A 144179-nucleotide genomic window follows, 5' to 3' on the forward strand; every position below is an offset into this window, starting at 1 on the left:
GACAAAGCTGGTATCGAACATTTTAGCTTTAAGCTAACCTCATCACTTTTACCTTGTACAGAGATACAGCACCAAAAGAGTGACGGGGCGCAACTTTAATTCACTCCACTGAGTTATAGATTTCAGCTGCAGAAGTACTAAGTGGAGGCCAGGCATCGAAATAAAGAATGAAAGTTAAAAGAATGTGATATCAGCAGATTCTTCTGGCATATTCCTGGTGATGGTGAAAGAATAGCATACACAAAGTCCAGGTAGCAGATTTTGTGATTACCATTTTGCCTGTAGTTGATGCGAGGCAAATAAGTGGACGGAGAAAAAAAAAAGGAAAATAAAGTAGCATCAGAGGCAAAGAATACTCAGCAAATTGTAAAATGAAATTTAGTGTAAGTCAAACCATAAATGCAAATCATCACATGTAATATTAATTTAACCGACAAATAAAAGGCTAATTAACAAGAAGAATGTACCCATTTCCTAAATCAGTGACCCAACTGAACATTGGTTGTATTTTCCTCCTTTCACTAATCTTAGTTAAAAATGTCAATGCATGTATAAAACACTGAAGCTTGCTTTATATTCATACTAACCTTTATGTTAACATTAACAACTGCTGAAGAATATTCCTCAAGTGTGTTGGATCTAGTTTCGGTGCAGGGAAGAAGGAAAATATTGTTATGTCTTAATTGCAGACAACAAAAGATTCTCTTTGCACTAAAACATTTGAAATGTACAGTAATTTGAATTAAGCAAATTAAATAATGGTGAAAATGGGAATTAAGTGTTGAAATGTTTGTATTATCGATTTTGAAATAGAGTCATAGAGCCATTTATGGCACAGAAGGAGGCCATTCGGCCCATCGAATCCAGGCCAGCTCTCCACGGAGCTATGCTGTAAGAGGAGTAGACTGTATTTCTATATTAGAATTTCTGAGACCAATCGCCTATTGAATTTAACAGTTTTTATTTCTCCTCCGTCGTTATATTTTAGTGCTGGTACTTGTTTCTGCAGACATGAGAAGTATATAGCACTCCACTTCACGGCATGTTCCTAAAATGTCTTATGGTCTGGCAAGATGTCAGATTGTATCAATAGCTAAACATCAGTCCCTGGACCATTTTAGCTCCAACTTTAACCTAAGGTGGGAAGGGGATGACTAAGGTTAGATGGCTATTTCACACCCACAAGGTTTTGTGCTCCAATAGCTTCACTAACCTGAATAAACATGAGCCAATAAATTCTACTTGCGCCCAAAACAGGCATAAAGTGGAAGCAGTGACTGATGTGGATGCCTGATGACAAGGGCAAGAGGCACAAAATGAATTTGGGTTCATGCCTTATTTTCATATGAGGGGAAAGCTGTCAGTACTACTCATACTGGTTACCTGAAGCTCGCCCATTGGGTTGCGGAATTTGGGCAGCACTGATACCATCTAAAAGGAGCCTGCATTTTTTAAGGGGAGATGCACATTACCTCTGCTGTAAGCTTCAGACATCAAAAAATGGAACAGGGCAGATCCACAATGAATTCCACAAGGGCTCCTCATTCGCTTTTTTTCCCACGTTCATTAAGTAATGGTTCCAGAGGAAGAGGAGGGCAATCCGCTGGAAGATAAACTGTCACTCGAGCTTACCCTTGCAAGCACCAGCCGAAAATCGACAACCTGTACTTCAGAGGGTCAGTTTGAGAGGTCTGCTCTGTTTATTTGGCAGGCACCCTAAATGACTAAAACTCAACATGACTTCAGTGCATATAAGGCATGAGACATCATGATGCAAAAATTGAAGACCCAATACTAACATACGAATTAGGATAGTAGGCCATTCAGCCCCTCTAGCCTGCTCCACCATTCAATAAGATCATGGTTGATCTGTTTGTGTCTTGAATTCCACACTCCCATCTACCCACGATAAACTTTGATTCCCTTGTCTAACAAGAATCTATCTACCCCACCTTAAAATTATTCAATGACTCTGCCTCCACCACCTTCTGAGGCAATAAGTTCCAAAGTCGCACAACCCAGAGAGAAAAAATTTCTCCTCATCTCTGTCCTAAAAGGGTGACCCCTAATTTTAAAACAGTGCCCCCTAGTTCTGGACTCCCCCACAAGAGGAAACATCCTTTCCACATCCACCTTGTCAAGACCATTCAGGATCTTATATACTTCAATCAAGTCTCCCTTCACTCTTCTAAACTCCAGTGAAAACAACCTTTCCTCATAAGACAACCTGCTCATTTAGTAAATCTCCTCTGAACCGCTTCTAACGCATTCACATCTTTCCTTAAATAAGGAGACCAAAATGTCCATTTAACTGGTGTAAAACTGACTGCCATGTGTTGAATTTATCTTTTAAACACTTTAAAGTGTAGCACATTTTTCTGCCCTGTAGTTGGCTAGTTGCAGACAGCATCTGCTGAATCACAATTAATTTGCCACCTACAGGAATTTCATTATTTCCTCTTTTTACTCATGTAAATAATTTAGTTCTATCCTTAACCACATACATTGTATGTTTGGTTTACCACAAAACAATTAAAAATGCTTTAATAATATAATGGAATCCTCCAATACATTCAAGTGTATGAGACAATTTTAAATTATTGGACTGGGAAATTACTGAGTTTTCATGCACAGGAGGCCTCTGACCATAGCAAATATTACTGCCATGATATAATACAGCTACAACCTCAACTATTAGCAACTTTACTCTTTCAATTTTCTACTTTTTCTGTTTGCATGGCAACCAGGGTCAGTTTCTTTCAAGTAAAAGAACATTATTTTCTGTTTCATACGTGGAAATATGATGTTGTGGCTATAACAGAGACCTGGCTCAAAGAAGGACAGGACTGGGTGTTAAATATTCCTGGATACAAGGTGTTCAGGAAAGGTAGGAAAGGGAAAAAAGGGTGAGGGGTGGTGGTATTGATTAAGGAGAGCAGTGCTGGAGAAAAAGGATGTCCCAGAGGGACCAAGGACAGAATCAATTTGGCTAGAGCTAAGGAACAAAAAAGGTGCAGTTACATTGCTCGGTGTTGTCTCTAAGCCACCAGCTAGTGTGAAGGACACGGAGGAACAAATTTGCAAGGAAATTACAGAGAGGTGCAAAAATTATAAGGTAGTTACAATGGGAGACTTTAATTATCCAAACATAGACTGGGATAATAGTACTGTAAAGGGCAGTGAGGGGCAAGAGTACCAAGAGTGTGTTGCTAGTCCAACGAGAAAGGAGGCACTGCTAGACCTGGTTCTTGGGAATGAGGTGGGCCAAGTGGATCAAGTATCAGTAGGAGAACATTTAGGGGATCATTGTATCATAAGGTTTAGGCTGACTGTGGAAAAGGACAAAGAGCAATCCAGGGTAAGAATAATTAACTGGCAGAAGGCCAACTTTAATGGGGTAAGAATGGAGCTGGGGCGACTAAATTGGAGTCAAAAGCTGGCAGGAAAACAGGTAGATGAACAATGGGCTACCTTCAAAGAACAGATAGTTTGGGCACAGTCATGGTATGTTCCCTCGAAGGGCAAACAAATCCAGAGCTCCCTGGATGACAAAAGAGGTAGAGATTAAGATACAAAACGAAAAAGTGCGTTTATGATGGATGCCAAATAGAAAATTCTACTGAGAACCAGGCTGAATATAGAAGGTCCAGAGCAGAAGTGAAAAAGAAAATAAGAGAAGCAAAGAGAGAGAGCATGAAAAGAGACTGGTAGCAAGCATTAAAGGAAATCCCAAAGTTTTCTATAGGCATATAAATAGTAAAAGGGTGGTAAAAGGAGGAGTGGGGCCAATTAGGGACCAGCAAGGGTATTTACACATGGAGGCAGAGGGCACAGCTGAGGTATTAAATGAATACTTTGCATCTGCCTTTAACAAGGAAGAAGATGCAACCCAGGCAATGTTGAAAGAAGAGGTAAGTCAGACACTAGAGGGCTTTAAAATTGATAAAGAGGAAGTATTAGATAGGCTGTCTGTACTTAAAGTGGATAAAGCACCAGGGCCAGATAAGATGCATCCAAGGATACTGAGGGAAGTGAGGGAGGAAATCGCAGAGGCACTGGCCATAATTTTTCAGTCTTCCTTAGACTCGGGGGTGGTGCCAGAGGACTCGAAAATTGCAAATGTTACACCCTTGTTCAAAAAAAGGGTGGAAAGATAAGCCCAACAACTAAAGTCCAGTCAGTTTAACTTGTGTGGTGGGGAAACTGCTAGAAAAAATAATTTGGGACAAAATCAATAGTCACATGGACAAATGTGAGTTAATTAAGGAAAGCCAGCATGAATTTCTAAAGGGAAAATCATGTTTAACTAACTTGCTGGAGGTTTTTGGGGAGGGAACAGAGAGGGTTGATGAGTGCAATGCTATTATGTGGTGTACATGGACTTTCAAAAGGCGTTTGATACAGTGCCACACAACAGACCTGTGAGCAAACATGTAGCTCATGGAATAAAAGGGACAGTAGCAACATGGATACAAAATTGGCTGAGTGACAGGAAACAAAGAGTAGTGGCTAATCAATGTTTTTCAGACTGGAGGAAGGTTTGCAGTGGAGTTCCCCAGGGTTCAGTGTTGGGACCCTTGCTTTTCCTAATATATATGTGAATGACCTAGAACTTGGTGTACAGGGCAAAATTTCAAAGTTTGCAGATGATACGAAACTTGGAAGCATTGTGAACTGCAAGGAGAATGGTGTAGAACTTCAAAAGGACATAGACAAGTTGATGGAATGGGCCGACAGGTGGCAGATGAAGTTCAATGCAGAGAAATGTGAAGTGATTAATTTTGGTAGCAAGAACATGGAGAGACAATATAGAATAAAGGGTACAATTCTAAAGGGGGTGCAGGAGCAGAGGGATCTAGGTATTTTTGGCATAAGTCATTGAAGGTGGCAGGCCAGGTTGGAAGAGCAGTTAATAAAGCATACAGTATCCTGGGCTTCATTGCTAGGGGCATAGAGTACAAGAGCAAGGAAGTTATATTGAACTTGTTCAAGACACTAGTTCGGCCTCAGCTGGAGTATTGTATCCAATTCTGGGCACCGCACTTGAGGAAAGACGTGAGGGCATTGGAGAGAGTACAGAGAAGATTCACAAGAATGGTTCGAGGAATGAGGAATTTCAGTTATGAAGATAGACTGGAGAAGTTAGGACTGTTTTCCTTGGAGAAGAGAAGGTTGAGAGGTAATTTGATAGAGGTATTCAAAATCATGAGGGGTCTGGACAGAGTAGATACAGTGAAACTGTTCCCACTCGTGAAATGATCAAGAAGGCACAGATTTAACGTATTTGGTAAAAAGAAAAAGTGACAAGTAGAAAAACTTTTTCATGCAGCCAGTGGTTAAGACTGGAATGCACTGCCTGAGAACATGTTGGAGGCAGGTTCAACTGAAGCATTCAAACGGGAATTAGACAGTTATATGAAAAGGAAGAATGTGCAGGGTTATGGGGAGAAGGCAAGGGAACGGAGCTGAGGGAGTTGCTCTTTCAGAGAGCCGGTGCAGACATGATGGGCCGAATGGCCTCCTTCTGTGCTTTAACAATTCTGTGACATCCTTACAGCAGTCCAAAACATTTCACAGCCAATTAATTACTTTTGATGTTTAGTCACTCTTGTTTCATACCAAATTAGCGTACAACCTTTTAGGATTTTCAGCATTTTTCAACCAAGGTGATGTTTATTTTGTAAAGAGAGAAAAGCACACCAAGGAATAGATGAAAAAACACAGGTCAGTACTAGTCACTGGAATGAGATACCAATAAAGTTCAGCAACGCTCAATGTCACATTTGCAAGCCACTGAAGCAGAACTTTCAACAGGATATTAAATGCAGAAGTAGGTAAATTCTCACTGTCCAACAAATCCAATTCACCACTAACACAAATAACAGCAACATTACTTCAAGGATTATTCTAAACTAAAATGGGTATAATAGTTTTATGGCTATTCACTGGGCTAGTAATCCAGAGATCTGGACTAATATTCCAGAGAATCTTCACTCCCAAAAACTGGTAGGTTGAGGTCATGTCAGATATTAAAATGCAAAAATGTGGAACACGATCCCAACATGCTTCAATCATGACCTGTACCAGTTTTAACAGGGGGCGGGGGGTTAAATGTGTGGGGGAATGAGGGGTGGACAATCTGTTTGTGTGAAGCAGGTTGATTAATATTAAAATATTATAATGAAGTTCCATTCCTTCATTTTAACAGTCATTCACAGGCAGCTGTGTTTTCCAGGTCATGGTAAACACAGCAGCTTAAAAGGAGGAGAGAATCCATGAGGTAAGTGCCTTTACAGCACTGCTTGTGCACCAGGCCAAACAAGCTAGTCATCCCATCCCTTCTCTACTCTCTGCCCCACCCCCAATCTCCAACCACCAGCGGACCACCATCCTCCCAATGATCAGAACCCCCGGGCCACACCACTCCCAGTAATTAGTAAACCCCACCCCCACCCCGCAATTGGGAACCTCTCCCCCAAGATCAGGACCCTTGCACGATCTCTCTCGCTCCCTCAATACATCTACCTGCTCTCATAGGCTTCGGCCTTCTGAAGCAGGCTTCCCACCTGAAAGGCCTCCAGCCTGTCAATCATGCTGCCTGTGTGTAGAAACCCCACAGAAAAGAAATTAAAGCAGCCCTGCAATTAAATTCAACAGGACATTCCGCAAATCCATTCTTCTGGGTTTCCCAACCTCACAATAGCCCCCCCCCCCCCCCCCCCACTGCATGGAACTCGTCTCCAGGCTAAAATCCTGACCCATCAGTCCGAATCCCACCATGGCAAAATTTGAAATAAGTGTTTTTTAAAGAAATCTACAAACTTGGAAGGAAACCTACCATGCTTACTTGGTCTGGCCTTTATGTGACTGCAGTTGCACATCAATGTGGCTGACTCTTAACTGCCTTCTGAAGTGGCTTAGCAAGCCACTCACTTGTAACCACTACAAAGAATTTCACTGTCTCAAGAAGGTCTACCACATTCTCAAGGCAATTAGGGTTAAGCAATAAATGTCAGCCTTGCCAATGATGCCCATATTCTGAGAATGGATTTTTAAAAATGGTATGTTCATGGAGCAGTCATGCAGCCACTTTATGTGGGTGAGATGGATGCTGGCAACGCTTCACTGAAAGTTGTGAAATTTATTGTGGGACCTTATTTGATTCATTATTTGCCATAAATGAGGGTTATATTTAACTGACTGTCAGCCTTATTTGGGCTGGCAAAATTGTATCTCGCAAAATTTGGTGTGCTACTATTCAGCCTTGAGTGTTTTTGTTCCCAATTTTGCCACACCCATAAGCAATGCTCTATGTCACCAGTGGAGCCCTGTAAAATTCAGCCAGCACTCCCAGTCAAAACAGGCAGGAGCCCAATCACCTATGCAAGTCAGGGCTTCAATGCCAGTTGTAGGCATAGTGTACATGTTTTGCAGTGGTACAGACTTGGTGTGACCTACCAGTGGCCCTTAAAAGGGACGTTTCAGGTGTAACAATTGCATCAATGCTCTTCCTGGCTCCTCAAAAACTGCCCTCCACAATGTTTGACCCTCTGTGGCCTCCTCCAAATTAATTTCCACTCCCCCTCACCTTCTTGCACTGAATGGACTCCATGCTGCAGCCACTGAATTTTCAACACTCAAAATGAATGAGCAGCTCACTGATGGCATGAAAATGAGATTCGACCATGAAATTGGTCGAGCCTCATGCTGCATCCTTTGACTGAGTTGTTGGTTGTTGCTGGATTTTATACAGCAAGTCAATCCCCTATCCCCTTCTATAGGTCATTGGAACAAATGAGGAAGACATAGTGCCCAGAATATTCTTGCTCAAAAATACATGCCCTAGCATCCATATTACAAGTACTCTGATCCCAACCTGCCGCTGCATCAGTTAGGCAGTATGGGAAGCACCGATAACCCTTTGGATGTTTATCATTTTCATGGCCATATGAAGGCCGAATTCACTCTGTGGCTGGCACCAAAATGTCTCATAAGTATTCGTTTAATAATGGCTCAATAAATTTGCACCAATTGTTATGATCCTGTTTTTTTTTGTTTTTCAGAAAGTATGCGGTATGTCTTTAAGACAGCAAAGGATCAATACTGCTTTAAGAACAAGCATGCCTCCGGAGTTATCGAGAAGGTGCATTCCGGTTGTCATTGGATACAACCAGAGTGGAAGAATCACCCAGCTTCAAATGTGCATTGTGGTTGCCTTGGATACAGCTACTCAGAGACTGAGGCTAAATATACATTGTTGCGATTAATTTTTGAAAGTAGCTGAAAAACTGGCTTTTGACAGACAGACAGCTGGACCAACATGAATGGAACAAATCTCTGAGAACTTAAACTGAAGGAAGGCAAGTTAGACTGTGACAATCTTTTATCTCTCAAAAATTCTAAAGCCAAATTGATTCATTGAAAAGTGTTTGCGAGTGGTTGATCTACGGTGGTCATCGCTGGACGAACGAAGAGCTGAAGCTTCGGATGTTGGACATTTTTTTATTCCCATCGGACACCTGTGATGACTTCAAGCAACCTTGGCCTGTTCCACATTGGAAGATTCCACTTCGGCAGGAGCGTAAATCTACATGGGCTTTATTGTATTTACTTTTTAAATGTTGTTTATATTATAGTAGTGTTTAAGAATTTAGTTTTTCTAATTAAACAGTTAGTTTGTTGATCTAAAGATACCTGGTTTGGTTCACCTCATTTGGGGGTTACTAGATGGTTCAATTCGGCAGTGGATTTCTTTAATTTCAAAAGTGTAAAGTGATATGTTAGGCAATCTGTGGAGTGGCAGGACTAAATTGACAGTGCATTGCTCCCACCGCAATCAGAATTATATATTTTGTTTTGGGGACTTTGACTTGAGCGGTCAATTGTAACACAATTCACGCCACCACCTGAAACTACTTGCATGCTGCAGAAACTGCATTTATACAAAGTGAGATGAAGACTGGCCATTGGGTAGCACTTGTACTCTTGTGAATGTTAATATTTATTTAAAGAACTCATAACCATCATGAAAGGAACAGGACAGGAGCTCCCCCACCACCCACCCCCAAAGCAACCTTTGCCAATTCATCAGATATGAAGAAACCACCTTCAAAAATGAATACTTCACATCTGTCTTCACCCAAGAGAATGAGGATGTAGATATGGAATTCAGAGAGAGACTGTGAGGTTCTTGAGCAAATTGTCATAGGGAGTGACAAGGTATTGGAGGTTTTGGAAGGCTTAAAAGTGGACAAATCTCCAGGTCCGGACGATTTGTGTCCCAGGATGCTGTGGGAGGCAAGGGTGGAGATTGCAGGGGCTCTGACCCTAATTTTTAATTCCTCTCTGGCCAAGGGGGAGGTGCCAGAGGAATGGAGAATAACTAATGTGGTCCCACTATTTAAGAAAGGTTGTAAAGATAAGCCAGGGAACTACAGACCAGTGAGTCTCACGTCAGTGGTAGGGAAACTATTGGAGAAAATTCTGAAGGAGAGAATCCATCACTACTTGGAGAGGCAAAATTTGATTAGGAATAGTCAGCATGGCTTTGTCAGAGGGAGGTCATGCCTAACAAATTTGATTGAATTTTTTGAGCATGTGACCAGGTGTGTAGATGAGGGTAGTGCAGTTGATGTAGTTTACATGGATTTCAGCAAAGCCTTTGACAAGGTCCCACATGGGAGACTTATCAAGAAAGCAAATGCACATGGGATACAGGGTAACTTGATAAGGTGGATTCAAAATTGGCTTAGCTGTAGGAGACAGAGAGTGATGACAGACGGCTGTTTTAGTGACTGGAAGCCAGTGTCCAGTGGCGTACCACAGGGATCTGTGCTGGGTCCCCTATTGTTTGTCATTTATATAAACGACATAGATGACTATGTGGGGGGTAGGATCACTAAGTTCGCGGATGACACAAAGATTGGCCGCGTGATTAACAGTGAGGTGGAGTGTCTTAGGTTACAGGAAGATATAGATGGGATGGTCAAATGGGCAGAAAAGTGGCAGATGGAATTTAACCCTGAAAAGTGTGAGGTGATACACTTTGGAAGGAGTAATGTGACACGGAAGTATTCAATGAATGGCCTGACACTGGGAAGTTCCGAGGAACAAAGGGACCTTGGCGTGTTTGTCCATAGATCTCTGAAGGCAGAAGGGCAGGTTAATAGGGTGGTGAAAAAGGCATATGGGACACTTGCCTTTATCAATCGAGGCATAGATTACAAAAGCAGGGAGGTCATGTTGGAGTTGTACGGAACTTTGGTAAGGCCGCAGCTGGAGTACCGTGTGCAATTCTGGTCGCCACATTATAGGAAGGATGTGATTGCATTGGAGGGGGTGCAGAGGTGATTCACCAGGATGTTGTCTGGGATGGAACATTTAAGCTATGAAAAGAGGTTGGATAGGCTTGGGTTGTTTTCACTGGAGCAGAGAAGACTGAGGGGTGACCTGATCGAGGTGTACAAGATTATGAGGGGCGTGGACAGGGCGGATAGGGAGCAGCTGTTCCCCTTAGCTGAAGGGTCAGTTACGAGGGGTCACAAGTTTAAGGGGGATTTGAGGAAGAACTTTTTTACCCAGAGGGTGGTGATGGTCTGGAATGCCCTGCCTGGAAGGGTGGTAGATGCAGGTTGCCTCACATCCTTTAAAAAGTACCTGGATGAGCAATTGACACGTCATAACATTCAAGACTATGGGCCAAGTGCTGGCAAATGGGATTAGGTAGACAGGTCAGGTGTTTTAATGTATCGGTGCAGACTCGATGGGCCGAAGGGCCTCTTCTGCACTGTATTATTCTGTGATTCTGTGAAATTCTGGTTCACTTCTCCATTGAGGGAAGGGGGAGAAGAGCTTGGGTGATGGCTAGTACCCTCCTTTATTTAATCTCATTACTACCATTACTGGGCGACACAGTGGCGCAGTGGTTAGCACCGCAGCCTCACAGCTCCAGTGACCCGGGTTCAATTCTGGGTACTGTCTGTGTGGAGTTTGCAAGTTCTCCCTGTGTCTGTGTGGGTTTTCTCCGGGTGCTCCGGTTTCCTCCCACATGCCAAAGACTTGCGGGTTGATAGGTAAATTGGCCATTAGTAATTGCCCCTAATATAGGTAGGTGGTAGGGAAATATAGGGACAAGTGGGGATGTGGTAGGAATATGGAATTAGTGTAGGATTAATATAAATGGGTGGTTGATGGTCGGCACAGACTTGGTGGGCCGAAGGGCCTGTTTCAGTGCTGTATAACTAAACTAAACTACCAAGGCAAAGTTCCTAATTCGTTAAAATGTTTGACATAATGGGAGTAATTTTAACCTCACATTGGAAAAAACACAAGATTGGGTGGAATGCTGATTTTACAACCCCAAGTGGCTGAATATCGCACTCTGCTGACTTTACTAACTTCAATAGAGAGTAAAGTTGGTCTAGATTGAACACCAGCATTCCACTCAACCTTGTCAGTTTGTTGATGGGCAGTTAAGGCTAAAATTGCCACCATTTAAAGTCTCAGTATGCTAACCATATCAAAGGTCTTGCAATATTGCAACCATAGCAACATGTTTCTTTTTCCAGAGGTTCAAATCATGGAACAGAGTTTCTCTCTAAATGTTCTCACTGAGTCCATGGGCACCAATCTATAGGATTCTCTTCGGGAAAAATTCAATTTGCAGTGGGATCCCCCTAGATATCATTGATTACCGGCTTCACACTTGATAGAGGTGCCAACATCTATCCCCATCCACATAGCTGTACATTCAGCTAGGCCGAATGAACAGCAGAATGAAGCATAGGTAAGACAATGCCTTTCAGGACGCACCATCCTGACTTGGAACCACATCGCCGTTCCTTCACTGTCGCTGGGTCAAAATCCTGGAACTCCCTTCCTAACAGCACTGTGGGTATACCTACCCCAAATGGACTGCAGCAGTTCAAGAAGGCAGCTCACCACCACCTTCTGAAAGGCAATTAGGGATGGGCAATAAATGCTGGCCTGGCCAGTGACGCCCACATCCCATGAATGAATGAATAAAAACAGGACAATACCATATCTGTCCATCCAGGTCAGCCTATTCTGAGACGTGGTAGATTGGAGGAGCAGAGCAGCCAGCATACTATGATATGCAGCAAACAAGTGCAGAATCATCGAATGACCGAGTAATGGGAGTTATGGGGCCACATGCATCCCATGAGGCTTCACATGACAATCAGAAATCTGCCACCATACTTACTACTCAGAAAAGGGCATTATTTAAAAGAAGCAGTGGATTAGATACTATAAGAGGCACACTATACACTGAATATTAGTTGCACGTACACAATTCACAGAAGAATGAAATGGTGGCACACAATTGGTACGTAGTCCTGACAGTTGAGAATTGCATATTGAAGAATGGGAAGCATGGTAGTTGAAACGGACTGTAAAATATAGGTCATGGCATTCACCTACTGCTTTCTGCACAGTGGGACTGAACTATTTACGAGGGAGGCAACAAGGTAAATGTCAACCAGCAACACGCGCACGAGTCTTTCAAGCTTCAAATCTCCTTTATCTTTCATTCTGCACTGCCAAAGGTTATAGCTGGATCACCAGCTGCATGATACCTCCTTGCTGGATGGCATGGATCTTGGAAATCTTGCTAAGGTAATAACGCAGGACCAAACCCAGCCATCAAACCATACCCCCAGCCACCACCACCGAAACCCAACCACCACCCTACTCCCTGGTTTAAACGTGTCAAGGATATGTTCCACAGAACACAGTAGCCAAACTTTCTGAGCAACAACAAAAAAAGTCCAACACAACTTTAAGAAGCCAACTCAGAGGCCAAAATCATTAAAACAGCCACATTCTTGACAGATAGGGGAGCAGTGCTATAGATGATACTGAAAATCTCACAAAATTCAACAGGGAACCAATCAAAATATACAGTATTTGACCTGACATTAGATGGTAAAATGAAGCTCTTGCAATGTTATTGGCAAGGCCTCGTAAAACATTTAAAATTTTTGCATTCCAATGTTAGAAATGCATCAAAGCAGGTGAGACGACCTATTCACCTGATTCGGCAATTTATGCTTCAGTCCCTATGTCTGAGGTTTCAATCAAAACTGATTAAAGTATATCAAGAGCATTCACAATCAAAAGAAAATAACTCCACTGCTATCATAAACCTCTCATACCTCTATAAACACATCCCTGTAATGGCATCCATTTACAAACCAAGCATATGAACTGAATCCTGCATTGGGGGGGGTGGTTGGGGAGTGGTGGGGGGGGGGGGGTGAAATTTGTGGAACATCTGTAGTTACACTAATTCCATAACTTAAATTGTAAAAATTATAGGTATGAAACCCCTCTAAGAAAGCACAGAATTTCCTGAAAACCTGTGCCAAAATGCATACATATGGCACGATGCTGCTTTGAGGACATTTTTAATGCTATGCCTGAATTCCCTCAAACAAACCAGGTTGAAACAACATTAATGTTTGTTTCAAGTTGTAGCACTCATTTTTTGAATATTGACCAGGTTAACAATTATATTTATAAAGCACCTTAACATAATAAAACATCCCAAGGCTCTTTACAGGAGCATTATAAAACATAATATGACACGAAGCCACATAGGGAGATATCAGGGCAGATAATCAAAAAGCTTGGTCAAAGAGGTAGACTTTAAGGAGCATCCAAGAGAAGGAAAACAGTGCACAGAGGAGAGGTTTAGGGAGGAAATTCCAGAGAATGGGCTCAAGCTGCTGAAGGCATGGCCATCAATGGTAGAGCAATTAATATTGGAGATGCTCAAGAAGCCATAATTAGAGGAGCGCAATTGTCTCAGAGGGTTGTGGGACTGGATGGGGTTTATAGCAATAGGGAGGGGTGAAGCCATGGAGGGATTTGTAAACAAGCAATGCCTTCAATTTAAAATTCTCATTCTTAATAGGAACCAATGTAAGTCCGCGAGCACATGGGTGATGAGTGAATGGGACTTGGTGTGAGTTAGGACACAGGCAGCAGAGTTTTTGATGTCAAGTAAGTAGTGTCAGACACATCCCTGAGAGGGCAGTGCCGAAGTCTGGAAAGTAGGTCAAAGAGAAAGTGAGATTGATCTACATTAGTAGAATCATTTTTGCTGACCTGCAATGACAACATTTTACATCCAGCATAGTGGTTACAAGTAATTCAATTTTACATATGCCATGGTTGGATCTGAACTCATTACCTCTGAATTGCTAGTCAGGACCATAACCACTGCACTCCTCGACCCATTATGTCCAATTTGAATGAATTACAACTTTTTTCAACTGAACATCGGGAAAACAAAAGCCATATTTTTTGGTATTGGCCACAAACTCTGATCCCTTGCCACATCAGCCTCTCCAACCACTTGCTTGGTTAAACAAACTGTAAACCTTGGCATCACGTTTGATCATGAGTGAAACTTCATATCTTGCATCTTCTGTGACATCAAGTCTCTTTATTTTTACCTCCACAGCACAGTCCCCAGATTTAATTTCCAGTCTGTGGTGAATTAGGATATCTTGTAGCCTAGGGCCATAGTGGGTTCTGCCAGAAAGCCCTTACACTGGCAATTACTGAGAGTACGGGCTCAGGCTTGGTTATGATACATTCAGCAGTTGAACAGTCTGCCACCATGATATTTATTACCCAAGTTCTTTCATGAAAATTTACTTCACGGGCAGGTTAACGGAGGCTGCCATTGCCAGGCCCTTCAGGAAGAAAAGTGGAAAGGAAAAGCACTGCAGTAATGAGTAATGTCACAAATGGATGAAAACCAACTGTAAATTATAGTACTGTTGTGCACTTGGGTGTTATTGTCAACTGCCATTATACACATGTTTAACTTGATTTACTTCTGTGTTCAACTTGTTTAAAATTGAGGAGGGAGATCACTTCCCCAATAGGAGGTGGGACAGCTACTTGAAAGGGTTCGGTCATATGACCTAGAAGCCACCCTTTTTAGCCTGTCTGGTTTTGATACTGCTGCAGCATGACTTGCCAATTTTTATACTCAATGCCCCAACCGATGAATGCAAGCATGCCGTATGCCTTCTTGACTACCTTATCCACCTACATTGCCACTTTCAGTGATCTGTGGACTTGTACACCCAGATCTCTCTGCCTGTCAATACTCCTAAGGGTTCTTCCATTTACTGTATACTTCCCACCTGTATTAGACCTTCCAAAATTCATTAGCTCACATTTTTCCAGATTAAACTCCATCTGCCATTTCTCCGCCCAAGTCTCCAACCGATCTATATCCTGCTGTATCCTCTGACAATCCTCATCACTGTCCGCAACTCCACCAACCTTTGTATCGTCCTCAAACTTACTAATCAGACCAGCTACATTTTCCTCCAAATCATTTATATATACTACAAAGAGCAAAGGTCCCAGCACTGATCCCTGTGGAACACCACTAGTCACAGCCCTCCATTCAGAAAAGCACCCTTCCACTGTTACTCTCTGTCTACTATGACTGAGCCAGTTCTGTATCCATCTTGCCAGCTCACCTCTGACCCCATGTGACTTCACCTTTTGTACCAGTCTGCCATGAGGGACCTTGTCAAAGGCTTTACTGAAGTCCATGTAGACAACATCCACTGCCCTTCCTTCATCAATCATCTTCATCACTTCCTCAAAAAACTCGATCAAGTTAGTGAGACACGACCATCCCTTCACAAAACCATGCTGCCTCTCGCTAATAAGTCCGTTTGTTTCCAAATGGGAGTAAATCCTGTCCCGAAGAACCCTCTCCAATAATTTCCCTACCACTGACATAAGGCTCACCAGCCTGTAATTTCCTGGATTATCCTTGCTTGCCTTCTTAAACAAAGGAACAAGGCGGCGGCAAGAAGCCACAGTCTGAAAAACAGCAAGAAAATCTGCCCTCTACCAGCTTCCCTCACATCGAAATAAAAAACTAAGCTGCCTCAGCTTATCTCCGAAAAGAAGAAGAAAGCTTAAGAGATTTTCTCTGATTGCTACTCCACTCGGCATTTCCAGTCGGTTAATTCCTGCTTTGGATTTTATGTTAGTTAAAAAAGGGACTCTAGTTTCAACTGGAACCCCCGTCAGTTTGCAATTAAGCTATTTTCTACTTGGTAAATATCCTTGTCCTTTTGATGCCTTTACCTTTTCTTGTAGGTTTGTGAGCGTGCATTGCGAAGTTACCCCCTTCCGAGTTTAAGAAAGTGTGTTAATAAACCCTATTTCCTTGTTTTAACTTTCACAATAGCGTTGTTGCGGTCCTTTAAAAGTCAGGGTTCACAATCTGAGAGGGGTGGAGAAATATGCTATCAGGATTTTCCTTTTTTTTTTAAAAAAGGGGAAAATTTAAATCACAATCTGCTTACGGACAGGTTGTTGAAAATATAGAGAAATTTGTTTTCAAAATTAACTACCTTTGTAACAGTAAATTATTACATAAGTAACAGTACAGATCTCTTTTTATATTAACTCTTGATAATAGAGCATTTTAAAGAATATGCATTGTGTTTGAAGGTACATCTTATTAGGAAAGCCTTTTTCTTTTGTTAACAGATGATCAATGCAAGGACAGTAAGATCGGACACCACGACATTTTCTGCCAAAATAGCAATAATCTCCATTAATGGTCTACTTAAAAAAATATGCACTTTCACTCTAACATAGGTTTTTGGTCTGAGCCATCTGTTTTAAAGGCCCCAAGTAAAATCCCCAATTTGCACTGCTCCATTATTGGCAGCCATGCCTTCAGCTAATGTCAGTAATGGTACCATGAAACTATCATCGATTGTCGTAAAAACCCATCTGGTTCACTAATGTTTTTTAGGGAATGAAATCTGCCATCCTTACCTGACCTGGTCTACATGTGACTCCAGATCCATAGCAATGGATTGACTCTTAACTACCCTCTGAATGGTCTAGCAAGCCACTAAGTTTTCAAGGGCAATTAGGGATGGGCAATAAATGCTGGCTTTGTCATTGATGCCCAAATCCCACGAAAGAATGAAACAAAATTGAGCTCATCCGAAACTCTGCTGCCCATATCCTAACTCACACCAGGTCCCTTTCATACATCATCCCTGTGCTCATTGACCTATATTGGCTCCTGGTCCAGAAACAGCTTGATCTTAAAATTCTCATCTTTGTTTTCAAATCCCTCAGTGGCTTTAATCCTCCCTTTTTCTGTAGTCCCCTTCAGCACTACAACCTCCAAGATCACTGCACTCCTCCAATTCTGGCATCATGAGCATCCACGATTTCCACTGCTCCACCATTGGCAGCCAAGCCTTCAGCTGCCTAGGCCATAAGATCTGGAAGTCCATTCCTAAAACTCTCCAAATCTCTTTTCTCTTTTAAGGCACTCCTTAAATCCTACCACTTTGACCAAGCTTTTGTTCACCTATCCTAACATTTCCTTAAAAATACAAACAGAAAATGCTGGAATACTTAGCAGGCCAGGCAGCACATGTGGAGAAAGAGAGTTAACATTTCAGGTCTGTGACCTTTCATCAGAACTGTTCTAATATCTCTTTATGTGGCTTGGTCAAATTTTCTTTGATGATGCTCCTGTACAGTGCTTTGGGGCATTTTATCATGTCCAAGGCACTATATAAATTCAACTGGTTGTTGTTATTCTTATTACCTGCACGAGTCCTTAACACTGACACTGGATCCAAAAGGTTGAAAAACAGCCACAGCATATGCAGTTCTCACCTTGGTGAATGCAAAAACTGCACTAAACCAAAAGGTTTGTTGTTTTCAAAATGAAGACTTCACATGTTTTTTATTTGCCACTTGTAAACTTGTTACAATTTGGCTAAAGTGATGAAGAGAGAAATGATCCAAAAATCGTGCATACTATCATGCAAGCCACTTGCCAAGAATGAGGCACATTAATATTTCGACACATGGACACTAAATTTCAAATTGTTGTTGGGAAGAAGAGAAGGCTTGTTACAAGGACTGCCAGACCTTGGCTGGAAAAACACATTTACATACTAACAGACATTGAAGGCAGGGAAGCACATTCCATTCCCTGCTAAGATGATACAATACACAGAGACAAGATGTGGCCATACCAGTTAGTCACGTGACTAACCTGCTGGGCAACCTGGGGGTTTCTGAATTGTACAGTTTCAACAGAGTTGGCAGAAAGCTGTTTGCTCCTCGATTGAAAAGACCTCTCCTGGCTGGCTCGCCACAGCCTCTCCTGTCTGCTCCCATCTCTTCTCACAAGCCTCTGAATCCACTGAAGACACATGAACCCCTAGAGAGAAAAGTCTCCTACAGCGATTTTAGATCATGTCATCTTCAAAATAAATGGTAAAAAAAACCTGTAAATTAGAATGTTTCTGAAACCTGAATACAGCAGAGTATGTCCATAACTCATAATTTTCTGCAAGTGATCAAGTTCAGTGTAATGCAAGGGTGTGAAATTCAGAATTCTATGACTAAGGTCATTCCAATATTGATCTCCTTAATTGATGCAGATGGTGAAAGCCATAAAGCCATTGGATGCGCTGTATCAGAGGTCCCTGATTCGCCATTATCTCGCTGCAGCCTTTTCAAATTACAATTCCAAGAAATTTTGCAGTGAGTTCACTTCAGGAAGATCAGACTGCAAAACAACACAATTTACAGTCACTGATCGAGCTGTTTCAGGAACTTGTGTGCCATTTTAAACATAAAATATAAATTGTGAATATCAGATTTTTATTTATTGTTTAGTGAATATTTTAGTGAAATTTACACTGCAAGGCCAGGAATATTGGTGTAGTGGAATGAAAAAAAAAAATACATTCTGGCACTTAGGGCCAGATACATCAAGCATACTCTATTTAGATACAGCACATGCCAAATGCAAGGTAAAGCTCTTTCTACTCTGCCTCAACAAATGTATCTTAGTCACGAACTAAGGGAACATCCCTACAATAACTATGTAACTTTTTTCCCCCAATTCACACATAGCTTGTAACTGGAGGAAAATTGTTAATTTTATTTGTTATAATTGTTAAATTATAATTAATCTTATGCAACTGACCTACGATTAGGATTCAGGTTATACGAGTCCAATTTAGGATCCTAATAGCTAACAGAGAAAGGAAATTAAATTCCATTCAGTTGCACTGCATTCAAAATCAGGTTCCTGGGTGAAAGGATAACATTCAAAGTTATTATACTAAATAGTCCCTCTTTTATTCAAAAGGACAATATCCTTTCTTTGGACTTTGTAGTTAATAATAGTATTTAAAGCCTAAACAATGATCGTGATTTCTATTTGTTAATGAACATTAGTATAAAATAAACAACAAATATGTTTCACATTGTTCTCAACTATTTTAATGATATATATTATGCCTTTGGCATGTTCTGCATTTTGAATCACCAGTTTTACAAACATTCATCACTAAAAATCAATTAATTCACATTTTATGAAAATGTTAAACCAACATCTCAGATACACAAAACCAATAATGAAATGCCTCCTTCTTATTGCTGAAAAAAATCTGTTTCTCCAACTATCAGGAAAATCGGTGGTAAGCAGACTTTCAGAAATGCGCATGGATTAAATAGCAAACAATCCCAAAATATTTCCTTTGCAAATCTGCAGACAAGACTAAGGAATAATTCACAGCATGTTTGATATAACAAATAAAAAAAGGTGACTAGAATGGTTATAACATAGGATTTACTCCAATATATTTGAAAAATGTATGAACCAGTATCAATTTATACATGTAAACTTTAGGAGGAAATGTGTCCCTATCCAAGTGAAAGAAAAACAACTTTTGCACAATGAAAGCAGTTAAATATTAAGGAAATCCATATGTATTACAGCATGCTTTGTGGTTAGTTCAGAATGTGTGAATAATTCTTGAAAGCCACCATTCCAGCATTTTTTTAAATTTTATTTTAAAGGCAAGCAGTCTATACCCTATGATGCAATGAACAGATTTATGTGATTGCATACTTGGACTGCCAATGGAGTAACTGTAGCTTTCCCTTCCTTTGGTCGCCGCAACTTTGTACAAAGAACAAAGAAGATTACAGCACAGGAACAGGCCCTTCGGCCCTCCAAGCCTGCGCCGATCCAGATCCTCTATCTAAACATGTCGCCTATTTTCTAAGGGTCTGTATCTCTTTTCTTCCTGCCCATTCATGTATCTGTCTAGATACATCTTAAAAGACGCTATCGTGCCCGCGTCTACCACCTCCGCTGGTAATGCGTTCCAGGCACCCACCACCCTCTGCGTAAAGAACTTTCCACGCATATCCCCCCTAAACTTTTCCCCTCTCACTTTGAACTCGTGACCCCTAGTAATTGAATCCCCCACTCTGGGACAAAGCTTCTTGCTATCCACCCTGTCTATACCTTTCATGATTTTGTACACCTCAATCAGGTCCCCCCTCAACCTCCGTCTTTCTAATGAAAATAATCCTAATCTACTCAACCTCTCTTCATAGCTAGCGCCCTCCATACCAGGCAACATCCTGGTGAACCTCCTCTGCACCCTCTCCAAAGCATCTACATCCTTTTGGTAATGTGGCGACCAGAACTGCACGCAGTATTCCAAATGTGGCTGAACCAAAGTCTTATACAACTGTAACATGACCTGCCAACTCTTGTACTCAATACCCCGTACTTTCCTATGTGATCTGTCACTTTTAGGGCAAGTTTCACTTATGCTGCTTTATAATTTTTTTGATATGTGGCTTTCAGGGAATTCATCACCCAATAAGTAGCCTGAGATTACTTTGGCAGTCAGTTGCTCTGCTTACCTCTCAATAATGAAAACAGTAATGGGAAATAAGGTAGAACAACAGTAATGAACAGCTCAAAGGTTTAGGAGATTGCTAGAGGGAGAACAGACATATCCATACAGTATTGCTATTTTATTAAATTACATGGAGATATATCCTTACAAAATAAGTTTAAACAAAAACCCAGCAGTAAATACATAACTGCAGCTACTCCATTAGAAAAACTATTTACATAATGAATTCATTGGCATAATAATTTAAAAGAACCAATTTTCTTATATAAAACTATTTTCCCATGGGTCTGTCTCTGAATGTTGGTTTGCTGATCAGTTCTTTACCACGGCAGAAACTATTAAATTTGTTTAGCCCCATTTTTATGCTTGCATGCTTGCACCAATACGGTCACATTGTTATGTACAATATTACAGGTTTTCTTTTGATCTGCCTTTATGAGTTATAATAAAATCTGAATTTATTTCCCACAAAATAGCCATGTTGATTTGTGTCAAATCCAAGTGTTTATTTTGTACACACAAACATTAAATCAACCATGCCTTTGAATAGACCTGTTTGGGAAAAAGAATCTTGTGGACACGTACACTCTTGTTACTCTGCCAACAACCACCTGCTGTTGCCCCTGTATTTGTGTAATTCTGTAACGTTTCTCACTCTGAATGCCTCTAGCCTAGGTTTTGTTTATTATTGGCTCAAACCAACTTTCCTGACAAATCAGTGATGTCGGAGAAAGACCAATTACTGTGGAAAGCAATCTGATGGTTTGAAGATTTTCATGTCAGGGTGAAATATTTAACTAGTTATTAGACACAAAGTTTACTTAGACGTAAAAGGCATATAATTTAACAAAAAGAAAAAAAGGTGGAAATTTCTGACCAACAAAATTTTGCTTGATGACATACAGGTGCAAAGACAAACACCACTGTGTCAAATTGATATGTTTGTGTGTGTCCCAATACATTTTTGGACTGCGAGACAGTTGCCAAAACAGTACGTCATGATGTCAGGAAGTTCGCATGTGTAGAGGGAGGGAAAGGAACTAGCTGCAGCTTCCTTTTATGTATAAACAAGCTTTCTAGTCTTGTTAACCCATAATTTGAAAATATATTTCAATATATTACAGAAATCCATTTGTGTCAGAATAAGGAATGATTTTTTTTTAAGAAGTAAGCAGAATGGAAAAAATAAAGTTGTGGCAGATTATTTACACTTTTTCATGGTCACAACTATTAAACTCAATAAAAGACTCATGTAAAAATGTGTGACATTTAAAAAAAATGATTACTCACACATTCAGGAAAACCTGAAGAACAATACTCAAAATTGGACATTGACATGCAAGTATTATAGGAAAGAACTCTCCCATATCTTTGGTTTCTGTTTTGCAGCATTTAAAAACAAATTGCATCAACATTGAATTCCATAAAGAAACTGGCGACAGAGTGGATCCTTGATTCAAAGGAGTGGACTCAAATCCTACCCAGACTCTTGGGAAAAAGGTTTCTTCCCTGTCAAGACTGTTCAAAGGCCAATGTGAAATGAGTTTGGCCAGTGCTAGTCCAACTCCTACTGGGTTCAGATGCATAGACAGAATTGCGCATAACTCAACACAAATTGGCACTCTCAATAGGAGGTCATAGAGATGGCCAGTGTGGAAAATTGTTAAATAAATCACACTCCTGCAATTGGAGGTGATCTGAATTTGGAATTGCTGTATATTGCTGGAGCATGGTTTAGGGGAATTTTACTCTGTATCTGTTTATGCTGCAACTGACCTGGATGGGCAGACATCGGGTGCCAAACTGTATTTTCATTTTGAGATAGAATCATAGAATGTTTAAGGCACAGAAAGAGGCCACTTAGCCCATCATGTCTGTGCCAGCTGAGAAACGATCCACCCATTCTAATCCCACCTTCCAGCATTTGGTCCGTAGCCCTGCAGATTACAGCACTTGAGGTGCATATCCAGACTCCTTTTGAATGTATTGAGGGTCTGTGCCTCAACTACCTGAGCCTGAGCCTGAGGTCAGTGGTAGGGAAGCTGCTGGAGAAGATACTGAGGCATAGGATCTATTCCCATTTGGAAGAAAATGGGCTTATCAGTGATAGGCAACATGGGTTTGTGCAGGGAAGGTCATGTCTTACCAACTTAATAGAATTCTTTGAGGAAGTGACAAAGTTGATTGATGAGGGAAGGGCTGTCGATGTCATATACATGGACTTCAGTAAGGCGTTTGATAAGGTTCCCCATGGCAGGCTGATGGAGAAAGTGAAGGCGCATGGGGTCCAGGGTGTACTAGCTAGATGGATAAGGAACTGGCTGGGCAACAGGAGACAGAGAGTAGCAGTAGAAGGGAGTTTCTCAAAATGGAGACGTGTGACTAGTGGTGTTCCACAGGGATCCGTGCTGGAACCACTGTTGTTTGTGATATACATTAATGATTTGGAGGAAAGTATAGGTGGACTGATTAGCAAGTTAGCAGACGACACTAAGATTGGTGGAGTAGCAGATAGTGAAGGGGACTGTCAGAGAATAAAGCAGAATATAGATAGATTGGAGAGTTGGGCAGAGAAATGGCAGATGGAGTTCAATCAGGGTAAATGCGAGGTGATGCATTTTGGAAGATCCAATTCAAGAGTGAAATATACAGTAAATGGAAAAGTCCTGGGGAAAATTGATGTCCAGAGAGATTTGGGTGTTCAGGTCCACTGTTCCCTGAAGGTGGCAACGCAGGTCAATAGAGTGGTCAAGAAGGCATACGGCATGCTTTCCTTTATCGGACGGGGTATTGAGTACAAGAGTTGGCAGGTCATGTTACAGTTGTATAGGACTTTGGTTCGGCCACATTTGGAATACTGCGTGCAGTTCTGGTTGCCACATTACCAAAAGGATGTGGATGCTTTGGAGAGGGTGCAGAGGAGGTTCACCAGGATGTTGCCTGGTATGGAGGGCGCTAGCTATGAAGAGAGGTTGAGTAGATTAGGATTATTTTCATTAGAAAGACGGAGGTTGAGGGGGGACCTGATTGAGGTGTACAAAATCATGAGAGGTATAGACAGGGTGGATAGCAAGAGGCCTTTTCCCAGAGTGGGTGATTCAATTACTAGAGGACACGAGTTCAAAGTGAAAGGGGAAAAGTTTAGGGGGGATATGCGTGGAAAGTTCTTTACGCAGAGGGTGGTGGGTGCCTGGAACGCGTTGCCAGCGGAGGTGGTAGATGCGGGCACGATGGCGTCTTTTAAGATGTATCTAGACAGATACATGAATGGGCAGGAAGAAAAGAGATACAGACCCTTAGAAAATAGGCGACATGTTTAGATAGAGGATCTGGATCGGCGCAGGCTTGGAGGGCCGAAGGGCCTGTTCCTGTGCTCTTTTTGTTTACCCTTTCAGGCAGGGAGTTCCAAACCCCCACCACCCTCTGGGTGAAAAAGTTTTTCCTCATCTCCCCTCTAATTTTTCTACCTAAATCTACTTTTCTACTTTAAATCTATGCCCCCTCGTCATTGACCTCTCTGCTAAGGTGTCTAGACCCTTCCCCTCCACTCTATCCAGGCCCCTCAAAATGTTGTACATTTAAATCAGATCTCCCCTCAGCCTTCTCTGTTCCAAGGAGAACAACCCCAGCCTAGCCAATTTTTCCCCACAGCTGCATTTTTCTAGTCCTGGAAACATCCTCGTAAATTTCCTCTGTACCCTCTCGCGTGCAATTACATCCTTTCGGTAATGAGGTGACCAGAACTGCACACAGTACTCATGTTGTAGCCTAACCAATGAGTTATACGGTTCCAGCATAACCTCCCTACTCTTGTATTCTGTACCTCGGCTAATAAAGGAAAGGATTCCATATGCCTTCTTAACCACCTTATCGACCTGTCCTGCTACCTTCAGGGATCTGTGGACATTCACTCCAAGGTCCCTTCCTCTACACTTCTCAGTATTTTCCCTTTAATCATGTGTTCCTTTGCCTTGTTTGACCTCCCCAAATGCATCACCTCACACTTATCCAGGTTGAATTCCATTTGCCACTTTACTGCCCATTTGACCAGACGACCAATATCTTCCTGCAGCCTACAGCTATCCCCCTCGCTATCTACCACACAGCCAATCTTTGTGTCGTCCGCAAACTTATTGATCATGCCCCCTACATTTACATCCAAATTGTTTATACCACAAAAAGCAGGGGACCCAGTACTGAGCCCTGCGGAACACCACTGGAAATAGCCCTCCAGTCGCAAAAACACCCGTCAACAATTACCAGTTTTGTATCCACCTTGCTGCATTTTCCTGGATCCTATGGGATTTTATTTTTTTAATCAGTCTGCCATGTGGGACCTTGTCAAAAGCCTTGCAAAAATCCATGTAGACCACATCAACTGCACTACCCTCATCTATCTTCCTTCTTACTTCAAAAAATTCGATCAAGTTGGTCAAACAAGATCTTCCCTTAACATGCTGATTATCTTTGATTAACCTGTGCCTTTCTAAGTGACAGTTTATCCTGTCTCTCAGAATAGATTCCAATAAGTTGCCGACTACTGATGTTAGACTGACTGGCCTATAATTATTCGGTCTATCCCTCGCTCCCTTTTTAAACAGAGGTACAACGTTAGCAAGGGACCCTGTCACTAGCAAAACCATTATTTATTGTCCATCCTTAATGGAGTGGCTTGCTAAGCCACTTCCAAGACCAGTTAAGAGTCAACCACACAGAGACCGGGTAAAAACTGCAGGTTTCCTTCCTGAAAGGACATTACAACAGTTGAGCTTTTACAGCAAGCCAACAGCTACATGGTCACTTTTACTGCTTTTTTACCTGCTTTTTTTTAGTTCCTTTTTAAAAAAAAAAACTGCATTCAAATTCTTAAACTGCCATGGTGGGAAATGAACTCACATTATTTATGATGAGTCTTGGACTTTGGAATACTAGTTCAGTAACATAACTACCATATTACTATTCCCTTAGCATTCTCCATAACCAACAGTAAACAGTTTGAGAGTTACTGATTTATTTTAACATGACTGGTTTCCACAGCAAAGTTCAGAATTTTCTACCTGCCTCTGGCTCAATGAATTATGACGGGACAGCGGCTCTTAAGTGATGTAGTACTGTGAAAATGTAATTTTGTTAGCATCTTCACTGTAATCTTCAGCTCGAGTAGCAATTAATACACAATTTTTCCAGGTGTTTACTCATACTATTAACAACAATAACTAAACATTTATTTAACTTTTCAATGATAAATGTTCTTATTGAATGAGTGTGGTCGAGAGCATCTAAAACCACCTTGCACCTCCCTATTTTTGGCAACAAATATGCTTGGAGCAACTATAGGAAGGAGAAAATAAAGATAATTCTTCCTTCCTTAAATAAAATGAAGTCTGATTAAGGTTACAATTTTGATGTACTGCCACAGTAGGCAAAAGGTTACAAAATATGCAGATAGCCGTAAAAATATTGATTTTTAAAACAGAACTTGAAAGATACACAACTCAAGAGTGCTGCAGGCACAAGTTAACAAAGATTTTCTCACAAGCAAAAGATCAATAGACTGCTCCATCAGATGGTGCAATATTGAATGGGCATTAGTGGACTGGGATTTAAGTTCATTCCAGCACAAAGCACATGATGCAGGCAGATTTTTGAGGTTTTGACATTTTTCTTTCTTCCCCCAACCCCAGTCATTGCCGAGAGACAAGCCAGGCTATCTGCGCTCAGCACGTCTCCATCAATTACACTCTGAGCCAGCCCTGGAAACTCAAAGATTAGCCCACAGACAACCATCCCATCTATTGTTTCTTGTCCTCCTTGGAGTTGTGTCTGGTCTATGCTTGGCACTTCCCCAAAGCTGACAATGGTAACTGTGAGAAGGCGGCAAATCTGTATCTCATCCCTGTGATATGATGACACCCTGTACCGATACAACAATGCTACAGAACTTTCAATTATTTACTTTTTGTTTCCTTTTCACCTTCACTGCTCCACCTTTACCAAATGCTCACATAGATGCTCTCGAGACAAAGTAAATTATACATTTTCAGTATATAGTAGCAATAACATTACATACACACACACACAAAATTATTCTACACCAAACAGCCCAGAGAAGTGTGTGCACCACTGGGGCAGTTCAAAAGTGACATTGTAACCCCAGGGTTTATTTCAAATCTAGCTCTAGACTAAACTGAACCCCAGAAGAATCAATCTCACATCACCTGGGTTTGAAACTCCACAGATTATACCAGTGCAGAAACTGAGTTTCAAAATGCATAAAGGGTCCCGTGGGCATCCTGGCATATTCTAAATTTACCAAGAGCTTATTAAATGCCTAGAGAGTGCGGTCACTCTTCATATACCAACAAAACCCGCTCGTGTAGAGCTCTCCTCTGTCGGGGAGAATTAGAATTGGAGTCAGGTCGTACAAACAATGCACTGCCTAGCGGGAATAGACACTGTGGTCTCATACCAGTAGCTACAGCATAAACACACCCTCAGCCCCGCACGCTGCATCATTCACGAGTGCCACTGATAGTGGTCACCTCCCGACACAGAAAAGTTGAAACAGCTTTTCTTGAAAAAAAAATCTCCAATTATTCCCAAACCGTTAATGTCCATCAAATTATCAAGTCACACAGGCACGGCTCTATTTATGCCATTGCTGAAAGGGCTCTCGTAATTCACACTTCTGTAAAATAACACATCACATACACAAAATGTATTCCACAAGTTAGCAAAAAAAAACCCCACAATTTTAGCATGAATCGAAATTACGTATTCTGGAATGCTTGTGTATGTGGAGTTTTTTTTTGCATGAGAGTGAACCGACATTAAACCACAGCACCCTGAGTAAACATTCACTTCAATACCTAGCGCACTAACGAACCAACCTAAACACGCTAAAAATTTCGCACAATTGTGCGGAGGAAAAAATCAAAAAGACAGTTATTGTCGAAGGGTAGGTTCAAGCTGTTCTTGCTTATTTTGCATTGCCTGGCTCAGCGATACCAGCACCAGAAGCCTGGGAAGCCGGGGCAATTGCCAGCACATTATTACTTGAAAACTACCAGCGCCAAGGCAAGCTCCGTCACCACTGGGTCAGGTCACTCATATACAGTGTTCGTGCATTTACAGTCATCTGTTGATCTTGTTAACGGGCAGATTCATTCCCTGGAAACCTGGCAGATCCACAATTTTCAATAGCAACCTATTCACACGTCACTTCAAAAGCACCAGCAGCAACCACTGGCAAAACACAAAACCACCTCGGAGAAGAGAAAAAAAAAACACAACGGCAAATACAATATTTACTGCCTCTTCCTCACCTTGAAGCTTTCACAATACGTACCTCAACCATTAAACAAGACATTTAACCATAGTGGCAGACTGGTGACCCTTGAATGCCTTGTAATCTCTGATTGGTGAGGATTGCTCATGAAGACTCGCGCTGCAGAATCCAGCAGCTGCATCCAGGATGGCAAAGCTCTCTCTCTCTCTGTCACACACACACACACACCCCAAAAAATCAGTAGACACCGAATGACTCCAGCAGCAGGAAAACACAATCTCCGCCAGTGTCTCGTGTTACTTTTTTTCTCTCTCTCTCTGTTGTTCGTTTGAAGCTTCTCTTTTCTGTCAAGAGAAACAGCCAGCAGAAGCAGTGAAATTAGAGTCCTGCCTAGACGGTCAGGACACACACACCACGTGAGGTAGGTGTGGATGAAATAGGGAGGGAGGAAGGCGGCTGCAGCAGCTCCTACTCCGACTCACTGCTGTCCTGCCACTCACTCGAGAAGGAGCGAGTGACGCTTAGCGCGCGGGCTGGACCTTCGAACGCCGGCCCGGCCCGGCCAAACCTCGTGTCTCCGCGCTCTGGTCATCCCAGCGGTGACCTTTGAGCCGCTGCCACCCCGTCCTTGCGGCGCCTGTTCTTCACTTTATGGAGCTGCCCTGACAAGAATGTGGCACCAGTTTTTAAAAAAATGGGTTTTCCAACTTCCCGCCCATGTTTTGCTTGGCTGTCTCAAGGACGGTTTTCACTTTTTAAAAAATAAATCATTATCACTTGGGGGTTGTCGAGCTGTTCACTCGACTGACTTTCGTGTTTTGGTCAACCACTTGCCATAGATATTTTCCTGCAGCTACCCAAAGTAAGCTGTTTGTTTCTGTCAGCAAGAGAGGGAGATTTTTTTTGTGAATGAGAATATTCATATTTTCAAAAGTAATTGATAACTAAATAGATAATTTTATTTTCAAAATATATTACTCCTTGAAGTTCAGACACTATAGAAGGGTTTAAAATTGATAAGGGGAAGCTGTCTGTATTTAAAGTGGATAAGGCACCAGGACCAGATGAGATGCATCCAAGGATACTGAGGGAGGCGAGAGTGGAAATTGCAGAGGCACTGGCCATTAATTTTCAGTCTTCCTTAGATTTGGGGGTGCTGCCAGAGGACTGGGAAATTGCAAGCATTACAACCCTTGTTCAAAAAAGGGAGTAAAGATAAGTCCAGCAACTACAGGTTCATCAGTTTAATCTCTGTAGTGGGGAAACTTCCAGAAAGATTCATTCGAGACAAAATTAATTGTCACAATTTACAAATGTGAGTTAATTAAAGAAAGCCAGCATGGATTTCTTAATGGAAAATCATGTTTAACTAACTTGCTGGAGTTTTTTGAAGAGGTAATAGAGAGAGGGTTGATGAGGACAATACAGTTGGTGTGGTGTAAATGGACTTCCAAGAGGCGTTTGATACAGTGCCACACAACAGACTTGTGAGCAAAGTTATAGCTCATGGAATAAATGGGACAGTAGCAACATGGATACAGAATTGGCTGAGCGACAGAAAACAAAGAGTTGTGGTTAATGGATGTTTTTCGGGCTGGAGGAATGTTTATAGTGGAGTTCCCCAGCGGTCAGTGTTGGAACCCTTGCTTTTCCTGATATATATTACTGACCTAGATCTTGGTGTACAGGGCACAATTTCAAAGTTTGCAGATGATGTGAAACTTGGAAGCATTGTGAACTGTGAGGAGAAAGGTGTAGAACTTCAAAAGGACATAGATAAGTTGGTGGAATGGGTGGGCTGGTGGCAAATGAAGTTCAATGCAGAGAAATGTGAAGTGATATATTTTGGTAGGAAGAACATAGAGAGACAATATAAAATAAAGCGTACAATTCTAAAGGGGGTGCAGGAGCAGAGGGTCCTGGGTGTATCTGTGCATAAGTCATTGAAGGTGGCAGGACAGATTGAGAGAATGTTTAATAAAGCATACAGTACCCTGGGCTTTATTAATAGGGGCATAGAGTACAAGAGCAAGGAGGTCATGTTGAACTTGTATAAGACACTAGTTCAGCCTCAGCTGGAGTATTGCATCCAGTTCTGGGTGGTGCACTTTAGAAAGGATGTGAAGGCGTTAGTGAGGGTGCAGAAAAGATTCATGCGGATGGTTCCAGGGAGGAGGAACTTCAGTTATGAAGATAGATTGGAGAAGTTGGTACTGTTTTCCTTGGAGAAGAGAAGGCTGACAGGAGATTTGATAGAGATATTCAAAATCATGAGGGGTCTGGACAGAGTAGATAGGGAGAAACTGTTCCCACTCGTGAAAGGATTGAGAATGAGAGGACATAGATTTATAGCAATTGGTAAAAGAAGCAAAAGTGACATGAGAAAAAACTGTTTCATGCAGTGAGTGGTTATGGTCTGGAATGCACTGCTTGAGAGTATGGTGGAGGCAGATTCAATTGAAGCATTCAAAAGGGAATTAGACTGTTATATGAAAAGGAAGAATATTCAAGGTTACGGGGAGAAGGCAGGGGAGTGGCACTAGGTGAATTGCTCATCTAGAGAGCCGGTGCAGGCTTGATGGGCCAAATGGCCTCCTTCTGTGCTGTAACAATTCTGTGATTCTGTGAAGTTATTTTTTCACTTTTGACACTTTCGCCCAGTTCCAATCAGTGCACATAGCCTTTATGTTCTGTTCTAATGCCTTGCACCTTTTATGATTGGGAAGATAGAAAAGGCAGCCTGCTCCCTTGCTAAGCCACAGGCAATGGTCATTTAGCTGGTAACCATGAAGTAGACAACAGCAATGCATTTTCATATCCTGTCCTGGGACACACTAGCCTCTACTCCACACACCGCACCTGTGCAATGTGACTGGTGTTGCAAAACCAGTGGAGCAGGGCTCAATCTAGTGCTGTGCAAAATATAATGCATTGCATGAAAATTGTTCTTTACAAAGTGGTTCTGAAGTTAATATACGATAAAGCATTCATTTTTTTCTTTGTCACCATGTGTAGTTCACAACTGGGAAAGGAATAGAAAGGACCGAGTTCCAGCTAATCCTAGAAAAACCCATTTGACACAAGGCTTTAGAGAACATGGTTTGATTTCAAATCATCAGTGGGGATGACTCGCCCTGTTGAGAAACTAGCATGCTCAGATTTTGAATAGCGCCAGCAGGAGCCAGAAGAGGCAACCTGCCCGTTCTATGTAATTGGCCAATTAAGCATATCAACGAGCTGGTTGGCAGCTCATTTGAGGGCCAGACTTAGATTTTGGCTCTAAGGGGTGGGTTTGACTTGCAATCAGAACCACGACAGGGAAGAGGTAACTTAGTGGGAAGCAATCTGGAACAGTGGAACAAGGCAAGAAGCAGCATTGAAGGAGGAAGGTTGAGAGATGGCCCTAATTCACAGGCAAGTAGTTGTGCACAGTGATAAGAAATATCCTACATAACTGCACTCTTGACAAGAGCTATTTTAGCGGGGAGGGGTGGGGTGTAGGGGGTCCACCATCCACTGAAGGAAAGGCATGTGAAAAAATGGGACCAAGTTTCTCCGAGCTTCGTCTGACCAGTGGAGCAGCATCTGCCAGAGCAGAGGCAGATCCCTGGGCAGAAGGGGCGCAGGGGTGAGGAAGGAGGGGCAGGAAGGCTTTTGAGTCTGAACTTTACACAACCTTCAGCAGCAGACTCCATCGCTCTGCCAACCTTCACTTCCCATTCTCCTGTGTTTCGCCAACATGAAATGGAAACACGCAAGTCAGCCTTAATGCAACAACTTTCTCAGTGCTTTATTGCTTAACAGTTAACTATTATTTACATCATTAACACCTAAGTGACCCACAAAGTGACATTACCGATGTGGCAGCCTCCAATGATGGCCACTCCTGAAGTTGCTCCCCCTGCGGCTGAGGATGAGGGGGTGGCAGGCTGTTCACTCTATCTGGGATAGGGATGCCAGTGGCGGTTGTCTTCATTGTGGAGGTGCTGGAGGCACACCTCCAAAGGCTGCTGTGTGGCAACACCGTGGGGTTGGCCTCTGTTACAGGATGTGACTCCACTGATGTTTCATTCGTCGGAGGGGCTGTAGGGGAGGAAGATGATGAGGGAGCCCCATGAGGGGTGGCCCCCTCATCACCATCTGTCGCCTTCTCAGCCCTTTCATGGCACCCTTGATTACTGGAGGAGACCACCAGCTGGGGCGCAGCTGGCATCCACTCCATGCTTCTCTGCACCATTTGTGCCACTGACCAGTCAATGCTGCTGACTTCGGCATGCATCCTGTGCATGTCGGTGCGCTGTTCCTGTATCCACTCTGAGTGATGCCGCACATGGCTCTCCAAGAGATTTGCCATTGTCAAGGGAGGAGCTCACGCGTTCAAAGCACTGAGTCATTGTGGAGTACATGAGATGAATGGACTCCTTCATTCTCACCCATGACACTGCAGTGCCTCAGGTAACTCCAACATGGTGGCACACATCTCACGCTGGCTCTCCAGGTAGAGCTGCCTGTTTCATGACTCCTGACGCACTGCATCGCCACCCTGCTGAGCAGGGCTGCACCTGTCCTCCACCCTCCGAGGGGTACTGGCCATTGCTGACTCTGTCCCCCCGAATCCTTCTGCTGTGAAGTGATATGGGCTTCACCCTGTGCCACCCTCTCTAATAATATGCAGGACCCACCGAGGTGCAATTGTCTGCGCTAGTGGAGGGTGCGCTGGTAAGATGTGATGGTGTAGGCTCCGACGTGTCTTCCTTCTCTGACTCCTCGGGATCTTGTTGTCATAGTGTGAACTCCTGCCCCTCTGCAGCTGGCCCTGTGAAAGGCATAAGAGGAGATGGTGATGAGAGATCAGGACAGTCACAGATGCTCATGTTGCTTAAAAATAATGAGATGAAGCTTATGCATTGACAGCTCTTTAGTAGAACATTAGTAGAACATTACAGCGCAGTACAGGCCCTTCGGCCCTCGATGTTGTGCCGACCTGTGAAACCATCTGACCTACACTATTCCATTTTCATCCATATGTCTATCCAATGACCACTTAAATGCCCTTAAAGTTGGCGAGTCTACTACTGTTGCAGGCAGGGCGTTCCACGCACCTACTACTCTCTGAGTAAAGAAACTACCTCTAACATCTGTCCTATATCTATCACCCCTCAACTTAAAGCTATGTCCCCTCGTGTTTGCCATCACCATCCGAGGAAAAAGACTCTCACTATCCACCCTATCTAACCCTCTGATTATCTTATATGTCTCTATTAAGTCACCTCTCCTCCTCCTTCTCTCCAACGAAAACAACCTCAAGTCCCTCAGCCTTTCCTCGTAAGACCTTCCCTCCATACCAGGCAACATCCTAGTAAATCTCCTCTGCACCCTTTCCAAAGCTTCCACATCCTTCCTATAATGCGGTGACCAGAACTGCACGCAATACTCCAGGTGCCGCCTCACCAGAGTTTTGTACAGCTGCAGCATTACCTCGTGGCTCCGAAACTGGATTCCCCTACTAATAAAAGCTAACACACCATATGCCTTCTTAACAGCCCTATTAACCTGGGAGGCACGACCTACCCTTCACAAAACCGTGCTGACTATCGCTAATGAACTTATTCTTTTCAAGATGATTATAAATCCTGTCTCTTATAACCTTTTCCAACATTTTACCCACAACCGAAGTAAGGCTCACAGGTCTATAATTACCAGGGCTGTCTCTACTCCCCTTCTTGAACAAGGGGACAACATTTGCTATCCTCCAGTCTTCCGGCACTATTCCTGTCGACAATAACGACATAAAGATCAAGGACAAAGGCTCTGTAATCTCCTCCCTGGCTTTCCAGAGAATCCTAGGATAAATCCCATCTGGCCCAGGGGACTTATCTATTTTCACACTTTCCAAAATTGCTAACACCTCCTCCATGTGAACCTCAATCCCATCTAGCCTAGTAGTCTGAATCTCAGTATTCTCCTCGACAACATTTTCTTTCTCTACTGTAAATACTGACGAAAAATATTCATTTAACGCTTCCCCTGTCTCCTCTGATTCCACACACAACTTCCCACTACTATCCTTTATTGGCCCTAATCTTTGCACGAGGAGCATTGCCATGCATCCCCTGAACACGGAGATGTTGAGATAATTTCACCCTGTCTGCACTGGACTACTTCTCCGTCCCCAGCATCCCCGTGGCTGGGCGCTCTGACCACATCAAGGGCATGCTCCTCGAATCAAGTCAATACCATGAGCTGGGATAGCCCACCATCCAGGCATTACCTATCATTCTTCCAAACAAGGTGAAGAATGATGCCGTTAAGACAATGCCTCTCTCCCTCTCCACGTGCAGCTTCTCATTTGCAAACGATGTTGCAGTCAGCACTCCCGCCTCTTGACCAGCTGCACTACAGTTCTGACATATGTTTATGGGTCAGCAAGGCACCTGAGCACACCCCTCTCCCATGGTGAGGAAAACTCTAGGCACCCTCAGGATGCACCTCTCTTTTGCACTCTGGTGACTGCTGACTGGGAGGCATATCATCTGGGTCTCTCTTGACACTCACCTTGCCAGACCTACAAAGGTCATTGAAGCGTTTCCTGCACTGCACTCAATTCCTCCTCACCACTCCTCTGCTGCTGACCTCCTGTGCCACCTACAGTCATGCCCTCTTGGTCAGTATTGATGGCCTTCTGTTGCCACTGGCAGGGAAGAGAATGTTCCTGTGCGCAGTCACTGCCTCCAACAGCACTTCCAGTGAGTCATCAGCAAAACGGGGGAGTGAGGGAGGGGGCGCTGCACTGGCACAGAGGCCCTTCCTGCCCACTGCCCTCTGCTCAGGTTGTGCTTTCAGTTTTGGATGAACAGCAGCCTCAGCAATTCCTGTTACCCACCCTTTAAATCGGGCCCGCTGCTGCCTCAGTCCCACCTCCTTCCCGTGCCTGCCGCCGCTAATTGGGCAGTGAACGTGACTCCAGGCCAATTAAGCTCTTGCTGATTTAAAAGTTGCAACGCATGCACGTTTCCACATCGGCACGTATTCGGGACCCAGAAGTTATCGTGATGTTGAGGTTCTGACCCGCGGTTTAAAATCCTGCCCCAGATGTCAAGAATTCCTCGGATGGTGATGGCAAACACGAGGGGACATAGCTTTAAGTTGAGGGGTGATAGATATAGGACAGATGTCAGAGGTAGTTTCTTTACTCAGAGAGTAGTAGGGGCGTGGAACACCCTGCCTGCAACAGTAGTAGACTCGGCAACTTTAAGGGCATTTAAGTGGTCATTGGATAGACATATGGATGAAAATGGAATAGTGTAGGTCAGATGGTTTCACAGGTCGGCGCAACATCGAGGGCCGAAGGGCCTGTACTGCGCTGTAATGTTCTATGTTCTATGTTCTATAACTCACTCAGTGACCTGTTCATACCTTTAACTTATGTTGCATGTTTTTTGTTTTATATTAATAGTGGGTGAGTCATGCTATTGTGGAAATTGAGTCAGATATACGGAGGGTATTTTTCACCTTCACCGTCAGAGAGAATCGCCCACTTGTTGTAGAACCAGCTTGATTTTCATCCACTTGATTGCAATGGCATGAGAATTGGGCAGGCCGTGATCCACTGGACCAGATTATGCCCAGGGAGTGAAGGTGAAAACTACCCCATCCTATTTTATAACAACAGGGGTGTTATGACAGGTACCACACAAGATATTATTGGGGTCATTGATTTACTGTGATTGAATAAGTCACATACTTTAGTGTTATTATTATGTGGTATTCTTGGATTTTAACCAGTGTTTTGGGGATTGAATTTCCTGACTGTTGGTTTTTCTGTGATTACTGTAAATCAGCCTCCATTACAGGTGAATGATGTCCCTGCCTGATTTACTTCTGCAAGTGTCACTCGGCCAAAGTGCAAAAGATAAAAATCAGCCTAATTTCTCTTTTCCTCTGAAAAAACAAAATAATGTTTAGAATTCAAACATATGCAAAAGCTGAGGCACTCGTGTATTCAGTACAGTTATATTTGAATTCTTTGTTGAGACAGTCTGTTTCACACACACAGGGGGGATTTTATGTAGGCGACGGAGGTCTTGGCCACTGGCTGAAGAGCCGGTGAGAGCCCACCATCACCTCTTTTGGGAAAGGCCCACCATCACCTCTTTTGGGAAAGGCCCACCAACACCTCTTTTGGGAAGGGCCGCCGCATTATGTGCAAATTAGGAATTTAAGTGGACAAGGGCATGCCTTCCCCAGGATTAAGGACCCTGGCAACAGAGGTCCTGCCTGCTGAGAGCTGCTGGCCAATCAGTGGCTGGCAGCTCTTTTATTTATTTATTTTTTTTTTAATTTCCAAGATATACTTTATTCATAAAAATCTGTAAAAATTACATTGCCAAACAGTTTCAAAACAGCACCAAAAAATACAAGGGAGACCAGTTTCCTTCAATACTATCATGAGTTTCTTCACAACCCTTCCGTTTCACAATTGTCATGCCAATTAGTTTTACATTTACAGCAATTGAACATATTAACGATACAGTTCGAGGGGTTTCCCATGGATCCAGCCCCTCAGTTCAGCTTGTTGGGGGGACCTTACACTGTGGTCTTTCCCCATTGAGCCTTTGCTGCGGCTGCCCCAAGCTTTAGTGCGTCCCTCAGCACGTAGTCCTGGACCTTGGAATGTGCCAGTCTGCAACATTCGGTGGTGGACAACTCTTTGCACTGGAAGACCAGCAAGTTTCGGGCAGACCAAAGGGCGTCTTTCACCGAATTGATAGTCCTCCAGCAGCAGTTGATGTTTGTCTCGGTGTGCGTCCCTGGGAACAGCCCGTAGAGCACAGACTCCTGTGCTACAGAGCTGCTTGGGATGAACCTCGACAAAAACCACTGCATCTCTTTCCATACCTGCTTTGCAAAGACACATTCCAGGAGGAGGTGGGCGACCGTCTCTTCCCCACCACAGCCACCGCGGGGGCATTGTGCAGAGGGGGCGAGACTTCGGGTGTGCATGAAGGATCTGACGGGGAGGGCCCTTCTCACCACCAGCCAAGCTACGTCTTGGTGCTTGTTTGAAAGTTCTGGTGATGAGGCATTCCGCCAAATGACTTTGACGGTCTGCTCGGGGAACCATCCGACAGGATCCACCGTCTCCTTTTCCCGTAGGGCCTTGAGGACATTCTGTGCAGACCACTGCCTGATGGACCGGTGGTCAAAGGTGTTTTCCCGCAGAAACTGCTCCACGAAGGATAGGTGGTACGGCACGGCCCAACTGCATGGAGCGTTCCGCGGCAATGTGCCCAGGCCCATCCTTCGCAACACCGGGGACAGATAGAACCTCAGCACGTAGTGACACTTGGAGTTTGCGTACTGGAGATCTACACACAGCTTGATGCAGCCGCACACGAAGGTGGTCATCAGGATGAGGGCCACATTGGGTACATTTTTCCCACCCTTGTACAGAGATTTGAACATCGTGTCCCTCCGGACCCGGTCCATTTTAGATCCCCAGATGAAGCGGAAAATGGCTCGGGTGACTGCCACAGCGCAGGAGTGGGGTATGGGCCAGACCTGCGCCACGTAGAGCAACAACGTGAGTGCCTCGCACCTGATGACCAGGTTCTTCCCCACAATGGAGAGCGATCGCTGCCCCCACATGCCCAACTTTTGTCGTACCTTGGCAACTCGCTCCTCCCATGTTTTGGTGCACGCCCCGGCCCTTCCGAACCATATCCCCAGCACCTTCAGGTAATCTGACCTGACGGTGAAGGGGACAAAGGATCGGTCAGCCCAGTTCCCAAAGAACATGGCCTCACTCTTGCCGTGGTTAACTTTGGCTCCCGAGGCCAGTTCGAACTGGTCGCAGATGCTCATCAGTCTGCGCACGGACAGCGGATCCGAGCAGAAGACGGCGACGTCATCCATGTACAGGGAGGTTTTAACCTGAGTGCCTCCGCTGCCTGGGATTGTCACCCCTCTTATGCTCGCATCTTTCCTAATAGACTCAGCAAAGGGTTCAATACAGCAAACAAACAAGACCGGGGAGAGAGGACAGCCCTGTCTGACTCCAGATTAGTTCGGGAAACTTTCCGATTCCCACCCGTTGATTGAGACTGCGCTACTGATGTTTGTGTAGAGCAGTTGGATCCAATTGCAGATTCCCTCCCCAAACCCCATTTTGGAAAGCACGTCCATCATGTAGGTGTGCGATATCCTGTCAAAAGCCTTCTCCTGGTCCAGGCTGATGAGGCAGGTGTCCACCCTCCTGTCCCGTACGTAGGCGATCGTATCCCTGAGTAGCGCGAGACTATCAGAGATCTTCCTGCCGGGTACAGTACAGGTCTGATCGGGGTGAATCACCAACTCCAGAGCAGATTTGACTCGACTGGCTATGACTTTGGACAGAATCTTGTAGTCAACATTAAGCAGTGAGATGGGCCGCCAATTTCTGATTTCTGCCCTCTCCCCCTTCTGCTTGTAAATGAGGGTGATGATGCCTTTCCTCATGGATTCTGACATGCTGCCGGCCAGGAGCATACTCTCGTATACTTCCAGCATGTCTGGGCCGACCCAGTCCCACAGGGCCGAGTGCAACTCGACCGGTAAGCCGTCGCTCCCGGGAGTTTTACTCGTCTCGAAGGACTCGACGGCCTTTGTCAGCTCGTCCAGAGTTAGCGGCTTGTCCAATCTTTCCCTCCTGCCGTCATCTAAGACCTCTGTGATAGATGACAGGAAGGACTGGGAGGCTCTGCTGTCTGTGGGCTTCGCGTCATACAGCCCAGCATAAAAGGATTTGCTGATCCTTAGTATGTCGGACTGCGAAGACGTTACCGAGCCATCTTCTTCCTTCAGGCTGCTGATAACAGAGCTCTCTCTGTGTACCTTTTGGAAGAAGTAACGCGAGCACGTCTCATCCTGCTCGATGGAGCGGACTCTGGACCGGAATATGATCTTGGAGGCCTCCTTGGCAAAGAGCGAGGCCTGCTGGCTCTTCACCTCTTGGAGGTCCTCTTTGACCTCGACCCCCATTGACTGCAACTGGAGTAGATTTTGCATAATTTTCTGGAGTCGGGACATTTCCCTCTGTCTCTCTCTCGCCCTCTGAACACCTTTGTGGATGAAGAACCTCTTGATGTTCTCCTTGATCGCTTCCCACCAGTGAACTGGAGACTCAAAGAGGAGTTTCACGGTCCTCCAACCTTTGTAATCCCTTTTGAGTTCCTCAACGTTCTCTGGGGTCAGCAGTGTCGCATTGAGCTTCCACGTCCCTCTGCCAACCCACTGGTCGTCCTGTAAGTGACAGTCGGCCAGTAAGAGGCAGTGGTCGGAGAAGAACACCGGTTTGACGTCGGTGGATCCGACCGTGACAGCACGGGACACAAACAGGAAGTCAATCCTGGAACGGGCAGACCTGTCCGATCTTGACCATGTGTATCTGCGCTGCGCTCCGTCTGCAGGTTTGCTGAAGACGTCGTGCAGTTTGGCATCTTTAACTGTTTCTATTAGGAATCTGGACGTAGCGTCCAGTTTGCTGTCGTCACTGCCGGATCATCCAGCCGCATCGATGATGCAGTTGAAGTCACCGTCTAGGATGACCGGCCTGGACGTCGCCAGCAGCAGTGGGAGCTGCTGGAAGACGGTCAGCCGCTCGCTGCGTTGTACCGGGGCGTACACGTTGATCAACCAGAGCAGAGCGTTGTTGTACATCACGTCTGCTACGAGGAGGCGACTGCCATGAGCAAGGCAGAACTGGTGGCTGCTGCTGGTAATGCACCCACCGATAGCTGAAGATCATCAAGGGACCCAGGCCACAGGTGAGTCATGGCAGGAGGGGTTTCGTGGGGTGCGGGTCGCAGGGGAGGGGTTTGTAGGGGGGTCAGCAGCAAGAGCGGGTGTGGCTCTCTGTGGGCATTCCCCTTCCCGATCTCGGGTCCCTCGATCAGGCACTGTGACTTTGAACACAGGATTCCCGCCCACCCCCCCCCACCACCAAAGAGCCGGCAAGCAACCTGCATGGGTTTGCTTGCCGTGCTCCCCGTGTGGTGACAGGTCTGCCTGCTGCTGGGCTAATACCGGCTGAGGCGGGAACAGGCCCTTAATTGGGCATTAATTGCTCACTTAAGGGCCTCAATTGGTGGCGGGGCAGGAAAGTCATCAACAGGCCTTCCTGCCACAGACTTAATTGGGGTGGAGGCAGGAGGTGATGGCCCCCCACCACCATCCCACCTGGTTAAATGCTCTCCCCGCCTCCAAACTCGTCATGGGGGAGAGCATAAAATCCACACCCCCACACACACAAACAGTTTTACAGTCTTTCTGTTTTATTTTTAAAAAATTATAAGCCACTATTGTAACTTAGCTTAACCTGTGTAGCCGACTGATGGAGCTTAAAATTGGACGGTCCGTAAATTGGACATCTGACTCATACCTGTCCTGTTCTCACTGGGTGGTAAACTTTGCCTAAATGAAACTTTTGAAATTAGCCCTCTAGCTTTTTCAAATTATTTTGTTAAACAAGCAAGCATATAATTTTGGAGCCTGATGAGTAACATATTTTCAGTTGGGTTGACTAAATGCTGCTGATGCATCCTGAGAAATTACGCACGCTGTGCATGTTCAAACTGCAGAATCTGTCATCACTGAACACAGTCTGGACAAAAATATCAAGTCCAAGCCCAGGCTCTCAGTAGTCTCAGGCCTTTAAATAAGAACATTAATGTAGGTATTCAAAGACAATACAAAAGATAATTCAATGGGGAATTTAATCATGTTATTGTGAAATCTACAACTTTGTGATATTTTCATTTTGTTTCAAGGCTTATTTTATGGCTTATGAACTACAGAAATTTCAATTACTGAGGAAACAATAGCAGATAAAGAAAGAACTTGCATTTATATTGCACCTTTCATGATGTCAGGACATCCCAAAGCACTTCACAGCCAATTAAATAGTTTTATTTTTAAGTGTAATCCCTGATTTTAACCTAACTCAACAGACAGAAAAGGGGTAGGTTCCGGTCAGACACCTGTTTTACACCTGCCCGATTTTCATCTTCATTGACTTCACTGCTAGCAGATTAGGTTGAAATCAGGTCTATAGTCTGTTGTGATTCTGTTTTTGGTTCAAGACTTTCAATGAAACTATCCACATGCTTTAGTCCCCCTGAGGTCAGGCTTTATTATTTTTGTAAATGTAGATTCTATGGTAGTACAACTCATACTAAATAAGTACAACTTATCTTGATATTCTACCAATAAGCACATAGTATAATATTCATGCAATATTACAGTTGTATTGTAAAGTTCTTCATCTAACAAACTGTATTTGTAAACTAAACCGATTGATAGTTTCCAAATTGGGAGGGTACCAAATATGCATAACAGTTTTAATATATGAGAAAAATATACATGCAGTGCAAAAAAGGATTCAGCATTTATATAGTTCATCCTTTATATCAGCAAGAACAAAGTTATCACTTTCAGTTTATCCAATAAATTCCATTCCCTACAGATCGAACAGTTCCTTCTTCCCAGCTTAACTGAGATTGAAGTAAATGGTATGCAAATTTAATGCCCTAGTTGAGTCAGAACTGTGCTTCAACTCCCATATCTTGTCAACCACAAAGCCCACTTTTTTCCACAAACTTATATCTCTGCCCTTACCTTGACCGCACTACTGTGGAAACCCTCATTTACATGTTCAGCCCCTCTCCGGTATTCTTTCCATTGACTCCCGAAGCTCCATCCAACAAAATTCTAATTTATCTGAAACTCCAGTGTTTCCTATCCTGCATTATCTGTCACCCATGTTGTCACAGCCTCCATGGGCTCCCTGCCTGAAAACATATCGAATTTAAAAATTTCTTCTTTTTTAAAAAATTCTCCCATGGCCTTGCTCCTCCCAACCTTTGCATTCCCTTCCATTCCTATGTGCCTGCTTACATCATCGAATCCTCTCACTCAAAACCCAAGTTTTTTCAGTCTTTTCTTGCACCTTAATCCTTTCATTGTGTGTCGTGAGGAAGATGCAAAGTGGCTTCAAGGGGATTTGGACAGACTTAGTGAGTGGGCAAGAATGTGGCAGATGGAATATAATGTGGAAAAATGTGAGGTTATCCATTTTGGTAGGGGGAGCAGATGTGCAGAGTATTTCATAAATGGTAAGGGATTAGAAAGTGTAGATTTACAAAGGGATCTGGGTATCCTTGTCAATAAGTCTCTGACAGCTAACATGCAGGTGCAGCAAGCAATTAAGAAGGCTAATGGTATGTTAGAGGATTTGAGTACAGGAGTAGTGAAGTCTTGCTTCAATTGTATAGAACCTTGGTTAGATCGCACCTGGAGTACTGTGTGCAGTTTTGGTCCCCTTACCTTAGGAAGAATATTATTGCCATAGAGGGAGTGCAACAAAGGTTCACCAGATTTGTTCCCAGGATGGTGGGACAGTCCGATGAAGAGAGATTGGAAAAGCTGGTCCTGTATTCTCTAGAGTTTCGACGAATGAGAAGTGATCTCATTGAAACTTACAAAATCTTTCTTCTTTCTTTGGCCTCCTTGTCTCAAGAGACAATGGGTAAGCACCTGGAGGTGGTCAGTGGTTTGTGAAGCAGCGCCTGGAGTGGCTATAAAGGCCAATTCTAGAGTGACAGAATCTTCCACAGGTGCTGCAGATAAAATTGTTTGTCAGGGCTGTTACACAGTTGGCTCTCTCCTTGCGCTTCTGTCTTTTTTCCTGCCAACTGCTAAGTCTCTTCGACTCGCCACTCTTTAGCCCCGCCTTTATGGTTGCCCGCCAGCTCTGGCGATTGCTGGCAACTGACTCCCACGACTTGTGATCAATGTCACAGGACTTCATATCGCGTTTACAGACGTCTTGAAAGCGGAGACAAGGACAGCCGGTGGGTCTGGTACCAGTGACGAGCTCGCTGTACAATGTTTCCTTGGGGATCCTGCCATCTTCCATGCGGCTCACATGGCCAAGGCATCTCAGGCGCCACTGGCTTAGGAGGCTGTATATGCTGGGGATGTTGGCCACCTCGAGGACTTCTGTGTTGGAGATACGGTCCTGCCACCTGATGCCATGGATTCTCCGGAGGCAGCGAAGATGGAATGAATTGGGACGTCGCTCTTGGCTGACGTACATTGTCCAGGCCTTGCTGCCGTAGAGCAACCTACAAAGTACTTAAAGGGATAGACAGGGTAGATGCAGCGAAGATGTTTCCCTGGTTGGGAGTCTAGAAACAGGGGACACAATTTAAAAATAAGGGGGAAGCCACTTAGGACAGAATGAGTAGAAATTTCTTTACTGAGAGAGTTGTGAATCTTTGGAATTCTCTACCCCAGAGGGTTGTGGAAGCTCAGTCATTGAGTATGTTTAAAGCAGATTGATACTAGGAATCAGCCCCATGTATCTTTTCTCTGCTGTTTCAATATTTCCTTTGTATCTTTGTGGCCAAATCTGGATACATTGCAAAGAACAAAGAACAGTACAGCACAGGAACAGGCCTTTCGGCCCTCCAAGCCTGCGCCGATCTTAATGCCTGCCTAAACTAAAACTTTCTGCACTTCCGGGGTCTGTATCCCTCTATTCCCATCCTATTCATGTATTTGTCAAGATGCCTCTTAAACATCTCTATGGTACCTGCTTCCACCACCTCCCCCGGCAACAAGTTCCAGGCACTCACCACCCTCTGTGTAAAGAACTTGCCTTGCACATCCCCTCTAAACTTTGCCCCTCTCACCTTAAAGCGATGTCCCCTAGTAACTGACTCTTCCCCCCTGGGAAAAAGCTTCTGACTATCCACTCTGTCCATGCCGCTTATAACTTTGTAAACCTCTATCATGTCGCCCCTCCACTTCCGTCGTTCCAGTGAAAACAATCCGAGTTTATCCAACCTCTCCACATAGCTTATGCCCTCCAGACCAGGCAACATCCTGGTAAACCTCTTCTGTACCCTCTCCAAAGCCTCCACGTCCTTCTGGTAGTCTGGCGACCAGAATTGCACGCAATATTCTAAGTGTGGCCTAACTAAAGTTCTGTACAGCTGCAGCATGACTTGCCTATTTTTATACTCTATGCCCGACTGATGAAGGCAATCATGCCGTATGCCTTCTTGACTACCTTATCCACCTGCGTTGCCACTTTCAGTGACTCAAAGTCTAGATTGGCCAGACCATTGTGTAGTTGCAGTATGACATTCTCCATGCTAAAGCCTGGCTACCCGACCCAAACCCAACTACATCTGTTGGGTTCGGGTCAGTTCGAGTCTATATTCCGAGTCCAGCATTCAGGCTCGGGCCGGGTTGGGTTGGGCTGGACAATGCTGCCTCCGGGAACTCGTGGAATCAGGCTCACCCATGATTCCCCACAACTCCATCTCAAGGAATATCACAGAATCACAGAATAATACAGTGCAGAAGAGGCCCTTCGGCCCATCGTGTCTGCACCGATGTATTAAAGACACCTGACCTGTCTACCTCATCCCATTTGCCAGCACTTGGCCCATAGCCTTGAATGTTATGACGTGTCAAGTGCTCATCCAGGTAATTTTTAAAGGATGTGAGGCAATCCGCCTCTACCACCCTCCCAGGCAGGGCATTCCAGACCGTCACCACCCTCTGGGTAAAACAGTTCTTCCTCATACCCCCCTTAAACCTCCTGCCCCTCACCTTAAACTTGTGTCCCCTCGTAACTGACCCTTCAACTAAGGGGAACAGCTGCTCCCTATCCACCCTGTCCATGCCCCTCATAATCTTGTACACCTCGATCAGGTCACCCCTCAGTCTTCTCTGCTCCAGTGAAAACAACCCAAGCCTATCCAACCTCTCTTCATAGATTAAATATTCCATCCCAGGCAACATCCTGGTGAATCGCCTCTGCACCCCCTCCAGTGCAATCACATCCTTCTTATAATTTGCAACCAGAATTGCACACAGTACTCCAGCTGTGGCCTTACCAAAGTTCTATACAACTCCAACGTGACCTCCCTGCTTTTGTAATCTATGTCTTGATAAAGGCAAGTGTCCCATATGCCTTTTTCACCACCCTATTAACCTGCCCTTCTGCCTTCAGAGATCTATGGACAAACACGCCAAGGTCCCTTTGTTCCTCGGAACTTCCCAGTGTCAGGCCATTCATTGAATACTTCCGTGTCTCATTACGCCTTCCAAAGTGTATCACCTCACACTTTTCAGGGTTAAATTCCATCTGCCACTTTTCTGCCCATTTGACGATCCCGTCTATATCTTCCTGTAACCCAAGACAATCAACCTCACTGTTAACCACTCAGCCAAACTTTGTGTCATCCGTGAACTTAGTGATCCTACCGCCCACATAGTCATCTATGTCGTTTATATAAATGACAAACAATAGGGGACCCAGCACAGATCCCTGTGGTACGCCACTGGACACTGGCTTCCAGTCACTAAAACAGCCGTCTGTCATCACTCTCTGTCTTCTACACTAAGCCAATTTTGAATCCACCTTATCAAGTTACCCTGTATCCCATGTGCATTTGCTTTCTTGATAAGTCTCCCATGTGGGACCTTGTCAAAGGCTTTGCTGAAATCCATGTAAAATACATCAACTGCACTACCCTCATCTACACACCTGGTCACATGCTCAAAACATTCAATCAGATTTGTTAGGCATGACCTCCCTCTGACAAAGCCATGCTGACTATTCCTAATCAAATTTTGCCTCTCCAAATGGAGATAGATTCTCTCCTTCAGAATTTTCTCCAATAGTTTCCCTACCACTGACATGAGTCTCACTGGTCTGTAGGCTTATCTCTACAACCTTTCTTAAATAGTGGGACCACGTTAGCTGTTTTCCAGTCCTCTGGCACCTCCCCTGTGGCCAGAGAGGAATAGGAAATTTGGGTCAGAGCCCCTTCAATCTCCACCCTCGCCTCCCACAGCAACCTGGGACACAAATTGTCCGGACCTGGAGATTTGTCCACTTTTAAGCCTTCCAAAACCTCCAATACCTTGTCACTCCCTATAACAATTTGTTCAAGAACCTCACAGTCTCTCTCTCTGAGTTCCATATCTACATCCTCATTCTCTTGGGTGAAGACAGATGTGAAGTATTTGTTCAACACCGTACCAATGTCCTCTGGCTCCACCCACAGATTTCCCCCTTGGTCCCTAATGGGTCCTACTCTTTCCCTGGTTATCCTCTTCCCATTGATATACTTATAGAATATCTTGGGATTTTCCCTACTTTTACCAGCCAGAGCTTTCTCATATCTCCTCTTTGCTCTCCTAATTGCTTTCTTAAGCTCCATCCTACACTTTCTGTACTCCACTAATGCTTCCATTGATTTGCTCTCCTTGTATTTGCTAAAAGCCTCTCTTTTCCTTCTCATCGTACCTTGAATGTTTCTGGTCATCCATGGTTCTCTGGCCTTTTTGCTCCTACCTATTACCCTAGAGGGAACATGTTGAGCCTGTACCCTCCCCATTTCCTTTTTGAATGCCCCCCCACTACTCTTCTGTAGATTTCCCGACAAGTAATTCTTTCCAGTCTACCTTGGCCAGATCCTGCCTTATTTTACTAAAATTCGCTCTCCCCCAATCCAAAATCTTTTTTTGCAACTTGTCTATTTCTTTCTCCATAACAAGCTTAAATTGTACCATGTTGTAGTCGCTATCACCAAAATGCTCCCCCACCAGCACATCAACCATCTGTCCGGCTTCAGTCCCCAGTATTAGGTCTAGCTCTGTACCCTCCCTTGTTGGATCCTCTACATATTGAGCTAAAAAATTCTCCTTCATACATGTTAAGAACTCCACTCCATCTAAGCCCTTAACATGATGACTATCCCAATTAATGTTGGGAAAGTTGAAATCACCTAATATAATTACCCTATTATTATTTTTACACACCTCCGCAAATTGTGCACATATTTGCTCCTCAATTTCCCGCTGACTATCTGGGGTCTATAATAAACACCTAGCAATGTGGCTGTCCCTTTTTTATTCCTAAACTCTACTCATAAAGCTTCATTTGATGCCCCCTCCAAGATATCATCTCTCCTTACTGCAGTAACTGACTCCTTAACTAATATTGCAATGCCCCCTCCTCTTTTACCCCCTCCTCTGTCTTGCCTGAAGATTCTATATCCCGGAATATTGAGCTGCCAATCCTGCCCCTCCCTCAACCATGTCTCCGTGATGGCTAATATATCACAATTCCACATGTCAATCCTTGCCCTTAACTCATCCGTTTTACCTGTAATACTCCTGGCATTAAAGTAGAGGGCATCCATCCTGGTCTTACTCCCTTGAAACTTACTTCCGCTGTATTCCCTCTGACTTGTTTGCTTTCCTGTGTTTAGCTGTATCCCTATTCTGCTAGGAGTCTGCGTCCCCTCCCCGTGCCATATTAGTTTAAATTCCTCCCAACAGCACTAGCAAACCCGCCAGCAAGGATGTTAGTCGCCCTCTGGCTCAGATGTAGACCGTCCCGCTTGTACAGGTCTCACCTTCCCCAGAAACGGTCCCAGTGGTCCAGGAATCTAAAACCCTCCCTCCTGCACCAACTCTTAAGGCATACATTCATCTGTGCTATTCTCCTATCTCTATACTCACTAGCACGTGGCACTGGGAGTAATCCGGAGATTACAACCCGAGAGGTCCTGCTTTTTAGTCTACTACCTAACTCCCTGAATTCTTGATGCAAGACCTCATCCCTCTTTCTACCTATGTCATTGGTACCAACATGTACCATTACCTCTGCCTTATCACCCTCCCCCTTCAGGATACCCTGCAGCTGTTCAGTGACATCCCAGACCCTGGCACCAGGGAGGCAACATACAATCCTGGAGTCACCTTGACGGCCACAGTAGAGCCTACCTGTTCCCCTGACTATAGAATCCCCTATTACTATTGCTATTCCTCTCTTTCCCCCTTCCTGTGCAGACAGGCTGCTTGTGGTGCCAGAAGTTTGGCTCTGTCCGCACTCCCTGGAGGAACCAGCCTCATCAGCCTCCAAAATGGAACACCGATTTGCAAGCGGGACCCCAGGGGACTCTTGCCTGTTTCTCTTGGAATGCCTGGTGGTCACCCATTCCCTTCCTTCCTCAAGTCCCTTCAGCTGCGGTGTGAACATCTCTCTAAACGTGCTATCCACGATGCTCTCAGACTCGCGGATGCTCCACAGTGTTTCCAGCCGCCGTTCCAGCTCTGAAACCCGAGCTCCCAGGAGCTGCAGCTGGACACACTTCCTGCACACACGCTGGTCCCGGGGACTGGAAATGTTCCAGGATTCCCACATGCAGCAAGAGGAGCAAACCATGGCTTTAAGCTCTCCTGCCATGACTAAACCCTTTAAATTTAAAACTTTAGAAGACTATTATAATAAAAGAAAATCAACTAAGTCTTGCTAAAACAATGACTTACATTCAATCCAGTTTGAAAAATACCCACGAGGACTTACTCACTAATCAGCTGTGCTCTTTGGAAACTCTCGGCTCCCCTCACGCTCTTTGAGGACAGGTAGGAAATGAAAGGAGCTCCTCGCTCCCTCCTCACTGAACTCCCTCAGTCACAAAACTCCCACTTTAGCACTCTAATGCAGCCCCAAGTCAGCACTCCAGTGCAAATGAAGTCAGCACTGTAAGATGGCCCACTTTTATACTGTCCGACTCTAGCCCCTGAAAACTGGTTTAAGCCAGTTATCTAATTAACAAGGTGCAGCTGCAAGCAGAGCCTGAGCCAGCTGCCGGAACAGATGAACAAGATCGCAAGTATTACCATTTGGACAAGGTAGAGCACAATAACATGTTTGATATCGTTACATTTATTGCGATATTCAGGTCGGGTTGCGTCGGGCGCGAGAAAAAGTTAAAGGAATCAGTGCTGGGTCGGGTTCGGTTGGCTGTGGTCAGTTTGGGCCTGGGTTGGGTTTCAATTTTATACCCGAGCAGGCCTTTACTCCACGCTACACCCTACTGATTTGCTTTCTTGATTCTTGCTCCACGGTGACTGAATCCTAAGTGTACTAATATACTTAGACCTCTTTCAATTTCACCATTAGTTAATTCAACAGCATTCATAGAATAGCTATTTCTTCTATTTCTATTGTTGTTTATGAACTTTAAACTTGTCCATATTGAATTTGATCTGTCACTGCTTTGGCAATTATTGATTGGATCCAGATTTTTTGAATGTTCTTGGTTGCTTCTTTCCCCCAACCAATTTTATGTTGTCCAGTAATTTGATCAATTTGCATTGAGTTTCTGAACCCAAAGACTTTATATAAATTATACATAAATTAGACAGAAATTAATATAAATTACTATCAATTCCCAGAAAACACCATGGACTTCTTTCCTCCACCATATCCTGACATCCTAATAAGTATACATTACTTTTTTTCCTTTATCCATTCCACTTAGCTCAAATTCCTCATGTAATAGCTTTTCATGAGAAACTTTACCCAATGCATTTTTAAAGTCTCGGTATACCATGTCATAAGGTTTTCATAGTCAACTTGGAATACTACTTCCACACAAGTGTCAGGATGTTGACCAATCAATTCAGTTATTTTATTGTTATATATGATGAGTTGGTTCGTAGTTCCCTGGATAGTTTTGTCAACTATTTTGATTATGGGTCCCGCATTGGCTTGTTTGAAATATGTGTTTGTCAACTCTGCCATTATAACCATGAGCACTTCTTAAATAATAGCTCATGTCTCCATTGGTAACCTGGGACAATACTGTAGATTTGTTTAACTGCCTGCAAGAATAGCCTTTGGCTAGATCATAGCAGAGAATAAAAAAAGGTTTAGGTGGGGGGAGCACTGTGGCCATCTCACCTCCCTGATTGGCATTCCCTTCCCCATGCCCCCATCTAGCCCACTGCTTTCCTGCCTACCAATGGAAATGGCTGTAGAGGTGAGTCCCAGGAGAATTTTCCTCTTGTCCACCCCATATACCATTACTTTTTGAACCACTATGTGGAAAGTTCTGTATTCCCAGGAAGACAACTTAGAGGTCCTTAAGTCCTCTTGTGCAAAGAGAAGGCTTTGTAGCAGACTCTTCTCCATTCAGTTTCTCCCAGACACTGCTAAAGGCCCTGATCTCAGCTAGTTTGAACAGCTAGGGGCTCTTCTGCCCCTTTAAGGTCCCTGGCAGCTACTGCAGCGGCATCCCTGAAGAAACAGGTAGACTTCCCGCACTGACAGATCTCAGCATATGACTCTAGTCAACAGTACCAGTAAATGCAACTTCATAACAGAAAGCAGCTAACCTGTTTTTTCAGTTAACTTAAATTTACCCTCCTTCTGGAGTGTGTCACTGGGACCAAGAACATAAACAGATAAGGTTTTGAGCCTCGCATCTATCTGTACAACACAATATCAGGTAGGAAGGGTTGGATTCTTCTTTTTTTCTTCTTTGGCATCCTTGTCTCGAGAGACAATGGGTAAATACCTAGAGGTGGTCAGTGGTTTGTGAAGCAGCGCCTAGAGTGGCTATAAAGGCCAATTCTAGAGTGACAGACTCTTCCACAGGCGCTACAGATAAAATTGGTTGTCGGGGCTGTTACACAGTTGGCTCTCCCCTTGCACCTCTGTCTTTTTTCCTGCCAACTGCTAAGTCTCTTCGACTCGCCACTCTTTAGCCCAGCCTTTATGGCTGTCCGCCAGCTCTGGCAATCACTGGCAACTGACTCCCATGACTTGTGGTCAATGTCACAGGACTTCATGTCACATTTGCAGACGTCTTTAAAGCGGAGACATGGACGGCCGGTGGGTCTGATACCAGTGACGAGCTCTCTGTACAATGTGTCCTTGGGGATCCTGCCATCTTCCATGTGGCTCACATAGCCAAGCCATCCAAGCGCCGCTGGCTTAGTAGGGTGTATATGCTGGGGATGTTGGCCGCCTCGGGGACTTCTGCATTGGAGATACGGTCCTGCCACCTGATGCCAAGGATTCTCCGGAGGCAGTGAAGATGGAATGAGTTGAGACGTTGCTCTTGGCTGACATACGTTGTCCAGGTATCGCTGCCGTAGAGCAAGGTACTGAGGACATAGGCTTGAAACACTCGGAACTTTGTGTTCCGTGTCAGTGCGCCATTTTCCCACACCCTCTTGGCCAGTCTGGACATAGCAGCGGACACCTTTCCCATGCACTTGTTGATTTCTGCAACGAGAGACAGGTTACTGGTGATAGTTGAGCCTAGGTAGGTGAACTCTTGAACCACTTCCAGAGTGTGGTCGCCGATATTGATGGATGGAGCATTTCTGATGTCGTGTCCCATGATGTTCATTTTCTTGAGGCTGATGGTTAGGCCAAATTCGTTGCAGGCAGCCGCAATCCTGTCGATGAGTCTCTGCAGACACTCTTCTGTGTGCGATGTTAATGCAGCATCGTCAGCAAAGAGGAGTTCCCTGATGAGGACCTTCCATACTTTGGTCTTCGCTCTCAGACGGGCAAGGTTGAACAACCTGGCATCTGATCTTGTGTGGAGGAAAATTCCTTCTTCTGAAGACTTGAATGCATGTGAGAGCAGCAGTGAGAAGAAGATCCTAAACAGTGTAGGTGCGAGAACACAGCCCTGTTTCACGCCACTCAGGATAGGAAAGGGGTCTGATGAGGTGCCACTATGCTGAATTGCGCCTTTCATATTGTCATGGAATGAGGTGATGATACTTAGTAGCTTTGGTGGACATCCGATTTTTGCTAGTAGTCTGAAGAGACCACATCTGCTGACGTGGTCAAAGGCTTTGGTGAGATCAATGAAAGCAACGTAGAGGGGCATCTGTTGTTCGCGGCATTTCTCCTGTAGCTGGCGAAGGGAGAACAGCATGTCAATGGTGGATCTCTCTGCTCGAAAGCCGCACTGTGCCTCAGGGTAGACACGCTCAGCCAGCCTCTGGAGTTTGTTAAAAATGACTCGTGCGAAAACTTTCCCCACTATGCTGAGCAGGGAGAGCAAAAGAGGAAGAGACTTCAGATCTCCATATTGGTAGAAATATAAAATATGAATTTTTGGACCTGATGGAACATGATAACTGGTTCCTTTATTTTCTGTGAGAGTTTAAGAAATAGAAATTGATAATTATTAATTTTATTTAAGGATAGCATTTGGACTACAATTTCACCTTGCTGAAAACAGCGATGAAAAAGTAACAGTATAACTGTGGAGTCATGTCCTGACCCTACTCCAAAGAAGAGAAAAATTAGACCTTCTAGAGGAGGGAATTGAACACAGCTTTGGTTTGACACCACATTATGCATCGTCGGATTGGTTTCAAAAGGTCAGTTGGACCTTCTGAGCACTTTATACATTCATCCAAAATGCATTAAACTGTATTGGCAGTGCAGACCATGCTGCCCGCATTGTAAAAATATTTAAAATTTAATGATAGGGAATGGAGCCATGTTCCTGTGTAATAGCGTGCTTGCACAAAACTCTCTTCTGGCCAGGAGTTTTTGAATTGTAGCAGGCAGAAACCGAGACATATAAATCATGCATTGCCTCGTTGGAACCTATACTGGAGCTGGTCTCCACCCTAACATGTAATTTTAAACTTTCAAGCACATACAAATAGCTGTATTGACGATGTTAGCACAAACAAGTTTGACCACAAGGTAGGCTGAACCAGTGCTGTGGTACAGCGCCTTAATTGTGGTACAGTCTATGGGTAGGGTGCAGGGGTATAGGAATCTATATGGAAGGACATTAGACTTTTAATTTCCAATGATTCAGTGAATTAGTGAACTCCAATAATTTACTGAATTATTCAATTCATTTTAATCAGGAGTTGGAAAGATCATCCATCATAACTAATGTCTTTGGTCAAGAACAGAATTTAAGCATATTCAATAAATGTTCCGAAGGGTCACTGACCCGAAACGTTAATTCTGCTTCTCTCTCCACAGATGCTGCCAGACCTGCTGAGTATTTCCAGCATTTCTTGTTTTTATTTCAGATTTCCAGCAGTATTTTGCTTTTATTTAAGCATATTCAAGCCTGATTTAAAAACACAACACAGCATCTACAAGGCAGTGAAGAAAAATAATTATCTGAAACATCTATATGTTATATAAAAGAATATTGTGTATGCATGTATTTCCTTTTTTAATTCATTCATGGGATGTGGGCATTGCTGGCAAGGCCAGCATTTATTGCCCTTGAGAAGGTGGTGGTGAGCTGTCTTCTTGAACCGCTGCAGTCCGTGTGATGTAGGTACATCCACAGTGCTGTTAGGTAGAAAGTTCCAGGATTTTGACAAAGCAACAATGAAGGAAAGGGGATATATTTTCAAGCCAGAATGCTGTGTGACTTGGAGGGGAGCTTGCAAGTGATTGTGTTCCCATGCACCTGCTGCCCTTGTTCTTCTAGGTGGTAGAAGTTGCAGGTTTGGAAAGTGCTGTCGAAGGTGCATTGGCAAGTTGCTGCAGTGCATCTTGTAGATGGTACACACTGCAACCACAGTATGCTGGTGGTGGAGGGAGTAAATGTTTAAGGTGGTGGATGGATCCTGTCGTCATGAGTTTTGCTAATACCTTCCCGTCAAAACCTCCGTTAAACATTTCAAGCAAACATTTATAACAGGAGTTCCCTCTGTCAACAATAGGCTGTCATGATTCATACATCCATCCAATAGATAGCAGGGGCAGCTCTTCTAGTCGTCTCCCAGCAGCTTGGATTTTCGAACTTTTACCTGTGAAACTTTTTTGTCCCACTGAAGTTTCTCCTTTTAAAATTCCTATAAGTTCTCAAACTTTGGAAGTCTTTCTTAAATGTTCTGTGACTAATTGTAAGGTCATATCTACATTGTGCCCGTTAACTTTCCCTCCTTCATTTTTATCTGGAAATCTGACCTGTTATGAGAAATTTATTACTATTTACATTTCGTGTAAAATAAAGCAAATTGAACAGTTCCCTCAGTGGTTCACTGAGTCTATCCAGTATGTAACTGTCTCATACAAACTAGGAAAGTTCCATGTTTAATGCCATTTAATTTGTTAATGCCCCTGGATTCAGAAGAGGAATATTGGCCAGGATTCCTGCTGTTGATCCCCATACTGACAACCCTGCTATACGTGTGTACACGTGGATATCAAGTGGCAACAGAATTAGGCTGGGCTTTGACACCCTGTGGTCTTATTGAATGTTGAAATAGGCTTGAGGGGCTGTACAGCCTCCTCTAAGATTTATCTTTCTTATATTCTATGGGCAATCAATTATCTGATTTTACATATGTTGCTGTTGATGGCTTTGATGCATCAAAGGATATGGGGCGAAAGCGGGAACTGGTTACTGAGTTGGATGATCAGACATGATCATAATGAATGGCGGAGCAGGCTCGAAGGGCCGAATGGCCTACTCCTGCTCCTATTTTCTATGTTTCTATGTTTCTATCTTGGGGTTTAACAATTCAATACAGTATTGATCTTTTCAGCCACCGGCAGAGCCATGTTGTTTGCAGGGCAGGTTGACCTCAAAGAGATGACTTAGCTCCATGACACTCTTCCTTCTTAAGTGGAGATGGCAAAGAATAGTCTTCAAAATGCCAAGGCAGAACATTCTTCATCTGTAAATGAGGTCCTGGAGTAAGAATGTATTCATAAATAGTGCCTTCCTTGTCCTCTTATGAACTAGTCTTTTTCCTTCAAATATGACTGGACCATTGGAATCCCTAAAAATATGCCAATCCTGTTCAATTTGTTTGCTGCAATTGAAAAAGCAGCTGGAGGCAAGTCTCCAGAAGGAAAGTGGAGTAGGAAAATGAATTGTAAATAAAATTCTTTCAATGCAAGAACAGGTCAGGCCTAAACAACAACAAAAGTAATGCATCAGTGAAAATGCAGATGACACAAGATAATGGGACAAAAAAGTAAACTTTCCAGATAACACTGAGTCTAATGGCTCTTTAAGAAGCCAATTCCATGTGGCTAGACTGTTCAATCAGTCATTGGACTGCTTCCTATAGGTGGATATAGCTGTGGGAGTGGAGGCCTCTTCCAAATAACAATATTTGACACAGAAACAATTATTAATATATGATATTTGAAGATATAATGAGGCTCATGCTTCATGGTAGAAAGGCATAAAAAAAAATTTAAAACATTTTCATTCCATAATTTGGTGTGCTGTGAATCAGGCACAGGTTTCTGTACCCAATTTTACAACCTGTGCTGTTGAACAATCAGGCTTGCAAATTAGTTCCTTGACAATTTTATTCATACAACAGCTGTGATGCCTTGACAAATATGATAGCAATTTCCCACAGAACTATACTGTGCTAGGAGTTAATTGCAACACTATGTGATTAAACTTCACACAGGCACAACCACTCTACACTTGGGAACAAAATAAACATTGCAACTTAACTGCATAGGAAGAAAAAGTCAAACATTCAATTTACCCCCATCAAACTTAACAAAAATTATATTAAAATTACCATACTGTATCGTAATTGTGCTATAGTAAACTATCAGCATTTGATATTTAGTGCATGTACCTTGAGTTTTAATTGATTTCGCTTAAAAGTGTGGGGATCCAATGTATCCAGAAGACTTTGCATTCACTCGGCCTTGAAAAGCAACACTTCTACATTTTACAATATAAAAAGTGCAGTCTATTTTAAAATTGTTGTGTGGAGCATTACTTACTGTTCTTTAGATGAGATGTTAATTTGCTTCAGTATACATATTCACTAACTCTGGAATATATCGATAATTGATTAGGAATGTAAGGAGTAACTCATAACACCTGTGATGAGGAGCATCACGTTAGCAGTAAGAAAAATTCTCGTCCTCGTCACCTTCAAGAGTCTAAGCCCTGATCTCAACTCAGAGCCCCCAGGTGGTTTACACATGTGCCCCTTGGTTGGCATCGGAACCACTGACCCAACAGTGAGTCCAGACTAAGTTCTGGAGGACAGGAGTTTCAACATTTGGAGTCTCCACCCCAACCTTGCCCACTCTTCGTCATTGGCCTTCTAAGGGGCAGGTGCAAGTTCCACCTCTCTCAAGATCAATCGGAAACAGATCAGCCATGATCTTATTGACTGATGGAGCAGGCTAAGGGGCTGAATGGCCTATTTCTGCTCCTAATTGATATGTTTGTCTGTTCGTAAACTCTAATCTGCAGTCAGGACCCATCATATCAGGGTTGCGGCCAAGTTTGCAGCCATTTCAGTAGATTCCTGCTGAATTTATGGTGGGAGTGCAGTGGACCAGCTGCCGATTTTTGTTGTCCTACGTTATTTTGTACTGTAAGCAGTGGGAAATAGTGATAAAGTATGGAAGTATTACTGTAGTTGAATGGAATGTAGTGAAAATTAAGTATTCATGGTACAGGCATTAGAATCTCTATGTAACAAAAAAAAAGAAAATTACCATAAAATGAGTATTTCAGTTTGCAATTTGATGGTATATTGTACATCATTAGTCTGCAAGGTCTTTCACTGCATAGCTACAAAACAAAGAACAGCATGAAGCTACAAGTATCCTTATTTAATATTTGAAACCCAGAGCAGGAACTTTTGGATCTGTTACTTCCCATACATGGGTTTGCTTGGGAATAAAAGAATGGAAATACGGGTGGAAATCACTTACACCAATTGTTGCCTACAAAAACTATGGTCAGTAGGTTTTTGTTAGGCAATCGTATTACGGGATTATGAATCAAAGGCGGGTAAATGGAGTTGAGGTACACATCAGCCATGATCTAATTGAATAGTGGGCCAGTCTGAATGGGCTGAATGGCATACTTCTGTTCCTATGTTGCTAAATTAACATGTCTTTTACAGATGTTGACACATCTTTTGCTTTGTTTAGCATCTTCTGTTTTTATTTCAAATTTTCAACATTAATTTTTTTCTTTTTACTGATACTATTGTATATTATGTATTATAAGCAGAATGCACAAAAGACGATTGATTTAACAGTGTTATACTAAAAGGGAGGGACAGTGCAAACTGGGCTCTTTCTCAGCAGCACACTCACCCTTTTAATTAACAGTGGCAGTATCCAGTTTATTTTGTTGCTCACGTAATATGAAAAGGTATATAAACATTGAATCATTTCAATAGCTGTTATAGGCATTCATTAAATATACAAAATTCATAATATATAACATATAATTTGCTTTCTTCTTATTGTGAACTTACTCTATAATTTCTTGCGAATCAGGGGCCTTAGAAATGACACAACCAATGGTGAGCCCCAAAAACCATCTTGTGCCACTATACAAACCTATTGAGTAAACTTTTCTCCACTGTCATTTGTTGAATAACTTTTTTATGATATTGCTCATTGGGTAAAAGTGTGACTAAGCTGTTTTTAACAGCATTTTCTTTGATGTAGTTTGCTGACAGTAAGTTCAATTGCAATTTTGCATTGAATAATAGTTCTATTGTTTGTTACATATCCTGCCTGTTGTTCTTTGAGTTCACAGCCCCACAGAGATCAGCCCATAACATGATTGTCTGAGACTTCCTGATGCCATTCAATTTGGTAGGTTTGACAAGGAAGGTGGGGGTGGGTGAGTTTACGGTGGTTGACGTTATCACTGTCCGAACACCTGTTCCATCAACTGCTCTCTGGCTGCCCTGTCTTCAGTTGATTATGTTGTGACCCTTGTTTGTTACCAGTGGGAATACTGTTAGTGGAGGACATGCAAGCATCTATTTTCATATTCAGAAATTGTGAACTGGCACTGATCTATAGAATAGTGCCATTGTTTGTTTACCTCAGCTTCAGGGATAATAAGCTCACTTTATGACATACACACAGCTTTATAGTATTAATAGGAGTAGACATCTGCCTATTCTGGAAGAGGATGGACTGCCTCCGGGGTGTATGTCACTTCTAAGTTGAACATCGCTTGTTGTGGCTGAAAAGGCCAACTTGTGAGTGGCAATCCTTTCCACAGCTGGCACAGATGAAAATCGTTGGCCCTAGGTTGACTGATGATTTTTCCTTTCACTGGGCTCTCTTTTCCACCACCTGGTCATGTCTTTTGTCCTCTGCTTTTTTCACGCCCTTCCTGACTGCATTCTCCAGGAAATTTGGTCAGCAGCAAGGGCTTCCTATGCATCGACATGATCCTGGTCAACCTGAGGTCTTGCTTGCAGACATCCTTGTATCGCAGATGTGGGCGACCTGTTGGTCTCGTGCCAATAGCAATGTCTCCATGGAGCATGTCTTTGGGGATGTAGTCATGATCCATTCAGTGCACATGACCCAGCCAATGGAGTCACCGCTGACTCAAGAGGGCAAACATCCTGGAGATCCCTCCACGCTGGTGTACTTCCATATTCGGTACTCTGTCCTGCCAGAAGATGTCCAATATCTTTCTGAGGCAATGGAGGTGGAAGCTGTTAAGACGCTTTTCTTGACTTGCATAAGTTGTCCATGCTTCCCTACTGTAAAGGAAGGTGCTGAGAACACAAGCCTGGTACACACAGAGCTTTGTATTTTTGGTTAGTTTGCTGTTGGTCCACACTTGTCTTCTCAACTTTGACATGAAAGCCGCAGCCTTGGCAATCCTAGTGCTGATTTCGGCATCAAGGGACAGGTTGCTGGTGATTGTTGATCCAAAGTATGTGACGCTGTCAATGACCTCCAGAGTGAGGTTGTTGATGTTGATGGAAGGTGGAGTCTCTACATCTTGACCATAACCTTGGTCTTTCTGATTTTTTTTTTTTTGTAGAGATACAGCACTGAAACAGGCCCTTCGGCCCACCGAGTCTGTGCCGAACATCAACCACCCATTTATACTAATCCTACACTAATCCCATATTCCTACCAAACATCCCCACCTGTCCCTATATTTCCCTACCACCTACCTACACTAGTGACAATTTATAATGGCCAATTTACCTATCAACCTGCAAGTCTTTTGGCTTGTGGGAGGAAACCGGAGCACCCGGAGAAAACCCACGCAGACACAGGGAGAACTTGCAAACTCCACACAGGCAGTACCCGGAATCGAACCCGGGTCGCTGGAGCTGTGAGGCTGCGGTGCTAACCACTGCGCCACTGTGCCGCCCTAATGCTGATGCTGATTGTCAGTCCAAACTTCTTGCAGGCTTGGGAGAACCGATCTACAAGCTGCTGTGAGTGAAATTCATTATGGGATGTCAGCGCAAGGAACATTGTCCCCTTTTGTTTAACTCAAAAAAGGTGCAACATCTGGAAATGTTCCTTTGCCTGCAGAGGACAGGTCCCTGCGTATGAATATATGTAGCTTCTAGCAAGTGTAAGTCAGCCACATTGTGAGCCGGACTAACAATCTTAAATTGGTTGTTAGTATAATTCTTAGCACACTCGGGTCCCTGGTGCATTCTCCATGGCAATGCCTCAACCAGCATCGACTTGCCAACCAATCATCCTTTTCTCTTGCAGTATAAATCATTGCTCCCTTTGAAATTTGGCATTCTTGTGTCTGTCCTGATGAGTCCAAGATGAAAAGCTTCTACAGCAGGTCTCTTTTATCAGCAATTGAAAAATCCTTGAGAATGTTGTAATGCATGCATACTTATTTAGGTAAAGAATATTTTATATATATTATACATACACACATATACATACATATATATATATATATATATATATATATATAGTGTGTGTATGTGTAATATAGAAAGTGGCAAACATACCTGAGTGTTCTAAATATTTGTAATCTGGAGCTCGAAGTTTTATATTCAAGTATTAAAAGACTTAACTGTAACATCACTAACATCGTAGTCTTCCATTTCTTCTAAGCACGCTATAGTTCTGTGACTGTCCCTTTGACACATTCCAGTTCCCTTTAGATCTGAGGTACTATTTCAGTAGCTACTTAAGCCTGTTAACAAACACAATCTTCTGTGTTCAGTCATTCAGCACTTCTGGTTTTCACTGGGGTTGGGGATATTCGTATGTTCCCAAAATTGGAGGGTCCTCTCTTTAGAATTTCAACCTCTGTTAATTTCATCTCTTGTGTATTTCTTGTCTTTTATTGTTTGCAACAAATGCAATATAGAATCATAAAATGGTTACAACACAGAAGGAGGCCATTCAGCCTTCCAGGCCATGCCAACAGCAATTTAGCTATTCCCACTCCACAGTCCTTTTCCCATAGACCTGCAAATATTTTCCCTTCAAGTGCTTATTCAATTCTCTTTTGAAAGCCACTATTGAATCTGCCTTCACCACTATTTCAGGCAGTGCATTCCAGATCATAATCACTTGCTGCATAAAAAAGTTTTCCCTCACGTCACCTTTGGTTCTTTTGCCATTTACTTTAAAATCTGTGTTCTCTGGTTCTCGACCCTTCTGCCATTGGGAACAGTTTCTCTTTATTTACTCCGTCTAGACCTCTCATGATTTAGAAATATTTTATTAGTATCATGTAGTACTTGATAGGGATTACATTTTTGGCTCATTAGAGTGCCTAATAGTCATAATAATTGCAACTGTTCTGATTAAAGGCTTATTTTACTGCTGGCAGTAAATTACTAAGTTTGGTTGTGGTAAATTGCATTCTTATGTCTGGCAGTAACCATGTGTGATTACTGGTCATTTATCAGCAAAGAAACATTGTCACTGCAGCATGATCAACCCAAACTTTTCATCACACCACAACTGCAAGAACATTGAATCATATGCAGTGCTTTGGTGATTTTCTAATATTTATCTTGTGTTGTTTTACTATTGCTTTTTATTTTATACATGAAATATTACATATGTCTGTATTTTCACATCGTTAAACAGCTAAAGGGTTATTACATTAATCTTGGAATACCCATGCGCAACTCTACATTCCTCTGGGTACATTATTCTAACTTGGAAATAATATTTGCATATAATACTAACAACTGGGTTATTCAGGAATCACTTAACGTTTCAATCAATATAATTCTTAGAATGTTTAACAACAAAATAGCAAAATCTAAGAAATAGTGAAAGGCTAGTTTAGCTGCTGAACTCAAATATTGGAGGTATTAATGGCACTGAATTAAGAAAGAACACGTGATTTTATTAACTTAATATATGTTATACTGCACAACAGAAATGTTTATTAATGGTCAAATACACAAATGTTTGTTTCAGCAATAGATTTCCCTCCAGTGCTTTTTCTCACATGATCCACTGCTGGAACTATTTTAAGTCTCTCCTCTCTTTTGCTGTGTTTGCTCTAGGTGTGTAATTCCTTTCTCTCTCCATTTTTCTGTCATTTTACTGTCCAGTCCTTTCTCTGTCCTGGTTTTTGCTTTTCATGGTATCACCTTATCTCCCTTGTAACATTTGTTAGAAGAAAACAAAGCCAAAAACTGAGCATAATTCTGACTGATCATTTCACTTACATTGCCCTGTACATTCCCACTTTCATCAAATAGTTTTTTTTAATGTAAGAAGGAGATAATTCATATATCAAGATGCAGCAGAGATTTTTCTGAAGCTGCACCCAGTTCCATTGCATCAGTGCAGTGATTATTGGCAATGAACTGGAGCAGCCACATAAATAATATAGCTGCGAGAGCAGGTCAGAGGCTGGAAATTCTGTGATGAGTAACTCACCTCCTGACTCCCTGAAACCTGACCACCATCTACAAGGTACAAGTCAGGAGTGTGATGGAATATTCTGTACTCGCCTGGATGAGTGCGGCTGCAACAGCGCTCAGGAAGCTCGACACCATCCAGGACAAAGCAGCCTGCTTGATATGCACCCCATCCACCTTAAACATTTACTCCCTCCACCACCAATGCACAGTGGCAGCAGTGTGTGCCATCTACAATATGCACTGCAGCAACTCACCACACCTCCTTTGACAGCACCTTCAAAATCCGCAACCTCTTTCACTTAGAAGGCCAAGGGCAGTGGGAACACCACCACCTGCAAGTCCCCCTCCAAGTCACACACCATCCTGACTTGGAAATTTATTACCGTTCCTTCACAGCCGCAGGATTAAAATCCTGAAACTCCCTCCCTAACAGCACTGTGGGTGTACGCGTACCAAATGGACTGCAGCGGTTCAAGAAGGCAGCTCATCACCTCCTTTTCCAGAGCAATTGGGGATGGGCAACAAAGGCTGGCCTTGCCAGTGATGTCCACATCCCATGAAAGAATAAAAACAAAACTCACACCTATAAAAGAAATGGATGGATTTTCCTTCCTTGGAGGATGTAGACCCAGGAAAATGTCCCCTTATATGTATTTCTGTATTGTTTGAATTTGAATATTGTAGTGCTATGAAACACAATAAACTAGCTTAAACCACTAGCTTACATAACCCAAATCATTTCATAAGATCACCAGAATGGATGAGGAAGCCATTCAGCTATCTTAGTTTAAACAACCAGACAGCCCTACACTTCAGCCATTTATTTTTTCTTAAGTGGTTCTAGGTTCTTGTCTCCACTGATATACCCAGACGTCAAAACCATATATTGTTCACTCTTGTATTAAGATCTGCCTGATATCAGTCCAAAAATTGCCTTTGAGGGTTAGATTAATGGTCGCATTTTTGCTTCTGAGTTAGATATTGTGAATTCAGCCTACTATGAGGTGTTGCATCTCCGTCCCTGATCACACTAACCAACATGTGGTTAGCAAATTCTGCTACCCTATGTCCACGGTGGCAGACAATCTGCCCTTGGTGCAGAGTTCGATACACACATAGGGAAAGCAGCTACCACCTTTGGCCAACTTGAAAAATGTACATGGGATAACACTTATGACCAAGCTGATGGTTTATATGGCCTGTGTTCTCATTATCTTGCTATATGGCTGTGAAACATGGGCAACTCACAGCTACCAGGATAAGAAGCTCAATAATTTCCATCTTTGTTGTCTGTGGTGCATCATGGGTATATCCTGGCAGGACAAAATCACAAATGCGGCAGTCCTCTCAAAGGCAGAGCTCCCAAGTGTGTTGGCACTAATCAAACAGAGGCGGCTTCAATGGATCAGACATGTTCTCAGGATGGAAGACGGTCGCATGCCAAAGGACCTTCTGCATGATGATGTAGCTGGGGCCATATGACCAGTGGGGCGACCAAAGCTCCGCTTCCAGGATGCTTGTAAGCATGACATAAAGGCCCTAAATGTTGACTATTGCACCTGGAAGTCACTAGCTGGCGAAAGAGGAAAATGGTGACACATCCTGTAGACTGGCTTGCACTACCACGACGACCAGTGGCTACAGCAGCTTGGCAACAGGGGCCAACGCCGAAAACAACAACTCACTGCATCACTTGGCAGCTTCTTGTGCAGCACTTGTGGCAGAACCTGTCGCTCAAGGATTGGCCTTCACAGCCATCAGCAAAGGTGCACCAAGAGAAGACACTCCACCTATATTTTCATTATCTTTTGTAGATGGAAGGATGTCAACATGAACTTGTGCATAATCTAGGCTGACACTTAAGTTCAGTCCCAAGGGAGTGCAGCATTTTCAGATGTGCTGCTTTTCAGGTGAGATGGTAAGCTGAGGTTGCTTCTGTACGTTCAGGTGGACATAAAAGGTCCCAAGGGGTTGAAATTTGCCTGGGCTTATTTTCAGGCCCAGAATCGGCACTGCACAGAACCCAACCAGGGGACCTGAAATTGGTGCGTTGGGCCTCATTTCAATAACTTAGGTAAACTGCACCACACTTACATACACACCACACGATGACCAATTTCTACCCTGGTGTCATTATTTGAACAATAGTAAGGTGTCCTCGTTAGTATATATCCCTCAACCAACACCACCAAAAACAGATTAACTGGTCATTTATTTAATTTGTATGCAAATTAGTTTTGGCACTGTCTTGCTGGTAGGGAGGGTGGGGAGCCCAAGATGGTAGACGGCCAGACTTCCTTATTGGGGCTGGAAGAGTACACCTGCTCCTCCTGAACCCCAAAAAGGAAAGTTTAAAACTTATCTTACTGGGCCTTTTCTCCTTTCAGACCAGATGGGTGCTCTGTTCAATTCGTGTTTAAAATTCATTTTGGGGACCAATGTATGTTACAGGACTTTGATTTGCATAAATGAATGAGGCTCCTGCCTGACTCAGATGGAAGCCTTGGCTGCCCAAGAACAATAATGGCTCCACTACATTTCAACACTCACTCTACCTGTTAAAATTTCTTTTAAGTCTCTCCAGTCTTTCCTCATTACTCAGACCTCACTGGGGGTCACCCTCTTTGGCTCTGCTCTGAACAGTATCTAGTTTTTGAATGTCTGCTCTGCGTCTCCACTCCCAGAATTAGGTACAGTATTCAAAATGAGGTCTGATTAGTACACTATTCATTTTAAGATGAACTTCCGCTGACTTGTTTTCGGCTGATCTGACTACATAGTTCGACATTCCCCTTTCTTTGTTGATTGCTGCTCTGTAATGGTTGAACATGTTGAGCATTGAGTCAAGTAAAACCCTTAGATACCTTTCAATTTTACCCTTACCTATTTCAACACTATTCAGGGTGTACACATGTCATTTGTGTTCTCCCATTGTTCTTTGGTCATTATTAAATTTCACTGGTCATTGTTCTGAAAATTAAATATATTGTCATAGGTTATTGTTATGGCACGATCACTCAAGAAAAAGTCCCCAATCAAAATATATGATTCTGATTGTGGTGGGAGCAACGCACTGTAAATTCAGTCCCATCATTCCACAGGCCACATAACATATATTTTTAAGCTTCCCCAAATCAAAGAAAAACACAGCTGAGTTGAATAATCTAGTAACCTCCGAATGAGGTGAACCAAATCAGGTATCTTTAGATATTAACAAATTAACTGTTTATCAGAAAAACTAAAAAACCTTAAACACTACTAAGATACACCAATATCTAAAAATAGAAATAACAGTAATGTCCTTGCAGATTTACGCTTCCTGATGAATAGCCTTCTGATTCAACTCGCAATCTTCCAGGGTCCGATGAGGAAAAGAAAACAGTTCTTCATATTTGAAGCTTCAAACTCTTCTTCTTTCCACTGATGACCACAGCAGATGAACAATTCGCAATCACTTTCAGAAGAATCAATCTGGCTTAACTTTTAGAATTTTGAGAGGTAAAAATAAACAGTTTAAATTGATTGAGAGATCTCTCCTATTTCCTTCAGTACATGCTGGCGGAACAGTCTGTGTCTCAAATTGTCTCTCAACTGTCTCTGCAAAGCCAGTTTTTTTTTTCCAGCTGGTTTCAAAGTAAAACGGCAACATTGTATATCCTGTTCTCTGTCTTTGAATGGTTGTATCCAGGGCAACCAAGATGCACTTTCACTTGGTAACTTATGAGGCATGCTGCCCTAAAGATGTACTGATCTCTTACAGCCTTAAAGGCACACTGCATATTTCCTTAAAAATAAACAACAGGATCATGACACCTCCACCTCTGGCAAAATGAAACGCTATTCCCGAAATGCATTTCATTACAATGTAAAAAAAAAGTAATTGAATAAAACACTAACACTTTTTCCCTGATATACAGAGATATGATTTTTCTAAAATGTTACGACTACAGCAACAAGTTCCATCAGAACATTTTCGGCTTTAAATTTTCAAAGGTTGTCCCAATTAGCCCATTTGAAATTTCCAAGCATTGTCTTCCAGTTGTTTTGTGTTTTCCTTCCAAGTGTCTCTATTGTCCATCACTTCAGCCAGGTGAACTGCACAGCTGGGACCACTGACCACTACTGGGTTCACTATTCTCTGAGAACTTTTTCTAGTACCTCTTAACCTATGTAGCATCAGTTGATATTGGAAAACCCTGTCCGGTGTAACAGAAGCTGAATTTTTCTTATCTTGGGGTGTCAAAGGAATTTAACAGTATCCCTCCAACACATTTGTCTCTTTAAGACACATGGTGTTGCCACTCTGTCCATACAGTCCTTTTAATGAGAATTTGGGTAGGAGTCTGTCTTTCTTACCACAGTTACTTTTCTAGAGTCTGTGCAAGTTTGAGCTGACCCAGCAGGTTTAGGCATCAAGACCACCTGTGAATTCCAGCTGTCCTGACTAAGTTCAACTAAACTGCCCTTCAGCATGCATTGTACCTTTGCTTCCACTTGGGCCTGTCTGTCTGGACCTAAGTGACAAGGATGTTGTTTTAAAGGAATGGTTCCCCCTATAACCACATCATGTGTGGCTAAGGTTGTACATCCCTGTTTATCCCTATAAACTCTTTGAAACATTGTGGAAAGCCTGGTTAGGTTTTCATGCTGTTTTGCCTGTAAGTACAAAAGCATATTGTTTAATCTTCCTAGCCATTCTGTATACGCTAATCTGAAAGTTGGAGGCTCAATCTGAGAATTTCCTATGCCTGCTTCTACCTCATCAGCCATTTCATCTGTTTGGCTATTTTTTCAAAAGACATGAAAAATGCCTCGATGTCCCTTTCACGAATTTAGGAAGAGCTTGAATAAATTTAAACAGGTTTTCTTTGGTCCTGAGGTAAATTCCGATTCTTTCTGACCCGAATTTTCCCTGGATTTAAGACTACTCTTTTGTCTTAGTTCCATCTCTTTTAACTTAAATTTACTCTCTTCTCTTGCACTTTATCTCTGAAATGCTCTCTCTTTGTCTCTTTCCTCTTTTTCCAATTCAAGTTTTCTTATTGCTATTGCTGTTTCCTTTTCTATTTCAAGTTTTTCATTTCTAACTGAATCCTAGCCAATACCACTGCATCACTCTCTGACTTACTACTTTCTTGTTCCTCATATTCCCCTTCAGCATCATCTTTTTCTTCTTCTTCTAATTGCAGATGTTGGGCTATTATGTCAGTTATCTGCTTTTTTGGCACCTAATTTCAATTCTAACCCCAATTTTGCTGCCAATTCTTTTCATTTATTCATAGTTAAAGTTATCAAGTCACTCAGGGAAACACTCTGCTTTCCCACAAACTCTGCTGCAACCACTAATGCCATTACAATGGTATAGACAGTACCTTATTATACAAGAGACCTTTTTTATTGTCATTGGCATTAGCTTTAGATCCCAATAATTGAGTTTCTAATTGATATGATCCCAGACGCAAGAGAAATTAATATGATCCCTAACTTGTATGCTATCCCAGAAATGAGCAATTTATATGATTCCAGATGCGAGCCCTCCAAATTTGTCTGATTCTGATCCCAGACGCAAGCTACCTAATTAAATATGATTCAATCCCAGATGAGCCCCCAATTAATATGTTATGGCACGACCACTCAAGGCAAAGCCCCCAATCAAAATATATGATTCTGATTGTGGGGGGAGCAACACACTGTCAATTCAGTCCCGTCACTCCACAGGTCGCATAACATATATCTTTAAGCTTCCCCAAATCACAGATAGACACAACCGAGTTGAATAATCTAGTGATCCTCGAATGAGGTGAACCAAACCAAGTATCTTTAGATATTAACAAATGAACTGTTTATTAGAAAAAGTAAAAAACCTTAAACACTACTAACATAAATCAATATCTAAAAATAGAAATAACAGTACAGTCCTTGTAGATTTACGCTTCCTGATGAACAGTCCTCTGATTCAAAGTCCACTCGCAATCTTCCAGGGTCCGATGAGGAAAGGAAAACAGTTCTTCATTGATAGGCCATTCAGTAATTCAATTCAATATTTGAAGCTTCAAACTCTTCTTCTTTCCAGTGATGACCACAGCAGATCAACAATTTGCAACAACTTTCAAAAGAATCAAAACAAGAAATACTGGAAATACGCAGCAGGTCTGGCAGCATCTGTGGAGAGAGAAGCAGAGCCAATGCTTCAGGTGAGTGACCCTTCATCAGAACTCATCTCTACTTCTCTCACCACAGATGCTGCCAGACCTGCTGAGTATTTCCAACATTTCTTGTTTTTATTTCAGATTTCCAGCACCTGCAGTACTTTGCTTTTATTCAAAGGAGTCAATCTGGCTTAACTTTTAGAATTTTGAGAGGTAAAAATAAACAGTTTAAACTGACTGAGAGATCGCTCCTATTTCCTTCAGTACATGCTGGCAGAACAATTTGTGTCTCAAACTGTCTCTCAACTGTCTCTGCAAAGCCAAATTTTTTTCAGCTAGTTTCAAAGTTAAACGGCAACATTGTATATCCTGTTCTCTGTCTCTGAATGGTTGTATCCAGGGCAACCAAGATGCACTTTCTGGTAACTCCTGAAGCTGTCTTGTTCTCCCTCTCTGTATGGTTGTAACCAGGGCAACCAAGATGCACTTTCACTTGGTAACTTATGAGGTTTGCTGCCTTAAAGAAGTACAGATCTCTTACAGCCTTAAAGACACACCGCATATTTCCCCCCCAAAAAAGAATCATGATAGTTATGCAATCCAATATGAATTATTGAGTTCATTTAAATGCAATGTGATTTTTTATGAGGTAACTATTGTCAAAGCCATTAAGATCTTTACTGTATCCCCATATATTGAGTGATTTGAGTAGCAGTGACCAATGCCAGAGCCTGTCAACATGTTTTGGTTTTGGAATTTATTTTAGAGCTCCTTTTATTCTTTCTGTCTACAAGGTAAAGGAAAATTTATGGGGGTGGGTAGGGGGAGAATGATAAACAAGCATCTATGTAGTGAAGAGACAAGAATTCATGTTTTTATATTGAATCAAAACTGTTTTATCAATCTATCTTTTGAATTCTGTTTTGAATTTAAATTAATCTATCCTTGACTAAACAGTAGAAGACATTCATATAATTGACAACATATCAATTGTCTTTGTACAAGAGACTATTTTGGTTACTCATGTAAGTAGGTTAAGACTAGTCCTGCTGTTGCAATAGATTCTAGTATTTGGGCTCCTGTCCAGCTACTGAATAGAGATCCTCGTTCATTGTGACCCTCAACATAATTCAATATGTCAGTACTGTATGGCTTATATCATAACATGCCTATTCTTACTGCTCTGTTTCAACTTTATCATCAGACATCAAAGCTAAAAAAAAATTAAAGCCTGTTTGTTGGAGAATGCTTTTAGGATTTGCTTGAGGACTGTGAACAGGACAGGATGAGCTAAACTGACATAGTAAAGCTAATACTAATATAAATATCAGTGTTAGAAGTTCATATTTTTGGTGAACCTCAATCTGATTGTTTTGAGAATTTGGTAATAGTTATACCAGATAAGGTAGTATCACAAAAATGCAAATTGGATTATCACATAGTGAGAATGAAAAGATGTACACAGTAATATTCTAATCATCTTATTCCTAGGGGATTTCAACATTGATAATGTACTGATAATTTTCAGATGTTATTCTTCAGTTGCATATTACAGATGTGATGTTGCATCTTGTCAAGTAATTATGGCTTGACGCAAGTTTTAAAAAACTTTAAAAAAACAAATAAAATGTTGCGACTAAACCTGTTTGTATTGCATGATCTACCTTTGCGACAGAGGTTTATGATTATCAATAGACTATGTATTCATTAAGCAGAAGAAATTCAGACAGTCAATAGTACAGCAACAGTTTACCACAAATAACAGCACACATGCACACACATCCTCACACTGATGCGCTCACCCCTATGTAAACAAGTTTGTCTTTCAGGGTATTACTTGTGGACAAAATGAGAATGCAACTCTCTCTTCCTGTACCTGTTTGCATCTTACCCTGTAGTTCTCTTTGGTTACTTTTCTCTGTGTTTCTGTTTATTTTTCACTCTCTAATTCTTGTATGTTTTCTCTCATCTCTTGACTTATTTTTCTCATTTTTCTTTCCTTTTACTGTAAGAAGAATAGGACGACATCTCCAATTAAGTAAATCAGTATGGTCTTGCTGTGATCTGATTAGAACCATTATGGAAACCATTTAGAGTACTGTCACAAATTATGCACACAAACCAACAAATGTTACCATACCTAAATTAATTTCTGGATATTTTCCCTACTAGATGCACTAAGGAGTTTTGTATTAATTCAGTCATCAAGTGGACTTTTAGATTTTCTTTTTTATTTGTTTTTCTGTGAAAAAGAGATGTCTGAGGTGGTGGGTAAAGGTCCATGCTTAACCATTGCCATGTCCCTCATATTTTGTTTTAATGTGCTTTCTATCTGTCATTTTATATCAAAATATTTAAACTATTTCAAGTGATACTGTCATTAACCATAACCTCATCAAACTCCCTCTCCACCACTCCATCCAGGAAAAAGTCTGGGAGGAGGAGGAGGGAGTTGTAATTGCAATTTTGGGGGGTGGGGTGGGTGTTTGCAGGGGCATCGATGGCTGTTGCGGAGCCTGGTTAGACCCTTTTTGGTCTTCCTTTGCTGTACTGTCAGGCTGTAATGATTAGCCATTCCACCCAATAGACAGTTAAATTAGCATCAGACCTGTGTCATAGGACTAAACGTGTCATAGGACCCAGAACTGCATAGATTAATGAGGTTTCCAGCCAGATTCCGGTCAGCCAACATCCCAAGATTGAATGAAAATTCAAAATGCTGGGTACCAACATAAATGAGTTAACTACAAATAGACATGTGGAGAAGGTAGTTAAACATGACTTGAAGTTCACAGGAACTACATATAATGAAGATAGGATGGAACGTTGACTAATTCACAATGGAAATGACATTTAGGAGCTGTAGGATGTCTCTGTTTAATTGTAGTTGTGAATTTATGTGTCTCTTCTTCCTCTAAAGGAAGCCTGTCTACTGGAAAAAAATACAAAAGCTTGCTCCTCCTACGTGGTGATTCTTCTGATGTGTATTTGTTTTATCGAAAATTATACTCAGTAACTGGTAGGTATTTAGAAACGGAACAAAAATTTGGAGTGACTTATCCTCTCCAGTGTGGTCTATGGAAGTGTAGTAGCCTTTTAGAATTTTTAAAGAAATGACACTCACTCATTTGCAACATAAGGAAGCACGTCATTTTTGTTAAATGGAATGACTGTCTTTTTCATTCACTAAACTTTATAACGAGTTTTCTGAAAAAATGTCACCCGAATGACAATAACCCTGAATTATTTCTTAACTTTTAATGTAGAAAGTGGCATTTTCATCTTTACTAAATTGTTTTAGCTTAATAAATTAATGCTATTAAAATACTTGCATAAAAACAATAGAATAATATTGTATTCAGAGTTTGTGTACAATGCCATGAAGGTAACTGAAGAGTTAGTGTAAAAGAAAATCTTAGAAACAGAAAATTAAGGATAGAGGAAGGCAAATTTAGCACCTTATGCCGATTCTTTTTATTTATTCTTTCACTGGATATGGTTGTCGCTGGCCAGGCCAGCATTTATTGCCCATCCCTAATTGCCGTTGAGAAGGTGGTGGTGAGCTGCCTTCTTGAACTGCTGCAGTCCCTGTGGTGTAGGTATACCCACAGTGCTGTTAGGAAGGGAGTTGCAGGATCTTGAGCCAACAACAGTGAAGGAATGGCGATATTGTTCCAAGTCAGGATAGTGTGTGGCTTGGAGGGGAACTTGCAGATGGTAGTGTTCCCATGCATTCGCTGTTAATTTGTTAATTGTGCGTTAATTGTTTAATTATATGCAGGTGGAGAGTGTTAATTGAGGTCTTACTTGGGCACTTATAAGCAGACACTTACTGAGACTGGTGGAGGTTTTTGAGTGAGGAGCTACATGTTTGTAATCCTTTGACTATGCACAATAAATGTGAAGCTGAGTAAAGATAGGCTCCAGCATCATCCTTCCACAACAAGCTTTCTGGAATTTAACATGGTAGCAGAGGATGGTTGCCTAAAGCTGAAGGTTGGAAACTCGGGTTTTTTTTTACATAGCAAACTAAAATCTCACTGGCTATTGTGGAAAATATGGCAGAAAGCAAGTGTAAATTGTCAGGGTATGATTACCCTCCGATGTTCTCTGAGCCTGAACCATGTGACCAATGGTAGAATGAAGTGGACATGTGGACACGGGTTATGTCCTACCAAAGAGGAAACAAAGTGTTGTCACTTCCTACGAAAAGTAAAATCAGAAGTAAAGTGTTTGGTGGACTGGATGTTGAATACTATCCAGTTGAATACTAATAAAGGGTTGGATCTTCTGTTAGAATTCTTGGATGAACTTTACAAGAAAAATGACCCATTGAATGCATGTGAGGCATGGTCAGACTTTGATCGATTTCGCTAAATGGATAGTTCAATGGAGGAATATATCATGGACTTTAACAGATTGTACAGAAGGTTGAGGAAATTCAATTTGGAGATTCCTGATTCAGCGCTAGCATTTAAATTACTAGATTGTGCTAACATGTCACATATGGACAGGCTTCTGGTTCTAACTCAGGTTTGGTTCATGGAAAAAGACTCCCTGTTAGATCAGATGTCTGCTCCCTTAAAGAAATTCCTGGGAAACAGTCATTTCCTGCAGCCCGGGTAGAACAAACAGGGCATTTTGTGGTGACCCAAAGAATGTAGGATTCAATGTTTACTGAATTTTGAAACAGTTCAGATACTGAAAATAGGCATAAGTACAATGGAAGAGTTAAAGATAGGAGGAATGAGGATGAAAGCACCTTTAGCAGGTCTGACTATTACAACGGAAGACAGAATTGGAACAGCAATCATAGGCAAATGAATCCCAGGAATGCCCAAGGAACAGTTAATAGGTACTTTAGGTTTGACTCAAAGTATCATTATGCAATGAACTACCCTTGGTGGAGGGGCAGAGTCCTCAAAACAACACATGACACAGAGAATTCTGAGGTAGAAGATGAAGATACTGATGAATCTGAACAAATTGCACTAGTCACAAGGCGTTTTAGTCCTGTGATGAATGTGTTAATTGTGGATTCATTAATTGTGCTGTATTAGATAGTGCTTGCACATCAACAGTATGTGGAACTGATTGGTTATGATGTTATCTGGATTCACTCAGTAGTAAGGATCGACGCAAGGCTAAGGAGTATATAAGTGCTACCAGCTTTAGGTTTGGTGATGACAACGCATTGAAGTCACTGAAGATAGTAGTAATTCCGTGTAAAATAGCTGGAGTAGGCCACTTTATCAGTACTGATGTAGTCTCTCATGAGATAGCTTTACTGTTGAGTCAAAAGATACAAATGAAACTTGATATGAAGCATGATAAGGCAATTGTTTTTGGAAAGTCAGTGAATTTGCAGTTTACCCAGTAAGAGCATTATTGTATCCCCGTAACAAAACCTGATGTTTCTAGTCAGAGTGTTAGAGAAGTATTAATGGCATCAGGTGAGAACAATCAGAGAGATAAAAAGCAAATTGTCTTATAGTTACACAGACAATTTGCTCACCCTTCTTGTCAAAGATTAAAAACCCTGCTAAAGGATGCAGTGTGATTAATGAAGAGTATATGAGGATAATAGAAAAGATTAGTGTTTAGGTAAATGTGAAATCTGTAAAAGATATCGCAGGACACCATCACATCCTATTGCAAGCCTTCCACTGGCAAGTGACTTTAGTGAGGTAGTTGCCATGGATTTAAAGGTGTGGGACAAAGACAAGAATATTTTCATTCTACATTTTATAGACCTAGCAACTAGATTTAATCTTTCTACAATAATACATAGAACGGACAAAGGGGTGATTATTGATGAAATCATGGAGAAATAGATAGGGTACGGACTTGGGGCACCAGCTAATTTTCTGACACATAATAGAGGGAATTTGCCAATGACGAGTTCAGAGACATGTGTGAAAACATGAACACTATGGTTATGAACACAGCAACTGAAAGTCCTTTCAGCAATGGGAGCAATGGGTTCTGTGAAAGGAATAACGCAGTGATTGATGAAATTCTGCATAAAATCTTAGCTGACCAAGTTGACAACTGCGCTGGCATGGGTGGTTTATGCAAAGAATTTGCTTCAGATGGTTGGAGGATATAGTCCCTATCAATTGGTATTTGGGCGGAATCCCAAATTGCCTTCTGTACTGTACGACAGTCCTCCTGCTCTAGAAGTTACTACATTTAGATCCATTTTTCCTGCACATTTGAATTCTTTACATGCAGGGAGACAGGCTTTCATCAAGGCTGAGGTCTTGGAGAAAATTCAGAGAGCTCTGTAATATCGTATAAGGCCATGTGAGGCAGAATTTTATTCAGAAGATTTGGTGTATTATAAAAGAGAGAGTCATAGGGAATGGAAGGGCCCTGTTAAGGTAATAGGTCATGATGGTAAGACAGTAGTTATCAAGCATGGAAATCAAACTTAAGGTTCATTCCTTGCGATTAATTGGGGTTGATTACAAAATCTCAGAATCCGAGCAGCTGATAGAGGGAAACGAGGCACCTTGTTCCTCAAATGATCATGTGTTTTGTGATGAAGGTACTGAGGAACAGAATATGATAGATCATGCGTTGGATAGTAATGTGAGTGATCATGATGGTCAGGAAAGAGCTATTGTATCCAAAGGCTAATTGCCCCAAGTAGGTACTCAGGTGACATATTCCAGAGGGGTCTAATAAATGGAGGGATGCATCAATTGTAGTACATGCAGGAAAATCTACAGGCAAGTTTAAATATTGGTTGAATATTTGAGAAGATGGCAAAGAAGCAAAGTGCATGGACTGGCAGAATGAAGTGAAAGAGTGGAGAAAGTGCTGTACAAGTTCTAATAGTGAGGCTGGAAGTGATTCTTGAGCAAGGAAATAATAAAGTACTGGAGAAAGAGCCTCCGATAGTACACAAGAGAGATCCTATAGCAGTAGACCCGAAAGACATCAAAGTGCTAACAAAGGCCGTAGTTCGAACAGATTCCACAATGACACGAAGGCGAGAGAGCAGTCTCAGAATAGAACGAGAAGCAGAAGTCTTCATGATGGTGAAGTTTTAGTGGCTGCCAATAAACTTAAGGATAAACTAATAAGGGAAGCAAAACATAAGGAATTAGAGAGTTAGAGAGAGTTTGAAGGTTATTCTGAGATATCAGATGGGGGACAGCCAGCCTTGTCACGTAGATTTGTACTGAAGAAGTCCTTCTCAATGGGTCTTATAAGGCTAAAGCGAGGCTAGCAGTTTTGAAGAGCGACTGGGTGATACTGATGTTAGAGTGGACTCTCCCACAGCTGGAAAAGTAATCTTGAAAATCATTTTAGCTCTTTTGCCCACATATTCATGGGAATGTAGATCCATTGACATTTCTGCAGGGTGAGACTTTTCAGAGAGAAGTGTTTCTGAAACCAGCAGATGCAGAAGAAAAACAATGGAAAGTGAACAAATGCACCTATGGTCTTAATGATGCTTCCAGGGTGTGGTATTTCTTGGTGAGATCTGTTTTGTTGAAAATTGGTTGTGTTCAACTAAAAGCAGATCCTGCAATGTTTTATTGGTATCAGAAAGGGAAACTTCCAGGCATCTTTCATGATGCATGTTAATGATTTCTTATGCAGTGGTACTGTGGATTTTGAGAAATATGTTATTAATACGATTAGGGCAGAATTTAAGATTGGGAATCAGGCTTGTGGGCCTTTAAATTTATTAGTTTAGAAATTAAGCAGACTAAGTCTGGAATAATTTTAAATGAACAATCCTATTTAGAGATTGTTACTCCAATCCCAGTTTTTCTTACTGGGTCATCACAGAAAGATGATGATATATCTAAAGCAGTGACTGAACAATTGAGAAGCTTGATTGGTCAATTAAACTAGTTGTTCACTCAGACAAGGTCTGATGTAAGTTTTGATGTGCTGGAATTAAGCATGATGATAAAACATCCAAATGTTGAAAATGTTTTAAGAGCAAATAAAACATTAAAAGAATTAAATCTGGAGAAATGTGTACTGATGTTCCCATCGTTAGGTGATCCAAAGAACATGAAGCTAATAATTTTTAGTGATGCTTCACATACTAATCTTTCTGATGGGTATTTGAGTGCAGCTGGTTTCATAATAGTTCTGATGGGTAAAAATGGGAAATGTTGTCCTTTAGTTTGGGAACCTAAGAAAATAAAATGGGTCGTTAAAAACACTTTAGCTATGGAAACATGAGATCTTGTGGAGGCAGTGGATATGGGGTTCGACTTGTCAAATATTTTAGGTGAAATTCTGAACAAGGGACATACTGAAGATAGGATATCCATTGAATGTTATGTGGATAATCATTCTTCATCGGATAATGTACACTCTACAAAAATTGTGAATGAGAAAAGACTATGTATGATCTTGCTGGATGGAAACAAATGCTGGAGTGAAAGGAAATCTCCAAACTTAAATGGGTAGATGTAAGTCATCAGCTATCTGATTGTTTCACAAAAAGAAATGCTAGTACAAAGAAATTGCTAGAGAAGGGGCATCTCACAATGTAATATCTTATACATAATATGGAATTTATTTTGAAATGTTGTTTGAGCATGTTTAATCTAAGTTTTGTTCTAATAGAAAGAAGGGAATTTGTTAATCTGTTAATTGTGTATCAATTGTTTAATTATATGCAGGTGGAGGGTGTTAATTGGGGTCTTACTTGGGCACTTATAAAGAGACACTTACTGAGACTGGTGGAGGTTTTTTGAGTGAGGAGTTATATGTTTGTAATCCTTTGACTATGCACAATAAATGTGAAACTGAGTAAAGATAGGTTCCAGCATCATCCTTCCACAACAAGCTTTCTGGAATTTAACATCTGCTGTCCTTGTCCTTCAAGTCGGTAGTGGTCATGGGTTTGGAAGGTGCTGTTGAAGGAGCTGAGGTGAATTACTGCAGTACATCTTGTAGATGGTACACAATGCTGCCACTGTGTGGAGGGAGTGAATGTTGAAGGTGGTGGATGGGATGTCAATCAAGCAAGATGCTTTGTCCTGGATGGTGTTGAGCCTCTTGAATGTTGTTGGAGCTGCACTCATCCAGGCAAGTGGAGAGTATTCCATCACACTCCTGACTTGTGCCTTGTAGATGGTGGACAGGCTTTAGGAGTCAGGAGGTGAGTTACTTGCTGCAGAATTCCCAGCTTCTGACCTGCTCTTGTAGCCACAGTATTTATATGGCTGGTTCAGTTCAATTTCTGGTCAATGGTAACTCCCAGGATGTTGATTGTGGAGGATTCGGTGAATGCCATGGGCAGATGGTTGAATTCTATCTTGCTGGAGATGGTCATTGCCTGCCACTTGTGTGGCGTGAATGTAACTTGCCACTTATAAGCCCAAGCCTGAATGTTGTCCAGGTCTTGATGTATATGGACACCGACTGCGTCAGTATCCGAAAAGTCATGAATAGTGCTGAACATTGTGTAATCATCAGCGAACGTCCCCACTTTTGACCTTGTGATGGAGGGAAGGTCATTGATGAAGCAGTTGAAGATGGTTGGGCCTATGACACTAACCTGAGGAACTCCTGCAGTGATGTACTGTGACTGAGATGATTGATCTCAAACAACCACAACCATCTTCCTTAGTACTAGGTATGACTCCACCCAATGGAGAATTTTCCCCCGATTCCCATTGACTCCAGTTTTGCTCGGGCTCAGTGAAGCCACACTTTGTCAAATGCTGCCTTGGTGTCCAGGGCAGTCACATTCACCTCACCTCTGGCGTTCAGCTCTTTTGTCCATATTTGGACCAAGTCTGTAATGAGGTCAGGAGCTGAGTGCCCCTAGTGGACCCAAACTGAGCATCAGTGCGCAGGTTATTGCTGACTAAATGCTGCTTGATAGCACTCTTGAGATCCCTTCCATCACTTTGTTGATCGAGAGTAGACTGATGGTGGTAATTGGCTGGATTGGATTTGTTCTGCTTTTTGCGTACAGGACATACCTGGGCAATTTTCCACATTGTCGAGTAGATGCCAGTACTGGAACAGCTTGGCTAGGGGTGCAGCTAGTTCTGAAGCACAGGTCTTCAGTATTACAGCTGGGATATCGTCAGGAGCCATAGCCTTTGCAGTATCCATTGCCTTCAGCTGTTTCTTGATATCACGTGGAGTGAATCGAATTGGCTGAAGACTGACATCTGTGATGCTGGGGACTTCAGGAGGAGGTTGAAGTGGATCATCCACTTGGCACTTCTGGATGAAAATGATTGCAAATGGTTGTCTTTTGCACTGATGTGCTGGGCTCCCCCATCATTGAGGATGGGGATATTTGTGGCACCTCCTCCTGTTAGTTGTTTAATTGTCCACCATCATTCACGACTGGGTGTGGCAGCATTGCAGAGCTTTGATCTGACCTGTTGGTTGTGGGCTCGCTTAGCTCTGTCTGTCGCATGCTGCTTCTGCTGTTTAGCATACATGAAGTCCTGTGCTGTAACTTCACCAGGTTGACACCTCATTTTTAGGTATGCCTGGTGTTGCTCCTGGCATACCCTCCTGCATTCTTCTTTGAACCAGGATTGATCCCCTGCCATGATGGTAATGGGAGATATGCCGGGCCATGAGGTTACCGATTTTCGTTGAATACAATTCTGCTGATGGCCCACAGCGCCTCATGGATGCCCAATTTTGAATTGCTAGATCTGTTTGAAATCTATCCCATTTTGCATGGTGGTACTGTACTGTCACTCAACACAATGGTGGGTATCCTCAATGTGAAGACGGGACTTCGTCTCCACAAGGACTGTGCGGTGGTCAGTCCTACCAATACTGTCATGGACAGATGCATCTGCAGCAGGTAGACTGTTGAGGGTGAGGTCAAGTAGGTTTTTCCTTCTCATTGACTCCATCACCACCTGCCGCAGACCCAGTTTAGCAGCTATGTCCTTTTGGACTCAATCAGTAGTGGTGCTACCAAGCCACTCTTGGTGATGAACATTGAAGTCCTCCACAGTACATTCTGTGCCCTTGCCACCCTCAGTGCTTCTTCCAAGTGGTGTTCAACATGTAGCAGTGCTGATTCATCAGCTGAGGGCAGGGGAGGGTGGTAATCAGCAGGAAGTTTCCGTGCCCATGTTTGCCATTAGACTTCATCGGGTCTGGAGTCAATGTTGAGGACTCCAAGGGTAACTCCCTCCTAACTGTTTACCACTGTACTGCCACCTCTAGTAGATCTGTCCTATCGGTGGGACAGGACATAGTCTGTAAGGGATGATTCAGTGAGTATGACTATGTCAGGCTGTTGCTTGACTAGTCTGTGGGACATTTCTCCCAATTTTGGCACAAGATGCTCAGACAACTTGAATCAGTAACCAACACCACTGAACCCAAGAAGGAATCTATGTTAGATCCAGATTCATAACTGGCCTATTTAAATATACCAACTGGAATTGAATACAATGATCAAAAATTGGTTAGCAAAGTTGGCTAAGAATACTTTACGTTTATTAAGAAATAACATTAATTTATCTGCAACAAAGCAAATTCCTTTATTTATTCAGCAGAAGATTAGGGGGGGTCAATTTTAACCTGTTGAAATCAGTATGAACAGAGCAATAATGGCCTCAAGATGGGGTTGGTAGACTTATTGACCTGTCAAGGCAAATGATCTGCCCACTGCCACTTCCACAGAGGCACTTTAAGCTGTCCAGCAATAGGCCTGTCTGTTTAAATGGTAGGCCCCTGTTAATGTGCAAGTGGGAGTCCCATGATGTACATAGGATCCCAATAGCCATTTTAATTTTGAATTAATCTGAGCATGTGATAGAGCTGTTAAAACCTTGGAAAAGTAAGTTTAAATTAATTTTGTGGGCCCCATTCCTGTGATCCAAAATGGGTGAGCTGCCATTGGACTTGCATTTGGGGTCTCAAACTCGCGATGGCTGCCTAAAAATTAAAATCTACCTGTAGGTGTGTTGATTATACAACAAAAAAGCCCATAGAATTAGTAAAAGACTAGGACCAATGAGCTGAGCTCTCAGCCTAATGTAAAATTGTGATATTCTATTTCATGCTCCATCATGTCTCTCAAATTTGATTGAGGTTTTCGAGGAGGTGACCAAGAGGATTGATGAGGGCAGGGCGATGGACGTTGTCTACATGGACTTTAGCAAGGCCTTTGACAAGGTCCTGCATGGTAGGCTGGTCCAGAAGGTTCGAACACATGAGATCCAGGGCGAGCTAGCAAATTGGATACAAAATTGGCTTGGTGATAGGAGGCAGAGGGTGGTAGTGGAGGGTTGTTTTTCAGATTGGAGGCCGGTGACCAGTGGTGTGCCACAGGGATTGGTGCTGGGCCCTCTGTTGTTTGTCATATATATTAATGACTTGGATGTGAATGTAAGGGGCATGATTAGTAAGTTTGCAGATGACACCAAAATTGGTGGTATAGTGGACAGTGAAGAAGGTTGTCTAAGGTTACAACAGGATATCGATCAACTGGGAAAGTGGGCAAGGGAGTGGCAAATGGAATTTAACGCAGACTAGTGTGAAGTGATGCATTTTGGGAAGTTAAACCAGGGCAGGACATATTCAGTGAATGGCAGGGCTCTGGGGAGTGTTCTTGAGCAGAGAGACCTTGGAGTGCAAGTACATAGTTCCCTGAAAGTGGCAACACAGGTAGACAGGGTGGTGACGAAGGCGTATGGCATGCTTGCATTCATCGGCCGAGGCATTGAGTACAAGAGTTGGGACGTCATGTTACAGTTGTACATAACGTTGGTTAGGCCGCATTTGGAGTACTGTGCGCAGTTCTGGTTGCCGCACTACAGGAAAGATGTGATTAAGCTAGAGAGGGTGCAGAAAAGATTCACAAGGATGTTGCCTGGTTTGGAGGGCTTGAGTTATAAAGAGAGATTGGATAGGCTGGGTCTGTTTTCCCTGGAGCGAAGGAGGCTGAGAGGGGACATGATAGAGGTATATAAAGAACAGTACAGCACAGGAACAGGCCATTCAGCCCTCCAAGCCTGCGCCGATCTTGATGCCTGTCTAAACTAAAACCTTCTGCACTTCCGGGGACCGTATCCCTCTATTCCCATCCGATTCATGTATTTGTCAAGATGCCTCTTAAATGTCGCTATCGTACCTGATTCCACCACCTTCCCCCCAACAGCAAGTTCCAGACACTCACCACCCTCTGTGTAAAGAACGTGCCTCGCACATCCCCTCTAAACTTTGCCCCGTGCACCTTAAACCTATGTCCCCTAGTAACTGACTCTTGCACCCTGGGAAAAAGCTTCTGACTATCCACTTTTCTGCCCATCTTGTGCTTCTATATTTTAGACAACGCTTAGAAATGAATCTTAGCTCCCTGCTGCTCTGAGAATATCATCCTGCTCTCACTGCCTAAGCATGTTTTGACAGCATGCCCAGGATAGTGAACAGAAATCTTCTCTACATTGTTTTCTTTATTGAAGCCGATTCAATCACAAGGTGAAGGAGGGAATTAAACACTTGGGGAAGGAAACTATTAAAAGGTCATAGTGAAAGAGCAGGAAAATGGAACTAGCTGGTGTAGTCTGGGGGAGGTGGTGGTGTAGTGGTAATGTCACTGGATTAGATCTCCAGAGGCCCAGGCTAAAGCTCTGGGGACATGGGTACAAATCCCACCATAGCAGCTGGTAGAATTTAAATTCAATTAATAAACCTGGAATGGTGACCATGAAACCATTGTCGATTGTTGTAAAAACCCATCTGGTTCACTAATTCCCTTTAGGGAAGGAAATCTGTTGTCCTTACCTGGTCTGGCCTACATGTGACTCCAGACCCACAGTATTGTGGTTGATTCTAAAATGGCCTAGAAAGCCACTCAGTTGTACCAAACCACTAGAGAAAAGTCTAAAAGGAATGAAATTGGACAGACCACCCAGCATTAACCTGGGCACTGAAAACGACGAGGGCACACCCAGCCCTGTTGACCCTGCAAAGTCCTCCTTACTCCCGCTGTGTTATATCTACATGCACAATAGCATAAGGCGGGGATGTGACAAAGTACCCTTTAGTAACATGAACCGGATATTCAGTTCTTGTATATCTGCATTTCTTCAAATTCTCTGAATATGGACTGAATTAATATAAGGTGGGATTTTATTTCATGACAGCCCAAAAACTACTGGGGAAGTATAAGCAATTCTGATTGTAGTGTTATTTCATAGATGAAAAATCTGTTGCAAAATCTGAGCAAACGTGTTCCCAAAATAGGTTGCCAACTCTCATGATGAGACCTCCAGGAATACATCCGTGACATCTGATCATGTGAATCTGACTCCGTGATTTCTTATATGACACTTGTCTGCAGTTTGGCAATGTTATTGTAAAGATTGGGGTCCCCTGTAGTTTGGTGTTTTGCTCATGGTTTTGTGCCAGTAGTTATTGTGTGAGATGTTCTGAGAAGCAGAAGGCTGCCTGCGATCGGGCAAAGAAAGTGCACAGATGCGTGCAAACTGCAGGCATGAAGCTCCAAAGTAATGAATTAGTTAGAGTGGGAAACATGGAAACAAGGCTTGCTTTCAGCACAGGAAGGATGCAAGCTGAACAAGGAGCATACAAATGCATCTGGACATCAGATAAAACAAGAAATGACCATAACAGTATCGATGCAATCCAAAGACAGGAAACAATGGAATGGCAAATGGGATAGCAAGAGGTGAAATGGAGGCATTTTTGATGGGTCCGTCTGGGATTGTGTCGGAGGTGTTGGCATTGGTAGGGCCAAGAACTACTGAAGGGGAAAGAGTTGTTTTGGATTGGAGAAAGGAGATGGCAAGTTTTGAAAAGGGGTGGCAGCTTCAGCAATGTAGACAACACAAGTGATGTACCAGTGGTGGCCTATGAGGTTTGGACCATTCAAAGTTTATTTTGTTGGGCAAAGAATGTGCTAGAGATAATGGCCTCGATATTAACCCCCTAGGTGGGAAAAGGGTTGGGTCTGAGGGGGTTTTAAAGAATTAAATATGGGGACTGTGTCCCCAACACTGCGCATGCCTGCTGCCTTTTATACAGTGGTGGATATCAGGGTGTCCCACGATGGGCCCTGTTTGACCTCCCTCCCCACACCCAATCACTAACTTCGCCTCCAGCCCTGATCATCGGCCTTCTCTGCTCCTTATTGCCAAGGAACGTTCCTAAGGGGCCTGAAAGTGACCTCTTGCCGTTGCTGTTCCCTCCCGGCTGCCAGCCAGGCTGTCAATTTGGCTGGCTGCCGAGCAGGAAATGGAGAAAAAAAAATGTTAATCAGGTCCTGCTGTTAAGTTTGGCAGGAACTCCTTGTCCATGGCCTTGCTGGGTTCTTCACCTGTTCTCAGCCTCTTTGACAACCTCCACATAAATATTGGGGCTGATATCATTGCCTGGCTTTCAGTCAGGGAGAGTCTTTGATCATATTTTAACTGAGTGTAGTGTTTCTTTCCACATCCAAATAATTTCCACCCCTGTTGCTGAAGCACTTACTAATACCAAAAATACAAGGCCTCAAAGAAGGTTTTTGCAAGTGGAAGCTTGTGACCAATGGTGTACCACAGGGATTGGTGCTGGGACCCTTGCTGTTTGTTGTGTACATTAATTATTTAGACATGAATATAGGAGGTATGATCAGTAAGTTCGCAGATGACACGAAAATTGGTGGTGTCGTAAATAGTGATGAGGAAAGCCTTAGATTACAGGACGATATAGATGGGCTGGTAAGATGGGTGGACCTGTGGCAAATGGAATTTAATCCTGAGAAATGAGGTGATGCATTTTGGGAGGACTAACAAGGCAAGGGAATAAACAATGGATGGTAGGACCCTAGAAATACAGAAGGTCAGAGGAGCTTGGTGTACTTGTCCATAGATCACTGAAGACAGCAGCACAGGTAGATAAGATGGTTAGCAAGGCATATGGGATACTTGCCTTTATTAGCTGAGGCATAGAATATAAGAGCAGGGAAGTTATGCTGGAGCTGTATAAAATGCTAGTTAGGCCACAGCTGGAGTACTGTGTACAGTTCTGGGCACCACACCATAGGAAGGATGTGGTTGCACTGGAGAGGGTGCAGAGGAGATTCATCAGGATGTTGCCTGAGCTGGAGCATTTCAGCTATGAAGAGAGACTGAAAAGGCTGGGGTTGTTTTCCTTGGAGCAGAGAAGGCTGAGGGGAGGTATTATTGAGGTGTACAAGATTGAGGGGCATAGATAGGAAGAAACATTTTCCCTTAGCAGAGGGGTCAATAACCAGGGGGCATAGATTTAAGGTAAGGGGCAGGAGGTTTAGAGGGGATTTGAGGAAAAAAAATTTCACTCAGAGGGTGGTTGGAATCTGGAACGTGCTGCCTGAAGAGGCAGGAACCCTCAGAACATTTAAGAAGTATTTAGCTGAGTACTTGAAACGCCATAGCATACAAGGCTACGGGCCAAGTGCTTGAAAATGGGATTACAATAGTTAGGTGCTAGATGGCCGGCACAGACACGATGGGCTGAAGGGCCTGTTGTGCTGTATAACTCTATGACTAAGGTGCTTGTTGCCCACAATGCACAGCACAAGCTCCATGTAGAGTCATTTACAGCATAGAAGGAGGCCAAGTAGTTTAAATTAATTTTCCAGAAATGTTGCAGGACCCTCTTTTCAGTATTGGAATGAGACTTTTGTTTATTTCAAATGGGTGTCACCTTAAAAAAAAAAGTCATTGATAAATTTAGCAGCAGCACAGAACAGCCGCTAAATTTGCCGTGGTTGCACACATTTGATGCCCGGCAGCTGGTCCAATGGCAGCCTGGCCAGCGGCAGGGAGGGAACACCAGAGGCAGGAGTAAAATGGGCAAAACGATTTTGAATTTTGCACCCCCACCCTAATGTGCACAAAGAATACCAGAACAGAATTCTGCATTTTCTTCAGCTTTTATTATAAACAAGGAACTTTAAAAAAAAAGATGTTCTATAGTAAGATTATGCAGAGTAATATTTTAGGGAAAACTACTGTTGGAAAATATGTTTGTTTCAATTCTTCAGTATTGACATGAATTACAGACATTAATTGGGTGGTGGTAATGTACACATTACATATAGTCATTGCTGAATTGTAAGAATACCGTTTTTCATATTTGTGTGTGGTAATTTACCAGCAAAGCAAAATTTAGTCATCCAGTAGGAAGTATAATACAATCATACAAATTAAGCAGCTCAGCAACCAGAAATGAACCACTTAACCTTTGACAATAAGTATGACTTAAATTTCCAAGGTGTCAGTGGTAGCACACTTGCCTGAGTCAGTAGGTTGTAGGTTCAAGTTCCACTCCAGGAACTTAAGTACATGATCCAAGTTGACTTCAATGTAGCAATAATAAAGTGCTGTACTTTTTGGAAGGTCCATCTTTTGATGAGACATTAAACCAAGATTCCATTTGTCCTTTGAGGTGGATGTAAAAGATTCCAGGAGTCATAGAATTATTTACAGCACAGAGGGAGGCCATTTGGGCCATCGGGTCCATGCTGGCTCTCCACAGAGCAATCCAGTCAGTCCCACTCCCCTTTTCGTTTTTCTTTTCACACCCCCCCCCACCCCCACCCCCAGCCCTGCAAATTTATTTCCCTCAAGTGGCATCCAATTTCCTTTTAAAATCATTGTCTCTGCTTCCACCACCCTTGTGGGCAGCAAATTCTAGGTTACTACCACCCGCTGCGTAAAAAAAAAAAATGTGCTTCTTCTTATTATCCTTGCACCTCTTGCCAAAAACCTTCAATCTGTGTCCCCTAGCCCTTGTATCATTAGTTAGTGGAAACTGTTTTCCCCTGTCTAACTTATCTATGCCTGTCATAATCTTGTTCACTCTTTTAAATCTCCCCCAATCTCCTTTGCTCTAAGGAGATCAACACCAGCTTTTCCAACCTAACCTTGTAACTAAAATTCCCCATTCCTGGAATCATTCTGGTAAATCTCCTCTGCACCTTCTCAAGGACCCGCACATCCTTCCTGAAGTGTGGTGACCAGACTGGATGCAATACTCCAGTTGGGGTCCAACCAGAGCTTTATAAAGATTCAGCGTAACTTCCCTGCTTCTGTACTCAATGCCTCTATTTATGAAGCCCAGGATCCCATATGCTTTACTAACCATTCTCTCAATATGTCCTGCACCTTCAAAAATCAGTGCACATGGACCCCCAGGTGTAAGTGGTTTTCTCCGGTATATCGAAAACATACTTCTTACTACAAGGCCTGGACAATAGGGATTATATGGACAGATCAGACCCGGACCCATGTTTTTCAGGCTCAACCGTATTGTGTTTAATAAGATTAACAATAACACTCAAACAGTACAATCCTGGCTTGTCCAACAAGTACTACCGTGCTAAATTACCACGGCCTAATAAAAGAACCCTCCCGTGAAATAAATTAACACAGGACCCCCAGCACTAAACCCCTCTAAGTTTGGTTGGGACTTACAATCAGGCCCTCATACAGCTAAGTGATCTTGTAGATGTGTAGGGGCAGGCAATATGCTCACCCCGATTGCCCGTTGTCTTGCTTACAGCTTCTTCCTGTACGTCTCACTCCTGGTTCTATACCACCGCGCAGTATCCAAGTTCCAGTTTGAGTCGAGGTCCGTTGATGAGGGATGAAGAGCAGCGCTCAGCTTCTGGCGGTGTTCCGTTGAATCAAGCCGAGCCCCACTTGGGAGACTCGCTGTAGATTGATGCCAAGGAGAAGAGAGAAGAGAAGGCACCGTTGCCAAACAGCTCCCTATATATCCAAAACCCTTCACCTTTTCTCCCGCCAATACTGATGGATGTATTGACTCAGGTGATCTGTCTGGACCAACACCACCCCACCCCCTCCCCCATGGTCTGGAGTGACTCATAACCTTTGAAATCTTTGTGAAAAATTATATTTTGTTTTCCCGCTCCCAGGCCTGGCACCTGCAGCGACAATGAGTGCTGATTACTGGATGTCTGTCGTTTACTGAGTTGACGGCCCCCATTAGCAGGTAATGAGTTTCAATCTCAAACCGATCTTGCTTAACTGGGTTATCTCCTGGAAGACAATGGCCCGGCCATCTCCTGCCTTCCACCTGTCTTGGTTGGAACTGAGTCGTGACTATGCTTTATTGAATTACCTCTCGGGGTATTGTTCCCAGTAATGATGTTAGAAGGTGATGATGTCAATCGGCCCGGGTTCCCTTCCACCCAGCCTGTCAGAGTGAAATGTGCATTTGCATATGAATACACCTTAGTCAGGTTAGCCTGGCTCGAAACTCCTGCCAGTCAATCCTATTCTCTAAGCCACTCCCACAAGCTTGCCGAACCGTGCAGTTCTTTATTGGGGTTTTGGATTTATAATATGATTCATAAAAATGGCCAGAAAGCAGGTGCTACACAGGTCCCTCTGTTCCTGCACACCCAAGAACTGTGCCATTAAGTATATATTGCCTCTCCCCATTCCTTCTGTCAAAATGCATCACCTTACACTGCCAGTATTAAATTCCATCTGCTACCTCTCTTCCCAGACTGCTAGTCTATCTATAGCCTGTTGCAGGCGGTTCATATCAACCTCACTATTTGTCACACCTCCAAATTTGGTGTCATTGGTAAATTTTGAAATACTACTCTGTATTCCAAAATCCAAGTCATTTGTATATAGCCAGAAAAAGTGGTCCCAGCACTGACCCTTGGGGAACACCACTGTCTACCATCCTATAGTCTGAAAAACAAACATTTACTATGATTCGCTGTTTTCTGTCCAAAAGCCAATTTTTTTAATCCTTTTAGACACTGAACCTCCTATCCCATTAGCCTCAATTTTATTAGTCAGCCTTTTCTGTGGTACCTTATCAAACGCTTTCTTAAAATCCATATAAACAACATCCACTACATTCCCTTCATCAACCTTCTCTGTTACTTGATCAAAAGATTCAGTTAGATTAGTCAAGCGTGATCTCCCTTTTACAAATCCGTGCTGGCTATCCTTATGCCATTGATTCTCTAGCCAGCGGAAAAGCCCCTGGGAAGGACAGCATTACCCCTGAAATAATCAAGAGTGCCAAGCCTGCTATACTCTCAGCACTACATGAACTGCTATGCCTGTGCTGGGACGAGGGAGCAGTACCCCAGGACATGCGCGATGCCAACATCATCACCCTCTATAAAAACAAAGGTGACCGCGGTGACTGCAACAACTACCGTGGAATCTCCCTGCTCAGCATAGTGGGGAATGTCTTTGCTCGAGTCGCTCTGAACAGGCTCCAGAAGCTGGCCGAGCGCGTCTACCCTGAGGCACAGTGTGGCTTTCGTGCAGAGAGATTGACCATTGACATGCTGTTCTCCCTTCGTCAGATACAGGAGAAATGCCGTGAACAACAGATGCCCCTCTACATTGCTTTCATTGATCTCACCAAAGCCTTTGACCTCGTCAGCAGACGTGGTCTCTTCAGACTACTAGAAAAGATCGGATGTCCACCAAAGCTACTAAGTATCATCACCTCATTCCATGACAATATGAAAGGCACAATTCAACATGGTGGCTCCTCATCAGAGCCCTTTCCTATCCTGAGTGGTGTGAAACAGGGCTGTGTTCTCGCACCCACACTTTTTGGGATTTTCTTCTCCTTGCTGCTTTCACATGCGTTCAAATCCTCTGAAGAAGGAATTTTCCTCCACACAAGATCAGGGGGCAGGTTGTTCAACCTTGCCCGTCTAAGAGCGAAGTCCAAAGTACGGAAAGTCCTCATCAGAGAACTCCTCTTTGCTGACGATGCTGCTTTAACATTTCACACTGAAGAGTGCCTGCAGAGTCTCATCGACAGGTTTGCGTCTGCCTGCAATGAATTTGGCCTAACCATCAGCCTCAAGAAAACGAACATCATGGGGCAGGACGTCAGAAATGCTCCATCCATCAATATTGGCGACCACGCTCTGGAAGTGGTTCAAGAGTTCACCTACCTAGGCTCAACTATCACCAGTAACCTGTCTCTAGATGCAGAAATCAACAAGCGCATGGGTAAGGCTTCCACTGCTATGTCCAGACTGGCCAAGAGAGTGTGGGAAAATGGCGCACTGACACGGAACACAAAAGTCCGAGTGTATCAGGCCTGTGTCCTCAGTACCTTGCTCTATGGCAGCGAGGCCTGGACAACGTATGCCAGCCAAGAGCGACGTCTCAATTCATTCCATCTTCGCTGCCTTCGGAGAATACTTGGCATCAGGTGGCAGGACTATATCTCCAACACAGAAGTCCTTGAAGCGGCCAACACCCCCAGCTTATACACACTACTGAGTCAGCGACGCTTGAGATGGCTTGGCCATGTGAGCCGCATGGAAGATGGCAGGATCCCCAAAGACACATTGTACGGCGAGCTCGCCACTGGTATCAGACCCACCGGCCGTCCATGTCTCCGCTATAAAGACGTCTGCAAACGCGACATGAAATCGTGTGACATTGATCACAAGTCGTGGGAGTCAGTTGCCAGCATTCGCCAGAGCTGGCGGGCAGCCATAAAGACAGGGCTAAATTGTGGCAAGTCGAAGAGACTTAGTAGTTGGCAGGAAAAAAGACAGAGGCGCAAGGGGAGAGCCAAATGTGCAACAGCCCCGACAAACAAATTTCTCTGCAGCACCTGTGGAAGAGTCTGTCACTCCAGAATTGGCCTTTATAGCCACTCCAGGCGCTGCTTCACAAACCACTGACCACCTCCAGGCGCGTATCCATTGTCTCTCGAGATAAGGAGGCCCAAAAGAAAAGAAGAAAGAAAGAATCCTTAATTAACTTGAACCTCTCCAAGTGTCTGGTTTTTTTTTCTTGATTATTGTTTCTAAAACCTTACCCACCATTGATGCTAAACTAACTGGCCTGTCGTTGCTAAGACTGTCCTTACACTCTTTCTTGAAAGAGATAGAAGAACAGAATTCCTGTCAGGACATGATTCGGGAGATTCCATGAACTTTTCTGGAAAGTTTGTTCCTGCTTAAAATTTGTTATTAGCATAATTTCCTGATGCATGGCAAGCTTCAGTACACAAAACAGGCCACCTGTGAGAGTACATACACTGAAAAGGCTGCAGTAGTCATTAAAAGAATCAGATTCTGGACTGAGCAAGAAGCTTAAGTGGATGAAGGTAACGACCAGTGAAATGGAGGATTCCAGTCTGCAGACTCTCCTATTGCAGAGGGTACAAGTTAAAGCTGCGACTTTCAAATGAATCTCTTGATGCACTGGCTGGAATTTTATGTTGGGTCGGAGGTCCCGTCCACTGGCCAAAAAGTCAGGCAAGCCTGCCTCCACTGGGCCTGGGGAACCAGGCCAGGATTTTACACCCCCCACCCCGACCCTTAATTGGCCTTGGGCATATCTTCTGCCCCTCTGAGGCAGGAAGTACCGCCTCTAAGAGCTGCCAGCCAATCAGTGGGCCAGCAGCTCTCTGTCCCAGCAGCGCCACTGAAAGCGGTGGCCACTGCTGGAACTGCACTCAGCTTCAGCAGCAAGAGAGACACCAGTCCGGAAACTAGGTAAATCCCGGCCGGGCCCTGGCAAGGCAAGTGGGATGGAGGGGGTGGGGTGGGGAGAGTTTTGTGTAGTGGGGTCTGTTGGGCCGTTTGGGCACCCTGTGCCCCATGGAGGGGCCCCCATCAGCAGGGGCCCCCAGCCTGCAAGGAGCCTGCCAGGTTTTACTTGGCGGCTTCCTGGGGGACCTCAGCTGCGGGAAGAGGCCCTTAAGTGACAGTTAATTGGCCACTGACAGGCCTTGATTGGCCTGGGGCGTGTGCACTGTTTCTCACTGCCGCTGCCTCTCATATAATTGCAGTGGGGGTGGGAAGGCTTCAATTTTTTAACTCTCTTCTCCCCCCTCCCCCCCACCCCCACCACAAGCCCGCTCCTGCCGGGGTGGGTGGGCAGGGGGGCGGTGTAGAATTCTGGACACTGACTTCTTAAAGATGCTTTAAATGGCAAATTTTTCCGACGTAACTTAGCTTCATGAAGCACTTTTATTTACTGATGCAAACAATGGGATGGAAGACAAACATTTGAGTATCACTTGAAAGTCACAACACCTCAAGACTGATTCTCCGCTTGGAGGACAGGATGGGCCTATGGAAATAAGGCATCACAATCAAGGCCTTGACTCCATTGAACATCATTGGTGTTTAAAACTTGGAAGTTGTGAGGAAGGGTGAAGCTGGGGACCTGAAAAGCTGACAGGTAGTAACATCCTTCTTTTATGTCATGTCTTCTCCCTCTATTTATGGATTATCTGAGACAGGCATACATTGAAACACAACTCCACTGCACACGCTAAATACTGTTTGAAGGGAATTCTTGTGACCAGCATTGAAACCTATGTAATTATTGTGTTTTTGTAACCCAAGACGACTAGCAGCCAGCACTGTTAGTAGCCTAGAACGAACCAGCACCTCACAGCACCCTGAGTCATTTCCACCGTCTGTCACAAGCACCGGTACAAGTACAACTACACGCACCCCAGGAGATTTAGATGTTGAGCTTGAGGAAGTAGCACTAGATGAATCATAATGACCATTGAACTGCATTATACAGATTTCCTGGACATGCAGAATGTGGCATTATGCCTAGGGGTGTGGATGGCCACACGGGTGCCATCAGTGACCCTGAAATTTGGGAAATGCAGAAATGTAATGAAATTGTCATAATGCTGCTATTCTTCAGTGGAAAAGGAGACAACAGTCTTGGCTCTGCTGGACAGTGTATCTGCCACCTGTTTGATACATCCGTGCACAGCAAATTGGCTGATATTGCGATGTCCTCGATGATAGCCCGGAATGAATTGCAGTAAATGGCACAGCTGTGTATGTGTCCTGCTGAACTGGAGCAGAGGAATGAGGAAATTATGACATCAGACACTGATTTTGATCAAATTTGATTTGCACATTCTGTGTGAAAGGGAACACTTCAGTGGACAAGGTCTGGAATTTTACAAGTGGAAAATTTGGCAAGCAGCCAGTTAGTTTTATTACACTAATGTGCCCGTTTCCCACTGGCAAAACCATTTTGCTGATAGAAGTTTCTATCCCATGGATTGGCTATAAACCACAAGAAAGGAATATGTTTTGCAAGCTGTCTAGACTGGCTCACACTATATGCTTTGTGACATTTACATTTCTTGCACGAAGGACAAAAGATGGCTGCGCGCTTGCAGGTGGATGTTTTATTAACTTTCTGTCTATATTGGATCACTATTGAGGTAACTTCCTCTGTGCTATTCAAAGGTCATCCTTAGGGATTTTTAGTCCTCTTACAATCGGTCTATAGGGTGTTTTGGTACAAATTTGCGTGAGATATCTGTGCTCCTCTAATTCTGATCTCTGGAGCATCACCATGGATGTTATACTATAAGGACATGTAAGGGTTAATGCTGGAGACGGGTGAGAGCAACCTCTCCCACTGTAAAGATGATGTAACAGTCACATGGCAAGAAGAAAGTAGCAGCGTGAAGGATGCTAACTAACTCATTTCCCGGCGGAGCAGCAGGAGAAGGTAGCGACTCTTCGGTGGGTAAGTGAAGGCAACAGGAGCTGTGTTTTAAAAGTTGTACTTACTGTTTTCCTTGTGTTCAAGTTACTTTTGGCGCGGGAGGAACCGGAAGCTGGACGGCAGCAAGGACTCCTGGGTAGGTATTTTCTTTAAAGGTGCGGAGCTCCGTGGACTCGGCCTCATTTCCCGGCGGAGCAGCAGGAGAAGGTAGCGACTCTTCGGTGGGTAAGTGAAGGCAACAGGAGCTGTGTTTTAAAAGTTGTACTTACTGTTTTCCTTGTGTTCAAGTTACTTTTGGCGCGGGAGGAACCGGAAGCTGGACGGCAGCAAGGACTCCTGGGTAGGTATTTTCTTTAAAGGTGCGGAGCAGAGTTAACCCGAGACACTACACATGTAGTGTCTCACACCCATCCTCCTCCTCTAACCTAATAATAAGACCCTTTTTACCCTCCTCCTCTAGCCAAAAAGGACTGAACAGGTAAGCTATTTCACTGTTTTTGTTAATATCTATATTTGTACTTAATTAAGGGGTAATTGAGTAAAAGAAATGGCAGCCAGGGGAGTGCAGTGCTCCTCCTGCAGTATGTTCGAGGTGAGGGGAACCTCCGGTGACCCTGCCGACTTCACCTGCTGGAAGTGCATCCGTCTCCAGCTCCTATCAGACCGTGTTAGGGAACTGGAGCTGGAGCTGGATGAACTGAGGATCATTCGGGAAGCTGAGGGGGTGATAGATAGAAGCTACAGGGATGTCGTTACTCCACAAAACAAAGGCAGCTGGGTAACAGTTAGAGGTGGGAAGAGGTCAGTGCAGGGATCTCCTGTGGTCGTTCCCCTCAGCAACAAGTATACAGTTTTAGATACTGTTGGGGGGGACGGCCTATCGGGGGCAGGCTGCAGTGAACGGGCCTCTGGCACGGGGTCCTGCACTGTGGCTCAGAAGGGAAGGAGGGAGAATGGGAGAGCACTAGTCATCGGGGACTCGATGGTGAGGAGTACCGACAGGCGGTTCTGTGGGCGCAAGCGAGACGCACGGATGGTTTGTTGCCTACCTGGTGCCAGGGTCCGTGATGTTTGTGATCGCGTCTTCAGGATCCTTAAAGGGGAGGGGGAGCAGCCAGAGGTCGTGGTGCACATTGGCACCAACGACGTAGGAAGGAAGGGTGGCACAGATGTTAGAAGTGAGTTTAGGGAGTTAGGCTGGAAGCTGAAAGCTCGGACGGACAGAGTTGTTATCTCTGGTTTGTTGCCGGCGCCACGTGATAGTGAGGCTAGGAATAGGGAGAGAGCACAGCTGAACACGTGGCTGCAGGAATGGTGTAGGAGAGAGGGCTTCCAGTTCTTGGATAATTGGACTGCATTCTGGGGAAGATGGGACCTGTTCAAACAGGACGGGCTGCATCTGAACCAGAGGGGCACCAATATCCTGGGAGGGAGGTTTGCTAGTACTGTTCGGGAGGGTTTAAACTAGTTTGGGAGGGGGATGGGAACCGGACTTGTAGTCCAGGGACCAGTGGGTCCACTCAGAAAGACAAAGAGTGTAGTGAAGTATTGGGGAAGGTAGCACTGTCGCAGAGGACAGATGGGCACGGAGAAGGGTTAAAGTGCGTATACTTCAACGCAAGAAGCATCAGGAATAAGGTGAGTGAATTGAAGGCGTGGATGGGCACTTGGGACTACGATGTTGTGGCCATCACTGAAACGTGGATAGGTGAGGGGGAGGAATGGTTCTTGGAGGTACCTGGTTATAGATGTTTTCATAAGATTAGGAATGGTGGTAAAAGAGGTGGGGGGGGTGGCATTGTTAGTTAGAAATAGTGTAACAACTGCTGAAAGAATTTTCGAGGAGGATCTGCCGACTGAGGCACTGTGGGTTGAGGTCAGGAACAGGAAAGGAGCAGTCACCTTGATGGGAGTTTTCTATCGGCCCCCCAATAGCAGCAGGGAGGTGGAAGAGCAGATTGGGAAACAGATTTTGGAAAGGAGCAGAAGTCACAGGGTAGTAATTATGGGGGATTTCAACTTCCCAAATATTGATTGGCAACTCTTTAGATCGAATAGTTTGGATGGGGTAGTGTTTGTGCAGTATGTCCAGGAAGCTTTTCTGACTCAGTATGTAGACTGCCCGACCAGAGGGGAGGCAATATTGGATTTGGTACTAGGTAATGAACCAGGGCAAGTGATAGAGCTGTTGGTGGGCGAGCACTTTGGAGATAGTGATCACAATTCTGTAGCATTCACTGTGGTAATGGAGAGGGATAGGTATGTGCAACAGGGCAAGGTTTACAATTGGGGGAAGGGTAGATATGATGCTGTCAGGCAGGAACTGAGGAGCATAAGTTGGGAGCATATGCTGGCAGGGAAGGGCACGGTCGAAATGTGGAACTTTTTCAAGGAGCAGATAGTAGGGGCCATTGATAAGCATGTCCCTGTCAGACAGGGAAGGGATGGTCATGTGAGGGAACCGTGGTTGACAAGAGAGGTTGAGAGTCTTGTTAGGAAGAAGAAGGATGCGTATATAAGGTTGAGGAAAAAGGGCACAGGCATAGCTCTGGAGGGATACAAGATGGCCAGGAAGGATCTGAAGAAAGGGATTAGGAGAGCTAAGAGAGGGCATGAAAAATGCTTGGCGGGTAGGATAAAAGAAAACCCCAAGGCCTTTTACGCGTATGTCAGAAATATGAGGATGACTAGGGGGACCGTAGGTCCGGTCAAGGACAATAGCGGGAGACTGTGTGTTGAGCCGGAAGAGATAAGTGAGGTTTTGAATGAGTACTTTTCTTCGGTATTTACGAATGAGAAGGGGTGTATTACTGAAGAGGACGGTGTGAAACAGACTGGTAAGCTCGAGGAAGTGCTCGTTAGGAGGGAAGATGTGTTGGGGTTTTTGAATAACTTGAAGATAGACAAGTCTCCCGGGCCTGACGGGGTATATCCAAGGATGTTATGGGAAGCAAGGGATGAAATTGCAGAGCCGCTGGCAATGATCTTTTCATATTCTCTGTTGACGGGGGTGGTACCAGGTGATTGGAGGGTGGCAAATGTTGTGCCCCTGTTCAAGAAAGGGAATAGGAACAACCCTGGGAATTACAGGCCAGTTAGTCTTACTTCGGTGGTAGGCAAGTTGATGGAAAAGGTGCTGAGGGATAGGATTTCTGAGCATCTGGAAAGACACTGCTTGATTCGGGACAGTCAGCACGGTTTTGTGAGGGGTAGGTCTTGCCTCACAAGCCTGATTGAATTCTTTGAGCAGGTGACCAAGCAAGTGGATGAGGGTAAACCAGTGGATGTGGTGTACATGGATTTTAGTAAGGCATTTGATAAGGTCCCCCATGGTAGACTTATGGAGAAAGTCAGGAGGCATGGGATAGTGGGGAATGTGGCCAGTTGGATTAAGAATTGGCTAACTGATAGAAGGCAGAGAGTGGTCTTAGATGGTAAATACTCAGCCTGGAGCCCAGTTACCAGTGGCGTGCCACAGGGATCAGTTCTGGGTCCTCTCCTGTTTGTGATTTTTATTAACGACTTGGATGAGGAAGTCGAAGGGTGGGTCAGTAAATTTGCAGATGATACAAAGGTTGGTGGAGTTGTGGATACCGAGGAGGGCTATTGTCGTCTGCAAAGGGACTTGGATAGGTTGCAGTGCTGGGCTGAAAAGTGGCAGATGGAGTTTAACCCTGAAAAGTGTGAGGTCGTCCATTTTGGAAGGACAAACACGAATGCAAAATACTGGGTTAACGGTAGGGTTCTTGGGCATGTGGAGGAGCAGAGAGACCTTGGGGTCTATGTGCATAGATCGTTGAAAGTTGCAACTCAAGTGGATAGGGCTGTGAAGAAGGCATATGGGGTGTTAGCGTTCATTAGCAGAGGGATTGAATTTAAGAGCCGTGAGGTGATGATGCAGCTGTACAGGACCTTGGTAAGGCCTCATTTGGAGTACTGTGTGCAGTTCTGGTCGCCTCATTTTAGGAAGGATGTGGAAGCCTTGGAGAGGGTGCAGAGGAGATTTACCAGGATGTTGCCTGGAATGGAGAATAAGTCTTACGAGGAAAGGCTGAACATTCTAGGCCTCTTCTCATTAGAACGGAGAAGGATGAGGGGTGACATGATAGAGGTTTATAAGATGATCAGGGGAATAGATAGGGTAGACAGTCAGAAACTTTTTCCCCGGGTGGAGCAAAGCGTTACAAGGGGTCATAAATTTAAGGTGAAGGGTGGGAGATATAAGGGGGATGTCAGGGGAAGGTTCTTTACCCAGAGAGTGGTCGGGGCATGGAATGCCTTGCCTGGGGAAGTTGTTGAGTCAGAAACTTTAGGGACTTTCAAACGGCTTTTAGATAGGTATATGGATAAAGGAGAATGGTGGGGTATAGATTAAATTGTCCTTGACAGAGGACAAAGGATCGGCACAACATCGTGGGCCGAAGGGCCTGTTCTGTGCTGTATTTTTCTATGTTCTATGTTCTATCTAAGGAGACTTGAGGAGAGTGTAAATAATAATGTGTATGTATAATCATGAAGTTATTAGTTGACCTAATCTAGACTTTATCTAAAATGCCCTGGCTACGCTACTACTACAACTACAACACAGAACATAGTGACACCGGTTAAAATGACCAAGAAGTATTGAAAATCACCTTACCTCAAAGTACTGCCAAGAGAACAGCAACGAACTCCAGGGCTGCTCCGTAGCCATGGAAGACACAGACATTCGGTGAGTCAGCCATGCAGGCTCTCAGACTGCATCACTGCAGCAATACATCCAGGTCCAGCAATCAGATTCCGAGTCTCAGCACCGGGCGATGGCCCAAGACGGGGTGAAACAATTTCAAAGGGACCATTCTTGGTTAACGGCGCATTGGGTTGAAAAAAACAGGTAGAGAAGTCGATCTTTGTCAAAGAGTTGGGTGGAGTCGGCAGCCATTACTCAGCCGGACCTTGGAGAAAAAGTACGGGAAACCCCCAGAAATACTGCGAACGCCTCCATTAAAGCCAGAACGATTTAAAAATGTCACGAAAATTGGTGGTATAGTAAATAGTGAGGAGGAAATCCTTAGATTACAGGATGATATGGATGGGCTGGTAAGATGGGCAGAGCAGTGGCAAATGGAATTTAATCGTGAGAAGTGTGAGGTGATGTATTTTGGGAGGACTAACAAGGCCAGGGAATATATAATGGATGGTAGGACCCTAGAAAGTACAGAGGGTCAGAGGGACCTTGGTGTACTTGTCCATAGATCACTGAAGGCAGCAGTACAGGTAGATAAAGTGGTTAGGAAGGCATATGGGATACTTGCCTTTATTAGCCGAGGCACAGAATATAAGAGCCGGGAGGTTATGATGGAGCTGTATAAAACGCTCGTTAGGCTACGGCTGGAGTATTGTGTACAGTTCTGGTCACCACACTATAGGAAGGATGTGATTGCACTGGAAAGGGTGCAGAGGGGATTCACCAGGATGTTGCCTGGGCTGGAGCATTTCAGCTATGAAGAGAGACTGAATAGGCTCGGGTTGTTTTCCTTAGAGCAGAGAAGGCTGAGGGGGGGACTTGATTGAGGTATACAAAATTATGAGCGGCATAGATAGGGTAGATAGGAAGAAACTTTTTCCCTTAGCAGAGGTGTCAATAACCAGGGGGCATAGATTTAAGGTAAGGGGTAGGAGTTTTAGAGGGGATTTGAGGGAAAAAACTTTTCACCCAGATGGTGGTTGGAATCTGGAACACACTGCCTGAAGGGATGGTTGAGGCAGAGCAAGACCTCTTCGCTCAAAATCACAAAGCAAAAGACCTTCACGCAAACAGCAGTGAATATAGTGCACCAAATTCCAGAAGGAAAGGAACCAGGCGTTTTCCTAGGAGAAATTAATGACCCAAATCAAAGATTTTGGACGGCGGATATTTACATAAATGGATACCTGATAAATTTCAAACTGGACTTAGGTGCTAGTGTCACAGTTCTATCAGATCAAGAGCCATGGTTGATGAGACATTGCCTACAACCAGCGGACACACAGTTGCATGGTCCGGGCAGGACCCAACTGAAAGTGAAGGGTAGGCTTTAAGCAACTCTCCAATACAGTGGGAGACAAATTATGGAAACCCGATACATCTTGTAGAACCAGGAATTTTCACTCCCAAGTAGAAAAGCAAGCCCGGACCTGCATCTGACAGAGAAGATTGATGAAGTCAGTCAGCCACAGGTAAACAATCTCTTTCAAGCAGACTACCCAAAACTCTTTACAGATCTCATAAGACTCGAGATAGAGTATAGATTCACACTTAAGGAACGTGCCAGGCCAGTGTGTATCTTTACACCCAGAAAGATACCTCACCTGTTGTTAAACCACGTTCAAGACCAGTTGGAAGAGATGACAAGAACAGGGGTTATCTCTCCTGTTACGCAACCAACGGAGTGGTGTTTGGCCATAGTTCCTGTCCCAAAACAAAATGGAACACCGTGTATTTGTGTGGATTTAATGCAGCTCAACAAAGCAGTAGTGCATGACATTCACCCACCGTCCACAGTGGATGACAGATTAGTGAAATTGTCTCAGAGCACCATCTTTACCAAATTTGTTGCCAATAGTGGGTTTTGGCAGGTACCCTTAGAGACCTCAAGATGACTAACCACATTTATAACCCCTTTTCAGAGGTTTGTTTCAATAGGTTACCATTTGGAATAACTTCCGCACCAGAGATCTTCCAAGGGCTCAAAGGAGTTATTTGTCACATGGATACCATCCTGATGCAGGATAGAGAAACATGATCAAAGAGCTCGAGCAGTTCTACGGCGGCTTCAAGAAGCAGGGCTAACTTTGAACGAGAAGTGCAAATTTTCCAAGACCTCAATTTGTTTCTTGGGACACATAGTAAGTGAAGGTATAATGGCAGATTCACAGAAGACATGAGCCATTACAGAATTCCCTACTCCTACTTCTATTCAGCAGCTCCGAAGATTCCTGGGAATGATGAATCAGTTAGCCAAATTTCTACCTCATTTAGCACAGATAACAGAACTGCTAAGACAACTTCTCAAAAAAATCATGCGTGCTGTTGAAGTTCACACCAAGAACAAGCATTCTGGAGGATAAAAGAGATGCTTGTGTCACTGGACATCTTGGCACACTATAACCCTACACTAGCGGCAGACGCTTCCTCATCTGGGTTAGGGGCAGTCCTTTTCCAGGAGCAGCCTGATAGTTCTCGTAGACCAATATGCTATGCATCTAGAGCTTTGTCAGACACAGAGACAGGGTATGCATTAATTGAAAAAGAAGCACTTGCTATCACATGGGCATATGAAGTTTTCTGACTACATTGTTGGATTGAGTGTCATCATCGAGGCAGACCTTAAACCACTGGTATCTTTGGACAAAAAGGAGATTGCAAAATGCCTCCAAGAATGCAAAGATTTCATTTACGATTGAGATATACATATGAGACTGTAAATGTCTAAAGGAAAATGCAAACATCAGCCGATGCACTATCGAGAGCAACAGTAGACCATCCCTCACAACACGATGGGAATTTTCTGCATGAAATAGTCACATTCGCAACATACAGCACAAAATTGGCCAGCAAGCATTCAGAAATTGCAAGAAATTCATCAAGGCCAATAAAGCAATGAAGAATGTATTCGTGTAAGGCAGTATTGCACTCCAAAGATGGCTACAAGAATGTCCTTGAGGAAAAACAATGAAAATTTTCTTTGAATGTGGAAAATACTTCACAATTATCGATGATTTGCTAGTTTACAATGACAGACTAGTCATTCCTAGTTCATTGAGATCAGCTATCTTAGAACATCTACATCAAGGCCACATAGGAGTAACAAAGTGCAGAGCAAGGGTACAATCATCAGTGTGGTGGCCAGAAATATCCAAAGACATTGAGAATGTGATCCAGAACTGTCAGATCTGTGCGATACAAAGACCAGAACAGTGTCGACCTCTGTTCACTACTCCATTTCCGACCAGACTTCGGCAAAGGCTGGGTATGGATTTATTCATGTTCAACAGGAAGTCCTACATAATCATCATGGACTATTTCTCAAGGTGGATAGAAGTGTGAAGGTTGCATTCAACAACAGAAGCAGTTATCAGAATTCTTCAAGACACATTGTATCCCTGATTAAATATTGTCAGACAACAGACCACAGTTTGCGAAAGAATATTTTTCAGTTTGTGACAAAAATGGGATTTTAAACATCTCAAGTTCACCACTTTATCCACAGTTGAATGGTGAAGTGGAAAGAGGTGTAAGAACCATAAATTCCTTTATTGAAGAAGAATGAAGATCTTCCAACCTCACTTCTAATTTGTCGATCTACACCATTGTGTGGATTATCAACTGCAAAGTTACTGTTACTGATGGGCAGGAAGATAAGAAGGCAACTTCTGTATTGCCAAAAAATTTGTTTCCAGGATTGAATGTCCAGGACTACAAAAGAGGAAGAGACTGGAAAACTCTTATAGAAGGCAACAAACTCGAAATTACAACAAAAGATTTAATGCCAGAGACGTGCCCAAACTGAATAACAGCCAAAGAGTCTGGATACGTGACTTGGAAAAGGAAGGTGCAGAGATGCGAACTACCAGAGATCATACGTGGGATACACAACTGAAAGAAACAGACATAGAAATAGGAGAAACGTTATCCCTATTCCCAGAAGCAACAGCCAATTATTTATTTGAAAGACCCAGATGAAGATGTACAAACCCAAACCAAACACAATACTACAATCCTTTGTAAAGATCAACAAAGTCAGCGAGCCAGACTTACAAGGAAGACTACTGATCGTCCAAGTCAGACTACAACCATACATATGAACATACGAACTAGGAGTAGGAAGAGGCTATTCGGCCCCTCAAGCCTGCACCACCATTCCATAAAATCATGGCTGATCTGTTTATGGACTCAACTCCACTTTCCTGCCTACCCCCGATATCCTTTGATTCCTTTTTTATTTGTCAAGAATCTGTCTACCTTTGCCTTAAAAACATTCAATGACCCTGCCTCCACCACACTCCGGGGAAGAGAGTTCCACAGACTCTCAACCCTCCCATTTAAGACAGAGATGGAGGGAAAAAAAACCCTAATTTTTAAACTGGAATCAGTCGAGTGAACCTTCTCTGAACTGCTTCCAATGCAATTATATCCTTTCTTAAGTAAGGAGACCATAACTGTACACAATACTCTAGCTGTGCTCTCACCAATGTCCTGTATAACTGTAGCAAAACATCTCTACTTTTATTATTCTATTCCCCTTGTAATAAATGACAACATTACATTTGACTTGTTAATCACTAGCTGTACCTGCAGACTAACTTTTTGTGTTTTGTACTAGGACACCCAGATCCCTCTGCATCTCAGAGTTCTGCCAACACTCTCTCCATTTAAAAAATAAATTGCTTTTCTATTCTTGCAGCCGAAGTGGACTTTCTCACATTATACTCTATCTGCCAAATCTTTGCCCACTCACTTAACCTACCTATATCCCTTTGCAATCTCCTTATGTCCTCTTCACAACCTACTCTCCTACCTATTTTTGTGTCATCGGCAAATTTAGCAACCATACATTCTGTCCCTTCATCCAAGTCATTGATATAGATTGTAAACAGTTGAGGCCCCAGCACTGAACCTGTGCCATTCCACTACTTACAGCTTGCCAACCCAAAAATGACCCATTTATGGCTACTCTGTTTCCTTTTAGCTAACCAATTCCTCCAGATAGGTTACTCCCAGGATGTCGATAGTAGAGGATTCAGTGATAGTAATACCATTGAATGCCAAGGGGAGATGGTTGGATTCTCTCTTGTTGGAGATGGTCATTGCCTGGTAATTGTGTGGCATGAATGTAACTTGCCACTTATCAGCCCAAGCCTGAATGTTGTCCAGGTCTTGCTGCATATGGACACACACTGCTTCAGTATCTGAGGAGTCATGAATAGTGAACATTGTGCAATCATCAGGGAACATCCCTACTTCTGACTTTGACCATAGCCAAGATAGCCACTGCAATTTGCATCTGAAACACCTTTTCATATTTGAAAAATCCACCCAGAGCCAGAGGTTTGAACAGCATAGACCTAGAATAATGGCTTGCTCGAAGTAATTGAATTACCTAAAATGGATTCATTAGTACGGCAGTCAAGGCAGTCCTAACACATTGACTTTGAAAGAACAAACCTCCTTCAAGTGTAAATTGGCATCCTGGGGCCTGTGGAGCCAATTCCTAACCTTGAATTTCATTAGCAGGTTCCAGAAAGCCTGAAGCAGCCATGTGACTACCTGTCCATCTCAGGGGAACCTGTTTTTTTCCCCTTGGACAAAGAATACAAGCAGTAATAGAGACTGCAGCAGCAGAGAAAGCTGAGGACTTTCCTTTCTCTCTCCACAGAAAACATCAAGTTTGAAAACTGTGGACCTCCAAGCCTATAAACTTCTACAGCCAGTGACCGGGGGAAGACGGCCAACTACAATTCTGCCTTCAAGAAAACTCTGAGCAAAGCAGGTCAACAACAAAGTGCACTTGACCAGCGAGGACTACCAGATCATCTACACAGACTGCGAATTTAAGTTCCATTTATTCTAGACTTTAATCCAATCACCAACTCTATTTTTCTGTGTGTGTGTAATTTTCCTGTGTGAATGTGTCATGTATTTTTTAGTATTTTTAAATTGGGGTTAGAGTGTCACGTACAATAAACTTAGCTCATTGTTGTTTAAATGCAAGAAAACCTGCCCGATTGGTTCTTTCAAGATCACAGTAAAGGCAAAAGGTAAAACTCTCTCAGAAGTGATAAGCACAACCATTATTTAAAAATAATAAATCCTGTTGCAGTCAAGTAAGAGGATGGGCAAGAGGGGAGCCTGAGATCGCGCCCCCCCCCCCCCCCCCCCCGATCTGGCAACACAGCTTTGTGTTCAAACCCTCATGATTACCCTTATTTAAGTTTAAAATACTAGTCTTAGATCTTCTCTTCCCCTCAAAGTGAATGCGAAATTCAATCATGTTGTGATCACTGCTCCCTAGGGGCATCTTTACTATAACGTCATTAATTAATCCTGTCTCGTTACACATGATCAGATCTAGAATAGTCTGCTCTCTGGTTGGCTCTAGAACATGCTGCTCTAAGAAACTGTCCTGCAAACACTCCATGAACTCATCTTGCGGGCTACCTTTGCCAATCTGATTTGTCCAATCTAGCTGTAGATTAAAATCACCCATGATTATTGCCGTACCCTTCTCACAAACCCCCATTATTTCTTCCTTTATACCCCATCCTACAGTGTGCTTACTATTAGGGGACCTATAAACTACTCCCACAAGTGACTTCCTATCTTTACTATTTCTTATCTCTTCCCAAACTGATTCTACATTTTGATGTTTAGAACTAAGGTCACCTCTCCCTATAGTACTAATGTCATCCTTAATTAACATAGCTACCCCTCCACCTTTTCCAAGTTTCCTGTCCTTCTGAAATGTCATGTACTCTTGAAGATTCAGATCCCAGCCTTTGTCATCTTGCAGCCATGTCTCTATAATGGATATCAGATCATACATATTCATTTCTATTTGAGCTATCAATTCATTTGTTTTGTTCGGAATGCTATGCGCATTCAAATACAGAGTCTTTAGTTCTGTCTTTTTACTATTTATGCAGCCTCTAGCCTTAGCTACTTGCACACTCTTAATTTTGTACATTCTGTCCCTCCCTACCATGCTCTGATTATTATTTCCGTTATTGCTACCTTGATCTCTTGTCCACCCTCTTTAATTTAACATATCTTCTCTGATTTGATCCCTCGCCCCCACTATTTAGTTTAAAGCCCTCTCTACCGCCCTAGTTATACAACTCACCAGAAAACACTGGTCCCAGCACGGTTCAGGTGAAAACCGTCCCAACGGTACAGCTCCCACTTTCCTCACTATTGGTGCCAATGCCCATGAATCAAAACCCATTTCTCGCACACCAATCTTTGAGCCACGCACTTACCTCTCTAACCTTATTACCCTACACCAATTTGCTCATGACTCAGGTAATAATCCAGCCCCCAGCTGTTCATATTCCCTATGCAGAACCTCTTTCCTAGTCCTATCTATGTCGTTGTACCCACATGGACCACGACAACTGGATCCTCCCCCTCCACTGCAAGTTCCTCTCCAGCCCAGAGCTGATGTTCCAAACCCTAGCACTAGGCAGGCAACACAGCCTTTTAGACCCTCGCTCTTGGCTGCAGAGATACAGTGTCTATCCCTCTGACTAAACAATCTCCCACGACCACTACATTTTTGTTTACTCCCCCGCTTGAATGTCCACCAGATCAGGGAGAGTCGTGAAACCTCCTACAGACTAAATCTGTGAAGTCAGAGACTTGGAGGGGAGAAAGGGTCATAGGTTAAGTCAAGAATGTATATGAGGTTAAGAAAATGTTGGATAAAGACTAGGGTGGAGAGGTAGTATAAGGACATGTAAAGGTTAATGCTGGAGACAGTGAGAGCAATCCCTCCCACTGTATGTAAGAGTGATGATGTAACAGTCACATGGTAGTGGCTTTGGGAAGAGGCGAGTAGCAGCATGAAGGATGCTAGCTAAGGAGGCTTGAGTAGAGTGTAAATCGTATTATAAAGTTATTAGTTAACCTAATCTAGATTCCTAGACTTTATATACAACACCCTAGCTATGCTACTACTATAACAACAACACACAACATCCAGGGCTTCAGCTGTTAAGGCCCTTAGCTCTGGAAATCCCTTCCTAAACCACTCCCCTCTCTACCTCTTTTTCCTCCTTTAAGACACTGCTTAAAACCTAACTGTTTGACCAGGCTTTTGGTCATTTGCCCTAATTATTCCTTATGTGTCTCAAGTGTCAAATTTTGTTTTATAATACTTCTGCGAAGTGCCTTGGGAATTTTTTTGCTACATTAAAGGCATTATATAAACAAAAGTTGTTGTTGATGATGCACTACTCTGTTCTAACACTGACCCTACAGAGTATCCTTCTGTCTGTAATTGTATATGAAGTAGTTTTAGGGTTTTGCTACAGAGAATATTACTAGTAAATTCAATTGCTATTTTCTTCTGTTTGATAAGTAAAGTATTTAACATGTATTTCCCATTTGATTAAGTGTTTCATCACTTTTATGTCTATTAACAACATTTGAAACCATTTGAACTAAAAATGAATTAAGAATTAAGGATTGTGCACTGTGAGGTGCCCTGTGTCCTCAACTTCCACTTTCTGGAATGTTGAGTCTTAATTAGCACCTCAATTCAACATAATCTAGTCACTGTAATTGGGTTAAAATATCAGATTGTTTTTAAGTCTAATGTCAACGGAAATGAAAATTGGGCAGTTACTATAATGGGCACTCCGTCTGCAATATCAGTTTTGCACCTCAGTAGTAAATTGAAAATCTGTCCCATCCTGTCCCCTGATAGGATTAATGCCAAAATATCCATACATTCCAATAGAAACCAGGTAGTGAAATTATTGCAGAAAGGACAATACCAGCCACAGTTAATCCCAACTGGCGAAAGACCATTGTTATGTTCACATGAAAACATCTATATTGTCAAATTCTATGGCACTGAAATTCTGATTGGGGCCAAGGTGAAGGTCAGGTGAATGGCTTGTTGGGGGTGGGGGGGGGATAAACAAATAACAAAGAACAGTACAGCACAGGAACAGGCCATTCGGCCCTCCAAGCCTGCGCCGATCTTGATGCCTGCCTAAACTAAAACTTTCTGCACTTCCGAGGACCGTATCCCTCTATTCCCATCCTATTCATGTATTTGTCAAGATGCCTCTTAAACGTCGCTATCGCACCTGCTTCCACCACCTCCCCCGGCAGCAAGTTCCAGGCACTCGCCAGCCTCAGTGTAAAGAACTTGCCTCGCACATCCCCTCTAAACTTTGCCCCTCTCACCTTAAACCTATGTCCCCTAGTAACTGACTCTTCCACACTGGGAAAAAGCTTCTGACTATCTACTCTGTCCATGCCGCTCATAACTTTGTAAACCTCTATCATGTTGCCCCTCCACCTCCGTCGTTCCAGTGAAAACAATCCGAGTTTATCCAACCTCTCCTCATAGCTAATGCCCTCCAGACCTGGCAACATCCTGGTAATCCTCTTCTGTACCCTCGCCAAAGCCTCCACGTCCTTCTGGTAGTGTGGCGACCAGAATTGCACGCAATATTCTGAGTGTGGCCTAACTAAGGTTCTGTACAGCTGCAGCATGATTTGCCAATTTTTATACTCTATGCCCCGACCGATGAAGGCAAGCATGCCGTTTGCCGCCTTGACTACCTTATCCACCTGCGTTGCTACTTTCAGTGACCTGTGGACCTGTATGCCCAGATCTCTCTGCCTGTCAATACTCCTAAGGGTTCTGCCATTTACTGTATACTTCCCACCTGTATAAGACCTTCCAAAATGCATTACATCACATTTGTCCGGATTAAACTCCATCTGCCATTTCTCCGTCCAAGTCTCCAACTGATCTATATCCTGCTGTATCCTCTGACAATCCTCATCACTATCCGCAACTCCACCAACCTTTGTGTCGTCTACAAACTTACCAATCAGACCAGCTACATTTTCCTCCAAATCATTTATATATACTACAAACAGCAAAGGTCCCAGCACTGATCCCTGCGGAACACCACTAGTCACAGCCTCGCTAATAATTTCCCTACCACTGACGTAAGGCTCACTGGTCTATAATTTCCTAGATTATCCTTGCTACCATTCTTAAACAAAGGAACAACATTGGCTATTCTCCAGTCCTCTGGGACCTCACCTGTAGCCAATGAGGATACAAAGATTTCTGTCAAGGCCCCAGCAATTTCTTCCCTTGCCTCCCTCAGTATCCTGGGGTAGATCCCATCAGGCCCTGGGGACTTATCTACCTTAATGCTTTGCAAGACGCCCAACACCACCTCCTTTTTGATAACGACATGACCGAGACTATCTACACTCCCTTCCCTAGACTCATTAGCCACCAAGTCCTTCTCTTTGGTGAATACTGATGCAAAGTACTCATTTAGTACCTCGCCCATTTCCTCTGGCTCCACACATAGATTCCCTCCTCTGTCCTTGAGTGGGCCAACCCTTTCCCTGGTTACCCTCTTGTTCTTTATATATGTATAAAAAGGGATGGTGGGGAGTGGGTGGTGGATGACAGGAATAAAAAGTGCTGTTTTACATTTTGCTGTTGCAGGGTGGCAAGTATTCCACCTTTGCACCCCTTGTCAAGGAGGTGACTCTGGATGAATTCCCAGGCTACTCCAAGAATTCCATCCACTGTGACCTTATAAGGCCTTAATGGAACTCTCCCCAGCTGAGGGCTAATGTGTGTTTAGTTGAGACTTCGTAAAGACTGCAAGGTGTTTACAGACGAAGGGATCAATTACATTAGTTAAAAAAATCTTTTTGGTTCTCTTAGCTGGAGAAGAAGAGTTCACAAACATTTTTCTTTGGTTCTGAAATAGGCCTCTGGGTTTCTTCATAAGAGCAGCATGGCATCAATATGGCACTCACTGTCGTATCGAGACAGATGTCTCAGAAGCACTCTTTACAAACAATTGTTTATTTTTTTCTTCTAGTAATATATGGTATCAAGGTCAATTTCTTTTTCCAAAATAATTGCCGAACAGCCAATTGGGGATTTGACCCTTCGTAGTGAAGACCATAAGGTCAGTTCCTGTGAAGGCTGTAGAAAGTAAACTTAGAATTGTGCTCACGTTTCTCAAATGCTGCCTATCTGCTTTCCTGCCCCAACACTAACTGGGTATAAACCAAAAGTGAATCAGAATTCTGGCTCACAATTAGAATTAATCAACTCAGTGGACGGGAAGCAATCAGCAAACAGCCATGAACTATTACACTAACAATGTTGTGTAGCATAACAATTTCACAAAACTTTTGAGACTTGTGGAAGCAGAAATGGCTTCATTAACATTAACCCTATGGGAAATATTAATGCTCTGGCCACAGAGACTCTCCTGCAAACACAAGTTACAAACACAGAAGAAAAAACACCAACATTAATTCCCCTATTTTGTAGGATCGTATTGCTCAATTGCTGTCCACTTTTTGTAGTCAATTTATTGCAGATAGAAAATACAACAGTTTAAATTGGATGCAAAATTCTAGATGAATACTGCATAACCAGTGTATTGAACAGCAATGTTTAAACTCTGCTTCAAATTTCATTAGCAATGTACTTCTTGGCCAGCACTCTTCATTATATCCAAATAAATCCTCCATAGATCATTTTTATAACTTGTTACTAGACTTTCACTCGACATTTGTACAGGCTCCTGCAATGAGAAACATGAGAACTATATTTTTAATATAACGACTTGTAAAAAAAATGTTTGTAATTTGCTTTTAGTATGATATACAACCAAACTTTAAAGAGAACCTCCCCAACATAAAAAAACAATTATAGAGGAAGGAAAGTCTAGAAAGTCTTGAACATTGTTCAAATACTCCCCCATTTTATAGAAGAAAATAGTGGTCTAAACTCAGCTGAACATGTACGGGGGTGGGCAGGTGTGGGTGTAAAATAGCCCTCCACCATATTTACTTACTTGACTTTTGGCACGGGAAGGCTGGCAATCTCAAAACGAACTGGGCACTTGACTTAAATGTCGGTGATGCGTCTGTGTACACCATTTTAACCCTGGGTCCGTCAACGGCTCGAACAGTCTCCGGCCATCCAGCTAAAGCTGATGGAAGGCGAGGATCCAGGTCCAGGGAAGTGCTTTAACATTTTTATTAAAGGCTCCTTGCTGTGCAGTGGTAGCAGTGGTGCTCCTCCTGTCCTCATGAGGATACTTTGGGGACTTCCTGCCCAGGACTTTTTCATGATAGCTGATAGTATGCGTTGGCTTGAATATCGGAGATTATATGGTACTTGGAAGAGAAAGTGAAAGGAACTCTCTGTACTATGGGGACTCACCAGATCTGGGGTTGTTGTAAGGTCAGATAGCACATGTAGCACCAGGAAGAAGGATCCTCCATTAAAAGCTTGCTAAATCTTTGTTAAAATTAAATCTGTGACTTCAAGTGTGATTCTTTCAGCCTGAAATGTGACATTGGCGACGAGGATAAAGAAAGAAAAAATACAGAGGTAAATACAGAGATATTTAGGATTGTGTCATGGCATTTGCTGGAGCTGATATGTCTGCTGTCCAGGGGATTGAGCTGTTTGATCTGACTGGTGATGCCAGTACCGTCAGCATGAAATGGAAAGTGTGGCTGGAGGAGTTCGAAGCATATGCTGACAGTCGCGGTTTGTTTTTGAACGGGGTGACAGAAGTGCAGGAAGCACAGCGACAGGCCTTATTGCTGCTCAATGCGGGTGCTTTGGTGAAGGAGACTTTCAAGACTTTGCCTGACACGGGAGAAAAGGTGGATTATGAACGCGCAATGAAAGCTTTGATGGATCATTATCTGGTGACGCCAAATGCCACATTCCAAAGGCATGTTTTCCATCAGATGAGACAGAAAGAGGGGGCAACAGTAGCCCAATTTGTGACTTGTTTGAGGCAGACATTGGATGGATGCAATTATGTTGTGATGGATCTGAATAACCAGATAATGGATCAGGTGGTCCAACATTGCAAGTCAGATAAGCTGAGGTGTAGGCTGCTGGAAAGAGGTGACTTCAAATAGATTTGAAAGTAGCGGCTGCATTGGAAGCGGTGGATGGACAATTTCACAGCATGAAACTTGGTCCCACTTCCACCATCGGCATGACAAAATCTGAGGTTAACCAAGCGGCACAGCAGAATCCAGGTACATGTAAATGTAAACGGCAAAAGTCAGAGAAAGAGTGTTTCGATGAGGCAACTTGGAGCACTATGGAAGAGATGATTGCTGCTCTCCAAGGGAAAGATATGCAGAAAATGTGGCGGCAAAGACCATTTTGCCAAGAAGTGCAGAAGCAAAGCTGAACAGAGTGGCAAGCCTGGCAAACCATGTGAAGGAAAGAGAGTTGGAAGTAGTACAACTGTGAGACGAGTTGAGGAAGATGCAGAGAGTGAGGAGATGAATAGCAATCATGGATACAAGTTTTCTGTCAATGGAAACAACCATGAGAATGTTACAGTGATTGTTGGGGGTGTTGAATGAGCATTATTGTAGATTCAGGCAGTGACAGTAATGTCATCAACAGAGCACTGTGGGAGGAACAGAAGACAAAGTGAACAAAGTGCACATCGTGAAAATGTGTCAAAAGCTTTATCCTTACATATCTAAAACCTCACTTCAAACTGTTGGATGTTTGAGAGTTGGGGATCAGAGTTTAGCGGCAGAATTCGTAGTGATTGAGGAGGATGGTGAGCCTCTTGTGAGTAGAGAAACTGGCCAAGCCTTGGGGGTGCTACACATTGGATTGAAAGTGAATTCTGTGAAATCCTATGCAGAGCTTCAAGAGGAGTTTGGATCAGTGTTTCAAGGAATTACCAAGTTGCACAGCTTCCAAGTGAGATTAACCATTAACGAGAACATGAAGTCTGTAGCTCTGCCTGTACGCAGAACACCTTTTGGTCTGAGAGGGAAAGTTAAGGCAAAGGTCAAGGAACTGACCAAGACATCATCGAGTCAGTTGAAGGACCAACACCGTGGGTGAGCCTCTTGTGATAGTGCCTAAATCAAATGGTGACATCAGACCCTGTGTTGCTATGCGACAGGTGAATGAAGCGGAAGTGAGAACGTCACCCAATTCCCGCTGTGGATGAAATCTTTCAAGAGTTGTGAACAAGCAAGGTATTCTTCAAATTAGACTTAAATGCAATACAACCAGCTGGAGCTTCATCCTGATTCAAAGAAGGTGACAACTTTTGTCACTCATTGTGAACTTTACCGATACAAGAAATTGCTATTTGGTATCAATGTGGCACCAAAGATTTACCAACACAAAACCCATAAAAGTGATACAAGGGAGCCCAGGAACAGCTAATGTCTCAGATGACATCATTATTCAAAGAGCCAATAGAGAGGAACATGAGAAGATTAGTATTGGCCAGATTGCAGTCAGCAGGACATACGGTAAATGCAGACAAGTGCATTCTGGACATGGCAGAGCTAAAGTTCATGGGGCATAAACTCACGAGAAGCGGAATCAATCCTTCCAAAGTCGAGATGGAAGCAATAGCAGAGGCACGTGAACCACAAAACGCCAGCGAAGTGAGAAATGTTCTGGGATTTGTGACCTATTGTGCGAGGTATATCCCAAACTTCACTACCCTGGCTGATCCATTGAAGAAGTTAACCAGAAAGAATGAATGGTTCAAATTTGATGAAGAACAGAAAGCTGCATTCAAAGCTTTGAAAGACAGTTTGACAAGTGCTTGAACACTGAGATACTATGATCCAAATGCACCAATGAAAGTAATTTGCAGGTGCAAGTCCAGTAGGATTAGGAGCAGTGCTGGTGCAAATGCATGCTGAGGGCCCGAGAATCGTTGCTTATGCGAGCAGATCTCAGACGGATAAAGAGGCACTAGGATTTGTGTGGGCATGTGAAAGATTCCATGCATACTTGTTCGGCATTGAGTTTGATTTTGAGTCAGATCACAAGCCCTTACAGATGATTTATTCTCCCAGATCCCAAACCATGTGCCGGAATTGAAAGATGGGTTTTGAGACTCCAGCAATACAAGTACAAGGTGGTTCACATTGCTGGAAAGGTGAACATTGCTGACTTGCTGTCACAACTATTGAGGGAAGATCAAACACACAGATCTTCATTAGAGAAGGAAGCTGAATCATTTGTGCAGCTTGTGGCAGTTCATGCTACACCCAGAGCAATGACAACTAGAGAGATTGAAAGAGAGTCAGACAAAGATCCAGAATTAGATGACATCACACAGAGAATCCAAGCTGGAAATTGGGAGAATTGCCCATTCAGAGCCTACGTTGTTATACGAGATGAACTGTGCACAATTGGGAAGTGTATTCTCAGAGGGATCAGAATTGTAGTGCCACAAAAGCTTAGGCCTAGACTGGTGATGCTAACTCATGAGGGTCACTTGGGAGTGGTTGGTACTAAGCAAAATATATGAACCAAAGTATGGTGGCCAGGGATGGACAAAGACGTGGAGCAGTTTATCAAAACATGCCATGGATGTCAACTTGTCAGTAGACCTAATCCACCAGACCCAGTACACAGCACACTGTAACTGGCTGGACTATGGGAGGATCTAGCAGTTGACTTCTTCGGCCCACTTCCATCAAGAGAGTCCATACTAGTGGTGATTGATTATTACAGCCGTTATTATGAGTATGTGGTAATGAAGTCTACAATGGCAGAGAAAAAGGTGTTTGCATTGACTGAATTATTTGTAAGGCATGGTCTACCAGTCACATTGTATTCAGACAATGGGCCACAATTCATTTCACAGACCTTTGCCAATTACATGCAAGTCACAGGTGTTCACCATCACAGAGTAACACCTAAATAGCCACAGTCAAATGGGGAAGTGGAACGACAAAACCAATCCTTACAGAAACGGATGAGGATTGCTCAGGCTAAGGGTAAAGAAAGGAAGGAGGTGTTGTCATATGTGGCCATGTATAGAGCGGGAAAGAGCCCAGCTAACTTGTTATTTGGATTCAAAATATGCACCAAGATACCAGAGCTGTTGGGCATTAGAGTTGATCAGGAGGATCGAGATCATGATGCCGAGATAAGTGGTGCTGCAAAGTTTTATGCAGACCACAGAAGGAGAGCTAGCCAGTCTAATGTGATGCCAAGTGATGAAGTAGTGCTGAGATGGGAGAGTCCGAGTAAGATGGATACACCATATTACCCCAAGACGTACACTGTCATTGCCAAGAAGGGAAACAGTGTGACTGCGCAGTCGCCAGAAGGAGTACTGTATGACAGAAATTCTTCATGTATCAAAAAGTATCATGGTGACAAAGGCGCAGCAGCAGTGAACCAGACGTAGGAGTTGAGGCGAAGCTGACATCCAGCAATCCAGAAGTCCATGCCAGCGATGCTGCCCTTGAAAGCAAATGTAATTGAAGAAATTAATTTACTCAGTGAGTTAGGAAAATAATGATTTTTTAAGTTTGTTTGCAAATTTTATTACAGTATATTTGCTAAGTAATGGCGTGGGGAGAACTGGACAGATCGCTACCCGTTTTGGTCCACATATCCCCGGTTCCCACCCAAGTGAAAATCGGCCCTTTGATTTTTCTTGAAACAGACAAAGGTTTCTCTTTAATTTTTCTGTCAAAAATTTGTTTTTCACTGTCTTGTTCACTCTCCAGCCCTGTCCTTTACCATCTCATTATTCTATCCTTTTGATCATCATGCATTCTAAGCTTCTGTCAGCTTATTGCCACAGATCAATGCCTACAGCTGTTGTATTATCACAAACCAACTATTGCTGTTTCAACTTCTGGAGCACAACTTTACATAAATTTTAAAATTCATTCTTAACTACATTTCAGATTTCTAAATAAAAACAAAATCAATAATTTTACTTTGTAATTGTTGCACTGAGGTTATTTTTCTAACCAATTCATTATATGTAGGCAACATTTTGAAGGTATTGCAGGAACAGTTAAACAGAAAGGTAGGACCACATTAGTAATGAACACATTCTGGCCACACTAAAAAAAATGCACAATTAGGACAGATTAACTGGGATAACTTGTTCTTGTTGAGATAGAGTTTCTGGTTTGGATGCAGTTGCTGATTCTGGTGTAAATTGTGTCTAAAATTGCACCATCTTTGAAAAGTGTTTTCCCTCTTGAGCCTGCGCTCATACTTGCACATCATCAACCAAAAAAACCAGGCAGCATTTTAAAACGTAACTTTCTTTAAAAAAATATTGCTTTAAAAAAAATTCCTCAATATATTTAAGAGTGGTAACTTGCTAAAGTTTGATTAATACAGCTGAAATAGATTTAACACGAACAATAAGCGTTTTAAATAACCTGCAGATAACACAATTCTAAATGATTGAAAATGACTTAAAAAAATATACAAAACTATTTTCTAGTTAGATTGGGGTCAGTTCCTTGGTAAATTTTTAAATATTCATACAAAACCTTTCAAAACAAACCTATTGGTGTTCTTATGCCCAAAAGATCCACCTTTAAATTTTGAAGTCTCCCCGAAGGCCTGCAAATGAGCACAATTAGTGGAAACTCCCAATGGTGATTAATTCACCCTGAGGGGTGTGACCAGTTTTGTGGGTGGGGCCTGCTTCCAGAACAATGTTTTTTAAAATTTGTGCGAAAAATTACGGAAACTCAAGTTGCACCAAATGCAATTTGCGCTTAAAATTCCACAATCTCATGCACCGGTTATGCCAATATTGGAGGAATTGCACTAAACAAAACCAGCACAATCAAGCAGAATCTCCAGACCACACTGACTTCCAGGTACATCCTCCCATCACGGGATTTCTTGCAAAGTACTGGCTGGATATTGCTCACAACAGAATTCTCTACTGATGCAACCATTGGTCCAATCACAAATATAAGCCAATAGGAAGGAACAATTGCTTGCAACCAAAATGCATCTTTTTAGCATCGTGACTTTTTTTTTGGCTGTGTGTTGTTTGGTTTAAATGTCCATATGTTCTATTAATATTGCTTGTATGGCTGGCTGCTACCTCTTTAAAAAAAAAATCGGAAGGGTATTTTGCACGTACAAAGTATATATATTGTCATAGACTTACAGCTATCTTCATGCATGGTTTCTATTGTCAGATTTATAGCCACCTTCACGCAAAGCTATCACCATGTTTTCATCCTAGAATCGCTTTAGCAATGGAGGATGTTGACAGATGCAGATTCTTTCTCTAAGAGAGCAGCATTCCAGAATGCCAACCTCTGATAACGATGAACTTGAATTAGATAGGCTATTTCATAGCAGCCATGGTCTGGAAAAGAACAACTGGACATTGGAGCATGTCAGGAAATATTAGATTTGTTGCTAACTGACAAAAACACCAAATCCAATGATCGAGGATATCAAGCTTTTCTTTTTCAAAAAAATCATACGCAATATCTGCCCTTCTAACAGTAAGGGTTAGAGCTGCCAAAAACAGTGTGGGCGGATGAAAAACAAATGATTTAAAAACAAGTCTGAGCAGATGGCGGCACAGCAATACAATTATTCAATCTTCACCCACCCATATATGAAAGATAAGAAGATATCCAAGTGCTCTGATGGTACAGCAGTTTGACCCATTAACACAATGCCTCCAAGCTGAAAATCACTAATCTCAGTTGATCTGTCTAAAGGAGGTGATGAGTGCAGGGAGCAACGAAATGGTTCTCTTATTCATCTTCCAGCCATTAATTACAAATAGGGAATGGCTCTGAATGAGCCTGATTTGTCTCCTAAGGAAATGTTGCTTGATGCGGGTCATCTAAACAGAGTGAGAAAATAACTTGCGCAAAAGGACAGGAAAGAGTGTACTGCATATCTTTTACTGAAAATCTTTTGGAAAACATGTCTTGATAATGTCAGTGACGCGCCTCCAAATAATAATATTTTTCTCCTTTTATGTTAAAGGGGGTGATTTTATGAAATTGCACCCCTGGTGTGTGGCCTCACCCAATGGGAGCACACGGCAGAAAATTGTGTGGCATTCAATACCTGATTTCCCAATATGCATTCTCATTGGGTAAGGCTTTCTCTTGTACAATTTGGTGAAATAACCCTGAACTTAAAATTAGACATGCTAATAGAAGTGAAGGGAAAGATTTCCAAAAGTTGAGGATTTTTACCATCATGCAGTTAATGTTATTTCTGGGTGGTATTAACAGTGCTTGACAAAATTAGATAACAACTTAAATTTTATAGCACGTATATTTATAAAAATCTCCAGGCAATTCACCGGGGTATAAGGAGAAAATGGATACTGAGCTAAAGAAGGATATGTTAGACAGAGAGACTGGAATGCACAAAAGGGAACAGAATTTGGCCAAAGCCAATGATGTAGCACTAGAAGAGATTAGGCGGAATCTTACTGCTTTCATTTTTAATGAGGGTCTATGAGGGCCACCTGTTTGCATAATCTTACCAGAGCTGGCCAATTAACAGGCTGCCTCCAGGAGCCCTGTCTATTAAGGATGGTGGGTGGGCTGCACAAGCGGGGGGACCAATGGGAGTGCCCGAGGCTCTGGACAGCTGGCAACCTTGCCGGAAGAGGTGGGCACTGTTGATATAGGAGGGAGACCGTGAGAAAACCTCAAGATGGAGGTGCCCTCTTCAATAAAAATGTTTAATAAACTATGGCCACAGCTGCCAGGCCATCATTGAGGAGGGGTACCCCTCCACAGGATAACCTGCGGCTGCAGCTGTGGCCCTTTGTCACCCGGGGCTCTGCGGTGATGGGGGGATAGTTAAGAGTTAAAGGGAGGCTCCATGTCCCCCACCCCTCAGCTGGGAGGCTGCCTCCATAATTGCTGATAATTAGCTACCTGCTTCTGCTGGGTGGGTAGCTGATGCCGGTATCACCCTGCCTCCGGTAAGATTGCTCAAAGGTGGAAAGTGTCAGGTTGAAGACCCGACACACTAATTCCCATGTTTCCTCGCTGTCCCACCTCCTAACCTGCCTCTGTGGGCCTGGAAGATTCCACCCATAGAGAGAGATAAGGACATGGGGGGAATTTCCTGAATGTGGGAGGAATAAGCACAATTCTAAATTTGCTGCATACAGCCTTAACTGGAATGAAATCTTGTTCTATAAGACAAGGTTCAAATCCTTGTTTTCTAATGTGCATTTTTTAAAAGAACATTAATGAAAAGTGCTTTACTCCCAGTCATAGCAAGAAATTTTGAAAGATCAAGAAAAGTAATTCATTCCCAAATAGCGAAAGCAATAAAATTTAAGCACGTGCCCCATCCCTTTTAGAGGGATAAAAATGTGATACCCTTCAGCCTTTCATGTATCTTTATGTCTCTCCTCGCCACCATATAAAATAGAAGTGAAGGAATATTGGGTATATCTAGAGCTTATTAATAAGCTCATGTAACTATTTGTTTTCACATGTCTTAGGTTCTCAAGGATGCTCTTGACTGGCCAGCTTTTTGTGGGTTGTGTCAGCTGTTTTTGAAGCTGTTGGGCAGCTTATGCTGGTTCTTTTAGTTTGGTGTATTTCGAATGTCTGATGCAGATACCCTTTCATGTCCAGTGGTGTCAGCCACTCCTCTAAGTGTTGTAAGCATTTGAAGTGTGAAATGTATTTTCGATTACCAAGATAAGGTAATTAATTGCTCATTGGTTAGTCTCTTGGGAATGTACCATTTAGGATATTAATTGCCTTTTCTCTAGGGGCTTTTGTTAAAATTGTGAGAATAAACTTTTGTTTATAAAAATAACATTAAGGTAATTCATATTTTCAAATTCTTTCTTTGGAAAGATGGTCAAAACAACCCTGAAACATAAGAGATGCGTATATTGTATTCCCTTTATAATATTTAGAATTTTGAGACAATCTATTAAAAACACTTTTTCATCAAGCAATATACATTTATTACAAGTACAATGTCTTGATAGAAGTTGGGTAAATTTGGACTTTAGTTTGGTGTTTTAGATTTGAATCTGAAATTCAGGTAAGGAGGAAACATTCTTCTCTTAGTCCTCCTTGAATTCATAAGGCAACACCAGATCAGAGGAAATTCAATCCATTTAATTCTCTTTCTCATCCTCTCCATTTGACCACCAGCAATTCAACAGTTTCAGGTGGGTCATACACACCTCAAAGCCCCCTTTCCCACTTCACTACCATAAAATTCACTTCTGTAATATTTTTGTGTCAACGCAACCTAAATATTATTACAAAGTTATCTCCAACACAGGCCTGAGCTTTAAATTGTTACTTTGCTGGAGCTTCCTGCACTTCAGTAACACATCCTTGTCCTCTTGACGAGTGTATAAATGCAGCACCCTTTAATGGCACATAGGAACATGGGAATGTAAGCCATTCAACCCTTCGAGTCTGTTCCGCCATTTAATTAGATCATGGCTGATCTGTATCTTAACTCCATCTATCCGTCTTGGGTCCATATTCCTCATTTTGGCATTTCTTCGCAGACAAAGCTTTTGGGAAGGTTGAACTCATTGGTTGCAGGCCGGCTGGTGGCTAGTCAGGCCTATCCATGAGCGGCAGATTCTTCCACAGCAGGCACAAGAGAAGGTGTAGTCATTGCTGGGGGCAATTGGATCTATCCTTTTCCCCCTTTTTCTCTTTCATGCTGGTTCTTCGCTCAGTCTCAAAGGTGTCTGTAGCCCTCCTGATGTAGCATCTCCAGGCATCACAATCTAAGGCCTGCGATACCCACTGGCGATGGTCAGTGTGGCAGACAGAGAGGGACGTCTTCAGGGAGTCCTTTAAACATTTGCATGGGGCCCCTCTGTTCTCTTTACCCGTGCTCAGTTCTCCATACAACATGATCTTGAGCAGGTGACTGTTGTCCATCCAAGCAACGTGACCCACCCAACGCAGTTGGCTTTGCAGGATGATGGTCTTGATGCTGATGATGTTGGCTGTTTCCAGGACCTCAATGTCTTTGATACGGTCCTGCCAGCGGATCTTGAGGATGCTGCGGAGGCAGCGCTGATGGATGTGTTCTAGCAGGCATACATGACGGCGGTATCGGTCCCTTGACTTGGCGCCATACAGAAGGATGGTGAGGACTACGGCTTTGTACACTTTGAGTTTGGTCTGTGCTCTGAGGCTGTGGTTGTTCCACACTCGTTTGTAGAGTCTGCCAAAGGTACAGTTTTTTTTTTGAGAGGCTATTGTCCAATTCCTTGTCTATGGTGGCATCAAACGAGATGACACTCCCCAAATAAGTAAATTGCTTGACGGCATTCAGCTCAGTTCCCTTGATGAGAATGCTTGGTGGTCTTTATTCATCTTGGGTGCAGGCTGATGCAGGACTTCAGTTTTCTTTAAATTGATTTTTAGTCTGAAGAGTTATGCTGCCTTGGAAAAATTTGTTGTTATACGTTGCAGGTCTGACTGACTGTGGGCCAGGAGAGCACAGTCATCAGTGAAAAGAAGTTCATGGATGAGTTTTTCTTGTGTCCTTGTGTGAGCCTGAAGACGCCTGAGGTTGAAAAGGCCTCCCTCAGTCCGGAAGTGTATGTAAACTCCCTCCTTAAGGTCTTCTGTTGCCTGCTGCAGCATCATGCTGAAAAAGATGGTAAACAGGGTCAGGGCCGGCACACATCCGTGCTTCACGCCACTGGAGATTCGGAAGTGACTCGAGAGGTCACTGTTTTGCTTGACTTGTCCGTACTGATCTTCATGAAACTGCTTCACCATGGCCAGGAACCTGGGTGCGCATCCAAGTTTATCAAAGATTTTCCAAAGTCCGTCTCTGCTCACAGTGTCGAATGCCTTGGTGAGGTCTATATCTATTCCTTAATAATCTGATATGAAAGCAGGAGTAGACCATTTGCCTTTTTGAGCCGGTTCTGCCATTCAGTAAGATCATGGCTGAACATCTACCACAATTCCACCTTCCCACACTATCCCCATATCCCTAGGTTTCCTTAATATCAAAAAATCTATCAATCTCTGTTTTGTATGTACTCAACGACTGAGCATCTACAGCTCTCTGGGATACAGAATTCCAAAGATTCACAACCCTTTGAGTGAAAATATTTCCCCTCATCTCAGTCCTAAATGACTGACCCCTTATTCTGAGACTGTAGCCCCTAGTTCTAGACTCCCAGCCAGCAGAAACATCAACCCTGTCAAGCCCCTTAAGAATTTTATATGTTTCAATGAGATCACCTCTCATTCTTCTGAACTCTAGTGAATCTAGGCCTAGTCTACTCAATCTCCCCCAATATGACAATACCTTCATCCCAAGGATCAGTCTAATGAGCCTTTGGTGCACTCCCTCTAAAGCAGGTATATTCTTCCTTGGGTAAGGAGACCAAAAATGTACATAATACTCCAGATGTGGTCTCACCAAGGTCCTAATCTTTACGAAAATAGAAGCAAAATACTGCAGATGCTGGAAATCGGAATTAAAAACAAGAAATGCTGGAAATACTCAGCAGGTCTGGCAGCATCTGTGGAGAGTGAAGCAGAGTTAACGTTTCAGGTCAGTGACCCTTCATCAGGACTGCCAGCCAGTTCTGATGAAGGGTCACTGACCTGAAATGTTAACTCTACTTCTCTCTCCACTGATGTTGCCAGACCTGCTGAGTATTTCTAGCATTTCTTGTTCCTAGTCTTTACTCTTATACTCAAATCCCTTACCGAACAAAAACTACCAAATGGGATTAAATAGAGCTGGAGATTATGACATTCAAAATATTTAACAGACACACTAATTATAACATTTACCTCTGCCTATATTTATAGAGTCAGCCGAATGCACTTAGTACATTTCTGTAAACTGTTTTTAACTTGTGCTTTGCAAGGTCAAGCAAATACACTGAGTGAATCTGAGGAAAACAGATGTGCTTCACAGAGTCTGGCCACCAGCATGGAGTCAATTTAACATACTTGGAAATTCTAGGTTTTTTTTCCAAAAAGAAAATATCCTAATTAGATGGTGTTAAACATATTGTAAAATACCCCACTGTGACTAAAATACGACCCCTGTGATTTAATGTATTTTGCTGGGAACATTGAGTTTCTGGCTGGAAAAGAGCAAACTCCACTCTGCTTTACATGTTAGAGGAATATAAAGAGCCCAGTTTTTGCCTGATCAAACCATCCAAATTTGGATTTCCTCAGATTTCTGGCTGTGGTTTATACTCATCCCTAGTTGTTCATAAACAATGAATCATTAAGGGAATTTTACTTGTAGGAAATTACAGACTCATAAATAACATATTCACTCTTTTATGTTTATCTCTTTGATATTATCTCATGGGTTCATTGTACAGTTATACTGTTTTGGTTATTACCACTTTTTATTTTGCATGCAAAGCATTGAGAGTCCAATAAGAATAATAATTTGAAAAATGGAGACACTCCAGGACAGCTGTTATAAATCAATGTGCAATCAGTGTGTGAAAAATAAGAAGTGCAACAAGAATATGATGTCATTGAATATTATAATAAACTTTAAAATGTAAATTTGCTGTGCGCAAATTGTCTACTGCATTTCACTATATTACATAGTGACTATGCTTCAGAAATACTTTATTGGCTGTAAAGTACTGTAGAATGTCATGAGGTTGTGAAAGGCACTATATAAATGAAATTCCTTTCCTATTCTCAAAGCTCATCAACAAATAATCTGCATTTGTTTATCAATAAGCAAATGCTCCAATATGAACTATTTCGTTTAATACAATATGAGCATTTTACAGCATTATAATCATAAATAAGGTATTTTACAATGGTGCGTCAATTTAAAGGAGTTTTGTTACCAGTAAGAAGGATTCCTTTCTTCTTGCATTTGGTCATACATAGTTAACTCTGAACTTATGCCGTAGGATACTAACGCACAAATGCTTGAAGTATCATGTGAGAATCGTTTCTTTGCGATTTTAGCTATTTTATGACAGCTAGAGGAATCTTTGATGTATTCATAAAGTAGTATTCCAAAGTGAAATTTCAGCAACCATGTGATTTGTATCAGAGAGCATCATTTTGTTCAATGGTTCTTGGGCTGCTCCATTCAGGCATGCGCAAGAATTGTGCTTGATTTTAAACATTAATGAATTTCGGCCCCTTGCTCTGAAGGGAAATAGCATTCATCTAAGCTCTAGTTTCCCTTCTTGAAATGACACCAATTTAATTGAGGAGTCAATCTCAAACTACTGCTGGAGAAAAAAGAATTGGCATCACGTCAGTACTCATCAGTGCTGGTTATTGAGGCAGTAACTCAATTCATCTTTGCATTTGGTGGTTTTGAATTCAGGTTTTGGAGCTTTCTGTTTCTGTGCCATGGAAAGAAAATGCAAAGTGATGCAGCCACAGATTTTGAAAACTGCTTCTTATTGTGGCTTAGCCTCAGGCCTGTTTGCTTATGAGCTCTAATTGAATAATTCCCTCCAAAACCATTGCTTTGTTAACTTAATAATCAGTTTATCCCAAGAGATTGCTATGGTGTGAAAACTACAGATCAGTACAGGACTTTCTCTCCCACTAAAAGAAAAACAGTTTTGCTGTTGACATCATTAAGAAAAATGCTATTTGCACGGCATGGGGCATGGTGAACAGATTGTTTTTGATTTAGACATTTATTTGAAAATATTTGTCTATAATTTGACTTTTATCTGGTTGAATTTTTACATTTCTGTCACCATTCTAACTTTGGGTTGCCTCCAGCGTTGACATGGGGCCTCCAGGAATTGAAGATTAATCTCCAGGATACTGCTGCGAGCAAACTTTAGGAGCATTCAGAATATTGGGGGCTAAATTGGACGGCCCACGAGAAAGGGCATGGGAATTGCGATACATGATGAACCTGCACCTGTTCAATGAATGCAGGCAGCATGCCAACTACATGCTGTCTGTTCATTTGAATGATTTCTGCATGCAGCCAGCACGAACCATGCTGTTCATTGGCTGCATGTATCAGCAAGGGGCCCATAATCGTAACTTGCTAGCACTTCTTATGGCTAGTTTGCACTGCTGAAAACTACCCTGTACCTCTTAAAGGGGAGCAGCATTGTGGCTGGAGCAGGTGCTCGTCGTCATGTAGGTAGTGAATTTGAGCTGGGAAACAGTGAAGCCCAGCATGAGAGAGAGCAGGCTCCAAGGATGTCAGACACTGCACTGGGGGCCTTGGTAGGGAAGTTGGAAAGGAAGAGAGATGTCCTGATCTGTAAGGGGTTGGGAGGCCATCCAGAAACATGCTAATAAGCCATTGGGAGCAAATAGCTTTGGAGGTCAATGCCAGGAGTCAAGCCCTGAGTACCTGGATGCAGTGCTGCAAGAAGTTCAATAACCTCACACAAGTGGTCAAGGTCAGTAAACACATCTTCAAATGTCATATCCCACCAACTGCACCACTAGCCTCAGCCACTGCTCAATTCACCACACCCTCATCACTCACCTACTACTAATCTCTATCAATCAGGCCTCATACCCAACATTCATATGCTTCAATAAAAGCAATATACTGCGGATGCTGGAAATCTGAAATAAAAACAAGAAATGCTGGAAATACTCAGCAGGTCTGGCAGCATCTGTGGAGAGAGAAGCAGAGTTAACGTTTCGGGTCAGTGACCCTTCTGCTCAACAGCATAGCAGCTGCTCAATAGCATATGGTGAGACTGGAGTCTCCGCACAAGAAAGTGAGGGTGTCTTCATTCGATATCCAACATGCATTGCTGGCATAACAAGATCTGCACTGCCTAACCCACATTGAGTTCTCCCATGCAGGGCCACAGCAGATTCCAACTGAAGGGGGACAGCCGTCAACCTCTGAGGAGGGGCAGTCAGAGGATGCACCGTCACATGACCATCCTGCACTTTCCACCAACGCAGAGACTTTTACCTCGGTGGGTTTCTTCTCAGCTTTAGAATCAGGCTCGCTAGCTGGTGAGAGCACCGCACACGCTCCCTAGCAGCTGGCTGATGCTGAGACAGCCGAGGCCTCTGACAGTTAGAGGAATGTGGGTGGCCAGGCCCACGCTGAGCCCCAGGCTGATGAAGAGCCTTGGGTGTTGACAGCACAGGGCGTGCTGGAGTTCTGGACAGAGGTAAGGCAACATCTGGCGGAGTTGCCAGAGGCCATACGCAACCATGAGTGGACGATGGAGGAGTCCATCCATGCCATGACTGCTGCCATGTCTCAGGCGTGTAGCACATGGCTTCCTTCATCGAAAGGTTGGCAACCCTCATGGAGAGCCAGATTCCACAGGTGTGCAGAGACCTGCACACCATCGCCTTGGCCATGAGCTCAACTCAGCATTGGCAAGGCGAGAGAAGGACAAGGTGCCTGGAGTCTTCTCCAGCTCCTCGTCCTCCTCTGGTCAGCAGGGTGGTTCAAGTGAGCCTTGAAAGGGAGGAGAGGCTGACCTCAACATCTGGGGGCTCCCCTCAGGGCACTCTGATGGTTGGCAGCGTCTCCTCAGTCCCTCTGCCAGTGAGTCCACCTCCAGTTGCCGTGATGCCTGAGGAGAGTCCTGCACATGTGGTCCCTCCAAACCTCAGGCAGCCAGAGGACAAACGCCAAAGTTATGACAGGCCAAGGGGCAGCCTAAACAGCTCAGCTGCTAGCGCAGGAGTCACATCTCATAGAAGCACTCGGAAATGTCTAAAGAAAACCACCTAGACACCTAGGGTTTCACGGATTTTGATATTTGCCATTTGTTTTGTGTTATAAAGTTCTATTATTTCTACAGTTCACATTCATTGCTGAAAAATGCTTATTCTTTCATGCATTACTTGTGAGCTACTGCATTCACCGTTCCTCCCTTGTTGTGCTGCCAGTGTAGGCACAGCCCTCCTTTGGTAAGCATCTCAGATGTGCCAGAGCGAGTGGTTAAGCTGTGCGCTAGACACGGCATACAGAAAGGAGGCAACAAACTGAATGCATTGGGGTACGTCTTTATTGAGTTCACTCTGAGAGGCCATCATAGTGGCTGGAAGTAGGTAATTATGAGATTGTCTGTTGCCTCCTTGGCACGTCGCTCAATGTGCCTGGCCACCGGTTCCAGTCCTGTCTGCTCACTAGCCATCTCCACATCCTCCTCTTTGGTTGAGGACCGGCGAGCAATCATGTCCTCTTCAGGCAAGGCCTTCCCGTTCTGCAGTGCTAGATAATGCAGAGCACAGCAGATCACCACGATACATGAGACCCTTGCTGGTGCATATAGCAGGGCTCCATTGGATTGATCTAGGTAGTGGAATCTCATCTTCAGTAGCCCAGTGGCCTGCTCGATGGCTGCTTGGGTGGAACCATGGCAAGTGTTGTACCCCCTGCTGCGGTGCGAGGGTTCCTCACAGGTGTGAGAAAACATGTCTTCAATGGGTAGTACTTGTCCCCGAGAATCCATCCCTGACGGCGAGTGTGAGGGCCTGACTATCTGTGGCACCTGGGGCTGTCGAAGTATGTAGGCATCGTGGCTGCTTCCCGGGAAACAGCCACACACCTGCAGGAAACGCTTTCGGTGGTCACAGACCAGTTGAACATTGATAGAATGGAATCCCTTCCTGTTGATGAAGGTGGCTGACTGGTCCGTTGGAGCCTTGATGGTCACATGTGTTCAATCTATCACACCTTGCACCTGGGGGAATCCAGCAATGGCCCTGAATCCAATGGCCCTCCCAGCCTGACTGTCAGGGTCGGTCTGGTAGCGCACATGGAAAGATCCAGTCACATAAAAGTTTAGTGCCATGGTGATCAGGGCCACTGGCATAGGGTGACCACCAAATCTTGTAGGTCGCAACTCGTACTGCAGCATGGTGTATAAATCAGTGATGGCCTCCTTGGAGAGCTGTCATCTTCACTGACAATGCAGCTCGGACATTTGGAGGTAGCAGAGTTGAGTCCGGTACATTCCCTGGCGCAGGTGGGCCCTTCTTGGCATGGCTGGCTGCTGTTGATCACGTTGTAGAGCTTCACGGACGGGCACAGCTGCCTCCTGGCCCTCTCTCTGTTGGAGGTGTTGCATCATGCCACAGGGGCCCACAGAAACAGGGTGTATAAGATCTATGCCAGCTGATCAGTAGGCCACCAGAGCACTGTCTTTGCAGAGACAATGTTGTCCTGGCATCTTTGCCTTTTCTACTCCCCTCAGCCTACGTGCTATTGGCTCTCAGTGTCCACCCTTGCTGAAAGCAAGCCCAGCACCCAGTAGTATGTACACCTGACCCTCTTACCCAATGATATGCCCATCTGACCCTCTTATCCAGTAGTATGACCCCCAACCCTCTCACCCGAGACCAAGCCCACCCATGCAGACCACCCAAGACCAAGCCCACCTATGCCAAGTGCACAGCACTGCAGGCCAACAATGGCCTCCACTCCTCCCTCTTCCCTATCCAGTGCTGGTCATAGATGCCTTCCCATTGTGCCACTGAGGCCTTGCCTTGGTGCTGCCGCCTTTCAACGCTGGGAATCCGAAGGCACGTGAGTGCCGTCCACCATCCACTTAATTCCAAGCCCTTCACTGAGCTGTGATCAATTATAACTATCTGTTCTGCAATTCAGTTAGCAGTCCCATATTGTCGGGGTAGCACTGTCACCTTGGAGCTTTCCCGCCTCTGACTAAATCCAGAACCGATGTCACGACATGGATTTCTGGGCAGACGCATGCGGTGCTATTCTCCAGCCCTCCATGCCTCCATTCCCACTCCAAATGGCCTCACTAAATTCAGCCATAGTGTGCATAGGGGCTTGCAATGTCTCACAGCAGTCTTTAACAATCTGTCATTATCTGTCATGATACATTACTAGGATTGCTAAGGCGCCACCCTGGGAGACGGGCAGTGGCTCCATGAAGTACAAACCTGCTGTCCTCCATAAGGATGACATTGTTCGTCCTCCAACCCTTGTCAAACCATGCCACTCCCTTGATGTTGCTTGTCAACCAGTGTGCAGAATGCTATTGCCCATGCTGAGATGGTGCGGTCCGCAGCCAGGCCTTCTAGGCCCAGAGCTGCTCAATGTCATCCTCCAAGGCCATCTGCAGTCTCCCCCACTGAAGTTCAGCAGCTTTCCACTAGCCATGCTGGAGTAACATTGAACAGGAATACACAAGTGTGATTTGTATGTAATAGGGCATGATTTCATTTATAAATTTGGTTTGGAATGTTTATTTTGTGTTGACATCTATTTTTGTATTGTGGCCAAGTGGACACTATGACAGACAGTGACAGAGGGAAGGTATGGTATGGGACTGTTGGTGAATGGAGAATTGGGCTTGCAGCTACTGGTAACGTATTCAAATGAGTTCTACATGGACAGCCGAGCCAGAAAGGGACAGTCTCAGGTTCCTCCTCTCTTCCCCTTCCTCTTCTCCCTCCTCCTCCTCCTCACCTGCTCACCATACAACTGGTGGTAAGGGCTGTAACCTCATGATGTGCGGCATGGAGCAGACTACCATGAATCTTGACACCTGCTCTTCTGAGTACTGCAGGCGCGTCCAGTGCGGTCAGGCAGATGAAGCGTTGTTTCACCATGCCAGGAGTCTGCTCTATCACATTTTGTCCGGCAGCATGGCTCTCATTTTATGCATGCTGCCGACCGGAGTCATCAGCCATGACGTTAGCGGATAGCCGTTGTCACCCAGTAGTCGCTCTTTGGTTTGCTGTGGTGGTTCAAATACAGATGCCACAATGGATTGCTACAGAATGAAGATACCATGACTGCTGCCAAAATACTGAGCATCGACCTTCATGATTTGCTGCCTATGGTCACACACCAGCTTGAAGTTGATGGAGCAGAATTGCTTTTGGTTCCAGTATAGGGAAGAATTGACATGCAGGCGCCGTAAGGTGATGTGCACCATATATCATGGGGAAGCCTTCAATCCTTGAAAAGCTGCAAGCTTTCTCCACCTGCTTCTCGCTGGCAAGAGAGAATGAGATGTAGTTAACTCTCAATGAATAATGAGCCTCAGTGACCAGCTTTACACAATAATAGCAAACTGTGAGATGTTGCAAATATCCCCAGCTCCAGCCTGGAAGGAGCCAAATGCATAAAAGTACATTGCTAAGGTCACCTTCACAGCTACTGGCAATGCCGTCCTCGCCCTGCTCTGAGGTTGCAGTTGTGCCTGCAGCAGGTGGCAGTTTCAATGAGTTCAGTCCTTTCTAATGCACAGACATCTCACATATTATTCTTCGGTAAGGTTCAGGTAGGTGAGTTGCTCCTTGAACATGCTGGGTGAATATGGCTTTCTGGTGAGAGCCCTTATCATCCCCCTTCTCATCCTTTTTCCAGCAGCTTGTCCTATTCTGCGTAGCTTCATTCTCTAACTCACGCTGTATAGCAAGGGGAATAACTACTAGTACACCCATGTCTGGGAGTAACTTGATTCTGCAGAAGCCTTGAAATCAGCAAGAAGTCCTCCAGTGAGTTGTCTCCTGGGCTACTCTTTCCACCAGCCTCTGCTCCTTCTCACTCGTGTTCTTTGAATCACCTTGTGCCTCTCTCTCTAGCTTACTATCTATCACAATCAAGGTGCTGAGGGGGTGAGAGATGTTGACTTCAGAGGCCCAGAGGCTCAGCCTACAAAAGGCTACTGCATGATAGGAACCAGCAATGATAGGAACCAGCAATAATTGTAGGTATTGGACAGCATGTCTGAGATTGTGTGGGAGTACAATTCTACCTTGTGTGGCATTCTGGCCAGTGGTATTACATAGAATTACATAGAATTTACATCATAGAAACAGGCAATTCAGCCCAACTGGTCTGTGTCATTGTTTTCGGTCCCTTTGCCACCAACTCCATCCTTCTCCTTTGCAAACGTCTGAGGCTGAACCAGACATTTCGCAAGCTTGATGTCAAATTTGACCTCGAGATGAATGTCAGACCACGTATCCATCACGAAGACCATCTGTTCCCACCTCTGTAACATCATCCGACTTTGCCCCTGCCTCAGCTCATCTGCTGCTGAAACCCTCTTCCATACCTTTGTTACCTCTAGACTATTATGAGGAAAGATTGGACAGGCTAGGCTTTTATCTGCTGGAATTTAGAAGGATAAGAGGCGATTTGATTGAAACATATAAGATCCTGAGGGGTCTTGACAGGGTGGATGTGGAAAGGATGTTTCCCCTTGTGGGAGAATCTCGAACTAGGGGTCACTGTTTAAAAATAAGGGGGTCGCCCATTTAAGACCGAGATGAGGAGAAATTTTTTTCTCTCAGAGGGTCGTGAGTCTTTGGAATTCTCTTCCTCAAAAGGCGGTGGAAGCAGGGTCTTTGAATATTTTTAAGGCAGAGGTAGATAGATTCTTGATAAGCAAGGGGGGGTGGAAGGTTATCGGGAGTAGGTGGAAATGTGGAGTAATCAGTTCAGCCATGAACTTATTGAATGGCAGAGCAGGCTCGAGAGGTTAAGTGGCCTACTCCTGCTCCTAATTGATATGAGTGTATGTTACACTTCTCAATGGCCTCCACATTCTACCCTCTGTAAACTTGTGGCCATTTCAAACTCTCTACCTTACTCATATTGAGTCCCCTTCACCCATCACTCCTACACTCGCTGACCTACATTGGCTCCCAGTTAAGTAATGGCTTGATTTTAAAATTCTCATCCTTGTTTCAAATCCCTCCATGGTCTTGCCCCTCCCTATTTCCATAATCTCCTCCAGGTGCAAACCCCTCCGAGATATTTGCACTAATCAAATTCAGGCCTTGTCGGCATCCCCGATTTTAATTGCTCCACCATCGATGGCCGTGCCTTCAGCTGCCATGGTCCTGAGCACTGGAATTTCCTCCCTAAACCTCTCAGTCGCTTTACCTTTTTCTTCCTTTAAGACACTTCTTAAAACTTACCTCTTTGACCAAGCATTTGGTCATCTGCCCTAATATCCCCTTATGTGGCTCGGTGTCGAATTTTGTTTTGTAAAGCTCCTGTGATGCAGCTTGGAATGTTTTATTAGGTTAAAGGTGCTAAATAAAATACAAGTTGTTGTTGTACCACAACAGAGCAAATTTCCTAATTTCCCAGTTCTATTTCCTCTCCAGCAACAGACATATGGCAATGATCTTGACAGCCCAGAATACTATTTACCCACTCAAAGTCTTTCAAAGTTTTGAAGGCCTCTGTTAGATCTACACACCCCTTAAAATTCTCCTTTATAGTAAAAACAATTTCAAGCTTATCTTCATAACTATGAACTTTCATTCTTATTATCATTAAAATCATCACTGGCTGTTCTCTTTGGCCTCGATATAATGGGGAGCCAGTGTTCAATATTCAAACTGTAGTCCGACCAATGTCTTGCACAATGTAAAAATTACCTTCCTTCTTTTATATTTAATGCTCACATGGATGTAACCTATAATTCCGATTGCCTTTTTTATGACCTTTCTTATTCCGCCACAGTATTGAGAATCTTATCATTTAGAGTTTATCTCCTTTCATTTTTTTTCTCAGAATGTACTGCTTCATACTTGTCTGGATTGAACTGCATAGGCCACTGTCTATATAGAATTCTATCGAATCCATAAGCACAAAAAAAGATCATTCATCCCAGTTGGTCTATGGCAGTGTTTATACTCCACACAAGCGTCCTCTCACTCTGCTAACCTTTTCCCACTCTACATCCATATCCCCCCATTCCTACATTACAACAATGACTAAATTTCAGAAGAACTTTCTTGGTTGTAAAGTGCTTTGGGATGTCCTGAGTTCATGAAAGGTGCTATGTAAAGGCAAGCCTTTTTCTTTCTATCAAGCCACCCTTTAAATCTGTCAGTGCTATTTGCTTCAAGCACACTGTGTAGCAGTGAGTGTCATGTTTTTATGGAATCTGTGTAAAAATAAACTCCTAAGTCCTTTCCTTGATCTGTTATCCAAACCTATCTGATAATTCCCACTGGTGCTCCTGCAATCTCTTGCATTCTTCTCTACAGTTTGCTCTGGCCCCTAATTTGGTTAACATCAAAAATTGTCTTCTTGTGCTGATGTTTAAATCATTTATGGAAATGGAAACAAAAGAGGACCTGGCACAGTTCCCTGGTGCACACCACTACCCACATAATGCTAATCCAACCATTTGCCCCTATCCTTTGTTTTCTATCCCCTAGCCATCCTTCTGTCCATGGATCTCTACTGATCAACAAATAAATACAAATCATGTGACCTTTTGAAGAATTTTGCCTCATTAGAAATTGCATGTGAGGTACTATGTTCACTTCAACCTAAGAATTACATAGAATTTAGAACTCAGAAATAGGCCATTTGGCCCAACTGGGCTATCCCATTGTTTATGTTCCACATGAGCCTTCTCCTACCTTCATCGAACCTTATCAGCATATCCTATTCTTTTTCCTCATGCACTTACCTCGCTGCCCCTTAAATTCACCTGCGATGCCAGAATATTGGTTTTTAGTAGGAGCTGTAAAACAGGTTGCCATGCATTAACAATTGACTAGCACAGGGAGAATCTGCAAGCCAATCATTAAATATCATTCAGCACTAACATTCATTCTTCACGGAATCAAAATAAGACCAGACATAAACTGACCCTTTGAAAAAATAATGGGTGCTAAATTGGGGGTTTGACAGCATTTCATTTTCTATTGCACACTAATTCTAAATAAGTGTTTTTATGTCATTCCTACCAGCTACAAAGAGCATGGCTTAAGTAATCACAGCCTTGCAGTTATGTAACACCTGTTAAACAGTTAAAGGCTGATTTTTATCCTCATTCTTATGTGTGAACAGGGAGAAGCTAAACCAGTTCCCTTTCTCCCCTACCTCAGAGCATCTCATGGAATGTGAAAGAAGCCCAGGTCCCAAATAGCTTGGGCCTCATGACAGTAACAACAGGCATGGAAGGTGGGTTAGTAAATTTGCGGATGACACGAAGGTCGGTGGAGTTGTGGATAGTGCCAAAGGATGTTGTAGGGTACAGAGGGACATAGATAGGCTGCAGAGCTGGGCTGAGAGATGGCAAATGGAGTTTAATGCGGAAAAGTGTGAGGTGATTCACTTTGGAAGGAGTAACAGGAATGCAGAGTACTGGGCTAATGGGAAGATTCTTGGTAGTGTAGATGAACAGAGAGATCTTGGTGTCCAGGTACATAAATCCCTGAAAGTTGCTACCCAGGTAAATAGGGCTGTTAAGAAGGCATATGGTGTGTTAGCTTTTATTAGTAGGGGGATCGAGTTTCGGAGTCACGAGGTCATGCTGCAGCTGTACAAAACTCTGGTGAGACTGCACCTGGAGTATTGCGTGCAGTTCTGGTCACTGCATTATAGGAAGGATGTGGAAGCTTTGGAAAGGGTGCAGAGGAGATTTACTAGGATGTTGCCTGGTATGGAGGGAAGGTCTTACGAGGAAAGGCTGAGGGACTTGAGATTGTTTTCGTTGGAGAGAAGGAGGAGGAGGAGAGGTGACTTAATAGAGACATATAAGATAATCAGAGGGTTAGATAGGGTGGATAGTGAGAGTCTTTTTCCTCGGATGGTGATGGCAAACACGAGCGGACATAGCTTTAAGTTGAGGGGTGATAGATATAGGACAGATGTTAGAGGTAGTTTCTTTACTCAGAGAGTAGTAGGGGCGTGGAACGCCCTTCCTGCAATAGTAGTAGACTCGCCAACTTTAAGGGCATTTAAGTGGTCATTGGATAGACATATGGATGAAAATGGAATAATGTAGGTCAGATGGTTTCACAGGTCGGCGCAACATCGAGGGCCGACGGGCCTGTACTGCGCTGTAATGTTCTAATTCTAATTCTAAGGTGAATGCATTGCACCCACCGACTGTCCATTGAGCACCTAAACTAAAACTGAGCCGATTGCCTTCTGGCTCTTTGAATACCTTCATTAATGTTTTAACTCTGAGTCCTTTGACAATCTGAAAACCTTAAGAGTTTTAATTGATATCCCACCCACTACCTGAACAACCTGCTACAACTCTCAGCAAGCACTTGTGCCTACCATTCTCAGAGTATGACAGTCTAATTTTGTGTAATGTGAGATAATGTGGTAGAATTTTCAACACTTATGCTTGCACTGTAGAACTCGAAGCCTGAGTCATTGTAATAATTAAGTCTGTTTTTCAAATGACATAAGAACAAGCTAAAGCACGGACATTGGAATCATTTTTGAGGTAGGCTTTTGGCAGAAAACAATTTTCAAGAGCATATATTTACTTCAGGCAGACAGGGAAGCAATCCAGCACCAACATTTCTGGCAGTGGTGGTAGGTGAATTTGGGGCAGAATGTGAACCTGGCAGGGTTAAACCGCTTTTCAACCCCATCAGGATTCCTATCACTTTCAGAACTGGGCTTGCAAGCCAAAGTGTGGCTTTTATGCACAATATTTGGTTTTATAATGCTTTCCAGGCTTTGAAAATACATCCTGGTTATTGTAGTTTAGAACACTGGAATTAATATGAGCCCTCCTGTGTTCTCCAAGCCTACACATGGTGGAAGAATAAGAAAAACAAGAAATGCTGGAACCACTCAGCAGGTCTGGCAGCATCTGTGAAAAGAGAAGCAGAGTTAACGTTTCGGGTCAGTGACCCTTCTTCGGAAGGTCACTGACCCGAAACGTTAACTCTGCTTCTCTTTTCACAGATGCTGCCAGACCTGCTGAGTGGTTCCAGCATTTCTTGTTTTTATTTCAGATTTCCAGTATCTGCAGTATTTTGCTTTTATTTTAGTGGAAGAATACTACTCTATTAAACCTTGCAACTTAGGCTATAAAGTACCAACCTATATATATAAATAAAACTGTAAGATTTGCAAAAAGGTCAATACAGAACTTTTCATTTACAACTCCTCAGATACATTAATAATTAAATGCAAAACACTTACCAAGCTCTCTTAATGATCATGGGAATTCATTCTTCTGTATGAGGATTAATATATTCTCAACCTATACCTACCCACCTTCACATGGGCTGCAATTGCCTGGAACATGGAAAACTGGCAAGCAAGGATCCCGTTTGAGATTATAGGCTTGAATGCTTTTTTTGATGTCAGAGGACCAAAAGGTGGTTGATCAGTAACTGTTATGTGCATTGAAATATAGTTATCCAGGGATCAAGCTCCCAAACTCACCAATTCACATTTTTTTTTTCATGTTTGTGCTTTTGGCTCGAGCTTACATTATTCTGTCATTTAACAACCTCTTTGCACTAACACTTTGTCTTTCACCACACTATTAACACACTCTTTGCCTTTGCCCCATGACCTCCTTGTCAGTTATTCTCCGTGACCCTATACCCTATCAACACCTTCCCATTTGTTCTCTTTTGCCCCACCCCCACTTTATTTGCTTAAAACCCATGATATTTCCAACCTTTGCCAGTTCTGATGAAACGTTAAATTTGCTTCTCTCTCCACAGATGCTGCCAGAGCTGCTGAGTATTTTCCAGCACCTTTTGTTTTCATTATCACCAGTTGACAAACTTGTCAACTAAAGTAGCAAAATAAAGTAAAACATCACAGAGATAAATAGTGGGGCTACTGGTAATTTTATATTTACATTTTATTGCTACTGGCTTTTAATTGAACACTGGTGTGTATGTTGTAACCTCTCTCCTAATGCAATTTCAAAGCTTTTCAAGGTCTAGATGGACGACATCCATGCATATTGAAAGAAATTAGGGAAGAGATAGCAGAGGCACTATTACATATGTATGAAAATTCAATAGAAAAGGAAATAGTACCAGAGGACTGGCAGATAGCTAATGTGATGCTTATATAGAGTCATAGAGTTATACAGCACAGAAACAGGCCCTTCAGCCCATCATGTCTGTGCCGGGAATCAAACACCTAACTATTCTAATCCCATTTTCCAGCACTTGGCCCCTAGCCTTGTATGCTATGGCATTTCAGGTGCTCATCTAAATACTTTTTAAATGTTGTGAGGGGTCCTGCCTCTATCACCCCTTCAGGCAGTGCATTCCAGATTCCAACCACCCTCTGAGTGAAATTTTTTTTCCTCAAATCCCCTCTAAACCTCCTGCCCCTTACCTTAAATCTATGCCCCTGGTTATTGACGCCTCCGCTAAGAGAAAAAGTCTCTTCCTATCTAACCTATCAATGCCCCTCATAATTTTTTATACCTCAATCAGGTCCCCCCTCAGCCTTCTCTGCTCTAAGGAAAACAACCCTAGCCTTTTCAGTCTCTCTTCATAGCTTTAGTTTTAGAGATACAGCACTGAAACAGGCCCTTCGGCCCACCGAGTCTGTGCCGACCATCAACCACCCATTTATACTAATCCTACACTAATTCCATATCCCTACCACATCCCCACCTGTCCCTATATTTCCCTACTACCTACCTATACTAGGGGCAATTTATAATGGCCAATTTACCTATCAACCTGCAAGTCTTTGGCATGTGGGAAGAAACCAGAGCACCCGGAGGAAAGCCACGCAGACACAGGGAGAACTTGCAAACTCCACACAGGCAGTACCCAGAATTGAACCCGGGTCGCTGGAGCTGTGAGGCTGCGGTGCTAACCACTGCGCCACTGTGCCGCCCAGCCCAGGCAACATCCTGGTGAATCTCCTCTGCACCCTCTCCAGTGCAATCATATCCTCCCTATAGTGTGGTGCCCAGAACTGTACACAGTACACCAGCTGTGCCCTAACTAGCATTTTATACAGCTCCATCATAACCTCCCTGCTCTTATATTCTATGCCTCAGCTAATGAAGGCAAGTATCCCATATGCCTTCCTAACCACCTTATCTACCTGTGTTGCTGTCTTCAGTGATCTATGGACAAGTACACCAAGGTCCCTCTGACCCTCTGTACGTCCTAGGATCCTACCATCCATTGTATATTCCCTTGCCTTGTTAGTCCTCCCAAAATGCATCACCTCACACTTCTCAGGATTAAATTCCATTTGCCACAGCTCTGCCCATCTTACCAGCCCATCTATATCATCCTGTAATCTAAGGCTTTCCTCCACATTATTTACAACACCACCAATTTTCATGTCATCTGCGAACTTACTGATCATACCTCCTATATTCACATCTAAATCATTAATGTACACTACAAATAGCAAGGGTCCCAGCACCGGTCCCTGTGGTACACCACTGGTCACAGGCTTCCACTTGCAAAAACAACCCTCGACCATTACCCTCTGTTTCCTGCCATATGTAAAAAGGGAGATTAAAAAATCCACGGAGCTATAGACCAATTCGCTTAATGTTGGTGGGAGGAAAGATAGTGGAATGCTTACTCAAAAATGTAATAGAAAAATATTCAGAAGCCAAAAAAAAAACATGAAGATTAGTCAGCAGGGATTCCAAAAGGCAAGGGCATGCTTGACAAACCTTACTGAATTCTTTGAAGCAGTAACAGAAAGGGTATGTAAGAGTAATGTAGAAGCAGTAAAAATATTTGGGTTTCCAAAAACCCAATAGTAGTAGTCTCACGACTAAGGTCAGAACATGTGGAATCAGGGGACAAGAAGCAGAATGGATAGCAAGCTGGCTACAAAACAGAAAACAGAGAGTATGGGTTAAATGTAGTTTCTCATATTGGCAAATGGTGGGACATGGTGTTCCACAAGGATTGGTGCTGGGACCACTGATGTTCAACATTTATAAAAATGGACTTGCGAATCGTAAATACAATTTCAAAACTTTTGGATGACACCAAGTTAGGGAGTGTGGCTAATACAGCAGCTTATTATCATTGTAATAGCCGGAGTGGGCCACCACACCCCATCCCCCAACAATCACATGGAGAGGGTCGGCTGTCCTCTCCAGAAATGGCATCAGCTGCCTGTGAGCAGGTGCTGATGCCATTTTATAGGGCTTTCAGCCCTATTATGAAATTTAAATATTGAAAGACAAAGTCAATAAAAATAGAGACATTTCTTCTGGCCCTCTCCCACCCCCCAATAATAATTAAATTAATTATTTGCCCTCCCCCCCCCCGCCAAAACACTTACCTTGTGCACCTGACCTTCCTCTGCCCAAACTGCATAAACTTTAAACTCCAACTCTTCCCCCATCCCTGCATCCATGATGCTACATTGACCGCATCACCCCCACCCCCGCACTGATAAACTTACCTTCTCCCCGCTTCCAGCTGTGTCGTGCCTCTTTACCCCGGATGGGGATCTAAAAGCACGGGAGTGCTGGCCAGTGGCCCAAAGATCGCAGAAGGACAGCAGGTGGCGGCGTAAGTATCATTTATTCATTCATTTTAATTTATTTACATATTCAAATGGAGGTCCTGTCACCAAGTGGTGGGGGTGCTGCCACGAGGCCTCGCCACCACTGGTAATATCAGGCTGGGCTCTCCTGGCATCAGGGTGCGTGGCGACCTTCTCCTGGAGGCATTTTCAGCCTCCCCACCATTGACCCCGATGCCTGGGGTAGAACAAAATCCAGCACTGGGTGTGTAATTGGCAAATTAACCTCAATATAGATATTTGTGAGAATGTACATTTTGGCAGGAAGAATAAGGAGGCCACATATTCCATGGAAAATAAGTTTCGAATGTGGTAAACAGAGGGATCTGGGGGTACAGATAAACAAATCACTACAAGTAGTGACACAGATGATTAAGGCCATATAAAATGCAAATAAAGCACTGGGGTTCATTTCTAGAGCGATAAAGTTGTAAAGTTCAGCAATTATGTTGAACTTTAAACAGCTCTTATCAAAGTCACAAATGATATCAAATGTGACTGTGACAAAGGTAAACTTTCCATCCTTGTCCTGCATGACATGTCTGCAGCCTTTAACATGGTTAACCACACCATCCTCCTCCAAAGCCTCTCCACTGTTGTCCATCTAGGAGGGACTGCTCTCACCTGGTTTTATTCTTATCTATCTAATCGTAGCCAGAGAATCACTTGCAATGGCTTCTCTTCCTGCTCCTGGCCGGTCTCCCACATCCTACACTCCATAAACATGAGGTCATCCAAACTTTGCTGCCCATATCTTAAATCACACCAAGCCCCATTCCCTTATCACCCCTGTGCTTGCTGACCAACACTGGCTCCCGGTCAAGTAATGTCTTGATTTTAAAATTCTCATCCTTGTTTTCAAATTCCTCCATGGCCTGACCTCTCCCTATCTCTGTAATCTCCTCCAGCCCCACAACCCTCCAAGATATCAGCGCTCTCTAATTCTGGCCACTTGTGCATCCCTGATTTTAATCGCTGCACCATTGGTGGCTGCACCTTCAGCTGTCTAGGCCCCAGGCTCTGGAATACCCTCCCTATACCTTTCCACCTCTCCACCTTGATTTCTTCATTTAAGACCCTTCTTAAAACCTACCTATTTGATCAAGCTTTTGGTCATCTGACCTAATAGCTCCTTCTGTGGCTCGAGGTCATACTTAGTTTTATAATGTTTCTTTGAAGTGCCTTGAGACATTTTGTTACGTTAAATATGCTATACAAATATAATAAAAGCAAAATACTGCGGATGCTGGAAATCTGAAATAAAAACAAGAAACGCTGGAAATACTCAGCAGGTCTGGCAGCATCTGTGGAGAGAGAAGCAGAGTTAATGTTTCAGGTCAGTGACCCTTCGTCAGAACTGGCAGATGTAAGAAATGTAAATGATTTTAAGCAAGTAAAGTGGGGGTGGGGCAAGAGATAACAAAAGAGAAGGTGTTGATAGGACAAGGTCACAGAATAGCTGACCAGAAGGTCATGGAGCAAAGGCAAACGGTATGTTAATGCTGTGGTGAAAGACAAAGCATTAGTACAGATACAGTGTTAATGGACTGAAAACTGAACAGCCACAAGCACAAACATGAAAAAAAACACAGTGGGTAGGCACAGTAGAAACAAACTGAATGAACTAAAATAAAATAAACACAAAAAATATAAAAAAGAAAAAGGACAAAATAACTAAAAATAAAAGTAAAATGGGAACCGTCATGCTCTGAAATTATTGAACTCAATGTTCAGTCCGGCAGGCTGTAGCGTGCCTAATCGGTAAATGAGGTGCTGTTCCTCGAGCTTGTGTTGATGTTCACTGGAACACTGCAGCAATTCCAGGACAGAGATGTGAGCATGAGAGCAGGGGGCGTGTTGAAATGGCCAGCAACTGGAAGCTCGGGGTCCTGCTTTCAGACTGAGCGGAGGTGTTCTGCAAAGCGGTCAGCCAGTCTCCGTTTGGTCTCCCCAAGGTAGAGGAGACCACATTGTGAGCAGCAAATACAGTATACTACATTGAAAGAAGTACAAGTAAATCGCTGCTTCACCTGAAAGGAGTGCTTGGGGCCTTGGATAGTGAGGAGAGAGGAGGTAAATGGGCAGGTATTACACCTCCTGCGCTTGCAGGGGAAGGTGCTGTGGGAAGGGGACGAGGTGGTGGGGGTAATGGAGGAGTGGACCAGGGTGTCACGGAGGGAACGATCCCTTCAGAATGCTGACAGGGTAAGGGAGGGGAAGATGCCTTTGGTAGTGGCATCATGCTGGAGGTGGCGGAAATGGCGGTCGATGATCCTTTGGACATGGAGACTGATGGGGTGGAAAGTGAGGACAAGGGGAACCCTGTCGCGATGCTGGGAGGGAGGGGAAGGGGTGAGAGTAGAGGTGCGGGAAATGGGCCGGACACGGTTGAGGGCCCTGTCAACCACAGTGGGGGGGAATCCTCGGTTGAGGAAAAAGGAAGACATATCAGAAGCACCGTCATGGAAGGTAGCATCATCAAAGCAGATGCGTCAAACATGGAGAAACTGGGAGAATGGAGTAGAGTCCTTACAGGAGGCAGGGTGTGAAGAAGTGTAGTTGAGGTAGCTGTGGGAGTCGGTGGGCTTATAATGAATATTAGTAGACAGCCTATTCCCAGAGATGGAGACAGAGAAGTCGAGAAAGGGAAGGGAAGTGTCGGAGATGGACCATGTAAAGGTGAGAGAAGGGTGGAAATTAGAAGCAAAGTTGATAACGTTTTCCAGATCGGGGCGGGAGCAGGAAATGGCACCAATACAGTCATCAATGTACCGGAAAAAGAGTTGGGGGAGGGGGCCAGAGTAAGGCTGAAACGAGGAATGTTCGACATATCCCACAAAAAGACAAGCATAACTAGGGCCCATGCGGGTACCCATAGCAACACCTTTTACAGGAAGGAAGTGAGTGGAGTTGAAGGAGAAGTTGTTCAATGTGAGAACAAGTTCAGCCAGGCTGAGGAGGGTGGCGGTGGATGGGGACTGGTTGGGCATTTGCTCAAGGAAGAAGCGGAGAGCCCTCAAACTGTCCTGGTGGGGGATGGAGGTGCAGAGAGATTGGACGTCCATCGTGAAGAGGAGACGGTTGGAGCCAGGAAACTGGAAATTGTCAAAATGATGTAGGGCGTCAGAAGAGTCACAGATGTAGGTGGGAAGAGACTGGACCAGTGGAGAAAAGATAGAGTCAAGATAGGAAGAAATAAGTTCAGTGGGGCAGGAACAGGCTGAAACAATGGGTCTGCCGGGACAGTCCTGTTTGTGGGAAGGAGGTAGAAGCGGGCTGTCTGGGGTTGTGGGACTATGAGGTTGGAAGCTGTAGAGGGAAGATCTCCAGAGGAGATGAGGTCAGTGACAGTCCTGTGGACAGTCGCTTGATGTTCGTTGGTGGGGTCATGGTCCAGGGGGAAGTAGGAAGAAGTGTCTGAGAGTTGGCGTTGAGCCTCTACAAGGTAGAGGTCGGTACGCCAGACAACAACAGCACCACCCTATTTCAGATTTACAGCATTCGCAGTATTTTGCTTTTACTATACAAATATAAGTTGTTGTTGTTGAATTGAAGCTTGGTTTAACCACACTTGGAGTACTGTGAACATTCTATTCTCCATATTATTAAAAGGATATGGAGGCACCGGAGAAGGTGTAAAAAAAATTTACTAGAATGATATCAAACTGAAAGGTTATACCTATCAGGAAAGATTGAACAGGCTGAGGTTCTATTGTCTAGAAAAGAGAAGATTGAGGGGTAACATGCTCGAGGTCTTTAAAATTATGAAAGAGTTTAATAGTGTAAACATAGAGAAGGGCAAGATGAGGACTAGGGGTCATAAATATAATTTTAATTACCACCCCCCAACTGATCAGCCAGCGCCTGCTCTCCTCTGTCACCCCCTGGGTTGGTTCCTAATAAATTGGTTACTATTAAATCTAATGGGGAATTCAAGAGAAATTTCTTCACTCTTCTGTAAGGGGAAGCTAGATAAGCACATGAAGGATTATAGAAAGGAATAGAAGGATATGTTGTTGGGGTTTGATGAAGAAACGGCGAGGAGGCTTATGTGGAGCATAAACATTGTCATGGACCTGTTGGGCCAAATGGCATGTTTTTGTCCTGTAAATACTTTCCAACTTTATAATGCTTTGTAATATGCTGTAGTGAGCATGGCGGCAAATTGGAAGTGGCACAGCCAACGGACAATAATTTGTTCTGAAACTGATACTACCCAGAGTCATCCCATCAACCTTAAAATACCTGTTTCCAAGTGGCAGTAAATTAACACTGGGAGACATATGGTGGAGCACTGTGGCCATAATAAATTGGCCACTCGTTGTTGCCAGCATGGTTTGCGTGTGAGAGTCATGTCAGGGGTCTCGAGGGGCGCTTGTAAACGATAGCCATCAAAGAGTGTACAAAGTACTGAGTTAATCTGGAGAACAGTGTCTGCTAAAAAGGCTGGGACATATTGAAAGGCTTGTTAGCACCAGGAGACACAGGGCTACAACAGGAAGCAATTCAGCTCTGGGACTCAGTTCATGAATTCTTTTGTGTGAGTGCCAGGAGTTTCAGATTATTACATAATTCTGATTAACTATCAGCGTGCCTACAAGTACATGAAAACTAGTGCAAATCAAGGGAAATCACCACTGCTGCTATTCTGACTGGGGCTGAGCTACTTTTACTTGTTTCAGTGAGGGTCTCAGCAAGTCGATAAGTCAATAATCAAACAAAGCTGCTTAAGTATCTTCAACACATACTGTTGTTTTAATTGAACATTTTGGCATGAAATTATGCACTGTGAATATTAGCTTTTGCACAACTTAATTTGATGGTCTTGTGCTGCGTTTACAAAGGATGTGCACCGTGCTGTGTCAAATTCTATGGCACATTATACCTGCATTGGCATGTTATGTTATATTTGCTGAAAAGTTAAGCTGAGTGGGTGATATGAAATTCTTTGTAACTCATCATCCAAAATAACACAATATTCTATGCAGTCGTAAATCACAGGCCAATGTTCTCTGAGCTACATCCAAGGCCAATATTCTGTGTCACTTTGAACTACTTTAAGGTGTGATCAAAGTAGTTATCACTAACCCTGTAAGAACAGAATCAACCATCATTATCCATATATCAAATACCAAAAAAGGTCATAGAATAGACCTATTGGATTTCTGATTGAAGCCTACAGCTGACAGTTTAATCTCAGAGTTTAGAAGATGAAAAAAAAAATCACTAAAGATTCAATCTCCTAGCACAGGATTTTTGCCCAAGTATGGGGCAAGAATGGAGGTGGGTGGGTGCGTAATTTTGTGCTGCTGGCTGGTGTGCCAGTTTGCCAGAGGCTGTATCCAGGGCAGAACGGCATTAAGCTAATTAAAAGGCCAATTAAGGCCATGGACTGGAGACCGACTGGAATTTTCCAGTTGGCTTGCAGGCCCCCCACAGCGTCAGCAGCACGGCAGCTGCCTGGAGGCGGCAGATCTGGAGGTCAGTGCTCCAGATAGACTGTGAGACCACCACCCCCACCCCGCCTACTTGACCATAGGGTTTCCTCCTCCGCAATGGTGGCTCAGCAGCTGTGACCATTATTTAGTGCAGATATTTTTAAAGTCCTGACTGGGTGCCTCAAGATGGAGGTGCGTTCTCTCTCCCTTACCTGCAATGGCAGGCTGCAGCTCCTTCCATGCTGGAGGGCCTCCTGTTGGCTCTCCAGCTTTGAGAGACGTCAAGCACGCCCTCTGGCCAATCAAGCCAAAATCATTGTCGGTGACTGTTCTCCACACAGTGCGGGGTCGGAACCCCATTTGACCCCAAAGTCAGGGTTCCGACCCAAAATTCAAAATCCTGCCCATAGTTATGACATTTTGTGAGTCACTTATTCAATTTTTGCCTTGCAATCCACAGACACCCATCCAGTATTTTCATTTATCTCAGAGGTGTTTTGCTGGACTTTAAGACTTATAATCAGTTCTCGCCATTCAATTAAGCAAACAATTTTATATACCTAGAAACTAATGATCCAACATGATCCAGAGTGAATCCAAGTTATAACTGCAAAAAGAGATTTAGCTATAGATACTACATTGACCAGTGGGCATATGAATAATGCTAAGTCATCAATAAATATGAGCAATCTGTACTTGTTGAATCGTATTGTATCTTGTGAAACAAATATCAATATTTTTAATGGGTAGAATACGTTTAAATATACAGTTGCAATAAATGAATGCAGCAAGATGTCATAGAGGAGATAATGTCCACTTACAGGAATAATAAATTGTTGATTGTAACTTTGTTGTCATGGCTGTCACTGTGGAGATTGTTCTAATTTTTTTTAATTTTAGAGATACAGCACTGAAACAGGCCCTTCGGCCCACTGAGTCTGTGCCGACCAACAACCACCCATTTATACTAACCCTACACTAATCCCATTTTCCCTAACACCTACCTACACTAGGGGCAATTTACAACGGTCAATTTACCTATCACCTGCAAGTCTTTGGCTGTGGGAGGAAACCGGAGGAAACCATACGGTCACAGGGAGAACTTGCAAACTCCACAGAGGCAGTACCCAGAATCGAACCCGGGTCCCTGGAGCTGTGAGGCTGCGGTGCTAACCACTGCACCACCCCAAATTGGGGTTAGTTTATTGTGAGCAGTAGGTTGCTTGGCAAACAGATTTCTCAAATCTAGTACAGTGTTTTCATCAGTGCAAGAATGAAGGGTCTGAACTGGGAAGAGTTTAAACAGTGACCATGTTGTGTTGTGCACATAGATGGAAAGTGAATGTGGAATTTGTAAAATTCATAACCAATGGATGTTATCGTATTGGCTGAACAACATCGCTCATGATATAAATTGCTATTTTCACTCATCCATCTATAAACATTTGTTTATAATCTCAGTGTGCATGGGCCACAGAACAGAATTACTCAGTTTGGCACAAAACTTAAAACTCAGAGCAGTCAAAAAAATGGCTGGTGTGGGAAATGAAAAATATCATCTTGGGGCAGTATGGTGATGCTTGAGGTTAAAGCACACTGTCAGAATCCTAACACAACCATTTAAATAAGAATCCAAAAATTTCATAGTGTTTTCTCTCCTTGGAAAGTTCAGCTGTGCTTATCCGCCTTCTTCAACAGATGAAACGAATACAGCTTAAAGTGCTTGAGCATATAAATTGAATATGAATTTTC

The sequence above is a fragment of the Heterodontus francisci genome, chromosome 3, assembly GCF_036365525.1.
Source record: "Heterodontus francisci isolate sHetFra1 chromosome 3, sHetFra1.hap1, whole genome shotgun sequence".
NCBI lineage: Eukaryota > Metazoa > Chordata > Chondrichthyes > Heterodontiformes > Heterodontidae > Heterodontus > Heterodontus francisci.